Source organism: Alosa pseudoharengus, unplaced genomic scaffold (genome assembly GCF_046254945.1).
Source record: "Alosa pseudoharengus isolate Yale_2024_CS ecotype anadromous, Long Island Sound unplaced genomic scaffold, YU_APseudo_1.1 YU_APseudo_1.1_scf_8, whole genome shotgun sequence".
NCBI classification, from domain to species: domain Eukaryota; kingdom Metazoa; phylum Chordata; class Actinopteri; order Clupeiformes; family Clupeidae; genus Alosa; species Alosa pseudoharengus.
The window spans coordinates 29,785,534-29,908,065 of NW_027468870.1; the positions used below are offsets into that span (position 1 = coordinate 29,785,534).

The 122,532-nt window shown below is 41.8% G+C and overlaps 5 protein-coding genes across 11 annotated transcripts; 4 read left to right on the forward strand and 1 right to left on the reverse strand.

Moving 5' to 3' along the window:
- Positions 1-13,757: 13,757 nt before the first annotated feature.
- Positions 13,758-20,881, forward strand: LOC143112495 (uncharacterized). The gene is made up of 9 exons (XM_076274761.1): positions 13,758-17,170; positions 17,672-17,822; positions 17,972-18,117; positions 18,240-18,317; positions 18,421-18,450; positions 18,936-19,038; positions 19,193-19,377; positions 19,504-19,714; positions 20,578-20,881. The coding sequence occupies exons 2-9, from the start codon at positions 17,675-17,677 to the stop codon at positions 20,679-20,681; spliced, it is 1,005 nt and encodes a 334-aa protein (XP_076130876.1). The 5' UTR covers positions 13,758-17,170; positions 17,672-17,674; the 3' UTR covers positions 20,682-20,881.
- An 8,112-nt stretch (positions 20,882-28,993) lies between these two features.
- On the forward strand, positions 28,994-32,402 carry LOC143111534 (intelectin-like). Its single transcript, XM_076273777.1, has 7 exons — positions 28,994-29,097; positions 29,322-29,474; positions 29,617-29,864; positions 30,578-30,736; positions 30,861-30,981; positions 31,178-31,281; positions 31,895-32,402. Exons 1-7 carry the CDS (start codon positions 29,031-29,033, stop codon positions 32,045-32,047), a joined length of 1,005 nt encoding a protein of 334 aa, XP_076129892.1. The 5' UTR covers positions 28,994-29,030; the 3' UTR covers positions 32,048-32,402.
- A 24,817-nt stretch (positions 32,403-57,219) lies between these two features.
- LOC143112389 (protein mono-ADP-ribosyltransferase PARP14-like) lies at positions 57,220-87,275 on the forward strand. Of its 4 annotated transcripts, none has more exons than XM_076274663.1 (17): positions 57,220-57,520; positions 57,673-57,761; positions 58,454-58,493; positions 59,251-59,511; positions 59,641-59,868; positions 60,028-62,504; positions 63,860-64,096; positions 66,480-66,701; positions 66,791-66,902; positions 80,686-80,835; positions 82,264-82,326; positions 82,461-82,646; positions 83,926-84,132; positions 84,224-84,847; positions 84,952-85,094; positions 85,247-85,424; positions 86,164-87,275. In XM_076274663.1, exons 1-17 carry the CDS (start codon positions 57,340-57,342, stop codon positions 86,445-86,447), a joined length of 5,682 nt encoding a protein of 1,893 aa, XP_076130778.1. In that variant the 5' UTR covers positions 57,220-57,339; the 3' UTR covers positions 86,448-87,275. The 4 variants fall into 4 exon arrangements, with proteins under 4 accessions (XP_076130778.1, XP_076130779.1, XP_076130780.1 ...); XM_076274664.1 differs by having other exon boundaries at positions 59,254-59,511; XM_076274665.1 differs by having other exon boundaries at positions 58,457-58,493.
- Positions 87,276-93,386: 6,111 nt separating this feature from the next.
- LOC143111547 (protein mono-ADP-ribosyltransferase PARP14-like) lies at positions 93,387-98,378 on the forward strand. Of its 2 annotated transcripts, XM_076273791.1 has the most exons (5): positions 93,387-93,616; positions 93,842-94,069; positions 94,212-94,345; positions 94,440-94,491; positions 98,285-98,378. In XM_076273791.1, exons 1-5 carry the CDS (start codon positions 93,562-93,564, stop codon positions 98,326-98,328), a joined length of 513 nt encoding a protein of 170 aa, XP_076129906.1. In that variant the 5' UTR covers positions 93,387-93,561; the 3' UTR covers positions 98,329-98,378. The 2 variants fall into 2 exon arrangements, 1 of the variants encoding a protein (XP_076129906.1); XR_012984547.1 differs by lacking the exon at positions 94,212-94,345.
- Positions 98,379-101,217: 2,839 nt separating this feature from the next.
- hrh2b (histamine receptor H2b) lies at positions 101,218-113,549 on the reverse strand. 3 transcript variants are annotated; one of them, XR_012984546.1, is made up of 5 exons: positions 113,468-113,549; positions 104,608-105,618; positions 103,514-103,977; positions 102,867-102,933; positions 101,218-102,187 (listed from the first exon to the last, which is right to left on the reverse strand). XR_012984546.1 is itself a non-coding variant. In XM_076273790.1 (5 exons), exons 2-4 carry the CDS (start codon positions 105,223-105,225, stop codon positions 102,927-102,929), a joined length of 1,089 nt encoding a protein of 362 aa, XP_076129905.1. In that variant the 5' UTR covers positions 105,226-105,618; positions 113,468-113,549; the 3' UTR covers positions 101,218-102,187; positions 102,893-102,926. The 3 variants fall into 3 exon arrangements, 2 of the variants coding, with proteins under 2 accessions (XP_076129905.1, XP_076129904.1); XM_076273790.1 differs by having other exon boundaries at positions 102,893-102,933; XM_076273789.1 differs by lacking the exon at positions 101,218-102,187 and having other exon boundaries at positions 102,792-102,933.
- Positions 113,550-122,532: the final 8,983 nt, after the last annotated feature.

Consider the following 122,532-nt stretch of genomic DNA (forward strand, 5'->3'; position numbering starts at 1 on the left):
AAAACATAGCCTACATAGTTTTCTTAGTTTGTGCATATTGATTAACTAATGACAGCCTACTATTGTCTGCTCCACATTTTCATAGTCTAATTCTGCATAGAGTTAATTTAATGATGGTAATGATTTAATGATGAAATATTGCTGAGTGTTGATGAAATAGTGGCACAGGCCGATGGTTGTACTGACTCCTTCACATTTTCATGGCCTATCTAATTATATAGATATTGTTCTACTTTTTTAAATCAGTCTTTGAAAACTGAAAAAAAAAAACATGTCAATGTCAAAAAATAATTTTCGAGAATGAGGATTAAATACTGGACATATATTAAATATTGCCGTTTTTCCTTTGTCTCCCTCACATTTTCATCTGTTCTTACGAGTAGTAAGCAAAAACGATTTACTTAATGTTATACAAGAACAGAATAGAATTGAACAGAATTGAGTTCAGACTTGAGTTTGGTATTTTGGGTCCGGCCCTCCTCAACAGTCCCAGTTTGTCATGTGGCCCCTTGGGGAAATTAGTTGCCCACCCCTGGTGTAGTGTGTCCCATTTAGAAGTGGCTACTTCATTCGCGCTTTCCTTGACTCATGGAGCTGCGTGAATTTTATTACAACTTTTCGCCACGATATGGCAGTTTAAGTCCGCTTGATACTGTAAGGCGTAAGCCATTGGTTTCCAAAGGAGATTTTATTTGTGTCGCCAGCATAGCCTATTGACAATTTATGTTGTAAATAGGCCTACCTTATAAGCCTACCTGTAGCTTAGGGAAGCTAACAGCTTTCTATTAGGATCTAGTTTGTTAGTTACAGTTTTGTCATAACTCCCTGATGCATTTTTGCATTTAGAATAGCCAGAGCGTGAACAATATCGGGTGCCTATGGACTAGGCTTGATGAACCCAGCCTGATCTGCCCGCTATTTATTTTTTGATTTCTTAAAAGATTGAGCTTGGTCTGGTGAAAGCCAGACTAGCCATGGACCTCAGTTACACAATGCAAGGGAACATGAATCAGCCTATATTTGCACGAACAATAACGGACAACAGCTCTTCAACTTTGGCCCGTTAAAATGTGTATGAACAGTCTAGCGACGCATTTCATCAAGGCCCATTTGTACATGTCAGTTATTTGCACCATTAGATGTAAAACAGCATTTCGTTTCAGACTACTGTTACTTAATTTGTGCATTAACAATAACGTTTCAGACTACTGTTACTTAATTTGTGCATTGACAATAAAGTATTACATGAACTAAAGATGACTAAAATCTTATGTAGAAGAAGAAACATTCACAAAAAAATCCATCCATCCAAAAATGACCTTTGTTTTTGATAGCTGTTGAAAACGGCATGGAACTGAGAGAGATGTTTTTGTTTATAAATAAATAAATAAATAAATAAATAAATAAATAAATAAATAACATTATGCTGATACCTTTTGCTTTTCCCAAATACAATGTAGCCTACAGGTGTGAGTGACCTTTCATCAATCCAGTTGCAATGGATGAACTGTGATGAACTGCCCTACTTGTGGTTGTTTAGAGATTTTAAAGGTTTTATAACAATGCTACATCTTCTTTGGCTATTCTACAATCTATTCTATCTACCTTTTCAGCACCAGTAGGCTACTTTCTGTGCAGCCGCACACACACACTCAGGCATGCCAAACAAGCATACACAAAAGTTTCAAGAGTGGGGGATGGAGTAAAATATGGAGACAAATTGAAGTGTGATTTATTTTCGCAGAACGGATGTACAGGACTGAGCGGCGGTCATATTTTGTACCGCTATGCGGTACATCTAGTTAATCTTAAACTATATTTATTAGTATAGCATTTTTGCCAGATGTCACAACAATAGAGTCACTTGGAGGCTAACTGCAGTTATCCCATCTGCACCCTTCTGTCGAATTAGGACATGATCATGTCCATCTTCAACTTTGCCTTCACAATTTTCCTGCATTCACTAACATAAACATACTGTGCTGTCCGATTATTGTTTTAGACAAAAATTGTGCAAAGTAAAGGGGCATCATACAGCCCCCTCTGATTGGACAGACATTATGCAGTCACCCCTGGGCAAGAGGTCAATTACTATAAGACTTGCAAAATGATGGACTGATACTTTAGTGTGATATACTGTATGTTTCAGTGACCTCTAAATCAGATTACGTAAACACCAAACCACTTTCCTAGGCTGAATAATGCCTATGTGTTTGTACAGATTACACATTGTGGAACACTTACATGCAAAAAACCCACTTGGCTCTATTTAAAAATTCAACAACCATTTCCATTGATTCAAAGGGCCACAATGTAAAAATAGACACCAATTTTGCAACAAACCAGTCTGAAATAAGCCAAAAGAATTCACTCTTTGAAAATAAAAGAATGTTCCTCAACAATGCAAGATTCTAAAATTCCATGTTAAGTTAGATGGGGTCAGATATTCTTTAGAATGTGTATTCTACAGTTTTGTCAGTATTTGCTGAAGAATAATGCATAAAACAACCCTCATTTTAACATATTTCCACCAACTGGATTTTCATGGTCTTTTACTATGGTGTAAAGATCACCAATTGAAATATAAAAATGTGAAAATAAATTCTATTGCAATTAGTTTTGGGTCAGACCTTTGCCTAGACTATTAGCTCCGTTGTGATATTTATACAAATTAGCTATACATAATTACATGATGCCCTGTTTGCCCATGTTAACAAACAATTTAAAAAAACTTATAATACATTTTTTGTTTGTCTTGATGTAAGTAATCAACTCAGTAATTTTCATGGTGATATGTGAAGGTTAATTTTTTTCCCCTATTCACGTGAGAAAAATACTGTATAGGCGCATGAATAGGGTATATTTGGGTCTTTTTCGAAACTTTCCCCTATTGGGATTCTTCGGGGCTTTTTTTCCCTTACTCAGGACATATTGAGGATTCAAAATCAGTTAAGTTTGCTTGTGTTGCAATTTTTTCAACCTTGACCCCTATTTTGGCTTAAAATGACTGGACTATACTGTACGTAAAGGCATCCACCCAGACTTAGATAGCCTCCATTACATTTCTGGAAGATTGTATGGAACCAATGAAGGCACATTAAAGAGATAAAGGAAGACTGCTTTGTGGATTCTTCGTGTTCTAACAGACACGCCAGAGCAATACAACCAGCCACTCCAACCAGCAAATACAGTCCTTAACCTCATTAACAAGTGCCCTCCCCTTTACATTTAAATAGCGAACTGCTTTGTTTAGAACAGATTGTAAATCCTCCATAAATGTTCGCACAGGATTGTGGGTGTTCCGAGCACGCACAGAATACATGGACGCATCCTCAAAAATTCGGCAAAACAAAGGACTTCGGCCACTAGCAGTCTTTGCAGAAAAGTTCAACAAAATGGTGTGGTCCTTAGGGTAATGTTACCTTGTATTAGTAGTAGTTCCACTTAAAATATGCTACTGCTGAACTGGTGATCAGGGCTAAGAATGTTGCATGTTTCATAATACATTCTCATCTGCAATATCAGCAGGGCTGCCAACTTTTCAAAAAACCTTGGAGTGAGATTTGAATTTTGCTGCGTAGGCTACATAGGATTTTTTTTTTTTTTTTGTTCTCAGGTGTAGGGACCAGGGTCCCAGAGTTAAATTAACATTGGTATCAAAGGGATCTACTACTAGGACCTCGGCCTGAACCTAATAAATGTTTGTATATTTTAACTTTTAAATGCATCAATCGGGTGCACTTTCAAAATACATTCATAGGTCAGACTTGCTTTTTTTATGGAAATATTTGGGCTGTAGCCTAAACTATTTTGCACTTCAGAATTATAACCATGCACACACAGGTGGATGGTGATATTGCAATAAGTTCACAACCACAAAACATATATGCTATATTTCACAGTTCCGAAATGGTCAAAAATGTGTGTACATTTCAGCACTCCATGAAATTATGCAGAAGTGGTCACCTGTGTTATTCAGCTAGTTCATTTAAGATAAGATATTGGTCATTGTAATGGCCATCTAGCCTATAGCCTACATGCTCTTCCTTTTTCAGGACGTACCCATATCTGGGAGTATGATGTGAATATTTGCATATGGCTTATGTCAGGCTTTATATCAAGAAAAAAATATTTGTGTCTCATTATTTGATTTTCATCATATTTTTGCATTAATGTCACTAGGAAGCATGCCAATAGAAATATATGTATCTGTGTCAGTGAAATTGGCTGGAACCTGGCAATATAAGAACCATGATAGTGGGATAATCTATGGCTGAGCAATTTACAAAAATGTATACTGACAAATAGTTTACATTAGAATACATTATAATTTCGCCCCAATGAGACTATGTAGAAATTTGTTGCAATTTCAAAACCGGATTACTCAGGAACCACTTATTGCACAGAGGCATGCTTTATATTCTCATATTCAGTTTGCCGTTTATTGTGATATTTGGTTTGCCATGTGTTGTGTGAAGGATTAGTGAGATATCTACAGTGATGGCCAAAAGTATTGGCACCCATGCTAAAGTTGACTGAAAAGAGGAATATAAAATCAACTTTTGGAAATTGATCTTAATGCCTTAAGTGAAAAATTAGGAAATATCTAACCTTTAAGGACACCAATTTTCTTAGTGGATGAATAATGTATCATAAATAAATAAATGTTCTTCCTTAAAATACAGGGGTCATAAGTATTCCCACCCCTATGTTAAATTCCCATAGAGACAGGCAGATTTTTATTTTTAAAGGCCAGTTATTTCATGGATCCAGAATACTGTGCATCCTGATAAAGTTACCTTGGCCTTGGAATTAAAATAGCCCCACATCATCACATACCCTTCACCATACCTAGAGATTGGCATGGTGATATTTCAGTTAGCCTATTAGCTGGTTTGATTTGCATTGAGCTCAATGAGCATCAAACATTGCAGTACACCGAGAGTAATGGGTGTGCACTGTGTGCAAAATGCAAATATGATTAAATTACATGTAAGTTCAATGTTAATTTTCTCGCGAACCATTTATCACAGCAACTTGGCGCTAATATCATTGGAGCTTAGATTCCGCTCGTTCACATGATGTGTGATATATCTGTATAGGTTTAGTTTAGTTTCAACCTCATCTGCCAGGTATTTGACCTACCAGGTTGACACTTCAGCGTGAAAAATACTCAATAAATACTCAAAGCATGCCTGAAGCCGGGGAAATGCGCCTGGGATGGCTTATGAAGTAGCATCGCAAATGAGAGAAAATTTAGAAAATTCCACAGACAGGGGGTGCTCTTGAACCCCCTCAACATAGATATATATAGAATGGCTAGATGTCTCGTCCACGCTGCTGGCCAATGAAGGTCGACGTCCGCACCTCGCAGCCATCTTGCCACAGTCAGCTCGCTAACTCATAACATTGTGTTTCAATGGTGCACTGTAATGACAGGTAGTGACCTGAAGGTGTCATTGTTATAGCCTGAGGGCATTGTTCTGCCTTTAGTAGAAGAAGAGCCATCAGGTACCACAGAGCCCACCAGATAGCTTGTCTGTGACAAAATGGCCGCCGGTGATGCCGTTGGAGACTCCATAAGACATCTAGCCATTCTATATATATGCCCCTCACTGTCTCTGAAAGCATAAATCGATCACGAGTGGCTCAACAGGTAGATCTATAGATAAACTCATCTTTCAGGCATTTGACCGACCGGGTTGTCACTTCAGCGTGAGCAATTGGGGATTTGGCGTGTGAAACTAATCAAGTGTGTGTCTCACGGCCAATGCGCGAGAGTTGGCAGCCCTGATATCAGGTCACTATAGTCTAGGTAGAAATGTTTTCAGGAAATTCAACATGGTTGACTGAGAGGTCCTGCATCAACCCATGCCAAATTACCTGAAGGGAGATATTTTTTATCATCCATACAGAAACTTATCTAAGGAGGAAAAGTCCTCTTATTCTGTCACTCCAGCAAGTTTGTCTATTTTCTTGCACAGAACTACGCAAAAACTAACCACCAGAACTTTCCTCTTTGCTTTTGCTAATGCTGCCAGATGGCATTTATGGCCCTTTCCATTATACTCGTAAGTCTGCTGCCCGAGTTGGAAAGTGTAAATTATCCAGCTTTCTTGCGGAATTTCACGCAGGCACGCCCCCTTTACCTCGGAGTAGGCTACTTGAGGGTACCCCAAGGTGGCCGTAAGACCTTACGACAAACATGGCTGCACCCATAGTTGAGATGAGATGACATGTATTTTCTTTGCATTTGTACTGTGTTGGTCATTTTAATGTCGATGCAATGCTCTTACACACTAGATTACATTGCTGCTTCAATCCGGTCACCAATTCATGCATTGCACGCAATACAATGTAACAAATTGTTTTTCAGCCGGTTAGCTAGAGTCTACATGTAGCACAAAACAGTAACAACTAGCTTCCTGCTAATGCCCCTCGTGGCTTGAGAGAAACGCGACAGCACTTGTTGAAAATGAAATAGGCGAAATTGAGTTACTAAAAAAAGTTTTTATTATTAATTCACATTGGCCATACCCAGTAAGGGAGAATGAGGGACGTGTTCTCGTGTTCTAGACCAATGTTCTGCACCAACGAGACAGCTGCTGCCCTGGTGGCATCCATGTTCTTCCCAAAAAGACTACAAACCCCAGCGTTCACGCTAGCAACTCATTCCTACATGTTCTACGGGTGGGCGTACGATGATTTACGAGTCTAATGGAAAGGGCCATTAGCCTTAACAGAGGTATGCCTTTTTACCATAGTTGCTAGTCTGTTAGCAACTTAGTTGGTTGGCAATGGGAAATTGCATTGCAACCAACAGGTTTTGGCAAACGTGCCCCAGATAATCAGATGCGCTATAAATACTTAAAAGACTTACTTACTTACTATTTAATTTCATGGTTTTCATCCAAACTAAAAGCTCTTCTGTTGCAATTTGATCAATGTATAATATCTTGCATAGAGATTACGATAAGTGAAATAGAAATGTATAATTTTCAAGGGATGCAATGTCAATCAAATAAATCAGATGTACTGACATACTGTTTTGACAGCTAACTCTTTGGAGTGTCGAGAAAGAATTGTGTTATGGGTTTATTGTAGAGAGCAAGGATGAATTAACTAAGACACAAGACACTAGCAGTTTTGGCAGAAAAGTTCAACGAGATGATATAGCCCATATCTTGTATTACCAGGGGTTCCATTTAAAAATTGCGGTAACACTTTACTTGACTTCACATTCATAGCAGCTGTCATAAACTGCACATAAAGCATTAATGACTGTTTCATGAGACATGACAACATTCATAACAAACCTTTCATGAATGTGGAAGACAGAACGACGACAACTTGTCAAAATAAAAGTCCAACCATCGCAAAGCAGCATTGCTGTTTTTCTCTCCAGCCTTTGTAAATATTTCATGAATATCTTATGAAGTTTACATCGAATGTCACTTTACTTTAAGTTGTGAAGTATTCGTAATCACTGAGTTTAACACTGGGAGGTAAACTAGCCTATTCAGCTGACCCATATTTGTTAACCTGGAACGGTTGGACAATGGATATTCCCAGTAGCAAATGATAAGAAATTATCTGCAAAGGTTACATCATAAAACAAATATTTTTTTTATGAATCAGATGTGACGTGATCAGGTAAGAGGTTTGGAACAAAAACGGCAATGCTGCTTTGCGATTGTTGGACTTTTATTTTGACAAGTTGTCGTCGTTCTGTCTTCCACATTCAAGAAAGGTTTGGTATGAATGTTGAGTGATGTCTCATGAAACAGTCATGAATGCTTTATGTGCAGTTTATGACAGCTGCTATGAATGTGTTATGAACTCACCCGTCAAGTAAAGTTTTACCAAAATTGCTACTTAAATGGTGATGAGTTGCATGTTTTCATAACACATTCTCATCTGTAATGTCAGGTCACTATAGGCCTAGTCTAGGTAGAAATTTTTTCAAGAAATTCAACATGGTTGACTGAGAGGCCCTGCATCAAACCCATGCCAAATGACCTGAAGGGGGATTTTTTTTAATCATCCATACAGAATCTTATCTAAGGAGGAAAAGTCCTCTCACTCTGATACTCCAGGAAGTTTGTCTATTTGCTTGCACAGAGCTACGCAAAAACTAACCACCAGAACTTTCCTCTTTGCTTTTTCTAATGCTGCAGATGGCATTCATTTCATGGTTTTCATCCAAACTAAAAGCTCTTTTACTGTTCCAATTTGATTAATATTATCTTGCGTAGAAATTAAGTGAAATAAAAATGTATAATTTTCAAGGGATGCAATGTCAATAAAATAAATCAGATGTACTGACTACTTTAAATCTTTAAATACTTAAAAGACTTACTTACTATTTAATTTCATGGTTTTCATACAAACTAAAAGCTCTTCTGTTCCAATTTGATCAATGTATAATATCTTGCATAGAGATTACCAGGGTGCGATTTGTGTAAAAACCAGAGGGGGGGGATGATTTTGAATAAGTTTGTAATGTTATGTGTACATTTAGTCACTGTTGGCCTGTAGATGGTGGTGCACACATATACACATGCACACACACACACAGGCACCCACATACTATCGGTATTAGAACGGCCGATACATAATTACAAATTCAGTAGGATTAAAAGAATGCCAAAATAAATATTCATCATCATCATCATGGCTGCATTTCCAGTATTGGCGATAAGTAGTCGTTTGTCCACTAGATGGCGCATCGTTGCAGTGAGACGTAATTTTGTTGGAAGTTAATCTAAAGTGGTTTGGAAAGACACTACGCTTCCTACAAGGACAAGACTGTAGGCTACAGTAGTTTACCGCAGAGAACGTCTAAGGGTAGGATGATTTCTGCATGACATGTATTTCCCATTTCCTCTTGAAGCCGAAATAAATCTGAGAATGTTTATCGGACATGCTTGTTTTTTACTGCAGGTAGGCTACGTTAATCCTATCAATAGCAGAACGTAGGTAAAATAATGTTACCGTTAGCATGGTTGAGTGATGGAGGCCAATTTGATTATTGATGTATTTGTAGAAAACCATAAATGCGTTTATAGGCTACCAAGCAAATCGATAACAGCACTAATTGTATCTTTCGACTGTCATCTCATTTGCTTATGACCATAACCTAGGCTACTAACAGGAGCTAAGTGAGTTAGCCACAACACGTTCGCTAACGTTATGTGATGGTTCTTTAATGGAAAATATATAGGCTACCTGAAAGATAACCTGTCTATGATGCATCCTAAACACCGGGCTGGGACATTTCTGCTCAAGGTCTCAAAAAGCATCTGAGTCAACGTTCATTCCCAAACACCCATATAGGCTACTTCAATCCTCTATTTTCAAAGGTGATTCAAGTAAGGAAGAGCATGGCTCAAAGTAAAGTAACTGAAACTACATAAATTCGTCAAAGTGAATAATTTGTGTCAACTCGCCACAATGTAGATTTATTAACGCACCCGTGATGATCTACATCTCCATTTAAACCAGATGTTTTAGAGCGCACGTTGAGATGTATTCAGGGCAGGGCTGTACCTACACATATTTGTTGCACGTGCTACAAAAATCATTCTTTGCGATGGATGATTTAGTACCAACGTTACACCGGTCAGATACAGTTTTACCTATGGCTATTCCGTGAGACTGAGGCGCTTTTTGTTTGTTCGAAGTGCGTGTTTAGGGTGTGAGAGGGGAGTCGATGTGCTTTGATTCCAGCTTGGTAGTTGTAGTCTATGCGATTAAAAAACACGTGTGTGTGAAGTATCCAAACAATGATAACGCTTTCATTATGGCTGCTTTAGCCACAGACCTTGAGCTACTGTACAGTGGGTTGGGTTCCATTTAGAAGTGTCCACTTCATTCGCCCTTTCCGTGATTCACACAGCTACGTGAAATGTATTACTACTGATATGCGAAACTATTAACTTTTCGCCAAGAGGTGGCAGCTTGATACTGTAAGGCAGTGTTTCTCAAACTTTTTTTCTGGGGACCCACTTTTTAAAAATGATAGACTATCGCGACCCAACTCGTGACTGTGGTAGTTAACAAACTAGATCAGTGGTTCTCAAACTTTTTTTTTCATTCCCCACTTTGATCAAGGCGGCATTCTCGAGCCCCACCTGTCCCTCATCGCTCTAAGAAAGTGGTAGGTCAAGCTTAAAATTGTCAAATTTATTGAAATAATGACAAGTTCTAAATATATCCTCTTCAACAGAGTTAAAATCAGCTGGTGCTGCAGATATAATAATAAATAAATACATAACACACATATTTCTGTTTTCCAGCAACATATTAGGAAGCATAGGCCATTTTACAGCATTGTAATATATTCAATGAAATACCAACATGCTGCATTAAATGGATCTATAATCCAGTCATACTGAGCACTGCTGATTGGGAAATATTTTTGAAATAAACTTTGCAGGGATGTGATGTAGGCCTACTGTTTAATACATTGGATCACAAGAGTGCCTCCCAATCAGACGTTTCAGCGATTTCGCTCAGAAATCTCAAAGGCATAATAGGCTACTGTCGCGATCGAGGCGCCTGTCCCATACTCAAGTTTTTTTGGTGAATGCAGTAATCTTATTTGCTAGGTGAGGTAGGTGTTTGTCTTTGCCTTGTAACTGGATATTTAACTCAAATGTATCGCTAAGATAGTCCTATATCAAATATATCGCTAAGATAGGCCAGCTTCGTCAAGAAATGTTCATTAGTGAACGTGCTTGCAGATTCAAACATGCGCCCTTCTTCCAAGAAGAGGCGACTCGGAGCTCAAACACGCGCGACAGCACTTTACCTCGGGAAAGCCACCTTGCCTCGCTGTGAAACAGTACAGCCTTTTGTTCAGCTACCATCTCTTCGCAAAATGCGGAGAATAGACGCGCTTTTAAGGGCCGGGTTTTGATGAAATTCACCACTCTCACAACAACGTTCAAAATCTCATGTAGGTCGGGACTAACTAAGCTGCCTTGACACGAGCGCTTCCCTGTGAATAACACAGTGCGTCCATTGCGCATCGGGTACGTGGGCCTAGATAAAAAAAAAAAAAAAAAAAAACTCCTGTTTTTCACGTCAGTTCGCGCCCCACCTGGCATGTCTCCGCGACCCAGTAGTGGGTCGCGACCCACAGTTTGAGAAACGCTGCTGTAAGGTGTAAGCCATTGGTTCCAAAGGAGATTTTATTTGGGTCGCCAGCATAGCCTATAGTGACAATTTGTGTTGTGTAATAGGCCTAGGGCCTACCTTATATAGCATATAGTTTGTTAACAGTCACGGTTTTGTCATAACTCCCTCTATGCATTTTTGCATTTAGAATAGCTCTAAAACCGGGGGGCAAACACGTCGCAGGGGGGGGGGGGGGCGCCAGTGCGTGGATATCTCAATCGCAAAATTAAACAATATTTCTTTTGGGCGCCTACCATGGACTAGGCTGGGTGAAAATCAAGATTGCGTCAAAAGATTGAGCTTAACCATGGACCTCATAGTTGCAAAATGCAAGGGAACATGAATCAGCATATTATTTGCACAAACAATAACGGACAGTAGCTCTTCAACTTTGCCTGTTAAAATGTGTATGAACAGTCTCGCAACGCATTTGAAAACTGCATGGAACTGACAGGGATTGTTTTGTTTAATAATAAATAAATAAATACATTATGCTGCTACCTTCTGCTTTTCCCAAATACAATGTAGCCTACAGGTGTACCTTTCATCAGTCCAGTTGCAATGGATGGACTGTGATGAACTGCCCTATTTGTGATTGTTTAGAGATTTTAAAGGTTTTATAACAATGCTACAGATTTTTTGGCCCAGAAACAAATCTATTCACCTTTGCAGCGCCAGTAGGCTACTTTGTGTGCAGAATGTGTGCAAACACACATTCCAAACAAGCATACACAAAAGTTTCAAGAGTGGGGGATGGAGTAGAAGATGGAGACAAATTCATTAATATGATTTATTTTCGCAGAATGGATGTGCAGGACTGAGCGGCGGTCATATTTTGTACCGCTATGCGGTACATCTAGTTTTTGCCACCTTTGTAACATTTTAGTTTTAGTTTACCGTGGTGTATGACTTTAAACAGCGAGTGTGCTTGGTATGATGATCAGCTCCTCTAATGCAGGGTAGGACTACGTTTTGACAAGCATACAAATTCACCTTTTTCTTGCCCCATCTGAAATGACTCCAATGACTGAAATGACATCCTTTCTGTATTTGTTGTGTAAAAAAACGTTGTATATGATGGCACTGAAGTCTTAAGTTAGTGAATTGGCTAACAGTGTTAGTTGGTAACCAAATAGCCTACACATTGCGCTACACGCTGCGTAGGCTACGTGCATTCTCTCTCCTGCTGATTTGCGTTCAGTAGCCAAGTGCATAATATTGCAAAAGTTGAAAAAATAAATGTGTTTATTGTAGCCTACAGAAAATAAATAGCCTATCATACTGTCAGTTAATTGCCTACAGTGCAGTGAAGAGTTTGGAGAGTAAAGTTATAGGGCAACTTGAAGTTTTATGAAAATAATTTACGAACCAGAACATACAGTAAAGACCATGAAGCTTCTATTTCTTGCAGCTGTTAAAACACCCGCTAGATAGTTTAAAGTGGAAATGAAGCAGTCAAATAAAACAGATGTCTATAGCACTAGGTAAATATTTAAATATACCATAAATACAAATAAAGTCAGAAATATGACCCGTTATTCAGAAAAAAGCACAAACAAGTTGCATTAATTTCAGCTGTGCGCAGCCATCTTTGTTTTCAGAAAATGATGACATCACAAGAATGGTTGGTACAACATTCTATGCTGTTTACACAGCGGCTATCATAGCCTCACAGTTATCTTACTGCCTCAACAAAATGGATATGGACGAATGGGATAGACCCACCAATGAGGACAGGCATCCAATTGCCTATGCTTTTGAGCCAGTAAGAGCAGTGGGAGTTTTAGTGCCCCCCACAGAGCCTGACTATGGAGGAGAAATGGATGATCGACCCTTATCAAAAAATCCTTTAGGATTTTCATTTTTTCCAATAGGATTCTACAGGATTGTAAGAATCCTTTAGGATTTCTTGATATTCCAATAGGATTTGTATGTTCATTGTTACAGTCCTATATGATTACAAACTTGTCCAATAGGATTGTAAAATTCCAATAGGATTTTTAAATAAGATCAACATTTCTTATAGGATTTTTACCCTGTTAAGTCCTGTAAACTTCAGGTTGTCCTAAAGCTAATTCAATGCAATTAAAAAAAAACTTATGCAAAAGGGGTCCTCTTTATTTATTTATTTTTCTTTCTTTCTTTTTTTCTCTATTCTACACTGCTAGTTCTGTTCTACGTTTTATGTCATATGCCCATTTTCCTAAATTAATAATATCTTGGAAAGTTCAGAAAGGATTTTAATTTTCAGACGGCCAACCCAGGCCAAACAGATTTTTGTGGTGATCTGAACACCTGGAATTTATTGCATCAGTGACCCTTGGGCAGAGCTAAGTCTGCACGCTCTGAGTGCTTTTCTAGTTTATTTATTATTAAAACAGTAGACTATTTCAAAGAATATCATGTTAAAACTTGATGCCTTTGGTTATAATGATTAAATGCTGCACGTGATTAGACCTAAGACAGTGGTTGAATTGAGATTAATTGTTCTCTGAATACAAACAGGCAGGTAAGTCATTTATATAGGACTACAGTAAAAAAATTAGAATATCCTTAAACTTTATAGAGGTGGGGGTCTGAGGGTAGCAGCATGTGGCTCGGGGAGGGGGAGCAGGAACAGGTGGTCCCTGATTTATTTATTTATTTATTTATTTATTGGACTTTATTTATTGGATTTAAAGGGCTCCTTGGTCTGAAAAAGTTTGAGAAACACTGAGCTAGAACACAGACATAAAGACATAAAGACTTACACATGGTATGTCAAATGTATTCTATTTTTAAAAAGTTTCAATTATTGTATTTTACATTACAGTTTTTTGTATTTTACAGTTGTGAGGAAAGAGATATGGCACTGCATCAAATGCAGTTAGATCATACAATTTAGTTGAAGTGATACCTTTAACAAACAATCACACATATCCAAACATATCTATAAAGACTTATACACGTACAGCCTACATTTACTTAGACATACATACATACATACATACATACATAGGTCATATTACATTATGTGTAAAACAATAATCTATCTTAATCTATCTCTGTACCATTCGGTTGAAGTGATACATATACCTTTTTCTCAATTTTCATGAATACCACCTTACGGATTATGTCACTGTACTTTACAGCTACTCTCACTTGGGTTGGGCAGACTAATTTAAGATGGTTCACTCTTTCTGATACAAAATGGGCTGTTTCTGATCTAAAAAGCTGTATGAGAAAGACAGGTATGTTTTTATGTATGTTAATGATTGAAGTTATCACTCCAAGGTCTCCATTTCTCAACTCGACAGTACAGCTATTATGTTTATGCCCTTTTCCATATTCCTCTGTTGTAAATATTTTTCCCCTCAAAACTGCGCGATGGTAGTAATCACCAATTAGGTCGACATCTTGGGGTCCCCATATTGGAACTAACAAAGAGTGTTCTACTTCACCTATTTTTTTGTGTTGTGGACAACCCAACAAAACTATATCCTGCAACCTTACTGCTTTGGACCTCAAAGGATAGCCATCTATCCAATCATTGACTGTCTTATGTACTATATGGGTGATGTCGTCTGAACTGTTTGACTGCTCAAGTAAACTTGGCAAAGACTGAAGTAGGTTGAAGCGATACGCTATTTGATTTGGTATCGACTGTGTTCCATGGCATAACCTAGTTAGCTTTTGATTATGTCCTTCAAACACAAATGCTGAAGATGACCATAGTGGTCCATGTAACTCCACAGAACAAATAAGATGAGTTAATTGATGGACATTGTAGGACATATGGCACATTCCATAAGTTTCTGGGATCTGGTGAACAAATTTTTTAATATAACTTGAAGCACTGGCCAAATCTATTTCTGTGACTTTGTCTTTCAGAAGGAGAAATATTGTGTTAACTAACATTGACCAGTGTTTTAGATATTTGTTTGGCAAAATCATATGTAGAACTGGTAGGCTGTAAAAAAGCAACCAACTCCTGCATTCAGCGGCTTTCCATTTGTGTGCTACATGCACAGTGCGTGGCACTCTGGGCACATCAGAGGGTGGTGTAATGGGCAACAGTCTTTGATCAATCCTGTTTTTTGTTGTACCGATGTACCATGGTTCACTATGATATTTGCTGTTAAACCAAAGATCTAAAAACTGTTTTGTGACTCCAAGTAGCACACAGTGCATGTAATCGACTGTGAAGCTTTTGATCATATCAAAGCCGGTAGAAGTATGCAATAAGATTAAAGGTGACACAGACTTGACCCCCAGGACATGGTTCACACCTTCATTAACTGCCTTCGCCCCACATTCAACAATATGCTTGTGACTTCTCATGTCAGCCTCAACATCAGGATATACCCTTGTATAACCCCTCCCTTTGGCCACAACCATTCCCTCATTCAGACAGTACCCACATCCATATGAGCCATTAAACTGATGGATACCTTGAACTGCACATTTTGCCACTGCATCGCAGGAACAAGTAATAGGGAAAACCTTGGAAATTTGAGAGATGCCAGTTTCAGGATGGACCCATTTAATGCCGTTTGCATTGGTGTCTTTTATGTCCTGGACAAACTGGTGCAAAAAGGTGGCCATATCAGGTTTGCCCTGTCCAAACCAGACTCCTGCCAGCAAAACATTCTTATAACGCACCTCAGGGGGCAGTTCATTGATAATACACCGAATGGGCCAGAGAGAATTGGATGAGGAGTTAAAAAGTGGAACACCGTCACAGTTCCACAATAAGGACACATCTCCTGGTTTGTAATCAGTTTTGCCCAGTATAGCATTTGTACAGTCACTAAGACCTTCTCTCTGTATGATGTCACGAATCTGATTGGCTAGTGAAAGACTTATAAAAAAGTTACCCTCTTTGAGATTGCCATTATTTGTTTCCTCACCACAGGTCAAGCAATTTGTGTTCTGTGTTGATAAATGTGCCCCACAACCTTGGCAAAAGAAATGTAATTTGATGGTGTCAGATGGGTCTTTAAGGAGCTGTTTGAATACATGCAGAGAATGTGGCAATATGTTATTTGCTGGTAAAAGGATGCTTAATAATTTCAGATGATCTTCAATTGCTGTTGCAGATAAACTGTGTCTTAGGGAAAAGGCTAGGATTAAGACAATAAATTGTGCCAATGTCACATCCGACCCTGGGTATAAAGGGGAATCCATAGACTTGTCTGTGTTGGAAAATCTGGGCAAATCACTTGCTAATTGATGATTTTCAAAAGTAGGAATGTCCAAAAGTATCTCTGAATTGTCTCTCTCTCCATTGTCCTCCGAATTGTCTATTTCTCCATTGTCCTCATCTGCATGCTCTGAACCCTCAACACACTCCTGGTTACAATGTCTCCATTTGGATGTCCTTGGAACCTCATCAAGCAAATCAGGGTCTAAAAATCTAAATATATGAATGGCACATGATACCATTTGATAACTGTAACTTTTATTTTGGAATGAGGAAACGTAAACAACAATGCCACCAGCTTTTCATAATTACCTTTTATATCTGCCTTTTTTTCGTGTAGGCATATTCATTTCTGTCTCCATTGGAAAACTACCAGGAGAAGAAATATTGTTGATTGTTTTTATGGTACAATATTTAGCTTGGTTACTGTCATTGCTCAGTGAGTCTATAGGCTAACATATAACTCCATACAGAACATAAGAGTAGGCCTAAATGTCATCTATAAAATGGTTGTTTATTTAAGGGCCTCTATAGGCTACAAAGTATAACTTTCTTTACGTTTGCAATGTTAATATTTGTAATAATACAAACTACTACTTGCTTTTAAAAACAATTTTAGTAGTAGGTCTATGCTCAGCTATAGCCACTTGGCACACCATTCATGGAATCCACTGAGCTACATAAAAAAGGGCTCACCCGCGTGAGGGCTGAGTGGAACACAGCGCAGGTATCGAGCTGGACTACGTCAAAAAGTAGCAGTTGGATTCCGCTTATCCGTCAAGAAGGGAGACAGGATAACAGTTGACAGTGAGTAACGTTAATGTCATCTATTTTAGATAATGTATCCTTATAGTGAAATTGGGACAGAAATACAGTCCTATAAAGGCTATTAAAAGTGATTCTCTGTTCATTTTTTTTTATTATGTTGTCGATGACGACGACGTTATTACTAGCTAGCACAGTTAGCCATCGCTAGCTAGTTACCAGTTACTGTCCCTATGTAAACAGTTGTACAGCTATCGTAAAAAAAAATACCATCAGCATCACTGTTGGTTAACAATCTAAACATTGTAAGTAGTTTAAGCCTAATACTGTCATATCTACCTGCGTGATGTGTTTGTTTCTTGTAGTTATTTGCAACAGTAACAATTGGCCTACTATGAAGCCATATCTATAAGTGTAACGTTAGATAACTACCGACAGCAACAATGTTGCAGTTGTGGAATGCACGCGTACCAAGTGAAACTGTTTCATTTGTAAGTATCATACAACGGCTCTTTATCCCTCTTCTACCCCTTCCATTTGCAGAAAATGTACATGTTAATTCAGTGGATCGAGGACCCCCCTACATGGGATGTGCTACCACAAAATAAAGTTGTTAACGGCTTATGTGAAGTGGGCTACATATGTGACGTACAGTATCGGGATGAGACCAGCCCCGCTAAGATTATCCAGAAAGGTGTGTGAATTTCATCGATATGCCAGTGTTTTTTTCTTGTTTATGAAAGTGAAATTAACTGTACATGAATTAGTTCTCCATTGAAATGGTGGATTATGAAAGCAAATTTATTTTGTTGGTGAATGAAAAGTTTTAGTTTTTTCCATTAGGGAGCAGAACTAAATTAATGAAGGCCTTGGAAGCACTGGAGAGGGGGTGCAGAAATGCAGCTACTGGCACAGAAGAACGTGGCCGTGGTCTCAGAGAGAAACGCCCCCCAGCTCAGTTTTCACCTGCCAGCAGTGAGGAAGATGAGGTAAGTTATGAGGCCAATAGCCTCATAAATATGACCTTAATTGATGGATCTTCTGATCTAACTTCTGAGGGCAATGTTAAGTCTTTTTTTTTTTAAATGTTCAATCTTTTCTTATGCTGTAGGAGGACACAAATCCAAAACTAAAGGGGAAAAATAATTTAACAAAGGCTCTGTCTCTGCAGTTTTTAAATGAATATGAAGTAAGTGAAGAGTTAACATTTGCTATTGTCTGTGCTCAGCTCAGAGTGTTGATAATGTCACATTTGGTTTGGTTTGGACTTATCTCTCTCCCTTGCTCCATAGGAGAGTGAGCCGGGATACTCCAGAGATGTGGTACGTTAATAACCTCATTTATCAGTACAGTTTATATATAAGAATACCTCTGTAAGTAAAGGTTGGAATTTACTTGCTGTTAGACCAAGCGTAAGCGTTTGCACCCTCCTGCGACCCGCGGTGTTCTGTGTATAGACTTGTTGCAGCATTACACAGTCAAATCGCACAATAGTGGAGGTCTCCACTTGGGGCAGATTTGGAAAATTCCTAGGGTTGTTGTCAATATTGCATCTTGCCGTCACTGTTTTTTTCATGCAATCACCCCCCACTTTCTTGTCAGTATCGCATCTTGCGGACATGTCATGCTTGCTTGCGACGACATGCGCAACCGAAACTCAAAACAACCACAGAATACCCATGGCAGCCATGCTGCGTACACAAATGCATTGTCTACAACAAGTAAATTCCAGCCTTTTAAATGCTTCTGTGCACTGATGGAGATTTGCAACCTCTGGGATTTCTGAAAATTCTCTCTCTCTCCCCAGAACCCAGCAGCCGATAGCAGCATAGCTAACCAGCTTAATGAGATGCGATGTCTGCTTTTAGAGATGCGGGAGAAAATAATCAACCTGGAGCGTACTGTGAGAGGTATGTGTTTCTGTATTCTGAACATAGATAAACATAATGTCAATGCTGTTGTTTCTATTCTGTTCCTGTCTCGAAGTCAGGATTTTTTAGCCCAAAAGTATTACATAGCTCCTGAATTGTTACTGTTTGTTTTGTTTGTTTGTTTTTTATACAGATCAAATTACTCAGCCAGCGTCATCCACATTATCAAGATCACCCTTATTACCATTATCATCATCCCCATCACCACCCTCAAGAACAACATCATCAACATCACCACCCTCAAGAACAACATCATCAACATCACCACCCTCAAGAACAACATCATCAACATCACCACCCTCACCCTCACCAGTCCAGGTGAAAGTCACTTATGTTCCCAGAAGCCATTCAAAGAAAAGAAAAAGCATCATGCTTTTTGCAGCTTGATCATTTACACATAGTGCTTACTGACATTATTCTCTTTCTGTATTTTGGTATTTTTAGATTCACATAGGCCCTACAGTGAAGATCACGGCCACCCAGTATGCCCACATCAAGTGGAGTGACCCTAGAAAGGCCACCAAGGACTTATTGATGGCAGTGTTTGGGAGGCAGGTCCTGGCCACACATTCTTATACGGGGAAGCTGTCTAATGCCTTTCTGGAAAGACAGCCCAAGCCCCAGCTCAATTCTGCAAAGACGTCGGACATACTAAGTGAGTATCTTGTTTGTGTTCCCATAGTTTCCAGTACAATGCAGTGCTCACACTAACCATTTCACTCCTTATAAGGCCTATTTTAGACTGCTATCAGTGCATAGCAGTTAATGTGTATTCACAGTGCGTGTGTGTGGTGTTCACACCAGAAACTGTGACCTGCATGAACCAGCTGCCAGCAGCATTATATTAGCAACAACATGTCAGATTTCATATCGTTTGTGTTATTGAATCGCAATCTTACACTCAATGGCGTTCTTGAATGTCATTATTGGTACTTAAAGTACAGCACTACGGAACTCTGTGCAAGTTCCTTGTTCCTGTGGCTGTACTTTGCGTACCAATAATCAGGGATGGATTACTGCACAGGCCTACCGGGCCCAGGCCCAGGGGCCCAAGGGGTCAGGGGGCCCTGAAGCCCAAGCCATTGCATGGAATAATTGATCATCAATATCAACACATCGGGATGTAGACTATGAATCTGATTGAATTAAAGTATTGGCCATCCCCAAAATGCACCAGAATACAGGAAATCACATCAAACAAATAAAATAAAAAAAACACACACATATGCGAGAATTAGTGGGGGGCTCTTAATACATCTGGGCCCAGGGGCCCGAAAGTTCATAATCCGTCCATGCCAATAATGACATTCAAGAACGGCATCTCATGTAAGATTGCTTAATTGAAGAGCTCAATTTCAAAGAAATAACTGGGCTAAACGACAAATCACAAGGGGAAACAAGCTATAGTATCCATGTTTGCCTTGTGTCTGCTCCAGCCAGTGTATCACTGTATCTTCTAAAGATTTACAGTGTATTAATCTGTTCATGTGTTGCTCTTCTCTCCTATATGTTTTTCAGACTATATCACCAACAAATTTGGGGTGGACCCTGCCCTGGTCAAGCAAGCCATTTCACAGAAATGCGCTGATGAAGCAAAGTTGGCCAGAAGGCGCTCCAAGTGAACGCGTACACACACACACACACACACATGCTCACTCACACACACTCACATCTGATTTTTTTAAAAATGTATTGATATAATAAATGTTATTTACTTATGACCATCCATTTCATTTGTACTGTGCTTCGTTTCTTTTGCATAATGTCTATGGAGACCATGTGCATAAATCCATTAGGGAACTAGAAGTAAAAATCCAATAGGAATAAGTCCTATAGGAATAGAAATCCTATAGGAATAAAAATCCAATAGGAATAAATCCTATTGGAATAAGTCCTATAGGAATAGAAATCCTATAGGAATAAAAATCCAATAGGATATATCAAGTTCTGTGCTTTTAAAAAATCCAATAGGATTCCTGTAGGATTTGTTTGTTCCAAAATATGATAGAAATCCTTTAGGATTAGTCCTATCAGAATCCTATAGGATTTTTTGGTAAGGGCGAGAGAGAGGTGTATCTGAGCGCACAGAAAACCATCGGTGGTGCTTATATGGGGGTTGTGTCCCTATGTCCACTGCCATGGCACACATGGAGAGTGTCTGCTGCTAGGAAATGAACCTGGGAGATCTCATACAAAATAATAGATATATCACGTCCAATCCTACGTCCCAAATGCTATCATTAATGCGAGACGTTGGAGGTCTCAATGCGGTCGCTGAGGGACATCCGAGCCGAAACACTGGAACGCCCAATAAACAGCAGTTAACCAACTAACACACTCTTGATAGGTTGTGCGGAGGGGGTAGGCTAGAGGACTACACTGATCACCTGAGACTACACTCATTTTTACACCCATACTCAGTTGTTCTGCAATGTATTATCATTGTAGAAGCTGCGATACAGTACTAGCATAGCATAACATAACAAGCACATACTGTAACTAGCATAGCATGAACCCTAAAATCTATGGTTGCTAAAAGCAGCACATCCGTGTATTTATTTACTTAAAGTGAACAGCTTGTTATTTTATGTCAGCTTACATAAACAAATAAAAACTCAGACGCCTAGCCTACAGTCCATAAACAACATCTACCCACAAAACCATGCCTGTCACAATCACAGACCTAGGCTACTACAGAGTAGCCTACACAAGTCAGACATAGGCTAGCGTACCGTACCCTCAACAAGTTCTCACCAGGTTCGCAAGTCTCTGCAAATAGTTTCCACTAGTACTTGAGCGAAACAAATGCAATCATCGATACTACTCAATCACAAAAAAAAAAACATCTTACTCACACATGAGAAGTTCGCTCCCCCGAGTTTACTCACCAATTCATCAACGATGCAACTGCATTTTCAGGTCGCGGTAATCCACAAGTTGTGCGAGAACATCCAAACACATTATTGCGACTGAAGTTAAATCTAATTAAGTACTGTCTCTGATAGGCCTACAGGCTACATTACAGCGGCCCTTGTTCTTGTACAAACACAAAAACAAACATCAACATAATTTGCGTAGGCATATTGAAATAAAGTGAACGTCCGCTAATGGATAAAACATCCACGAACAAACGCTAACCATTCTGATGACGAAGCGCCTGCATTTTCAAAACATGGCTGCGCCCTAGTGGCGAAAGTCGTTATTCACATGTCATTTTCCAGTGAAACTACTTGAATATCGGGTTTAATGAAAATCCATGTATCTTCAAAAATGAAAAAGCAACCAAAAAATGGTCACAGTTCTCACTGCTTCATTTCCACTTTAAATACCCACCAACATTCGTTTTCGCAGTACAGATTATTTCTAAAAGTTATTTGTCTACTAGGCCTAGCCTACTGGCTGATTTATCAAACGAGTGCTTTCTCGTTCGTCCTCCGCAAACTACTGGTGTTTCGGTAGAGAGCCATTGAATAAGCGATGCCAAGCAATTTCTGTAACACTTTTTGTGACATTCAGCAAATATCTCCTCATTTAATGTAAGTTCCTTCGGACAATAGGCCTACATTCTACTCTACGTGTAGTTGTCCTCCATCTCAGTTGCATCAGTTTTCTAATTTTGAAGGTTCTAAAACATTATTATGCTTCACTGAATCCTTCTCGTTTTCTTTCATTTGTCCAGCTAACTTTTCCATTGAAACTAGCCATTTATGATGGATTACACACTCGACATTCTGAAATGTCCTGCACGATCAAGGCCAAATTAAGTTATCACGCAGCCACTGTGTCAGCAGCATGAGTGCTGACGGTGACGGTGCATTTCTGATGTCAGATTATTATGTAGGCTAGCCTAATAGACTGTTCTCACGTTGCAGCGCTTTAATATGAAGTAGCATTAGGGGCAGAGGGGGATAAATGTTGTCCCCACCGAGGATAAAAATAATTTAGCAGAGGTAGGGATAGGAAAACCAGAGGGGGGGAAATCCTCACCATCCCCCCCCTACAAATCGCACCCTGGAGATTACGATAAGTGAAATAGAAATGTACAGTAAACCTCATCAGGAAATTCAACATGGTTGACTGGGAGGCCCTGCATCAACCCATGCCAAATGACCTGAAGGGGGATTTTTTTTATCATCCATACAGAATCTTATCTAAGGAGGAAATGAAAGTCCTCTCACTCTCTCACCCATGATGGCCTGTCCACATTCCCCACATTCATTCTCACTGCATGTGCTGAGGTGCGGCTGCAGTTGCAGCTGCAGATGATCTTGATCTGGGGCGCGTTTCCCAAAATCATAGTTGCTACAACTTACCAACTTTGTTGGTTGCAATCAGGGATGGATTACTGAATGGGCCTACTGGGCCCAGGCCCAGGGGCCCAAGGGGTCAGGAGGCCCTGAAGCCCAAGCCTTTGCATGGAATCATTGCCTCAATATCAACAAATCAGGATGTAGGCTATGAATCTGATTGAATTTAGTATTGGCCATCTCCAAAATGCACCAGAATACAGGAAATCACATCAAACAAATTAAAAATGTTCTGGGGGAGGACCCCCAAACCCCCCCTCCCACATATACGACAATTAGTGGGGGGCCCTTAATACATCTGGGCCCAGGGGCCCGAAAGTTCATAATCCGCCCATGGTTGCAATGCAATTTCCCATTGCCAACCAACAGGTTAGCAGCTATAGTTTTGGGAAACATGCCCCCTGGCTGTGAATTGCAAACATCCACGGCCAAATTCACACTTCCTCCTCAGATACGTTTTATGGCACCTGACCAGTTTTAACCAAAATACATAAACATATCCATCCAAAAAGTGTGGTTACAGTATAGCACAAAATAATTGTAGTTTGGTTTAGCCATATCCTCTAACATACATATGTGTCCTGTTCTTTGCCAAGCCTGATGGATCCAAAACTCACATTGCTCCACACTGTCAGAACAATATCCACAGCATTACGTAGGTCTCTTCAGGAAGTGTCACTATATTCACAAAGATCAGTCCTGGTTTGTTGGAATACTTGAACCAGACACAAATGGACACCCATGTTCAACTTTGTTTTTCTGCTTTCAGAAAGTCACCCCCACCAAAGACACAAAACATATGCATAGAGGTTACCTGGGTGCCAATGATAGATAGATAGATACTTTATTGATCCCCAAGGGAAAGATTAAAGGTCTCAGTAGCATAGACATCACACACAACATGCACTTACAGTACGGCAGAAAACAATAAAGACAGTATTCTAAAATACTAAAAATACTAAATCAAATATCCACATAGTGTGCTTAAGGATAAATAAGCATGAGGCTCTTGCAGTGACAGGGCAGGGACTGAGCCTGTGATTCTGTATGCATGGTAAGGTGCTCTATGAGAGTGAGTGTCATGGTGATGGTGCAAATAAGTAAGTTCAACAGTGTCTAGAGACCAGCATAAAATAAATATGGACATATAAGAGAATAATGTAGACAAAGTAATATAAAAAAACTATAGCCGTGCAAGAATAGGTTGAAGTAATCTATCTCTCCTCTTCCCTTTAGTGAAGCATTGAACAGTGTTCCATGGACGTGTACAAATGTGCATGTTCAATGTAGTGTATCATTGACAGAACAGTGGCCAGCCTGTAGAGTAATAAACATGTACCATAACTGCAACAACAAAAAGCTGGGCTTAGATCTACCGGGCACACAGTGGACCCCAGTTTAATGGCCTCTGCAAGCCATCCCACTCTTGACCCAAATGCCAAAGACCTAGGCCTGTTGCTATAGATTAAATTTAAATCATAACAGTATAATATTTAGTTTTTGTATGTCAAGCGAACACTCCGTTAGGGGGGGCACAGTGACCCGTTTGGGCGGACCTGGCCCCCTATGGCCCGCCCCTAACGCCGACGCTGCCTGTTGATGTAAGCAGAACATGTACTCAACCAGTGAGGCTCCTGTGTCACAATAGCAAGAATAAAAAATATAACAAAATGAAGACAGAAATGAGGAGGTGTCATTACAAGATAGTTTTGGTGTACACCATTTAGTAAAACGAGCGCACGTTTTCTGGATTTATACCAAAAAATATCTTGCAATGACCCCTCTAGGGTTCCGTAGAAATGAATAAGGAATGGTGACCTTTGTACATGAATGGATATTTTTTGATATGTGTGTGTGTGTGTGTGTGTGTGTGTGTGTGTAAAACGAGCGCACGTTTTCTGGATTTATACCAAAAAATATCTTGCAATGACCCCTCTAGGGTTCCGTAGAAATGAATAAGGAATGGTGACCTTTGTACATGAATGGATATTTTTTGATATGTGTGTGTGTGTGTGTGTGTGTGTGTGTGTGTGCACACGTGCATGTGCATTTATAACTTCCTTTTCCTTTTATTACTTACCGACACCAGACCCAGACTATGGAATCAAAACAACGCCATAAAGTTTGTGTGCTCGTGAAAAGATATTCACATGTGTAATAGAGTTTTGTCTTCGAGGATATAATTTGCACAAGTGTAGAACCATTTTGTAGCTGTGGAATTAATTTGTCTGTGTGCAAAAAAGTGCGTACCTGCAGAAATACAGTATTTTTGTGCACTTGTCAAAAACATTTGTCTACAGGGATTTAGTTTGAATGTGTGTGGAACAGCTTTATAGCTACAGGCAATAAAGGAACTTATGTCTTTGCGCATACAATTAGGCAGCAATTGGGAGAAGTGTGACATCTATCTTTTGTGTGCAAACTGGATCTACAAAGCTACAAAATATTTTACAGACACGAATTTTGGAAGTGTTTTGTCTTGATGGCATTGTTTTGACTCCATAGTCTGGTGTCGGTAAGTATTTAAAGGAAAAGGAAGTTATAAACACACATGCATGTGCACATGAGCACACACACACACACACACACACACATACACACACCTTCACGTGTCAAAAAATATCCATTCATGTACAAAGGTCACCATTCCTTATTCATTTCTGTCTTCATTTTGTTATTTTTTTATTCTTTCTATTGTGACGCAGGACCCTCACTCTGCTTACCACATCAACAGGCCTACAGTAGCTCATTTCTGTTAGGGATAGTCAAGGAAAGTCCACATGCTGCTCAAAAGTGGTAAAGCTAGCTTAATTTGGTTAACCAACAAGTCACATAGAATATCTATTTGGTCAAAATATCCTTGTACAACCTGGCTATAGCTAACTCAGTATAAAATCTATATTAGCTACATATTTAATAGGCTCATTCAACTAGATGCAGCGTTGTACAGATCTGGCTCAACATTATGCATACTGAGTTGAACACAATGCATGCTGGTTAGAAATGTTGTCCAACTTCCTTTTGCAGGACAGGAAGTCACCAGGTGACAATAAGCCCAATATTGAAGATCTGAAAACTTTGGTTTGATTTTTTCATTCAATTGTTTATTCCAAATGTAAAAACATAAAAAATATATATATAACAATATTAGACAACACAAAATATCAACAAAAAATCCCCAACTATTATTCATACCTCAAGATTGAACATAGCAGTAGATACCAGTAAAATGTCCGGTGAAAATACCAATGCACAACAGAAAGATATGGAATGGCAATCTTGACCTTCAATGATATTTCAAAATAACTTTTGCCCGTAATAAGTAGCTTTTCTCAGCTATCCACTAGGCCTCTATAAAAACACATTTCATAACATTGAGCAAAGATTTGCCAATTTACCACCGGTGGTATTTAATGCAGCAAAACCAACACATGGCAGTGAAAATGTTGCATCCCACTTTTTATTCCTAATATTGCATCTGCCACAGGTCATTTGTGGACCCTTTATGTGAGTGTAGAACCGTTTTGTAGCTGTGGAATGAATTTACCTGTGTCCAAAAAACATGCGTACCTGCAGAAATATTTTGTGCACTTGTGAAAAACATTTGTCCACAGGGATTTAGTTTGAATGTGTTTTCAACAGCTTTATAGCTACAGTTTGCACACTAAATATATATATGTTGCACTTCTCCCAATTGCTGGCTAATTGTATGTGCAAAGACAAACGTTCCTTTATTGCCTGTAGCTATAAAGCTGTTCCACACACATTCAAACTAAAAAAAATTTCACAAGTGCACAAGTGCATTTTTTTGCACACAAAAAGAGAAAACTCTATTACACATGTGAATATCTTTTCACGGGCACACTACATTAATACACAGGATTAGATGTTAAAATCCCTTGTGCCAAAATCCAAGGTAAAAACACATTCAGAAGCCCCTGCTCAAGTTTAACTTTAAAAAGCACACTACCCACAAATCCGCCAACAAATGGTCACAAGCACAATACAAATGGCCTATCCAACAGCAGTAGCGTATATAGTATGCGGCATGTCATTGGGGTTATCAAGTGGGCACCCTCATTCACCGATGTTTCGTTAAGTTAGGCCCACGACACCTCATGAAGGCTTAACAGTGAAACCAGCGTCCTGGAGACACTCCCCTCCATGCTGCCACCATATTACCACATTATGGCGTTGTTTTGACTCCATACCAGACTATCTTGCTTTAATTGCTCACATGTTTTGAGTCCTTTAGTCCTTGAGCCAGAGGGGTTGGTTGGTACCATCTGAGGGGAATACGTTTCATATGGGCTTTTGGCAAGGTATACTACCCTAGAGTTAGAAAATAAGTAATAGCATTACATTGGTAGTAGCTTTTTGTGTCATCACCCTGTTTATGTTTATTATGCTTATAAGGGGATATAGATGAATAGGCTAACAATTAACTAATAGATATCCCCACAAAACTTCTGCAGCTGAATATTTACATTATGCCAACATTTTTTTGTATTGGAAGCATTTTTAAATAGTATGTATACATATGTAAATGATCCATTATCTAATAAAATATGCAATAATTTGCATACATTTCAAGTACATTTGACAACATTAGATTAAGTCAGATTCAAAATTCTTCTTTTTGTTTTTCATTTTGGTGACATAAGGGATTTTAACATCTAATCCTGTGTATTAATGTAATGCTGTATTTTTAAGAATGTCTTCATACATTTGCTAAAACCCCATTATATATTCCATACCTTTTGTTTACTTTCCATACATCACAAATCATATATGAACAACCTCCTCTATAACATCCTCATATGAGCATATCAATTGAAGTGGAGATTTCTAGTTCAGAGAATAAGGCAATTATACTGTAGATTTTATTTAATGGCTAAAACACCCACTGTAATAACACTTCACTCTAATTATGTCCAAAAGGAAACACAAAAAGAAGAACCTGACTTTATCCAGTGTTAAGGTTTAATAAATGTAAAATGTAAATGTAAATCAGGTTTCTCGGCCAAGTACCGGTATGCTTGCGTATACAAGGAATTTGGTCTCTGCATTTATCCCATCCGTGAATTAGTGAACATACAGAGCACACAGTGAACACACAGTGAGGTGAAGCACACACTAACCCAGAGCAGTGAGCTGCCTTGCTACAGTGGCGATCAGGGAGCAGTGAGGGGTGGAAGTTTTGTGGGGATATCTATTTGTTACATTTTTTAGCCCATTCACCTGTAAGATATTCTAGACATAGACATATTGAATTGTACCGATTGACCAAAATCAGGGGGTCTGGCTCAAAGACTACTTGCTCCTGAGTTTGTTTATGACTATTTGTGACACATGTGTGTGCACGTGTATGTGGGTGTTTTCCTTGGATTTCCCCTGGGGATCAATAAAGGATCTATCTATCTATCTGTTTATTATTTCCTTATCACTTATTTTACAACAGATTGTCTTGCTTTAATTGCTCCTGAGTTTGTTTGTTTTTATAGCTAACCACAAAGTATAAAACGCCTCAGACCAAAATCTTACTTCATAGTCTTTCATTGTCCTTTTTGCTTTGTTAACTTTGTAAACATTGCAGCAAACAACACTGTTGTCAATCTTACAGCGAGCTGCCTTTCTCTTGGACATTTTGTTTTTCTCACAAACATGTTGCAAGGTATTCTCTTGTTGATATGGCTTACACTGTCATCACAGCCCGTCGAGTGTCGTCCAGGTAAGCAAGCTTAAAAAGCTCATTGAACTTGTTGAGCAAACTGTGAGAAAGAGAAAGTGTGTCCCAGTTTTTATGCTGATGTATAATTCAGTGTCTGATTTCTGACTATGACAGTGTTTTGTTTGTTAGTCCATATGTAAATATCCTGGACACAGATATATAACATACTTATTGAACACAGAGTGCTGACCAACAGTGATCACATGTCATTTCTATTGTGGCAGGTGGAGCTTTCTATTACCTTGAGAATCCAAATTCCCGTGGAATCAATATCAGCAGGAGCAACACAAATCATGAACTGCAGAAAATTATGAACAAATTTAACGCTGTTGGACGTAGCTGCAGAGATATTCAACAGAAATATGGTGTTCAAGAAGGCAAGCTCATTATGTTGTGCTATTGATTAAAATTCACCTTCTATGAGCTAAATTAAGCTGTATCCTCAAGACAATGTGCACCTTTACATATTAGGTATTTCAAAGTAAGGGTATTAATTGTTTTTGCATGATTTCATTTCAGATGGTCTGTATTACCTCACCACCTCCAATGGGGTCGTGTACCAGACCTACTGTGACATGACCACAGAAGGTGGTGGATGGACACTGGTAGCCAGTGTGCATGAGAACAACATATATGGGAAATGCACTGTGGGGGACCGGTGGTCCAGTGAGCAGGGAAGCAATCCCAACCGCCCTGATGGAGAGGGTACATGGGCCAACATGAACACCTTTGGGACTGCAGAGGGTGCAACATGTGATGACTACAAGGTATAATGAATAGTAACCTCTAGTTAGTTGCCGTCTGCATGAGGCTTTCTAAGAGCTTAAAATTATAAATGTTGATAATTCATCAGTATTTTTATTGATTCATGACATTCAGTCGACGATTCCCAAGACACTGGAACACCAGGACACATGAAACCTGGTATGCATGGATATGCTGATAAGGAACAGAAGCTTTTTGTCCCTGGGAGCCACCCTCCAATAAACATACTGCTAAATTATCACTTATAAGATATACTCACAATATCTCACCAACCTCTCAAAGGATCATTATAACATTTTCAGCAAGCCACATTTAGTTAAATTCTGTCCATTGTTGGCGCTGCAACATACACATTCCTATCTGAAGAGTTCAGATGCAAAACCCTCTAAATCCGTCTGACAACTTTTCTTTTAAATTAACATTTTTTATCAGGCTCCTATAACTTTTTGCCTATAAAAATTGACATTTCAGACCAGGAAGAAAGTGGTATTTAGCGGGTTTTGAAGCCAAATTATTTGATTAACGTAGGCCTATACTATGTGGGGTGAGCATTCACTCATCATTATCTCATTTTTGACAGAGGTGACGTTTAGAGGCTTTGGCATCTGAACTCTTCATCTCAAGAATTATTACTATTAGAAAGAAAATGTGGGTAATTTGTTAGATTTTATTTCACTCATGTGGACATACAGATTTACTTACCTGTCCTTTACAGAATCCTGGCTACTATGATATCATAGCACAAGATGTGTCTGTTTGGCATGTTCCTAACAATATTCCACTGCAACACTGGACCATTGCTCCCATCCTGCGATACCACAACGAGACAAGCTTTCTGACTCTCTATGGAGGAAACCTCTACCACCTCTTCAAGGTCCATAAAACACCACAGATCATATGTTCACACACACCTGTGCTCACATAGACACCAAGACACATATCAAGTTATTTAACAATCTTTACTTAAATGTCTGTCTTTCATCACCTTTGGTTTTCAGCGTTATCCTGTGAGGTATAACATTGGAGCGTGTGGCACCAACAATGGACCATCTATTCCTGTGGTGTATGATTATGGAAATGCTGCCACTACAAGAAACTTTTATGGCCCAAATGCTAGAAGTATGAAACGATTTTGTTAATTTATTGTTTAGGTTTACAGTACCCATGTAACAATAGTCAAGGTGTCTATGTTGAATGCAGCTGTTGTAATTGTAACATTTCACAAAATAGAGTAAAGTAGGCTACAACTCATACAATGCCAGTTTATACATTCTTACATGTCATGGATGTTAATGTAATGCTTTTACTTACCCAGATGAATTCATTCCTGGCTACGTCACCTTCAGAGTGTTCAACAATGAGAGGGCAGCCATGGCCATGTGTTCTGGAGTCAGACCCACTGGGTGCAACACTGAAACTGTAAGGATGACCACAGCACAACTTTGTTTTAGAAACCATTAATGTCTAATTTACAAGCATATCTGCTTATAGTCTCACTTGACACCAAGTGAGATAATCTTGAATGTGGTGAAAGATTGTGTGTGTTTTTTTTAATCAATTTATATGACAACTTAATGAAACTCACTATCTTGGAAATTAGTGGTTTGCATTGTTGTAGGGCCAGGCATGCCTTTAACATTTTGTGAAGAGTGTAAGACTGAGTCCTTGAAATTAATAATTGGAATTGCAACAAATAGATAGTGCCAAGGGTGCATTTACCATGCATTACCTGTCAAATACCATGTGGCAGAAATGGCTCAGGAGGTAGAGGAGTGCTTCGCCAACCATAAGGTTGCTGGTTTCATTTTGATTCCATCTGACATTGTCAGTGTCCTTGAACACAACACCGGACCCCAATCAGCTCTTAATGTGCAGGTTGATGCCTTGTATGGCAGCCTCCAGCATTGATGTATGAATGTGCATAGTAAATAGTATACCACATCCAACTTTGTGAGGCCAGAATCTGCTATATCTGTCACAGTTGCAGTTTAAGCATTTTATCATTATTAGTAACCCTTTATTTATTTTACAGTATTGCATTGGTGGAGGGGGACACTTCCCTGAAGCTGCTCCTCGTCAGTGTGGTGATTTCCCATGCTTTGACTGGAATGGTTATGGAACAGGAAGAGAGTGGAGTGCATCCAGAGAGATGACTGAAGCTGCTGTGCTGCTCTTCTACCGCTGAGTTTAAGATCACATAAAGGGTCCACAGATGACCTGTGGCAGACGCAATATTAGGAATAAAGATTTTCACTGGCATGTGTTGGGTTTACTGCATTAAATACCACCGGTGGTAAATTGGCAAATCTTTGCTCAATGTTATGAAATGTGTTTTTATAGAGGCCTAGTGTATAGCTGAGAAAAGCTACTTATTACGGGCAAAAGTTATTTTAAAATATCATTGAAGGTCAAGATTGCCATTCCCTATATATCTTTCTGTTGTGCATTGGTATTTTCACCTGACATTTTACTGCTATGTTCAATCTAGAGTTATGAATAATAGATGGAGATTTTTTGTTGATATTTTGTGTTGTCTAATATTGTCATATATATATATTTTTATGTTTTTACATTTGGAATAAAAAATGGAATGAAAAAATCAAACCAAAGTTTTCAGATCTTCTATATTGGGCTTAATGCCACCAGGTGACTTTCTGTCCTGCATAAGGAAGTTGGACAACATTTCTAACCAGCATGCATTGTGTTCAACTCAGTATGCATAATGTTGAGCCAGATCTGTGCAACGCTGGATCTAGTTGAATGAGCCTATTAAATATGTAGCTAATATAGGTTTTCTACGAGTTAGCTATAGCCGGTTGTACAAGGATACTTTGACCAAATAGATATCCTATGTGACTTGTTGGTTAAACAAATTAAGCTATCTTTACCACTTTTGAGGAGCATGTGGACTTCAAATCCTCAGGTCATCAAATGAGGTTTTGCAAGGTCACAAGCTAATATTTCTTTCCTACAGTTCAATTTGACTTTTATTTGTTTTAGTCAGTTTGATTTAAGAATGTTGGTTGCCCAAGGAATGTAACTTGCTTGCTATTACATTTGTTTTGTGTGTTTGGGTTTAAGGTTATTTAGTTTGATAATGTTAATCTGGGAGGACACCGTCATGTGAATCAGATCAATGATTCCTTACCAAAACAGGGCCTGTCTTAACTGTATCAGAAGTGGGACAAAGTCACTGTTTGGCAAGTCACAAGTAAGTCTCAAGTTTTAACACTGAAGTCCAAGTCAAGTCCCAAGTTCAGACAGAAATGTCTCAAGTACTGTAAGTCCAAGTCGAGTCTCACCAAAGCTGAGTCCAAGTCCAAGTCCTTATTTTTTTCGAGTCTTAAACAAGTCATATTATGCAACCGCATATTAATATGCCATCAATTATGCTTTCAATATCATTCTTATCATTATATCATACTTTACTAATTGAAAAAGTTTTAAATTACTTTAAATCACGAGCCCAAAGATGAACAAAGTATCCTTTGTTCTCTTACTGAGGATAAATAAAAGTGAATACTGGTTGGAATTGAATGAGTTTGCTAACTGGCAATTAATCCGAACAGTCTGGCTACAACTTTAATTGAGTGAGGGGTGAGGTAGGCTACACATGTGAGGTGTGTCTGAGTTAGAGAGTGAAGTGTGTGGATGACTATTTGGATGGGTGAGTGAATTGTTTTTACAGTGTGTCATAATGTGTCCATGCATCATAACACCATAGGGTTAACTCAAATAAAATATGGTAAACTTGTTTTGCTTGCATTCTACTGCTTGGTTGTGTTGAAATGGCCATGACTTTTTGGAGAGTGGGTGCGCACATCCAAAGAAATGTTTTCCGCAGGTGCCAGACAATAATGTCAGACAGTGGAAGAAGTGTGGTCTGCACGCCGCAATTGCTCCAAAAATATAAACTTTATTACTTTAAAAACATAGCAACGTTTCGATCACCCTGGATCTTCATCAGGCATCATTTGATCGAAACGCTGCTTTTAAGAAATATCATAGAATAGAAAATGAAGGTGTGTGTGTGTGTGTGTGTGTGTGTGTGTGTGTGTGTGTGTGTGTGTGTGTGTGTGTGTGTGTGTGTGTGTATGTGCGCGCATGCGTAGAAGATTATTTATCGCCTATCTACGAAAATGCTGACACTGCCCTATAGCACAGCATTACTGTGAGTGTGTAGAGAAAGAGAGGAAAGAAAGGAAGAAAAGGAGCAGATGGGATTCTCTCAGAATTTTCATCTCAAAGTTAGGTTTGATCCCAGGACACATTTTCAGAATGAAAGCCTGATCCCCAGTAAATTAAACCACAACTACAGCGAGCAGCATGATGTCTTCTGCTGTACAAGCAGATTCAAACACTCCCAGCACCCAGGAGAATTAACACTGCCACAGTGTGTCAGTGAAAAAGCACTTTTGGTATGAGTCCTTGCATTTCCTGCCTAAATTGATATGGCAATCATATTATTTCAATAATATACTAATAATACATAGACAATGAAAGATTCTCATATAGGCAGAGGTGAGGCTAGATTATATTCTGTGACAAAGCAATAAATCTGATATCCTTAGAGTGAGGGGTTGACCTAAGCAGCTGGACGCGTTCTCTGTTCCATGTCGAGGGTGCAGGTGCAGGGGAACAGTAGGGAGTCTTCCTCTAAGTTGCTTGCATGTATAATGTATAGCAGGAATTTAGCCAGAGGACACAAAACTGTCCTTCATCATTGATATCAAAGGGTTTTGAGGACACACACCCCCACCCCCACCCCACACACACACACACACACATTATCTTGCCTTGAGTAACCAGCATGTTGATGTTTTGGGAAAAAGTCTATCAACTTGCACAAGTGACAGGGACACAGTTTGGAATGACTGCAAAAAAGAATATTCTGATATGATGTGAAATTATATGAAGCTAAGGATAAAAATCCGTTTTGATCAACCTTCCAATTCGGTTGAACCTTGTTGACGTAGTGTTAGTGCTTACCAATGGGTGACCAACATTTTTTGGGCATAAAAAAGATACAATAAAAAGATAGGCTACATCAGAAAAGGCTAAGTCAGAACAGATTATACATTATTTCACAAAGTTGTCCTCCTATTTACATATAATTTAGACTAGAAGGGCACTTTCTGTAGACCTGCAAACATGAATTTGGTGATATCATTCTGCTACACCAGCCAGCCAGAAGCAGATGGGCTCCCCCTATTAAGTCAGGTTCTGCTCAAGGTTTCTTCCTGGAATATGGGAGTTTTTCCTTGCCACAGTTGCCATATGGCGTGCTTGTGGGGGGTAAGAGGGTTAAGGCTGCCAGTCATTTTGTATATTTTTGATATGTTGCTGAGTGGATCATAAACGGCCCCAGCAATGAAGAAATGTGATTGATAATGACTGACTGACTATTATTTTGTTACATGCTTCAAATGTAAAGCACTTTGAGCTGCATTCTGTGTATGAAAGGTGCTATACAAATAAAGCTTAATATTATTATTATTATTATAATTACACCACCTAGAGTGGGAGAGTTCTTTAAACATACATTGATTGTAGACAAAAATGGCATAATCAGGCAGATATCAGTGTGTAGCTGGCTTTTACTATCTACAAAATTCAGCCTGATATGAAGATGCTGTTACTTAAAGAAAGACATGTATTGTACATATACTGTATTCCCCTTGGTTCAACACCATTTAACATGATCGATGGTACCCAGTTAATAAAAAACTGACTAAAAAGGTCATGATCCTACCCGATCAACGATGTTACATAGTGTAATATTAAGCATCCCAGGTGTGCAATGGCAGCGTCAGAAAGTTCATTCTCCATATTATAAGCCTGCATAGCAAAATAATGGGTTTGAAACCGTTATTTAAAGGTAAACAAACTACATTGTGTTTCATTAATTCATTGCATGTCATGAAAACACCTACAAGGTATATCATGAACTCCAATGACACTCATTTTGGGTGTGACTGACAGCAAAATAATGCACATCCTTGCTTTCAACACTAGAGGGCAAACCAGGCGTGAATGCCATACAACAGTAGCAATGTTATGGGTTCATCCATAGGCCAAACTTTTGACTACGTATTTTGTGAGTAGGAGGATCAATAGATTTGACCGACAAACTGCATTGAAAATCTTACGCCTTGACAGAGGTAAATGTGTAAAAAAAACCAGTATGTTCTATTTGCTTCAGGGTATGTAGCCAGCCGCAACAACAGCCACCAGATTTTCCTGCCAATCATTTGCTCACGTCAAGCTCACGTAATGCTCTAAGCATGCAGAGGGAGGGACTTCAAGGGAATACTGTTTGACTGTTAAGAACCAAGAAACTATGACTCAAGACATGTTGGGGAGACTGGGAACTGTTTTGGTCAGCCTCTGCCACATGGTTTCAGCACAGTCCATTTGTTAGTCTAAAAATACACAATACAGGCCTTGCATCAACTCCCACTAGTGCTAAATCACAGACATTAATTAACCATAGCGATAGACTTTGAGATGTGTAGCAATTAGTGCCAATACGCTTATAACAGTCTACGGAAGCAGAGGCAGTGAATTACCCAGTGACCGTGAATTAGTTTGTTGGTATATTGAACAAATCCATTGTCTTCTGGCAGTATATATTTATAATGTTGTACTGCAATTATACCCTTAATCAAATGACCTTGCATTGCCTCTCTTCAGGAATATGCTACGTGCAGCTATTTTTTCCCCTTCTGGCCAAAGGTTAGCTTAAATGGCCATGGTCATGGCCCATTCCGCCATGATGAATCACAGCTTTGCATAATTCATTATGGGAACACAACACATTTTGCCCACATTCAAACACTGGCCAGGGCAGTGACACAGCCCTGAAGTCACAAGATACACAGACAGAGAGAGAGAGAGAGAGAGAGAGAGAGAGAGAGTCAGAAAAACATAGATGTAGAAGGCAGATTTGATCAGGGCTCTACAGTGCGCCCATTTCACTCGCATATGCGAGTAAAAATGATGACGTGCGAGTGCAAAAAAATATTTAGGCGCACTGGTGCGAATGACTTCTAACCATGTCAATGTTTGTCTACAAAATACACCGCAACATCGAGAAACGCGGCGGTGGTAGTGTAGTGGTTAAGGAGCTGGGCTAGCGTGCAATAGCCTGAAAGTTGTCGGTTCAATTCCCGGCTTCCACCGTTGTGCCCTTGAGCAAGGCACTTAACCCCAAGTTGCTCCGGGGACAATGTGATCCCTTGTAATATAGCTGACATATGTAAGTCACTTTGGTCAAGAAGTGTCTGCTAAATGTAATGTAATGTAATGTAAAAACAGTACTGGTGCAAACCATAGAATCACGTCGCGAATGCAGCATAAAACTACACCTCCCATCAACGTTAGCAGTTTCGCGTTGGGACTCGATAGTAGTAGTCGCTTCTATGAAATCCATGAGCGCGCAGAGAAAGCGGAAAGTTAGACTAGCCAGCCAAGATGAAAAGATTGAAGAAATTAGTTCTTCCGCCTTCTATCCACCGAATTAATCGGATATAGGAGGAACAGGATAAGATTCTGAGAATGCAGTGAGAGAAGGAAAGGTAACCTAACATGCTTTTTAGCCCAGTTGACGTATTGGCTGCAATATGCAAAATATAGCTGTAGCGAACAGGCATAAAAGTAGCTTCCCGTAATACTCCCATTTTATTCAAAGGTAGAACGCTACTGACAACTCCAGGCTTCCACGCATGCTTGTTTGTTTACACCGAATACAAGCTTAAGTGCAAAACGAGTGTAGGCCTAACGTTTGGCTACTGCCCCCATCAATGCAGATATTTCAAATAAAAAAATAAAAGTATAAAAATATATTGTAACGTTCTCAGTTACTCGGACAGGAAACCACTTTCATAAACCAGCATTTATTAGGTACAGCACTTGGTCGCCATTACGGGCTGCGACTTGCCAATATCAGTCCTTGTTTTTCCTAGAACTCCCGCGAACTCCACACAACAGATAAAAAACATCACTGTAACTTTTCTGCTGCTCAGGCGTGCCCGCCCCCCCTGCAGCGCCTCTACTGGCAGTTAACATAAAACACAGCAAGGCACAGAGACAACACAATGCACACAAAACATTAACATAGACCCCAACTGCACATCAAAACACACCCAGGACGTTACACTACCCCCCCACCACAAAGTTCCTCGTCCTCGAGGGAACAAACAAAGTCCGCAAGACGCTGGGGTGGCCTCCTTCTCCTTTGTGGGCGTGACACAGGGGACAATGTGCTTAAATCAGGGGCTGGGGAAGTGGGTGGAGACCCGGGGGTCAAGGGGACAGGGTTGCCCCCACCTTGCACCTGCTGCGGTGGCTGACAGGGTTGTGGGGCCGGTAAAGGTGCATGGGGTGGAGAACGTGGTGTTCCGGTGACTTGGGGTGAAGCACTGCCCTGATAGGGTGCCAGTCTGTCTCTATGCAGTGCTACTTTCCTTCCTCTTGGCGGCAGCTGCACCCGATACACCACTTCCCCCATCCGCTCCAACACCCTGCAAGGCCCCATCCACTGGCTGTCAAGCTTCGGGCAACGCCCCTTCTTTCTTTGTGGGTTGTGCACCCACACCAGCTCTCCAGCTTGGAAATGCCTCCCTCGGGCCCTCATATCATAATTACGTTTTTGCCGCGCATTAGCGCTTTCCTGTTGCGCTCGGGCAAATTCATGAGCAGACTCAAGCCGATCCTGGAGCCTTCTTGCATACTCAGGGCCTGGGGAAACAGCAGGGGAGTCAGGGGGCCGCCCGAAAGCCAGCTCTGCCGGCGTGCGGAGTTCTCTCCCCAGCATAAGGAGAGCCGGGGTGCATGCAGTTGACTCCTGGACTGCTGACCGGCACGCCATGAGCACCAGCGGAAGATGCTCATCCCAGTCTCGCTGATGCTTCGAAGTCAAAATAGCCAGCTGCTGACCCAGTGTGCGGTGGAGTCTCTCTACCAAACCATCACTTTGAGGCCGTAATGGGGTGGTGCGCGTCTTTTTTATGCCCAGACGAGTGCACATAGCGGCAAACACAGCGGACTCAAAATTTCTCCCCTGGTCACTGTGCAGCGTGTCAGGCAGCCCAAACCGGCTGAATATGCCTCCCAGCAGGGCACCAGCAACTGTCTCTGCCTCCTGGTCTGGGAGGGCGTAGGCCTCAGGCCACTTCGTAAAATAGTCAATAGCAGAGAGAATGTAGACGTTGCCCTTATCTGTTCGCGGAAGTGGGCCCACAATATCGACAGCCACTCTCTCCATGGGGGCCCCTACTAGATGTTGCTGCAGTTGTGCATGTGACCGACCTGGTGGGCCTTTCCGCGCTGTGCACAGGTCACACCGCCGGCAAAAGTCTTCCACGTCCCTCCGAAGACGTCCCCAATAGCAGCTCTGGCGGAGCCGGCGGAGCGTCTTGGTCACACCGAAGTGGCCTGACCCCGGAGCTCCATGCACAGCCTGCAGCACAGCTGTCCTCAGGCCCCTGGGGACCACCAGCTGCCAACGCTCCTCCCCTGTAGCCGGCTCTTTCCACGCCCTCTGCAGCACGCCATCACTCAGGCGCAGCGCGTCGAACTTGGACCACAGCCCCTTAGTGGCCTGTGAGAATCTTGCCACCTCTTCCCACGAATGTCTCTGCTGTGACTCCACCCACTGACGCACCGGCTGTAAGTCGGGGTCGACCTCTTGCTGCTGCCTCCATTCCCCGGCACTCACTGTCTGCAGCTCCCGACAGACAAACACCTCAGCCTGCCGTACCACCTGCTGCTGCTGCTGCTCTTCGCACAGTTCATGCTCACGACTGTCCCTTCGTTCGCAATAGCGGCAGCCGTCCGCTGCACACGGGCGACGGGAGAGTGAGTCTGCATTGCTGTGTTGTGCTCCTGCCCTGTGCACCACTGTGAAATCATAGGCCTGGAGCTCCTCCAACCACCTGGCGACCTGTCCCTCCGGCTCCCTGAATGACATCAGCCACTGGAGAGCTGAGTGGTCGGTTCTCACAGTGAAAGGCAGCCCACACAGGTAGTATTTGAAGTGGCGCACAGAAAGTACTACTGCCAGGAGCTCGCGACGGGTTACGCAGTAGCGCCTTTCAGCCTTGTTGAACACCCGGCTAAAATAGGCCACTACCCTCTCTCCGTCAGCACCCACCTGCGACAGCACTCCTCCGACGCCCACCCCACTGGCATCAGTGTCCAACATAAACGGGAGGGAAGGGTCAGCTGGGGCTAGCACAGGGGTATTGCTGAGGGCCCGGCGCAGCTGGACGAATGCCCCCTGACATGCTTCTGTCCAGACAAACTCTCTGTCTTTCTGCAACAGCTGGAACAGAGGAGCAGCTATGCATGAGAAACCCCGTACAAATCTTCTATAGTATGAGGCAAGGCCCAAAAAACTTTTCACCTCCTTTTGCGTGGACGGGACAGGCCATTCAACCACTGCCTGCACTTTGTCCTGCACAGTGCTAATTCCCTCCTGCCCCACCCTGTGTCCCAGAAAAGTCACCTGGCGCTGCATAAAATGACACTTATCGGGATGGAGCTTCAGCCCGGCATCCCTGATTCTTCCCAGCACGCAGCGTAATGACATCAGGGCGGCGTCAAACGATGGTCCATGTGCCAGGATGTCGTCCAAATAGACCAGGCACTCCTGGCGTGGTATGCCAGTCAGCACCCGGTCCATTAGTCTGGCGAATGTTGCTGGCGCATTGCACAAGCCGAAACTGAGGACTTTAAATTGCCAAAGCCCACGCCCAGTGCAAAAAGCAGTCTTTGGTCTGGCGGACGAGGAGAGGGGAACCTGGTAATAGCCGGATCGGAGGTCCAGTGAGGAAAACCAGGCCGAGCCTGAGACTAGGTCCAGTGACTCGTCCACGCGGGGCAGTGGATACGAGTCTTTCTTTGTTACCCCGTTCAGTGGTCTGTAGTCAGAGCAGAGGCGCCACTCACCGTTCTTTTTGGGCACCATGACCACCGCCGCTGCCCAGGGGCTGTCTGATGGTTCGATGATGCCGGCCTGAAGCATGTTCCAGACAGCTTTGTCACATGCCTCTTGACGTGCCAGTGGAAGCCTGCGAGGCCGACACTTTATGGGGTAGGCGTCGCCAGTGTCAATCTCATGCTCCACCAGCTGTGTTCGGCCGACCTCATCCTCATTCAGTGCAAAGCTGTCCCTAAATTCAAATAAAAGCATCCATAACAGCTCCTGCTGATGTGAGTCCAGGCCATCACGGTTCTCCATCCAGATTTTCCGTATGGCAGACTGCGCCGCCCCCTCCTCTGGCTGGGGCAGCAGGGCCGTGGGGTGGCCCATGCTGATGGAGGCTGGCGCTGCAGGCAGGGGTGCCATGGTGTTGGGGTCTGTCTCCTCTGTCCCCACCTGAGATGGAGGAGGTTGCCAAGCCATGTCATGGTGGGGAAGTGGCGGGTTGAAGTGGAACTGTGGAGTTTTGGGGGACGTGAGTGTGACCTGGGGCTCTGCCGTAACAACTTCTCGTGCTGGCACAGTGGTGGGGGCAGCAGACGACGGCGTTGTGGCCGCCAACATGATGGCAGGCCCATCCTGGAATCTCAGCGTGCCTCCTCCTAGGTCCAGCTGGCAGCCTGTAGCCTTAAGAAAATCCAGGCCCAGTATGCACGGGTCTTGCACACCTGCCACCCACACTGGATGGCGGACAGCCCTGCCCCCCACAGTCACAGTCATCATGCCTTTGCCTTGCATCGGTGCCAGGCCGCCCGTGACTGTGCGCAGCTGCACAGTGGTGGGCTCTAACTGAGTCCAGCCTGGCACCACATCAGGTCTTATGAGTGTTACTGTGGATCCCGTATCCACGAGGGCAGAGCAGGGGACCCCCTCTACAGTCACTGGGACGTGGCAAAAGTCCCCAACACATGTCCGTCCCACCACTACCACTGACCCCGGGGAAATGTTGTCGTCTGCTTCTGGGGAAAGTAGGGCCTGACTTCCCCGGCTGTGCTGTTGGGCCCCTCCTGTAGACGACGAAGAGGAGGAGGATGAGGTTGGGGTCCGCACAGCCTCCCCTATGCGGACCCCGCACCGTTTCCCGGGCCCGTGGAAGCTTTTGGGCACTGCCTGAGGAGGTGTCCTGGTTGTCCACACCCCCAACACAGCCTGGGTGATGTGCGCGGGGCACGGGTTGTTTGGAGAGACATAGCCCGTATCAGTTCAGTTATCTCAGTTGCCCACGCTGGCTTCTCCCGGCCTGGGCTGCTGCCCATCGCCACTCTAGTTGTAGGCATTCCCTCACTGCGGCTACTTCCAGCTGACACGCCCCACACAATCTCTCTCTCCACCGCTAATTCCAAAGCAGTCTGCAACGATCGTGGATGCTCCAGCTGCACATGCACACGCAGCTCAGTGGGTGACAGAGCTCTGATGAACTGGTCTCTTGCCAACTCACTTTGCACATCAGGTGGCATGTGTGCATATGCTCGCCTAGTAAGGCTCTCTATATCATTGGCCAAGACTCGCAGGTGCTCCCCTGGGAGCCTACATCGACTGCTGAGTTCATTTTTCAGTAGGTCAGGCTGTACACACTGTCCAAAGCGCCTCTTCAGTGCCCCCACTAAAGCCTCATAATCATGCCTGTCTTCTGGGCTAAGCAGCAAAAGGCATTTTAATGCATCGTCTGTGAGGCACATAGCAAGCTGTAGTGCTTTCTCTCCCTCTGTCCATTCACCCGCGTGAGCGAGCAACTCAAACTGTGCATGGAATGCCTCCCAATCTGACTTACCCCCATACTTGGGTGTTTTCAATGGGGATGCGGTGTTATTGGCGGCGCCATGCCTGTTGTTATGGTCCCGAGGCTTCGCACGGGCACCTGCAGCCATGCCAGCATCAGCAGCCATCCTCGCAGCCGAATCCCTAATGCGAGCTCTTGCCTGCTCCATCCTCTCTGACCATTCGCCACTTGCTCCCTCCTCCTTCACATTCGCGTTCGAAAAATACTTCTCCATGCCGCTACGTTACGTCTCACACAGTAGCGCGACTGGTCTGCCAACTTAGCTAAACTGATAGGTAACTACTAGCATATAAATCAGTCCATGAACACTTGCCTTCCGAGCGTAATTGCTTAACTTCTGACACCAGTTGTAACGTTCTCAGTTACTCGGACAGGAAACCACTTTCATAAACCAGCATTTATTAGGTACAGCACTTGGTCGCCATTACGGGCTGCGACTTGCCAATATCAGTCCTTGTTTTTCCTAGAACTCCCGCGAACTCCACACAACAGATAAAAAACATCACTGTAACTTTTCTGCTGCTCAGGCGTGCCCGCCCCCCCTGCAGCGCCTCTACTGGCAGTTAACATAAAACACAGCAAGGCACAGAGACAACACAATGCACACAAAACATTAACATAGACCCCAACTGCACATCAAAACACACCCAGGACGTTACAATATATATATCCTTGATTAGACTATGTTTTGTGGAAGAGAAAATTGACTGTTTTAGTAGTAGTATTAGGCAGTATGCAGTCAGATAGGTCACATGGGCATATTTGGATTAGCTACAGGTGGATTCACAAATAAATAAATTAGCCTACATTTGGCAGGATACTTGATATACAGGCTAAATGCAAATATGGCAATGTATTATATTATTTTACATTAACAAAATGTAGGAAAATAAAACAGACTGAAAATAAAGTAGGCACTGATCTTTAAAATCCTGTTTCCTGTAGCCTAAATGTTGTCAGTCATTCTTAATATTCGCAATTGGTGCACTGGCATGTTTAACTGTTAGCTGCAGTGTAATGTTAGATTATGTGTAAGTTAAGTACAGAACTGACTGGGCTCCCAAATTGTTGTCTGTGCTCCTAAATTTTTTAACTTGGGGGCACAAGTGCTCCTAGAAAAAAATGTTAGTGTAGAGCCCTGTTGATGATGAAGTAAGCTACTTGAGATACTGATATCAGAGTTTCTGGGCATCACCCTCCTTGATAGCCATCCTATGGTCATACGCTCCTCATGTTCATCTGCATTTTAATCAGCCAAACAGAGGCTCACTGTGGCCAAGCGCACAGACACAGAACCCTCAGCCTGTCTTCTGTCTGGGTGTGCAAGTCACTGTATGCACCCTGAATCACTTCATCTCTGTAGTCCCAAAAGTGTGCAACCTCTCAACATTACACAGACAGCTCTGCCCTCTGGAGTAAATACCTTTTTAAATCCCATATTGCCCTTTACTGGAATCATTTTTCTCTCTCTCTCTCTCTCTCTCAAACACACACACACACTTTCTTTATCTCTTGTGCTCAGTTGACTGTGAAGCCCAGACACACACTGTAAATGAACTTATTAGTTCAGTACTGCAGATAAACGTTGTTGTTTTCATTTAGTGGTGCAAGCTGAATGGGGGAAAATACTATTCCTATGAACATGTCTACACAGAAAATACTAAATAACATGTCTGCAGGTTTTTCTACTGGAGGCGAGAAACACGTCACACCAGGCTTGGAATTTCACCATTCTGGGGGCAAGGCCACTTGGCCTTCAGTTGGGCATATTTGGTGGGGGGCACAAAGGCCACATGTCAGGGCACCAAGGCCAAAGTTAACTATACAGTAGTAGGCTATAAAAATTATCAAAGTTGTATTTAGCCTATTCACTGCAGTAGACCCTTCATCACTGTATGAAACATTACAAAAACATGAAACATGACATATTACATAGAACTGTAAATCATCTGATCATCTAATATTTGCAGATATCTAGGCTATATATAACATTTATTTTATATTTGGCCTGTTATGAAATCATGTATTGAACAATTTAAGCACAGTTCAGCTTTAAGAAACTCAAATAGCCTAGATGCATGCTTAGCATTTTGTGATCATTAAGGCTACTTTCACAAACTCTTAGTCAGCTGTCCTATGATTTACCAATACAGGCGATATTTGTAACATTTATTTTGTATTTGGCCTGTTATGAAATCATGTGGAACAATTTAAACACACTGTAAAACGTAAAGCCCAAATTTGGAGACATCCATGCATGTCGAAATTTACTGCAAATTCAAAACTGGATTACTCTGGAATGGCTAACTGTACAGGGGACTGCTTTACACTTTTGTGTTCGGTAAGGTCTGCTGTTTATTCTGATATATGGTTTGTCATGTGTTAAAAGAGGGGTTCGTGAAGTATTCCACCGAGATGAATGGGTAGGGAGATCATGGGACGCAAAACCTTCAGTAGAATGTATGATTAAATTGAATTATATTATTGACTTTTCTCGCGAACCGTTCAACACAGCAATTATCGGCTAACATCGTTTAAAAGCTGAGAAAAAGCTCTTTCACGTGATACTTGTGATGTCTGTGTGATGAATAGGCTACTTCGCGAGTAGTTCAACTGCGAAGAATGGGTGAATTTGGACGCACTTTCTTGCGCTGTCACTTTCTCCACTGCGTAAAAGACTAAATTAATTTGCGCTGTGAATGCTAAGATTATTTTGACAGGCCACAGGCTAAATAAAAATAGCTATTAGTAGGACGCAAAGCAGAATATTGAAAGAACGGGGCACCAAGGCCACCATGGCCTGTAAACCTCTGATTTTCAAAGGGGCCTCACGGCCAATGCAAGGGGCTACGACGGCCGCCGTGAAATTCCTACCCTGCGTCACACATAAACAGACTTTATGTACAACAGACTGTGAGGTGTTACAAGTATTCAGATTTTATGTTGATGATTTCACTGCATTCAGTCATTAATATGACAAAATTATAGGCAGGCCTAATTTGCTCTTTGTTCATGTTGTATGATTTTATGAGAGTAAGAAGCCCAGGTTCAAACTTCCAATTTCACATCATTACTTCTCTCACCAGGCCATAGGCAGCCATAGTGATTTTTTTTCAAGGTTCAAAATACTAATTTCACTCATTGCAAAAGAAATATTAATGGTAAAGGTAAAACAGCTAGATTCAAATAAAACTACTGAAAGTATCTGTGAACAACTCTTACATACATAGTGGCATTGGTAAGGAACACAACAAAGGAGAAATCTTCACTTATGAGAGGAAAGTTGAGATGAGTGCAGATGTGAATGGGTAAAGGGCAGAGGGGAGGTTTGCAGAGGCCCTGTTTTAGTAAATATTAACATCTTAGCCTCTCCGGTTCAATCACCCACAGACAGACCCTCGGACAGGGCTGGGTTACATAGCCTGAGCCCAATGCAGACAGATTGCTTTTAGACTACATTCCTCTTTTCGCTTCAGTAAACTTAGGAAATGTTCAGACAGTTTATGTACTGTACGTAGAACGTCTCTCTCTCTCTGTATGCATCTCTCTCCTCTATGTATTTCCCCACCTCTCTGTTGTAATGCTTTTGTCTGCCTGGGGTGCTTCTTAACTATCAAAAGGAATTTCAAGTTTTTGCCTGAAATTGCACTGTGCCTATTTACAAAGGCATTGTTCCCACCTCTTCTGGGGCCTATATCAAATGTTGGACCTCTATAGAAAGCTGAGAACCTCTAGTTTTCGTAGGAAACAGTCTAAATAAATGTGTGATGTACTCACAAAGAGTTACAGAGGCTAGAATATAGTTTTTTCTTTCTGCCGGATTACAAGCATCTCTGAACTGACCACATTTCAGCCCTCTAGGTCTCTTGATATCCCTTAGAAACACAACTGAGCCCTAGCACCAGGTCTTGTGAAGCTGTGTGCAAAAGTAGATCAATATAGAATGAAAATATGAGTGCTTTAGACTATTATTTGCCAAGGTATGCCCATGCGTTTTGTAAAATGCCTATGGATACTCCCCATAGGACTTTTTCTTATCCAAAATGCATACTGACAATCAAATGCTTACTGCACATGAACCCCTTTGTGTAGAAGCATAATCCTGGTCTCAAATGAAAGGTAACACTTTGAGGTTTCATGCTTGTATTTGGATTATACTTCAGGGGTTCTGATATGAAATGACTACACTAAATATGGAATGATTACAAAAATGTCTCTATTTTTGCATTTACTTTGTTGGTTCAATGAGTGTGTATAAGATAGACTATACATCTGTACAACTAATATTGGATAACACAACATGAAGATTCAATTTCTATGGATTCTTGTGAATATTTCAGTACCCAATATGTTGCATCTACTTATTGTGCTGCAGCTACACTGCAGCCAGAAGTCAGGGTAGCACCAAAAGCGGAAGGGGGGGAGGGGGGCATTTTGGATCAAATTTAATTGAGACATAATAAGATTAATCTGAGAATGTAAAGCACTATACAGATTGTACATGAAAAAAGTTGTCATTTTTGGATTCCCAAGAGCCAAAGCTTTGAAATGGTGTATAACATTACTATGCTTCATAGAAATATGGTGCATACAATTGATTTAGAATGTTGGGGGGAGGTGGGGGAGGGGGGTAACCGTCCCGCCGGCGGGACACTGAAAGTTATGTGGTTTTAACCTTATTCCTCACTGCTAAATCAATTGCATTTATAGTGGGTATATAATTCTACCAGACTCAGGAGGCAGGAATGATCTTGACAGTTTGATACAACAACGTATGAAGTGGTACTTTGTCCTTCGTCTTGGCCCCATCCACAGTACAGTTAGAGGCATGGTTTCTTTTGCAGATCCTGCCTACTTCAGATGGCAGAGGCAGAGCCTATGCCTGGATAGGACTTGGACCAAACTAGTGGTGGTCATCATATGCCAGCACTACTGAAATCAGCAAAGAAGTGCTAGTGGAGTCCATGTAATAACACAGCTTTAGAATCTTCCTGGAAGAACTCACAGTTAAGTTTCCAGTTTAAACTGACATTTGACATAAGAGCCCATCAGTGGTAGCCTAGAAATCTAGACGCGCCCCTAGCGGCAGCAAATTACATTTGCTGCCAGGGCTAGTCTAGCAACTCTCCGTTGGCTTGTGAGCTCCAGATCCCCAGACTTCGCCGGGCCAATGAAATCGTGTATAGAGTCGGTAGGTGGGCTTAACATAATGATTGATGGCAGAGTTGCAACGGTTTGGCTTGAATTCCCTGCTACTTGAAAACAAACTAGATGTACCGCATAGCGGTACAAAATATGACCGCCGCTCAGTCCTGTACATGTTCCGCGAAAATAAATCACACTTCAATTTGTCTCCATATTTTACTCCATCCCCCACTCTTGAAACTTTTGTGTATGCTTGTTTGGCATGCCTGAGTGTGTGTGTGCGGCTGCACAGAGAGTAGCCTACTGGTGCTGAAAAGGTGAATAGATTGTAGAATAGCCAAAGAAGATGTAGCATTGTTAAAAAACCTTCTCTAAACATCTCTAAACAATCACAAGTAGGGCAGTTCATCACAGTTCATCCATTGCAACTGGATTGATGAAAGGTCACTTACACCTGTAGGCTACATTGTATTTGGGAAAAGCAAAAGGTATCAGCATAATGTTATTTATTTATTTATTTATTTATTTATTTATAAACAAAAACATCTCTGTCAGTTCCATGCCGTTTTCAACAGCTATCAAAAACAAAGGTCATTTTTGGATGGATGGACTTTTTGTGAATGTTTCTTCTTCTACATAAGATTTTAGTCATCTTTAGTTCATGTAATACTTTATTGTCAATGCACAAATTAAGTAACAGTAGTCTGAAACGTTATTGTTAATGCACAAATTAAGTAACAGTAGTTTGAAACGAAATGCTGTTTTACATCTAGTGGAAAAAACTGACATGTCCAAATGGGCCTTGATGAAATGCGTCGCTAGACTGTTCATACACATTTTAACGGGCCAAAGTTGAAGAGCTGTTGTCCGTTATTGTTCGTGCAAATATAGGCTGATTCATGTTCCCTTGCATTGTGTAACTGAGGTCCATGGCTAGTCTGGCTTTCACCAGACCAACCTCAATCTTTTAAGAAATCAAAAAATAAATAGCGGGCAGATCAGGCTGGGTTCACCAAGCCTAGTCCATAGGCACCCGATATTGTTCACGCTCTGGCTATTCTAAATGCAAAAATGCATCAGGGAGTTATGACAAAACTGTAACTAACAAACTAGATCCTAATAGAAAGCTGTTAGCTTCCCTAAGCTACAGGTAGGCTTATAAGGTAGGCCTATTTACAACATAAATTGTCAATAGGCTATGCTGGCGACACAAATAAAATCTCCTTTGGAAACCAATGGCTTACGCCTTACAGTATCGGACTTAAACTGCCATATCGTGGCGAAAAGTTGTAATAAAATTCACGCTCCATGAGTCACGCTCCATGAGTCAAGGAAAGCGCGAATGAAGTAGCCACTTCTAAATGGGACCTACTACACAGTAGCTTAAGGTGTGTTGCTAAAGCAGCCATAATGAAATGAAGGTGTCATTGTTTGGATACTTCACACACACGTGCTTTTTAATTTCACAGACTACAACTACCAAGCTGGAATCAAAGCACATCGATTCCCCTCTCACACCCTGCACGCACTTATACACAAAATAAACAGGCGTCTCAGTTTCACGCATGTATAGGCAAAACTGTATCAGACCGGTGTAACGTTGGTAAATCTTCCATTGCACAGAATGATTTTTGTAGCACATGCAACAAATGACAGTCGAAAGATACAATTACAGTGCTGCTATCAATTTGCTTGGTATAACCGCATTTATAGTTTTCTACAAATGCAATCAATCAAATTGGCCTCCATCACTCAACCAACGCTAACGGTAACATTACCTAGGTCCTTATTGATATTATAAGATTAACGTACCTGCAGTAAAAACCAAGCATGTCCGATAAACATTCTCAGATTTATTTCGGCTTCAAGAAGAAATGGGAATTACATTTCATGTGAACATCATCCTATCCTTATTAGACGTTCTCTGCGGTAAACTATAGTCCTTGTATGAAGTGTCCATTGTTATTCCAACCCACGTTTAACTTCCAACAAAATTACGTCTCACTGCAACGATGCGCCATCTAGTGGACAAACGACTACTTATCGCCAATACTGGAAATGCAGCCATAATGATGAATATATATTTTGGCTTTCTTTTAATCCTACTGAATTTGTAATTATGTATCGGCCGTTCTAATACCGATAGTATGTGGGTGCCTGTGTGTGTGTGCATGTGTATATGTGTGCACCGCCATCTACAGGCCAATGAGTGTACGGTCACTAAATGTACACATAATCTATTTTTTTTAAGACCCCCCCATGGATGAAATTCTACGAAACTTGGCATACCCCCAGAGAATGCCAGGTCAATCATACAAATAACATTTGGTGCAGTTCTGAACATCTTAACTGAAGATAGGGGCGATTAAAGCAGAATAATATTGCATTTTCATTTTTTACCGGGGGGGTGCAAATCACAAATGAGTGATTATGGGCCAGATTGATGTGGGCCCTTGAGACCAACATACCATAAAAAATTCTTCATCCTCGGTGCCACGGTTCAGGTAGTTATTTAGGAAAAACTGCTTTTTTTGCGGTTCGGGGGGCCCAGCACGGGGGGGGGAGTGGACCCCGGGGACGAAACGAAATTTTTCCGTAAAAGTCTAGTGGGGCTACATACCCACCAAATTTCATGTGTCCCGGTGGTTCGGTGTCCCGGGTATCGTTGACCAAAAATTCAGGAAGTAGATGACGAAAAAAAAAAAAAAAAAAAAAAAAAAACTTTGACAATCCCTATATGACCGCTTCGCTAGCGGCGGTCATAATAAGATGGATGTTGCTGTTGGCGAACAGTGTGACACGAGTTAAGCTTTTATTAAGTTGGCAAACGTTTGAACTAGCCAACTAGCTCCGCTAGTTTTGCTCCTATTATATCACCTAGCCAGGAGCAAAAGTATCGTCACTCGTAGAAGCAGATTCGAGCACTTGTATCAATTGACTTGTAGTCGTGCAAGAAAATCAAAGCGATCTGTAGAATTTTATTAATGAGAAATTATTTCACAGATGCACAACTTCGGATGCATTAGTTCACGTTTGGGTTTACAAATGCACGAATGTTGTGCATGTTCTCAGATTATGAAACACGGATGTGCAAATGTGTTTCGCACCTACTGCGCTGCAATGATTGGAGCAAAAGTGTCGAGTGCGTGACTCTTGAAAGTTGTGACTCACAGGATAGGATTTGTGTACCTGTAAAAAGGATTTGTGTACCTGTAAAAAGGATTTGTGAACCCGTAGCCCCTATTTTGTAACAAGATATAAAAAAATATGTACAACTTCAACTTTACTGTTACACATTTACGACTTTAGTGTGCACATGCAAAATCTGCAGTTAAATGTGCTCGCCACTTTTGCACCCAATATACCTTCATACTCGCCAGGCTACATCAGTGGAATCCTTTGCAATTTTTAAACATTCATTCCATAGGTTACAAAACTGAAACTGCACAGGCCTCAATAGTACAATGCATGGTGTGTATCAACTTGACTCACAGTAACATACACATCCTGTGTCATATGCTTCTTTTATTTCACTGCAGTCCATAAAACAATGTCAAGTGCACAGAGCCCTATAAGGAGTCATGGAAACAGGAGTTTGGGGAGGGCCCAGGGATTACACACACACACACACACACACACACACACACATACTCCCATTTTGTCTTTCTGTATGCTGAGCTAAAGCCTCCGTTACTCAATACTGCCCACTACAGCAAACACCACTCCAGTGACAAGAATACGCGATCCCATTGAAACAGGGAAACATTTCAAAACTACCCTTCTGTCTGATCCTGCAGGTTCATGGTGCTAGTCAATATCTCCCACCAGTGGCCTATTCCCTCCTGTGACTAATTGTTCTTGCACATTCTATTGAGGATTAGAGCCTTTGTCTTCTTAGGGAACTGGGTGATTCGCTGTGAGTCTCAAGGGAGCCAAGCTGTGAGGGTGGGTGTAACGTAAAGACCATACGCAAGGTGGGGGAAGAAGCATTGTTCAATATTTCATGAAGCCTGTTCTAAATGTGTCTGTAAGATCATATATTTTCTTTGAAAGTGCTACAACATGTTGTGGCGATCAAACCTGACCCCCTATAATAAAATAATATAATGAAAACATGGCGGTTACATACGGGAGATGGTCAGTGTCTATAAATAACAGCCCAGGTAGCGCTGTTTCCGCCTCTCTCGTTTCCCTCTACCGGTGTTTCGTCTGCTGTGTGTTTGGTTCGCTGGTGTTTCCCTGCGTAGGCTGAACGTGACGACAGGTAGAGTGTTTTGCCTTGTGAGAGCGGCCTGGTTTGGTCCTTGTCTCGGACGCTCCGTGAGTATTGCCTAGCCTCAAAGAACTGTCTTTCCATTGTTCGGCAGGTTGATAACTCCACCGAGTTGTTCAGGGTTTTGTGCGTGTTTGGTCTAGTCCAAACCGAGCTCCGTGATCACTTTGCAATAACGAACTGTTTTATCATTGTTCAGCAAGCGATCACGGCAGCAAAGTTGTTGTTCCTGGCCTGTCGGCCTGTCTTGCCCCATTCGTTCCGTGATCTCCTTGCATTAGAACTGTTTTACCATTGTTCGCAGGAGCCAGGCGACAGTAGCGAGGTTGTAGCAGCTGGCCCACTTCTCTGTGTTGTCCCGTGCTCTTTAAAAGCGCTCTTGTTGTTTAGTCGTGAGCGGCGCGACTTTGTTTAATATAGATTACATAGGCTACCGGGGAGGGTTCCCTTAGGGGTTTTCCTGGGGATTATTATTTTGTCTTTTGGGTATATTTTTATTTCTACATTTTCCTTTCCTCCGGCGCCGGCCTGCCTTTATTGTAATCTAATCTAAACTGTAAACTGAAAGCAATCACGTTTGTGCTGTAGTTTTGGAGAGCTTTTCTTTTTGTTACGTGATTTGCTATTTAATGTTATTTTGTTTATTGGTTTATCCACACTGGGAGCTTTGAAGCAGTCGGCTATGTTATAGTAGCCAATTATTATAGCCTAAATAAAAGGTCTTGTTTAGCTTGAGTAGCCTATACTTGAGTAGCTTATAATAGCAGCATAATTTGTTTAACCTGCTACTGTATACTGTTCTGGGTTTATTGTGGCCTTAGGCTGAAGAGGTCTTTTTTGACCGAAGATTCCTCTCGTTTTTGGACCTTTTTGCGTCTTGCCTTTTTGCGTTTTTTGTCGAGGCTACCGCCTGCCGCCTCCTAGTGGCCTGACCTAAAAATAGGCTGAATGGACTGCTACTGCTGTTGTGGTTGTTTGTTTGCTTGTGTGGTGTTCATGTGTTTATCCTGAACAATATATTCCATTTTGAACACACCTGTTTGCATTTCTTGAAGTCTTTTTAGTTAGAGTTAAAACCATTTAATGTTTTGTGGTGCTTTATAAAGCCATGTAGTTATTATTTCTTAACTTTAGTTTATCTTCACTCTGTCTGAGTGGTGGTGGTCAAATCCACCTGGCGCCCAACCGTTACGCTACCCCACTACCGCCACAATGTAAAGGGAAAGAGGAAGATGGGTGAAGGGTGGGATGAAGTACAGTAAAAGAACAGAGGTGGTACATACAATGATCTTGCGCTGGTTGCACCAGCATAAGGACCCATTCATTGGATGTACTCTATGATTTGTCTTTAGCATGCACATGGAACCAAGGAGCAGTTGGCCATTTTTCAATGGGGAGCTGTCAATTTATAAAGACAGTCAACTGTATGCCTTCCTGTGTCAATAGATTTCCCTCTACCACATATTTGTGATCGTACTCCCAGGGGCCCAGCTGCGTCTGATCACATATTGTGACCGTACTCCTCAACAGGCTAAAGGACTATTATTTGTTTTCTTATTGGACAGGAGACAACTATTCCCAAAAGTGGGAATATCCCAGGTCAATAGAATAATCTGGTGTTTTAAGGTTAATTAGTCGGCGGCGGTATTAATGTATTGAATCAACACAGCATTTGTGATCGCGGGGTTGTTACCTTCGCCACTTGGCCTCAGAACCTTGAGGTTACAGCCAAACAAAACACCTGTGATTATATCATTACCCAACAGTCTTATCCTGTGGGTCATGTGCACTGCTGTTATTTTCTTATAACTTAAATTTGGACAAGAAAGCATTAACATTAGTTTGGATTGGATTCTGATTGGCAGTCACTTAGCTACTCTCCACCTCAGCCTCTCCAAGGTCTTTATGTTCTCTCTTGGTTGACCAATGCCTACCCTGCAATGTGGTTTGTTTGTACACATCACTTGAGACACATGAATTTTACTTCAAATGTGAATAGAAAGTATTGTCAGTGTTATTTATTAATGTGCTCCCTGCATATGCGTTTAAAATAAATGATTCATCAGTTCAGTATCTGAATATATTTGATTGCTATTTTTCAACTGGGTTAGAGTTTGTGGAAATGAGAAAATTGTAGTTCTGGATGGTCAACATTAATCTCAGTTGAGCATTTTGAGTCATCAGGTAGTATATAAACAATACAAACCAGTGGTCCATTTTTCTGGCTGGAAGATAGTTTGACTTAAAAAAATGAAATAAGTAATATCTCTGATTATTCTTATAGCATGCCTATGGTTTTGCTGTGCTGTCCGTGAAGGTTCCCTTTTAAAGTGGAAATACAATTTCTACACTAGAAATTGTCATATATATATATATATATATATCAAATGACCATAGGGCCACGTTATGGCCACGTTGCTCACGTCACCAAATGGCAATGCTCATGTCACCAAATGACCATAGGGCCACGTTATTTACACCACTAAATGGCAACGTTACCAAATGACCATAGGACCACGTTATTGCCATGTTATTTACACTACCAAACGGCAAACGTTACCAAATGACCATAGGGCCACGTTATTTACAGTACATCACCAAACGGCAACATTACCAAATGACCTTAGCGCCACGTTGTGGCAACGTTGCTCAAGTCACCAATGGCATCTTCATAGTGGCAATGTTGTGGCCACGTTGCAGGAAGGTTGCCAGAAGAGAAGGTTAGTTGGCCGTGACCAACTGGCAACTTATAGGCAACGTGGCTGTTGTGTGTTGCTGGGTAGGGACAGTGTTAAATCAGAGTGACAATGTGAATGATATACTGTATATTGTTTGGGACCAGTCGAAGAAGACAGAACTCATCAAAACCAAGGGATCTCTGTTCAGCTGTGGTGAGATCAACAGTAATTTCTAAGAGCTTTGCTTTGACTGCAGCTTGTTGCTGATACGCAAGTGTGCATGCTTGTTTGTGGGGATGGGGGGAAGCCTCTCTGCATCAGCGCAGAAGTTCACTGGGGCAATGTAGTAATGATCATTTATTTAGCAGTTTCACCTCCATAAAGACAGTGCAACCTAGTGCACTGTCTCCCCAAAGACACCTTTTTATTTTCTTGTACCTACTTTTTAAAATGAATGAATCATGTGTGTGTGTGGCGGGGGTACTAGAAACTAAAGAAAAGTACAGTATATTTTTCATGTATATTTTCACGTTTAAGTTGCTTAATTCAATAGCAATATAATTTGAATTGTGAATAGTTCACAGCTGTTCTAGGCTACAGGCAAATCCAAATATAAATCTAGCTACTAGCTACTACCACCACTCAAAAGTGAACTCAGAAAGAAAGAAAGAAAAAGATAACCAATGAGTAGCTACTGTAAATCTACCTGATTGCAATTCTGATAATTCTGATGATGGTAGTAAATGGAGAGAAGAGAGGCCTAATGGTTTCCTTGCCTGCTCTGCTTCAAACCCAGGGATGTTCCTTTTCTGTTTATCGCCATCTGCTGGTAGAAATAATTCTACATGACCTCAATACAATGTGGAGATTCCCACAGCTTGCAAACAAAGTGCATATAGGGCCTGTATTTCAAAAATCCCATCTAACTGTGATAATAACTGTAAATTAGGCTTTACATAATTTAGACATCTTTTTTCCCCGTCATCACGATACAGGCTGTATTCAAGTAGGAGCCCCTACAAAAATAAGAATGTCCATGTTGAAAATACTGAATTTCTGCAGTAGAGTACTATGCAGTAGGCCTACAACCATATAGATTAGCCTACAATGCAGGGTTTTTTCGTGTCCAAAATGCATTTCCTGCATAGGAACTGCAAATATTTCCTTCAAAACTGCAGTTTTGACACATGCAGTTATTTTTTTGTAATAGCTTTTCTAGCTGTTCTCATATTAAATGCTACAATAGTATAGGCTACACTATGCCGTGCTATATAGTGTTTCTGAAAGGTGTGGTCCGCAAGCTATCCCAAGTGGTCCGTCAGCAAAATACAATATAGATGAGGCGTTTGCAATATTGAACTAACTTGTATGTAAATCCAAACAGTTCTGCAACACTACCTATGTAAGCCATGCCAGTTTAAATCATATGAATCTGCTGACACAATAAGTGCGCCCAGGCACCCATGCTCCCCGAGCGTCGCTGTTGTTGCAGGCAGCTCACTGCGCCCGGATTAGTGTCACTCACTGTGTGTTCACTGTGTTTCACTAATTCCCTCACGGGATCAAAAGAGTACTTATACTTAAGATGCAAAGACAATAAGCAAGGTGGTTCATGGACCTATTGTGTAATAGGCCTACTGTTGAAGTGGGTCTCCTAGCCCAGTGTTTTTCAACCACTGTGCCGGGGCACACTAGTGTGCCGTGAGAGATCATCAGGTGTGCCGCAGAAAATTACCCAAATGTCACTCACTGGTCCAGAAAAGCAACTGTTGCATCAAATAATTTATAACCACATGCTCTCATTGATTGTATGATTACACTATTTGTGGTATGCAGGCATTGTACAACGGGGGCCCCATATCCAGTATTCACAGAATCATCACATATCCAGTTCATAACAACAATTAAATTAGATATAGGCTAGTCACCTACAAATGAAACAGAGGGTGCTTGTTTTATTGAGCAGGTCTTGCATAAAATCCATAATAAGGCCATATCTGTGTATTATTTGAAATTTTAGGCTATGGTTTGTTTATTTTTTCTTCACACAGGATGTTAGTGTGCCGTGGGACATTTTAAGTGTCAAAAGTGTGCCGTGGCACAAAAAAGGTTGAAAAACACTGTCCTAGCCTATAGGTCTCCTTTTTTTTTTTGTTTTAGCTAGGTGGTCCATGAGTCTTTTTTTATTTGTTAAGTGGTCCTTGGTCTGAAAAAGTTTGACAAACACTGCTAGCACGTAGCAGTCATATAGTCTAGTCTTTAGATTGCTCTGAGTTTTGTAAGAGAAGAGAAATGTTTAGCTGCTGATTCAACGCGGAGTAGGCCTATTAGGTTAGGCTAGGCCTAGGCCTACTCTTGTTTTGAAGCTTGTCACGGAATTGCAACTTTATTAGCATAATATTTTCTAAAGACAAAGTAGGCTAATTACCAACTGAACTATGTGGTCTAAACCAGTTCTTCGACTCAATTGAATGGGAGATAGGCCTATTCTAGCATTCAGTTTCCTGGAACATGTTCCAACGCCCAAGCTGGCAATCTGAAATGAAAGTGAAACTTACAGTACTAGCTTTCTGAAATAGCATGCTGATCCACTCAAACGGCTTCAGATACGACCAAGATGGACAAGTATCCATATCGTGTTTACGCAGAGATAGAGAGTGAAGGATTGCCTAATCAGAAAGTGCTCTCAAAACTCCAAATATACTTTCAAAGTAAGAAGAAATCAGGCGGGGGTGATTGTGTCGTGGAATTAGGTGAGAAAGAGAACTCGGCTACTATTGGATTCAAACAAGAGGAGGGTAAGTCCCGCAAATGTACAGTAGCCTAGTTGGAAAATATAGCTTAAGTGTGGCGCTTGTCTTTGCTTTAACTAGGCTACCTACATTACAACCCAATTGTTGGTCTATTTTCATAATTTTAAAGAATCTTTTGCTTTTAAAAAAAATCCTAGTCTTATCGAGGGTTCTTCTCAACACGCAACATGAAATCACCATTGACAACAAGCAGTTGAAGATATACCTCACGACGGAGAGAAAATCGGTAAGTTTATGATAGCCAGTTGTAGCCTACTATTAAATAGAAGATAACAATTAATACGATGCTAGCGGAGACGTTGATCTGGATTATGCAGCTATAGGCTAATGAATAATCGTAGGCTAGTAAGTGTTTCAGAGTAGCCTACTGTAGGTCCGACGGTGACAGATCACAAGGCCACGATTGATCACTTCTTTAATCAAAACGGGCCTAAGCCAACCCTGAACACGGCGCGCACAATTTTAAATCCCCCTCAATCAATCAATCGCCTGGAGGGGAAAACAAACCCATGAGCGAGCCAGCTCTATGATGCGTTGCGGCTTTTGTTTACACCTCCAACAGCACTACGTAGCCTAGGCTGTTACCGCTCACAAATGCCCGTATGTTTGTGTCAAAGAATGGGGAAACTAATAATAATTTGATAGTCATTATTACATTAACTGAAGAATTGCAGGAAGGCTGAATGAAATGAGAATGAAAACAAAATACTAATAATCATTGTCAAGTCATATTGTTCAACTGTAAGCCAACCTGAATTTGAATTTAGTTTGATGCTAAGACATCTTGTTATTCATTTTCATTTTTTAAGAGTTTTATACCAGCAGCACTATTTTATTAGCCTACACTAGCCTACTACCCATAAACAACACCTGGCTTAGTCTAGGCCTGACACATTGATATTTATTTCTGTTTTCTAGAAGGAGTCAACAATACCACCTTCTGGAAGTCAGTCATCCGGTACGTGTTGCACCTGTACTGTACTTTGACCAGTTTTATGGGTATTGCAGGGCATGGCGTGGCAGCCGGGGGAATGTTAATACAAGACAAACTAAGGAAACCATAATGTGCCTAAAGCAGATGACATTCGCTGGTAATTTATTAGTTGATAATAATGATTTGAGATACTTGAAGTAGGTACAAGTAGTATCTGTTCCTCATTCGTTGCTCATTTGTTGCTCACACACTGATGCATCACTGATGCAGGCCTACCACACAAACCTGCCATAACAAGACTCTAGTGTGTAGTACTTACACTACCCTCAGCAGTATTCAGGCAATATGCTATTATGGACCACAGGGAAGACATGTCTCCTCTTTATAGCTCAAACTTGTGTTGTCATATGAATGAGGCCTTTATATCTGTTTTATGGTGCATTCAAGCAATATCTACAGCATAATTTTTTAAGATTGTGTATCACTCTATGAGCTCTGGCATCTCTGTATTGACTTCCATTTATTTCAGGCCAATCATATGCTATTATGAACCACCACCTCTTTTTAGCTCCATAATTTTGTTCTACTGTCATTATATGAGAGGCTCTGACATGTTTTTGATGCATTCAAGCAATCTTTGCAGCATAATATTTTAAGATGATGTATCACTCTAGGATCTCTGATTGGCATCTCTGTCATCTCTACTGATTGACTTGCATGCATTTCACAGTTTACTGTACAGTATAATGGGTAGCCTAACTTTTACCTTTCATTATGCCAGAAGTAAAGGGAACTGGATCCCAATTTCAAGATTCTCAGCATGAAGGTGCCAGTGCCTCTGGCTCTACTGACGTTCAGGAGGAGAGGGCTGAAGAAATATATCAGCCCAAAGCTGTTGTTGTGGAGAACATCCCAGAAGACATGACAAGGGACCTTCTGGGACTGATAGTGGAGAACATCACTGGTGTCTCTGAGGATGAATACACTATGGAACTGATCTACGAGTCTCAACTTGCTGTTGTGACATTCACTAACCCTGATAGTATGTATTTAGTTCTGATCACTGCAGCACCGATGTCATATTTCTCTATCCACGTGATTTTAAATTTACATCTGCAATCAAAACAGATCACTTCACTTTACCATGATTATACTGCAATGCTTTTTTCAGATGTGAAGAAATTTCAGACAGAAGCCAAGCTCAGCAAAAAGTTTCAGAACTACAATCTGACTGAGAGGGTCCTGGAAAGAACCTGCAGTTTGAGGATGGAGTGTCTGCCACCTCGTGCCAACAAAGACCTGCTAGAGCTGTACTGTGAGAAACAGAGAGTTGAAGTAAAGAGTGTTGCCATGATACCAGAGGAAAATGCAGCTGTCGTCACATTCCAAAAGCCTGAAGGTAACTCATCATACCATTACTCATTTTGTTGACAGGAAAGTTACAACAGACAATTTTTTTGCTGCTCACAATTTTTAATTAGACACACAATTTCCTTCAAACTACACAGTGTGTCCAGTTGTTATTCATTATTTCTGACACTTTCATAACGCATTTCAGATATTGTGACCATGCTAAACACACAACACAAGATCAGCAAAGTTGAAGTCAGCATCCATCCATACTACAAGTCACTAGGCACAGCACTGTATGGTAAAGACAGACCAAGATGGAAGATTCCAGACTCTTTCACTGTAAGCATTCACCCAGCCATTCTGGAGTTTCTCCAGAAGAAGAAGCTAACATCTCACATCAATGACCTGATGCAGGCACACAACTCCCAGGTGAGCATGAAGAGCATAGACATTCGACTCAGCCCACTCCCAACCCTGCTGAAGATGAAGGGACTCACAGCCAAACACATAGACGGCTGGAAGGAGAACACCTCAGATGCTTTCCACCAGATCATGTCCAAGTATGGAACACTTGAGAAGATGATGAACCCTGATGTGTGTAGCTCAGTGGCAGAAGAGCTGCTACCAATGGTGCAGGGCCATGTTGTCATGAAGATGGATGCCATTAAAGGACAGTTGACACTGGCAGGAATGACGAAAGACATAGATAACCTGAGACAGATAGTAGATGACATAGTGAAGAAGACAACAAGTCAGCTTGAGCGGGAGAGAAACAGTGTCACTGAGGAAATGGATTTGCCTGCTGACATGTTTAAACTCCTGCAGCTTGATGGCCTGTCACAATATATGACAGCCTCCTGCCCCCAGGTGTCTCTTGATTACAAACCCAGCAGCAAGAAAATGATCCTCTCAGGTCTTACCAATGAGGTCCTAACTGTGAAGACCTGGGTCCTTGAGAAGAGAATGCAGATGCAACAGTTGCCGGTGGAGTTTGACCGTCACATAGTGGAGTTCCTGAGGGCAGTAGACAGTGAGATGATGTCTGATCATCTCTTCTTCTCCCGTGGAATTCATGCCATTTATGTGATCAAGGACAGAGGTGTGGTTTTGACTGGAAGCTCAGAAACATCCACGAATGAGTCTATGGAGAGGATGAAGGGGACTCTGACTTTCAGGGTCCTTACTGTTGAGGATCAGGAGGTGCTCAGAAAGTCAGAATGGAAAACTTTGAACACTGAAGTCTTGACTATGTTCAACACACCTGGGAAGATTCCACTGTTGAAGTTATCTTCAAACCAACCTGACAGTGTCATTGTAACTGGCTTTTTTGAGCCTGTCAAGGAAGCGAGCCAGATCCTTCAAGAGTTCCTCCAAAATCATGCAAGAGTTGTAAACACTGTGAAGGTCAAATGCTGTGCGGCTAAAAGGTTTATTGAAGAACATAAATCAGAAGAATGGAAAAGATTTGCAAAAGTTGGTGAAGTGGTGGTAAATTTTGACCCAAAACGTCCAAGAATCAAGCTGTCAGGAGAACGTACTTATGTTAAACCTGCTGTGGATGCTTTCAGAAAGATGGTGACCAGCTTGTTTACAGATGAACTGAAAGTCTCTAAGCCTGGAGCAAAGAAGTATTTCCAAGAACAAGGTAGCTTGCTACTATCAATGATGTTAAGGGACTATCACTGTGTTGTTCTGCTTCAGGATGACAATATGTTGGAGGAGGAGGATGATGATGAGGAGGAGGATGATGAAAGAAGTAACAGAAAATTCTCAACATTCTCAGACTCTCATCAACGTTACTGTGAGGTACAGATGTCTTGTGGGGTGCTTATTGCAGTCAACAAAGCAGACATCTGTAAGTTTCAAGCGGATGCTGTTGTGAATGCTGCCAATGAAGACCTGAAGCACATTGGTGGTCTGGCAGCAGCCTTGCTAGATGCTGCTGGCCGTCAGCTCCAGAGTGACTGTGACAGGTACACATCCAGGCATGGACCACTATGTCCTGGAGATGCCATCATCACAGAGGCTGGACGTCTCCCTTGCAAACATGTCGTTCATGCTGTCGGTCCACGATTCTCAGACACAGACAGAAAGACCGCAGTGCAGCGTCTTACACGCGCCATCACTGAAAGTCTGGACAGGGCATCCGGGGCAAACTGCACTTCCATCGCTATCCCAGCTGTCAGCTCTGGAATTTTTGGATTCCCGCTGGACCTTTGCACAGACACCATTGCCACTGCTGTGCGTGAATACTTTGAGAGGGGTCATCAACAAGGCAGGAATTCCTTGAACAAGGTCTACCTGGTCAACAATGATGACAGGACTGTGAATGCAATGGTCCAGGCTGTTGAGAAGGTATTCCATGACATGAATCCAAGATCTGAGTTCCCACAACAAGCTACATCCAGAAGACCTACATACAGTGGAAGTGGTAATCATGGGCCTAGAAATCAGTGGGAAGGAGAGAAGAAGTGGCAGAGCTCATCCACACGATCACATTCAGAAAAATATAACCATGGGCCTGGAAATCAGTGGGAAGGAGAGAAGAAGTGGCAGAGCTCATCCGCACATCCACATTCAAAGGGGTGGACCACTCAACCAGACACATCAGGAGTCCTTGAGAGCAAAACATCTGCCGGAGTCAGAATACTTCTGAAGAAAGGCAACATTCAAGATGCATCTGTAAGTTTGTCATGTGTCATCTGTATATTACATGTTATTTGGTGTAAAATTGACTGTATTTGATTTGCATGTCTTGCACAAATTGGACAATACTAGAGATGCACCGATATGGAATTTTAGGGCCGATAACGATAACCGATATTTATTGGTTTGTTGTGGCCGATACCGATACGATAACCGATAATATTACTCTTGAAAAAAACATTGTGAAAAGTGATTTGGGGAAAGCATTTAATAAGCATAATTTTATTGCAGTAATTTTACCTACCACCAAATGATGGACAGAACTCATAATAGTCCTCAATAGTACAGCAGTCAACATAACAGTAGCCTAGCCCTACAGTATGTGTGGCTCCATTAAGTGAACCTGACGTCAGTGAATTGCGAGTGAGTGGCTAGAGAGTATGAATCGTTTTCATTTAGGACTAAACACTCATAAACGGCTCAGCTGGGAATAAGCTACAGTATAGCGACCAAATCAGAGTTTGTGAGGGAAACTTAGGTTTAGTTTCAACTGCGGGTAACTGAATAAAGCTGCAACTCCTCAGACTGTATCTTATGTCCGTCTACTCTGTTGCGCACAACCTGCTGCAGCAGAAATGAAAGGGGTTAGCCCCGAAGGTTTTAATAACTTATTATGATGACCTGTCTGGAACTGTAGCAGGAATGGTTAGCATATTTCTAGGTAATAATACAAAACCCAAGCTAAAGTAATGCAAATATAATACTAAAACACAACTTAGAACTAGGCCTACTTATGTACTCGTCCCACTAACGAGTTTGTTTATTTGTTTCCCCGACCAGCGAGGTAAAGTGCAAACACATCAGCACAAGACGACTCTAGATAGGGCTGAGCTCCGCTCTGGTAAGGTTAAATGGCGGATAATTCACGAGAGGATTTTGAGATGCACAGATTCCCAAATGAACGCATATCCACAGATTTTGTTAGAGTGGTGAAATACATTCACACCGCTGACATTATATTGAGGAAAAAGTATAGCCAACCAAGCTCAAGTAGCTCAGTGTAGCCAGACGGACCTTACATAGGCCTAAATTAGGACTTTAAAAAATATCGGCGCAAATTATCGGCCATAATTCTGTTATCGGACCGATAATAATATTTTAATTTTTTCACTTATCGGCCAATAATATATCGGCCGCCGATATATCGTGCATCCCTAGACAATACTTTATTTTTTTCCAAGAGAAACATAGCAGCATTACCATAAACAATCAGAAATAGATATTGGATGTTGAATGTTTGTGAAAATATAAGCACATCAGTATTGTTACTTGCAATACATTGTTAGTTATAACATGTTTTATATTACATATTACATCTCAACACCCTTCAGACAGAGGTTGTGGTGAACACAGTTGCAGAGAACCTGAACCTCACCCAAGGAGCCGTCTCCAAAGCTCTTCTCCAGGCTGCTGGACCGCAGCTCCAGTCAGCAGCCTCTAATGAGGCCAGAGGAGGCAGGATGAGTTATGGGGAAATGGTGATAACGGATGGCTTCAACCTCAGATGCAGGAAAGTTTTCCATACTGTCTGCCCTCCGTGGGACAACAGAGGTGGCAAGTCAGAAGAGGTATGTACAGCTGGTGGGGAATGTTGAGAGTGGGCTTTTTGTTATAGTCTTTGTTTGTTGTTTTGATGGCATTAGTGGGTCATTTCGTATTAAATACCCAACACCCAAGAATATGACATGCAAGGCTGTTTGTAGGGATGGCCCGATACCGATACTGGGCCCATATACTTGTACTTGTACTCGTAAAAATTCACCAATACCACCCACCGATACCACTTAATTACACTGTTTCCCCTAAATCATAGTAGCTTAGCTGCTGCTTTCAAAAAAACATGCTTTCATGTAGCCTACTCGCAATGCTTATTTCAGTCTTGCACTTCAAAAACATACAACTAGCTAGATTTATGTATCTGCGCTGAATCTACGCAGCTAATACCCTGGCACAAATGGTTCTCCGTTTAAACTCTAGCTCACCAAACTATGCATGTGGCATACACTCAGTTGAGTGTAGTTGTTGTAGTCGGATCATTATATGCTCCAAGACCGAAGTCAGCGCCCAATTCACAAGACATTGTGCGAGAAATCACCACTTTATTTAATGGCCAATAGTTGTGAAGTCTCCTTCACTAACTCTGCTTTGGCAGCAATCAGTAGATGGGCTCTGCAGCAGCATCTTCTCTCTTTTCCTCTCTCATTGAGTAGCCACTCGCTCCATGCACTTAAAGGAGCCACAACAATTTTACAAAGGTCTCTACAGTAGGGTAGAGACCTCTACGTGGGATTATGTTTTTGGTGCTCGGTATCGGCAAGTACACAAATGTAAATACTCATACTCGTACTCGGTTTGAAAACAATGGTATTGGGACATCCCTAGCTGTTTGGCAATGCTTTATTTTACAGGGTCTTCCTTGTTCCAGTGTATCTACATACATTATGAAGTACAGAATAACAACCTATGTAACAATATGTAATGTCACATACTTATGTTGTCCATTAATAATGTATTTTTGTGTACTTACAGATCATTAGTACACATGTAATAAGAAGTGCTTTACAATATTTTGCCAAAGTGGCCTCTCTCTTTGGGGAAGGAAAAAAAGTGGCTATTTAATGATGTTTGGGACTCTTGACACCCTTACATTAAAGTGTAACTCCAGAGTAAAAATGGTAGCTAACAAGTTTAAACATTTTATTGAGAGCAAAATTACATTAATTGGTGGAGTTTTGAGCAAGACGTTATTTTGCATTGAATGGGCTTAAAGTGAAAGCTAAGGGGGCCAGCTAGCGTGTCAAAAAACAAACAAACACTATTTTATACCACTAACAATGCTCAAAATATAATTACACTTCTGGTAGTGTGGTGAGGGTCACTACAGACAAACCGAAGTGTTGTAAACTTTGAAAGTGTAGAGAGGTTAAAACAAGACCTGTATCTGAAGGAAGCACTGGCTTTGTGTTCTGGCAACATCAAATCAGGGTGCGTTCGACTTCTCCCAGTGTTGTGTATGGCTGTAAGGCATGTTTGAATTGCAAGATTCAGCCAGATCTGCGCAGCACTGCAAGATTGAACACACCCACTGATTTGATGCTAGCTCAAAACTCCTCCGATTAACATAATTTTGCTCCCAAACGAAAGTTTGAATCCATTATCAACCACAATTAGACCCCAGGTTGTTTTAACTCTGTAATTTCTCAGTGTGCATAAGGGTGTTTGCATATTGCCTGGTTGTGGGCAATCAACAGCTTCCAAACCAACTAATAGTATATATTTAACAAGTTAGTTGTCAATATCGTCAGTTTTTTTTCACAACTAAAACAACACAATTGTATCATATGCTTATATCACAACTTGTGTTATGTACCAAATGTCAGAATTTCAGTATTTATGGTTTATCAAAGAGACCATTTCATACACACATTCAGTCCGGACCAATTTGTCCAGATAGTTAATTACTATTTGTAATGCATAATGTTTCATTTGGCGGTATGGCTCTGTTCTGGGAGCCCCCTGCCCTTCCACGTGTAAACATGGAAAGCCTAAGGCAGAGAGAGCAGCAAGATAAACCCCCCCATAGGGTACAGAACAGACCAGACATCAATGTCAACAACTAGACGTATGAGGAGGAGATGGGATGGAGGTGGGTTGCAAAAAGGCTTGAGAGAGCGGCAAGAGTAGGCAGGCTACGGCAGCCTAAAAAGGGTGCCCTGAATGATGTCCACCAATATAAGAGGAAGTAATCAGCTGATCAATCAGCTGGGTAGTCAGCTGAGCACTTAGCAGTTAGCCAAGTTGCTGGGCGTGACTCCATGGCCTGCCTGAACTAACACTATGCTCCATTTCTTGAATTGATATTCTGTAGGCCACTCCTTATGCAAATACTATGCTCTGACATTCAGGTATGTTTAGTTATTCAAATGCTTCATTAATTGTTTACACTAACAGGTATTGAAGACCATTATAAAGGATTGCCTGCGAGAGGTTGACAAGCGTGGACTGACCTCAGTTACCTTCCCTGCTATCGGCACTGGGAATCTGGGTTTTCCGAAAGACCTGGTCCCCAGGATTATGTTGGAGGAAACCGAGATGTTCTGCAACAAAGTCAGTCCTCAACGCTTAAGGGAGGTGGTCATCATAGTACACCCCTCTGACCAAGAGAGTGTGGATGTAAGGGTTTTTCTTTAGCCAACACATAATTTAATTAATATGATATTTATGATGAATGATTGGTTTATGATGAATGATTGTTTTTTTAGTGCTTCAAGAAGGCATTCCAAGGAGGGAAAAAAAGACAGAGTAAAGGTGAACCTTATGGCATCAGCAAAAGAACAGGGCAGGGCTTGCAAAAACAAAAAGCACAACCCTCAGGTAACATTTAATTGTTTGATACTTCCTGGTTGTGTTTGATAATGTTGGTTCATGTATTCTGTGTGCACTGGTTTTAGTATTTCTCAAATCTTGCAGGTATAGCTATTGGCCACTCCTTGCTGTCACTCTTAACTCATTGAGTGCCAAAAACGTAATATTACGTTTTTCCTTCCCATGCATTGAGTGCCAAAAACGTAATATTACGTTTTTAGCTTTTTTTTTAAATTACGAAACTAGACACTCTTAATACACCTTGTGATTTTGGGAACTCTGTGATGAATAGAAATGAAATATATGCAGTGTTGTAATGTAACGGAGTACAAATACTTCGTTACTGTACTTAAGTAGAAATTTCACGTATCTGTACTTTACTTCGCTATTTAAATTTATGTCAACTTTCACTTTTACTCCACTACATTTTCTAGATAAAATGTATACTTTTACTCCGTTCTATTTCCACTAAGCATCTTCGTTACTCGTTTCTAAAACAAAAAATTAGAAGAAATGTGTGCGACTGCAGGGAGGTTTTGCGAATCACTGCTCTTAGATTTCATTACGCACTGCGCGCTCTATTTTCAGCGATTGTTTGTTGCTAAAGGAGGACGCACAACTGAAACTGCCATGGAAGCACTAGCACCTACTGGAGGACGTCCCGTTATCATAGACGACCACCCCGGCGATAGTGTTGAACTCGGTGAAGAGGGTAGTGGTGAAGAGAACGTCATACACCCGTGGCCGTATTTGCAAGAAAGGTTTCTGTACATTGGCAGCTTCTGTGAAGCTAAACACTCCGCTACCTGCCTCAGCGGCCTGAGAAAGGCTATTTAGCATCGCAGGACTTGTCTTCAGTCCAAGAAGAGTAAGACTGAATCAGGCCCGGATTAGGTAATCGGGAGAATTCCAGGTGGGCCGCTTCACTTTTGGGCCGGTCGAGGAAAAAAATATTGTTTTTAAAATATTTGTCACGTTAGTCTATCTTTTCTTAAAGTAGGACACGTTCCGCATTCTGTGCATGACACCAATGCAATGCCTCTGCATGGGTTGTAGCCTACGCTAGGGAGTTCTCCCCTCCCAAAAAGAGTTGGTTGGGTCCATATAGCCCGTTTTTTCCAAAAAGTTTTCTCAGATATGGATAGCCGAGCCGGCCCTACAGTAGACACAAGCGTCAGGAAGGATGGATGGTAGAAAGAGGCCAGGAGAGACTGAGCAGCAGATCAACCAGTCGACCAGTGAAAACGATGAGCCCGAAATTAGTGATGAGGAGGCCATGACTACATAGTGGAGCAGATAACTGTAACAATCGTTCAATTCTGGTAACAAGCGTAAAATTTGGTATGTTTATCCCTCTGAGGCCATTTATTTGAAAAATAACGTTAGCCACATGAATTTTCAAAATGGCGGCCATTTTCCAAGATGGCCGCCAATTTTGCCATTGGAGAAACCTATTTTGCCCCAGAATTTTAGCCATGGGACATATTTCAATGTTTTTATTATTGAATCCTACATTTCAGACCTTGGGAACATCACAAAAATATATATGAGTGTGATTTTAGAGTATTTAATGCCCTTTCTAGCAAATAATATGAAAAAAAGGCACAAAACGTGAAATAATTTCAGAAAAAATATTTAATTTGAAGTATGGTGAAGTAATAGAAAATGTGGTATATATGTTTGAACTATTATGTTTTCTGAGTCATCTAAGGATAAAGTTACTAGTCCAGGCATTTACAGCTGCATAGAGCTGTACAGGTAAGACCAAACTAATAGGGTCGGAGAAAAAGGTAGAGATATCTACAATACATGGACATTACCGGAGGCAGAAGCAAAAGTTTTTAAGCCGTTTTGAAGCATATGTAATGCCAAAGTCCGATGTAATTTCCGCACGCTACAAGTTCCATGAGAAGATACAGGGACCTAGCGAGCCTTTTGAGCAGTTTGTCACAGAATTGAGGCTGCTTGTGAAGGACTGTGGATATGCTAACGGTTAAGAGATGATAAGGAATCGGGTAGTGTTCGGCATTCATTCGCCTAAAGTTCTTGAAAAGCTGCTTAATGTCAGATCTGATTTGACGCTAGATAAAGCAATAGACATTGCTAGGTCTTATGAAATAGCACAAGTGCAACTTAAGACAATAGATGGCAGCAACAGCTCACATGAACAGGCGGTTCATGCAATTGGCAAGCACTATCACAACAAAGGTGCTTGGAGAGTGCGCCAAGAGAGAACAAAAGGACAATCCGATGACGCACACAAGCCAGCCGACTTCCGTGGTCGCGCTAAAACCTGTGGCTACTGTGGAAATAAGGCACACGACACAAACAGCTGCCCGGCAAAAGGGAAACAGTGCATGATATGCAACAAGTGGAACCATTTTGCAAAAGTATGTCGTTCCAAGCAAGGAAAAGGAGTCCATGCAGTGAGTGAAAATGAACCTGACGAATACACAGACGGTGAAGACTTGTTTATTGATGCAGTAACAGAGGGAAATAGTTCTCAAGAAGGAATACAGAATATGCTACAACCCTCAATGTGTCCGCTTTATGGTTATGGTGGAGAGCAGCTTGTAGTTAGGGGCAAGTACAACATGAAATGCCAATACAGGGACATTCAGTTGATGCTGAAGTTTTATGTTGTAGACACACATGCACCACCAGTGCTAGGATTGCAAGCATGCCTGGATTTTGGATTGATCAAGCTCATTCTCTCTGTGTCCGCTGAACAAGAGGTGTCTATAATGGAGGAGTTTGCAGATGTTTTTAAAGGAATAGGACTTTTCCCTGGTGAATGTACCATTCACATCGACCCCAATGCAGTGCCCGTTGTTCACCCACCAAGACCCATTGCTTTACGTGATCACCTGCGGGATGAGCTACAGAGTATGGAGAAACAAAAGATCATCGTGAAAGTCACCGAGCCAACCGAATGGGTCAACTCAATGGTAGCAGCAGAAAAACCATGCACAGGCAAGCTGAGGATATGCCTTGATCCCAAAGACTTGAACAAGGTAATCAAACGACCGCACTACCCATTACCAACCCTCGATGACCTCACATCCAGGTTAGCTGGAGCATGCTACTTTAGTGTCATGGATGCCAAGTCAGGCTACTGGGCTATAAAGCTCACAGAGGAGTCTTCCAAGCTGACAACCTTCAACACAGTGTTCGGACGGTATAGATTCCTGCGGTTACCCTTTGGAGTAAAATCTGCCCAGGATGAGTTCCAGCGGAAGGTGAACGAGACCTATGAAGATCTACAAGGCGTCATGGCGATTGTGGACGACATTCTCATATACGGCAGGAACAAGCAGGAGCATGATGAAAACCTCCGTGCCATGCTGCAACGTTCCGGAGAGAGAGGAGTGAAGCTCAACCCGGAAAAGAGTTGTCTGCGCCACTGAGGTCAGCTACTTTGGGCACCTCATCACCAAAGATGGAGTCAAGCCTGATCCAGCCAAGATTGCAGCTATCAAAGAGATGAAAGCCCCAAAAGACAAAGGTGAGCTGGAAACAATCTTAGGCATGGTGAACTATCTGTCAAAATTTGCCCCAGATCTTGCCAGCATCAATGCGCCTCTGCGTCACCTGTTGAAAGAGACCAATGAGTTCACATGGGATACACAGCATGAAGAAGCATTTCAGAAGATAAAAGAGCTCATCACACGTGAACCAGGTCCTGTCTTAGCTTATTTTGACCCCAGAAAAAAGCTCACCCTACAAGTCGAAACCAGTAAATATGGACTTGGTGCTGTTTTGTTGCAAGATGGCAGACCGATTGGATATGCATCAAAAGCACTCATTGACTGTGAAGTCAATTATGCTCAGATCGAAAAGGAGCTTTATGCCATTTTGTTCGGGTGCAAACGCTTCCATCAGTACGTGTATGGCCACCACGTCACAGTGGAAAGTGACCACAAACCACTGGAATCCATCATCCGCAAACCTCTTGCAGCAGCACCTCCCAGGCTACAGCGAATGTTTCTTCAGCTGTAAAGGTATGACTTTACCATTGTCCACAGACCAGGCAAGGACATCCCTGTTGCAGACACTCTATCCCGGAAGTCTCTGTCTGACCAGGATGAGAGCCTCAGAGAGGGCATGGACATGCAGGTACACATGCTGTACAGTAACTTGCCTGTCAGTGAGGCAAAGCTAAAATAAATCAAAAATCTGCATCAAAAAGAACAATCAGTGAAGGATGGCCTGAGGAAAGAAAACTGTGCCTGCAGAATATTGTTGAGTACTGGAACTATCGTGATGAACTCTCCCAGATGAATGACATCATATTCAAGGGTGAGAGAATTGTTGCTCCTACTTCACTGCGTGCTGAGAAGTTATCACGGATACACATTGGTCACATGGGCATTGAAAAGTGCAAACAGAGAGCACGGGACATCCTATTTTGGCCAGGTATGAACAAGCATATTGAGGAAACGGCTGGAAAGTGCCCCACATGCCTCGAACACAGACCTTCCAACACCAAGGAGCCCATGATCAGCCACAAGATCCCCGATCGGGCATGGCAGACCGTTGCTACAGATTTGTTCACCTGGAACAATGAACAATACATCATCACAGTGGACTATTACAGCAGGTATTTTGAGCTTGATAAATTGCACAGCACAACAGCCTCTGCTGTAATACACAAACTTAATGCAGCCTTCGCTAGACATGGCATACCTGAGACTGTTGTATCAGATAACGGCCCTCAGTACAAATGCAGAGAGTTTGAAGCTTTCGCTGACAAATGGGAGTTTACCCACATAACTAGGCCAGATGTGACGAGAGATCCTTACCTCAGTCTCCTTGAGTATCGTAACACTCCTGTTGACTGTTTCAGATCACCTGCTCAACTGCTCATGAGTAGGCGGTTGCGTTCAGTCTTACCCAGCACCCACCAGCAGCTTCAGCCAAAGGTCATCAGTTCGAGAGAAGTTCATGCTAGGCGGGTCCACCAGCAGCAACAGCAGAAAACGTACTACGACAGGTCAGCCAGACCTCTGTCGCCGCTGCAGGAAGGTCAACACATCCGCTTTCAAGAGCAAGGTCAGTGGAAACCTGCAGTAGTCATCAGACCGGCTGAAACTGACCGTTCTTATCTCATACGTTCAGCTGAAGGAGTACAGGAATACAGGAGAAACAGACGCTACCTCCTTTCCACTAAAGAACATCACACTCACACTGACAAGAGTCTTGAGGACAACACATCACAGACTCCACACAACAGCACATCTCCTACTTCACAGACCGCAAATGAATTTGCCCCTCTGACCACCAATTACAAGACAAAATCAGGACGTGAAATCTAGCCTAGAGCTATTTTGGACTTGTAAGACCATGTAAAAGGGTGTAGGCGGATCGCTGCCCTTCCAAAAAAAAAAGAGAATGTGACGTTCTGATCGAAACTGTCATGTGATTTCAGTTAAAAGCATTACTTATGAGATTCTGTTGGCCAATCAATGGACGCCATGTTTTGTAAGATGCGCATGCTCAGTGTATGATTGTAACGATTCGATGAGCAGAGACACGTTTAACTATGTTGCTCCAGGTTTAGTGAATAAAAGTAATACGTTTACAGCATGTCAGTGTGTTCAACATCTTCTACATTCAGTATGAAAAGACGGCATCAGCTACAATCACCTCCGGAGGAGAAATGCCTACCTCACTTAGAAACAGTTGCTAGGCTACATTAGTTCTTGGCATTCCAATGTGAACGGAAATACAAGAATACAAGGCAACATCCAAATACTTTTTTCTTTCTTTTTTCAAATTAAAATGAATTTAAAATTCCTTAAGAAGAATAAATGATTGTAATCAATCAATAATGAATAATTATCATAATTATGAATAGTAGCCTATGATTTCCATTCTGAATCATGACGTCCCACTATTAGACTTACCTATTGATCTGGAAGTTTTATGGTATTAGAAATAGTATCATTGTAATCCTTGACCATCAAAACATGGGGGTAGACATCACCATTATTGATTTTCGATGTTTGGCGAAAAATATATGATGTAGGCCTAAAATGTATAATTCTGTAATAGCAGATAACAAAATGGCCACCATTGCAGTCCAGAGGCATTCATTGATGTTTTGTATGGCATCCTTGGCATCATTGACCATCAAAACATAGGGGTAGATCTCATCATTTATGTGCTTAACTGTTTTGCTTAGTAGATATGATGAAAAACACATAATTTGGTAATGGCGGAAACAAAATGGCCGCCGAGGCTGGCATGGGGGGGGGGTTTGCGATGGCTAACGTTCTTTATTGAAAGAGCAATACCCATACAGCAATTGTGCCAATTTTGGTGCTTGTTACCAGTTGTGAACGATTCTTATGAAAAAATTCAGTTATCTGCCCCACTAACAGGGACAAGTAGAGAGGATACATTAAAGTTATTTAATGTAAGAAAGAGCAATTGCCCCCTACATGATAAACCTGTATGCCTTGTTTGCTCAGATAAGGGTGTAGTAAAGGAGCAGGCTAAATCACCAAACAACAATATAGTATACCCATGCAAAAAACATGTAGCCTATACATTAGTCAATATGCCTCTTTGTGGAAGCGTGGGGTAGGCTACATTTCAAAGGCTGTCTTTCTTTCTTTCTTTCTGTTTTTGTTAACTTGTGGAATAGTGGAATATTTTTTGTTAACTTCTCAGTTGAAGTGAATTATTATTACACATTTGTGGTTTATTATTATTATTACACATTTGTTGAACCATGGTACTAATAAAAACTACAGGATAGTAAGAGCTGAAATGTCTTGGGCCTGAAACTCCCAGGCACTGAATTCTGGCAACTTTGAAAACAAGCTTCTTTTGAAGATGAACACCTTTTCAGTTTCAACTAATGACTGGCATATTAGTAGCTGCTGGACATAGGTGGCCTGTGTGTGTGTGTGTGTGTGTGTGTGTGTGTGTGTGTGTGAGTGAGATGGTGACCTGGGGAGTAAGCCCTAGAAATGCTCATACCACATGACCAAAATGTTCTCCCTACCAGCAGGTCATTTTTTTTTTTAAAGAAATAAGTTATTTATTTTTCATTTTTACCTGAAGTTCATACAAAAGTGAAATTTCTGTTTCTGTTTTTTTCTTTGACGTCAGCTCTAAAAATATGCTGTTTGTTCTTTGAACTTAAGAGAATTGTGCCTGAAAAGTCCTAGAAAATAATGTGATTTTAAGTGAGATTAAGAAGATATGGGAACCCTGAATATGCTTTATGCTTTACTATAAGAAAGCCAAAATAAAGTTCACAATAAAAGTTCAAAATAAAACCGCTTGCTTTTTACTTTTTACTTTTACTTCAAATACTTAAGTACATTAAATATCAGAAAATTACTTTTGATACTTAAGTACTGTATATATCAGATACTTTAAGACTTTTACTTATTCTAAAAGGTAACTTTCACTTCTACCAAAGTCTTTTTCTAGTACGATACTTGTACTTTTACTCAAGTATTGCTTTCTAGTACTTTATACAACACTGAATATATGACGATCGTGAAACTCATGAAAACGCACAATCTGGACATTTTATCTGGACATTTTATCATAACTCGGTTGCCGCTTTGGGTCGAATCAGTGACGCATGCACGTCAGGTCAAAACCAGGCCATTTTCGTGGGTCTATCACGAGGTGGCAGTCTCGCCAGGTCTCACTGATCACTTCCCGGAACGAGTAAGTAACAGGCAACACTTCATATTTCATGAAAGACGTTATATCAAAGATTGTTAAGGCGGAGCAAGATACTTCGTCGTAGTTCATGTCTGGGCGCGAAATGGGGATCGAATCCTGTCTGCATAAAGAGGCGTGTCGATGACGTATTGATGAGCGTACGTTGCAAACCGCCAACAGCAGCGGCATAAATAACCGGCGCACACCTGATATAAAATCGATTTTCTCCAGACTGGAATGCTCAAAAATGCTAAAAATGTACCTGAAATGTTCACAAGGGTTTGAGGATCATGAAAACGTCCCCGAAATTCACATTCCCAACTCTATAGAACTAAGACCTTAGCATATGTGGTAAAATTCTGAGCTATGCCCATAGACTTCAATGGAGCAGTCGCTGCCTCTGCTCTGCATAAAGGGGGATTTTGAGCCCCCCCTCGTGCGATCCGGGTTCCCGGAAGTGGCTCCTGATTAAGTATCTTGCTCCGCCTTAACAATCTTTGGTTATATCTCTAGCCTGGCCTTACCTAGCGTTCATGTGCTTCGGAAAAACCTTTCTCCGAGTGAAAACATCATCATTCCGCGTCATTCACGTCACTTAATGTGTGAGTCAGAGGTCGGAAACTGGGGCTAGATTTTGCTAACAGAGTTGCCCAGTTAGGGGCTCGTCATCACTTTTGTCGTCACGTTGTAGTTCGTTTGTAGTCCATGTGGCCTTTCATGTCCAACAGTTTTAATGTGAACTTGGGAATTTGCCCTTTTTATCACTTGAAAAGCTGCATATCTTTCTTTCACGAGCATCTTACACTATATTTTAAGCAAATACAGTTGTTTGTTTAGGATTAGTGAGTGTATGTTTTAACCTTTGTTGTGGCATCCGTGTTTGTCACACATTCGATGGCAAAGCACTTGAACACTTGCTGTCGGAAAAACAAAGTAGCCATGGGGGCGGTCCTTGTCATTCCGAGGTGCTCTGAATGCACCCTTTATTGCCTTCCTACGTACTTCCGCTCGATTTTCATCTCCCTCCACCACTCCGTCTGGGATTCTGACCATTGGCCGCGTTCGCAGCGGTAGATTCGACTCCGCGCCAATCAGCGAGCAGGAGGCGGGAGTTGTGAGAGACGACGTCGAGATTCTGCGCTGTGCAGTGTTGCCAACTTAGCGACTTTGTCACCATATTTAGCGAGATTTCAGGTCCCCCCAGCGACTTTATTTTTTAAAAGCGACTAGCGACAAATCTAGCGACTTTTTCTGGCGTTCTTGGAGACTCTGTCGTGATTGCATGTACTGTCCCATTTTACTCTTCTGAGTGAGCAGTGAGTTCTGTGCTGTATGTGATTGCCCCTCCTCCCTCGCTACTGTCTCACCCTCTCTCAGCTGATAGCTCTGCTCAGTGGCAGTGTGTGCTGCTGCGAGACAGTGGGCTGGATTCAGGCTGCTCGAAACACTGCAGGCCGTAGTCTATGCAAGCGAGCATCACAGACCGGTCTGCTTATCCTGTCCGTCATCTGCCATTCTCGTTCTGTATTAAATTATTAACGCCTTAACTAACGTGATATCTGATCATTTGCATTCAGTCAGATGAGTGTGGTAAAAACCAAACTTCGTAATCGGATGTCCTTGCAGACCTTTCACTCCATCTTGTACATCCGTTATGGCCTGAAGCTGTCTGGTGAGGCTTGCTATGAACACCAGCTGATAATGTTTTACCTCTTTTTGGCACTTACTCTTTCAAGGCAGGTCCCTCAGCTGCTGAACCTGCCATAGAGGGTGAAAATGAGGATGACCTACTCTTTGTTTAGTGTGTGTGTGCATAGCCGTGGGAAGTAGGGGAAAGCACGCGTATATGTCATACCTCTCATACCACTCATATGTGTATGTCATACCACTCACGATCAGAAAAAAAAGAAGCTCTCCGTCCCCCTGTCTATTATTCTATTATGCACTAAAAAATGTTAGGCCTACATTAGACCTGGAAGATCTAAACAAAAACTAAACAAATTAACAAAACAAACCTGAGGGAGATATCCTATGACGCTAGCTTTATGGTACGACAATATGCCATAGCTGAATATTACCATGAGTTTCCCAAGGAGCTGAACACGGGCCGCCTCAATCTTCAGTTTAAAATGATGCATAGTGTTATCGGGGAGTCTCGGTGCACCACGGTGAAAGGTGGCATGGATATTAAGTAAGCTCCATCCACAAACAAGAGCTCTCTTCAGCGAGGTAGATGAACTTATTCATCTGTGTCTTTACATGCCTGTTTCAGTGGCCTCCTCAGAGCGTTCTTTCTCTTCTTTTTGAAAGTGTAGGTTAAAGGCTACACTGTGCGTTTATGATGTCAGCATTTGTTGTAGGCTATATTTGTGATATGTGGATCAATTTAATGTAGGCTAGCCTATGAATATTGCGTTGTGTAGGCCTATGTTATGCATATGTTTTGAGTCAATGTGTTCTGTCTAATATGCTGTGCGATAGAGTCTTTAGCCTGTTTTGACACCCATGTCAGAAGCGTCAATAATTATTACGTTTTATTAAGGTTGGTGTTCAACATTTTTATATTTCTCGTGTTCACCGTCGATTTCGGTGCAAGGCTACAGCAACTTTGTTACCTTACTAGTGTAGCGTCAGATAGCAGACGGTTACTTTGTTTGCGTTAGTATCAATCTGTGGTTTGCGACATTTTGTCGCATTTTTTCTGTAGTGTAGCCATAATGTTCTTGACAGTGGTGTATGCCAGTATGCTGTTGTCCATTAACAGAGAAAGGCGTTTAAATAAAATACAATAACTTTTTTTAACACCCCCCCCCCCCCCCCACTACAGCACCCCCAACCAAAACTCACTTCCCACGGCCCTGTGTGTGTGTGTGTTGGGAGCAGAGGAGTTCTGAATAGTTCATAGTGTAACGTCGGCGCATAAAGACTGTGTTAGCGTTCTCCAGCGAAAGGCATGCTGGGACACGAGGGTGAACATTTGGGGGGTTTATGTCGTTATTCTCCTAAGTTATAAGTGTAATGTTAGCGTCTTTATTGTGACATGTTTCCCTTTTAGTTCTCCCTCGTGTGTGATCCTTTTTTGTGTGGGAGGCTGCGTCCTCCCCTGTATGTGTAGTGTGTGTGCGTGCTTGACCTGCCCTGTTTGCATTGTGTTCTGTGTCTTGGTCGATCTGTGTCCCGACTCTCGATCCCAGTGAATAAACCTTTTGATTGGACAACTGTGTGGATCGCTATCAAATCGTTACATTGGTGTCAGAAGCGACTTTCGAACATGGCCTCCACTCAGCGGGAGCAGCTGGGAGCGGGAGACCTCATCACTGGGTGGAGGCCCACGCAAGAGGATGCAGAGAGAGCCCTTGTAAGGGCTACTAAAAAGCTCCGGGCCTGCTATCGCTACTGCCGACGGAGGGGAGGAGCTTTCGGTTGGAGCTGCCTGCGGCCATGGGAGAAGTTCTTGCCGGAAGAGGAGCCTGAAGAAGCGTTCGCGGAGAGGACGGCGATGGCCTGGGCGCTGACTCCACGGCGAGCCGCGACGCGTGAGCAGAGAGGGAGTGCGGCGAGGAGGAGGTTCCTGGACGATGGACGGTTGGCGGAGCCGCTGAGGGCAGCGAACTCACGACGGTGGGGCAGCTTCGACGGAAGGGCCCTCTAGTGTGTGACTGTTTTGGTGTGTGCTTTAACTTTTGGGTGCGTGTGAGGGGCACCGTGCAGTGCTAGGCGCTAGTTCTAGTTGGCCTGTTGGCCGGCGCCTTTTAAAAAAAGAAAAAAAGTTTGTTGTGTGGAGTTCGATAGCACGACCATCTCGGGGGTCGTGCCTTCGCCAAGGCCGCGAAGGAGTGGAACGGGCCGGGAACAGAGCAGTACGGCTCTGCGAGATGGCAACACGAGGAGGGACGCCGAAGACGGTAGCTGCAGCGGGAGAGCTCAGCGCGGTCCGGTTGCTGTGGAGTCGGTGCCTGTCTGTCCCGGTCGGCGACTCGACGGAGCGGAGTGGCGTTGGTGCAGCTTCATCTGGCCCCCCTCGAACCCCGGTGCTTGGTACAGTGTCGACGGTTGTAAGGCCACCTAGGGCCCCGTCTGGAGAGGAGGAGTGCCGTGGTGACACGCCGCGGAAAGTGCAGCCTGAGGGCGGCTGCTGAGAGGGAGCTGGTGACGAGCGGGTCGGCCACGTGGCTGCTAGCACGCCCGAACTGGATTGCTAGCAGCGTGGCGCCCCGTTGAGTGAGCTCCTGCGGCGCGTGCACCCCACGTGAGTTGGCGGAACTGTCGCACTGAACTGAGTGGCGGGCGACGCGCGCCGACGTTAGCATGTGGCTACCTCGTGGCCATTGCCGAGGACGGCAATGGCTTGTTAGGGGAGCTGTGTAACGTCGGCGCATAAAGACTGTGTTAGCGTTCTCCAGCGAAAGGCATGCTGGGACACGAGGGTGAACATTTGGGGGGTTTATGTCGTTATTCTCCTAAGTTATAAGTGTAATGTTAGCGTCTTTATTGTGACATGTTTCCCTTTTAGTTCTCCCTCGTGTGTGATCCTTTTTTGTGTGGGAGGCTGCGTCCTCCCCTGTATGTGTAGTGTGTGTGCGTGCTTGACCTGCCCTGTTTGCATTGTGGTCTTGGTCGATCTGTGTCCCGACTCTCGATCCCAGTGAATAAACCTTTTGATTGGACAACTGTGTGGATCGCTATCAAATCGTTACAATAGTTCATAGGCCTAGTTGTAAATCAATACATTTAGAAATTTTCATAAAAGTGGGTTAACAACCAATAAAAAATAAATAAAATAAAAAAAAAACATTACAAAAAACACAAAACCATAAAAAAAAAGTAACTCTGCCAGCGTGTCTTTTAATTTACGTCTGCCGGTCCTATGCCCGGGTAAAGGAGGAGGGTTAAATTCGTCATTACGTCATTTAGCGACTTCTGGCGACTTTTAGGACAGCCTTTAGCTACTTTTCTCACTGAGGAGTTGGCAACACTGGCGCTGTGTTTGAATTGTAGTCCTCGAGAAGTTTGGCAATGGCATAAGTTAATGAAGCAATTCAGTCCGTGCACGCTTCCAAATATTCAGGAACTGAACTCCGAACAAAAAGAGTGTTTAACACATTTTATTTCGGGCAAAGATGTCGTGGCCCTACTCCCTATGGGATTTGGGAAACGTTTGATTTGTATCGCGCAGTAGCCTCGATATTAAATTACAGCATGTGCGGCAGACCCGGTATGAATGAAGCTGCGTGTTTTGCATTGTGTTGTTGGCCGATGAGTGTGAATGACGAGTGATTGAGACCGTGATTTATCAGCGATCATTTTGTTGTTTTGTAGTGGACACCTCCTGTTGCCCGTGCACTAGCCTGTACATCTATAGGAAATAAACTACCGGAGTTTTGGAACGATATATCAGCCTCCCCGTCTCCTAACTTCTCATCGGCGTTACAATATGTCATCTTCAACCTTACTGTTGAATAGTTATTTGCTATTCTTCCACTAACTCTTACATTTGTATCGCAAAGCTGGCATGGTCATTTACATCCATCTTGTTCGCTTTGGTGGGGAATGATTGTTGTGGGCAAATTCTGAGTGTTGTAGTGTAGCTTACTTCACGACATACGTCACGGCCAAACTTTAGCATTGGGTGAAATCAGATCCAATCGTTTCAAACTTCTACAGAGTCCACGCATCCAGCTTGCAAACGTTCGTCAATAGCCGAGATCCCAGACCCTTGTAGAAGCGAAGCGTACCAAGGGGATGGCAAATTGCCAGGCTATTATATCTCCATTTCTAGAAAAAACAGTGATTTTGATGAAAACTAGCCACTGTTTAGCTTGAGATTTCTCAGGAACAGAGGCGTGTAGAAATACACGGTTTGCACCCACTGAGAGCTTAAAGTCTCACCTTTTAATCGAGCTAGTCGAGTGTTCATAGCTATAACACAGAATATGCTGTGGCTGTACAAAAATCATCAACAATGGTCTAGATTGCTGGCACTCTAGGACAAAGCTCCCGAAAACAGCTTGGCATTCAATGAGTTAATGACTGAAAAAACATGACACTTTCGATCTATTGTGCATTGAATGATGATGAAACTGAAATTGTTCTTTGTGCTCAGGATTGTGGGGTCAAGTCAACACTCTGTCTTTGGGGAAACATTCTGTGGACATCGGTCACCTGACCCTAGAGGTGTCAAGTGGTGACATCACTAAAGAGAATACAGATGTCGTTGTGAATTCCTCCAATAGCACATTTTCCCTCAAGTCTGGTGAGTTCATTACATTGAAAAAAAAACAATCACTTGCATCTGGAATTATTTAATTATTAGCTATCAACATCTCGAAGTATACAATTATATATTGTAAGGAAAATATCAAATGCATTACTGATTTAATTTAGAAAGTCAGGTTTTATTGATAAAGCCCATTTCATACACAGAACGGTATCCCAATGTGCTTCACATAATCATAACAATCACATTAAATAAAATAGTTAAAATGTCATGACAACCGATTAAAATAGTTATAATTTGAATAAAATGAAAGCATGGGACTTAACAGGGAACATAGTATACAGAAATGAAAAAGGCAAAATAAATAATTACAAGACAAATAAATAAAAACAAAACACAGCACAGATAAAAACATGAAAGCTAACATGCCACAGGTGCAAGGGTGGGTTAGTGGAAGGTATTGTAGAAAAGTTTGGTTTTTAGTCTGAATTTAAAAATGAAGATGGTGGGAGAGGTCTTTCTATAGTAAGACGGTTCCAAAGACGGACCGCATAGCAGCTAAAGGCTGCCTCTCCCTGCTTGGAGCAGGCGCTGGGTTGTACCAGTTGGAGTTTTTCTGCTGATCTGAGTGATCTTGAGGGGCTATATGTTTCAAACATCTCTGCTATATAGAGAGATCCTTGGTCATTTAGTGATTTAAAAGCAAGTAAAAGGACTTTAAAGGAGAAGTTCGGTGTGAAATTGACCTTAGCTGTACTGAAAGATGTTGCCGAGTACTCACATGTGTCCAATAGGCACCTTCGCTCACCCCCTAGCATTCCAAATTACGCCGTTTTTAGCCGAGTAGCTGTGGGGGCATAGCGTAGCCTATGCAACTAAATCGCTATTTTTACACCATTAAAAAGGTTCCAAGTAACTCCACACTGCATTGGTAGACTTCTGAGGGTCTTGGAACCCTTTTAATTGTGTAAAAATAGTGATTTAGCTGCATAGGCTACGCTATGCCCCCCACAGCTACTTGGCTAAAAACGGCGTAATTCGGAATGCTAGGGGGTGAGCGAAGGTGCCTATTGGACACATGTAAGTACTCGGCAACATCTTTCAGTACAGCTAAGGTCAATTTCACACCGAACTTCTCCTTTAAAATCAATTCTGTAGGTCACTGGTAGCCAGTGTAGAGATTTTAAAATTGGTGCGATGCTGTATGATCTTTTCAGAGGTTCTCTGATTCCATGCACCATGCACTGCTGTATAGAATGACTATGCTGGGCTAGGAGTAGGTCCTGATGAAGCTGTGCTATTTGTATAATGAGTAGTAATAAAGTAATGCTCTATTTCTTTCAATAAGTCCAAATAGAATGCAAAGTAAAGACAAACTCATTTACCATTTACAACACATATTCAGATTGTATTCATAGTGTTTTCATAGCTGCTACAATGTAATGGTAATGTTGTGTCTTTCAGGGGTTTCCAAGGCGATCCTTGAGGCTGCTGGCTCAGCAGTAGAAGCAGAATGTTCAGAGATTGGTTAGTTGTTACACTCTCACTCCAAAAAATGTATTCATTTTGATAAAGTGGATTATTGTAAAGCTTTGAAGGGGAATTGCATATGGACATGGTAAAGACTTGCAATTATGACTATGTTCTTTCTGCATTCACAGTGAGTTCACCAAATTTCCAACCCTGTAATATGATTTTGACGTTGGCGGGCAGACTTCCATGCAAACATATTCTCCATCTCATGGTACCAAGTAACCCTAATGCTATTCTGAATAATGTCTCTGAGGTTCTCACATTTTGTGAGAAGAGAAAATTTACCTCCATCACCTTTCCAGCTCTTGGCACAGGTACAGTGTAATACAAAAAAAATTCAAAGCAACACAACATCATTATTTTACTTAAAAATAATGTCTTCAGACACATTTTGATAATGCGCAAACTTATGGCATAATTGCATCTCTTTCAATATGGATTTGCACATGGAATGGCAGGTGTTGGACTCTGTAGCTTTGTTGTTCCCGACCAGGGGTGCATTTCTACAAAGGTTAGCAATGACGTTGCTTAACCACCATGGTGCGATGCAGCTTGTGCTTAAACAACTACGTAACATTTGAACATTGTAACATTTATTTCTAGAAAACATCACCTGTGTTGCAATTCGCTTCTTCCGGCGTTCAAACACTGTAGTTTCAACAACGTTGAATGATGCAGTGATAGATATCATTGGTGGAAATGGTGGCAATGTGTAATATTCCACCCCCTTGAATTTCTCTGTCACAGGGCCCTATTATCGTGGTCTAAAACGCATGGTCACTAGTCACAAGCTTATTTAAATTTAATAGGATGTCCAGTCCACATTGGGAGTGTTTTCATTATCAAACGTCGGGCGGATGGCGCAACAAGGTGTTCCTAGGTTTCTTAACCAGTCATGGGTGTGTTTTGGGCGTAACATCATTTAAACCAATGAGAATGACATCTGTCATTCCATTAAACAGCAATCAATGCAACTTCAACAGCGTATCGGTATTTGCTTGCACGCAAGACCGTATGGAACAGTCATTCCACTAAACCATGCATTACTAAAACTTAGCAGAGTATAGGCTACACACATTTTCACTCGTCTATTATTTGAACTCATTGGCACGTTGATGCGCGTTTGTGGATGAGAGAAGCATGGTGCATTGTGCACCCGCCCATATCACTGTTGATAATGCGCTCTTAAAATAACATATAAACAACTCGCCATGGACTTCTGACCATGTTTCTCTTGGTCAGTGGCGTAATGCATTTTAGGTAGTGTACAATAGTGATTTTTAGACAATGCGCCAGACCACTCCTTAGGTCGTTAATTGACACACCCCTTGGCGCATTGCTCAAAAAAAGAGATGTGCTAGATAAGAACATTGCGCTGGGATAATAATCCACTTTTTGCCATGCGCCAGGTCGGAAAATAGGGCCCAAAAGCTTACTTTAAAAAGTTTACAACACCCTTACTTTTTTAAAGTTTAAAACACCTTTGTTTTTAACAAAATAAATATTGCACATTTGAATAATAATGCATGTTTTAATTGATTATTGATATTATTCATCCTTGTTGTCATGTTTGAAACATCTGTTCACCACCAGGCCAAGGTGGAGCAAGTGCATCCGCGGTGGCTGATGCAATGATTGAAGCCATAGTGAGCTTTGTGAAGAAGACCAAGAGTCAACATATACAGTGTGTGAAGATCCTCATCTTCCAAACTAACATGGTTTCAGTGTTCTATCAAAGCTTGCTGGCACGACAAGCAAAAGGAGGGGAAGACGACAAGGGCTTTTTAAAAAAAGTAAAGGGTAAGAAGACAAAAAAACAAACAAACAAACAAAGAATGAGTGACATGTTTACCTTTCATTGGCTTTTAAATTCTTTTTTTTTGCATTTAAGATGCATTTGTAGGCTTTTTTTCACCTGGTCAATCCGAAGAACAGGCACATGCTGATGAGTTTGTGATGGTGGGTGAGGAGTTTGACCCCGCCATATTCCAGCTCTGTGGAGAAACATCACAGGAGGTCAGCAGAGCCAAAGACTGCGTGACCAGCTTCATCATGAAAGAGCAGGCTTCTACTCAGATCCAGGACCCACTGATTAGCCGTTTCACCCAGGAGGACGCTAAAGAGCTCCAGGATCTGCAGAGGGAGCTGACCGTCAGCATCAGGATGGAGCACAGGAGCACTGAGCCGATCATCTACCTGGAGGGCTTGACTCGTGATGTGTTCAAGGTCGAAGGACGAATCAGAGATATGATTCGGAAGGCAGAGAGGAAGGAGACAACCAGGCGGGATGCCTTCATGATCAGCACCCTGGTAGAATGGCAGTATCTGGATCGTAACAATCAACTTGTGCCATTTGACATGTACACTAATATGACTTTAGAGCAGGCCTTCCAGACTAAAATGCAGAGAGTGAAAATCAAGATCGGCAGAGATGAATATGAAGCAGATCTGTTGGGTAGAGTAGCCTCAAAGTATGGAAGGAATGATATAGAACTTAAACGAGTTGATCGAAAAGGTAGGTTTAAAAAATAAAAACAAGATTGTCTTATTGTTGTTAAAACATTGACAGAGACAACTATGTTGACAATAATACTCTAAAATACATTATTCTAATTTCAGATGCATCAGTGAGCTTACCTACTAATTGGGATGACATGAAGGGCAACAATGTTGTTCAAATCCCACTTAAAGCAGGCACCAACGAATACAATGACGTTGAGAAGGAATTCTGCAGAACTGGCATAGCATTTAATATAGTTCAGGTGATTCATCATTTATTGTACTTAGTGTTACTAATTGATATTGAAAATGTATGGAAAGACAGAAACTAACTTTTATTCTAACCCTAGAGTGTGGACTGTGTTAAAGATGGTTACAAATATATTATATTAATATGTGCTTTTGATTTTTCTAGATTGACAGAGTCCAAAACAGCACACTTTGGAGGAACTACATGATAAAAAAGGAAGAGCTTGATCAGAGGAATAAGCACACAAACAATGAGAAAAGGCTTTGGCATGGAACAAGTGCAAATAAGATAGACCAAATCAACAATCAGGGTTTTAACCGAAGCTTTGCTGGGACTCAAGTCGGTATGGTCTACTTTCATTATGGTATCATATATTAGACGTATTTTGAACACAGCAACCAGTTGCATGCAATCTGTGGGACTATGTGGAACTCTCTATGTGGATGGTTTGTTGACTAGCATGGTGTCTTTTACTATTTAGTCAACCCAGAATTGATCAGAAATCAGAGACCATGGTAGTTTCTAGCCATTCTCTGTCCATCTTAACTTTTCCAATATGATGACACATCTAAATGGTATCCATAATAATGAATGTCATTGTACATTGCCCTTAAATCAAAGCCTCTCATGTCACACAGCAAAGAGGGACACATATGCAGAAATACAATGGATTTTCAGTAGGAAATTCCCGTCATTTAGCAGCTTGAAATAAAATATCCTGCTTTTAAAGCAACATTGTGTAGTTTAAGAGAGTAGTTGTAAAAAGTATACTCTTGTAGGCAGGTATTCATTTCATTTAGACATTTCAATCAACTTTTTTAAATTTAGAAATAGCTTGTAGTTTGTAAAAAGCACAAACACATGGATGTCTGCAAAACCTAAGGCTAAGCAAACAGAATGTAAGAACTGTTGTTTGTGTCTTTTGTCTTTGAAACATACTGGGTACCCATTTGTACCCAGTTGCATCAAAGCTGGTCATGTTCCTGCATCATGGTACAATACAGTTGCAATACCAGGTGTGCCTGGTTCTTTTATAGATAAATTCATAAATGTGTGACTGATCTAAATTTCCCTCTTTAAAGGTGCCATGATTGGAAATGGCTCATATTTTGCAGTTGACCCTAAATACTCAGCCAGGGGCTATGCCAAGCCCGATGCCCAGGGACACATGCGTATGTACCTTGCAAGAGTTTTGGTCGGAGAATTTACTCGAGGATCAGGTGGCCTGCTAACAGCTCCTGCACGGAATTCGGGGAATTCAGCCGACCTGTATGACAGTGTAACAGATAATATGGCAAACCCAACGATGTTTGTAATCTTCAATGATGTCCAGGCCTATCCTGAGCACATCATCACATTTCAGTGATATCTTCTGTTTTCAGGAAAACATTATTCTGTATAAATGGGTAGATTTAAAGATGATTACTGAGCATTGCAGTTATATAAATCTGTAAGATTTTTGGTACTTTTACCTTTTCTAGGTGGGACTCCATCCAACTCTCCTTTTAAGCATATTAATATTTGGCTAAAGGAAATGTGAGTCTTTGTGTGTTTCTACCAGCTGTGTTATATACATTAAAAATGGACACATGTTATCATGGGATGAGCAGTGAACAGCTGTGAGTTCAGAACTTCAGGTTGTCTGGGCATCTTTAACCATAGACTGTCTATGTCTTTAACAAATACACATAATCAAACAAAACAAATGCAATTTAATGTATACAAACACATTTCTTAGCTTGTTGATTGATCATATGTACATTGTAGCCTATGTTAGATTGATTAAAAAAGCATTAATGTTGCCTTAATTGAAATAACAATGACACCCATCCAATCCAGGCATTCAGGAACATTCTTCTTTGAAACCTCTCACATTCATGTGAAAGTGTCCTCATAATGCAGTCATAATGCAGTTTCAGTAATCCTAAAATGCTTCACTTGTGATTGAGACTGTTTATTGAGAACCATTTATGCAGTTCATGCTTACATATAGGTTATATACTCAAATTTAACATTTTAAACCATTTATATTTTGATCAGATTGACCTAGAGTCACAGCCAACTCAAATTGTTGTATTGATCCCAAACTGTCCAGTAACAGATAGATGACAATTCAGTTTCTGTAAGATATGTATTATACTGTATTGATCTCAAATAAATCTGAATGGTAAATAAAATGAGTCTTGAGAAAGAATTCTGAGTCCCAATTAATTCCAGCATTCCAGGGACTATATTGGAACTTAGAATCCGTCATCAATCAAAGTTGATATAGAGAGGTGAGTTCCAGGGGTTGTTGTACAAGATCTGTTCCTGCCAAAGGAAATGGGCTGCTATACTCGCATAACTTTTAATGACTGTGACATATTCAGGTGTTAAGAGCAGGAAACAATAGAGCCTGGAAGTGGCCATTGCAAAAAAATAATAGTGTATGGAGAGCATGATTTAGTAAATGTGCTCTCATTGTAATTATATTGTGCCCTTGTTTTATTTATTTCACAGGGACAAGAAGTAGACAGCATAACAGACCAAGTTCAGTAAAGCTGGACAGTTTGCCTATTCAGACATTTGACATTCCCCTTGATCAATCAATCCGGCTACTACTGTATATTCTATCTCTTTTAGGTGTAAGGTGTACTTTGTTGGCGCTCCTCTGCACTCGTCATGACAGTCTGATGCAAACAATGTTAGGCTATACAGTGCAACCAGAAAGTTTTCAGACCCTTTCAAGTTTTCCACATTTTTCATGTTTCAGATCTCAAAATGGATTCAATTCATTTTTTTTCTCATTAATACAATATTCCAACACTCCACAAAAAAAACAGGTTTTTGGAGTGTTTTGTAAATTTATAAAAAATAAAAGACTGAAATATTCTTTTTACATAAGTATTCAGACCCTTTGTTATGAAGCTTGCAATTAAGCTCTGGTGCATCATACTTCTATCAATGGTCCTTGAGATGGTTCTACAACTTGATTGGAGTCCACGTGTCCCTAAATGAATTCACTGGACATTATATAAGGTCTCACAGTTGATGGTGTATGTCAGAGTGAAAACCAAGCCACAAGGAGAGAAGCTTTAAGAAGGACAAACATCAGTGCAGCTCAGTGCCTGGTTTCTTCCACACACACCGTTGGGAATTGTGGCCAAACAGTTCAGTCTTTGTTTCATCAGACCAGATGATTTTACTTCTCATGGTCAGAGAGTCGTTGAAGTGCTTTTTGGGAAACTCCTGGCAGAAAATGGCTTCTATCTGTCCACTCTACCATAAAGGCCTGATTGGTGGAGTGATGCACTGATGTTTGTCTTTCTTTACACTTCTCGCATCCTTTCAAAGGAACTCTGGATTTCATTCATAGTGACCATTGGGTCCTTGGTTACCTGTCTGACCAAGGCCCTTCGTCCCGTGCACAGTCCTGTACATCCTTCAGCATTTCTGGTCATGGTATGCTACTCCACAAGATATTCCTAATATGACTACAACTTGTCTGCCCCAGGGAGAACGCCCCTCACTCCTGACAAAAGAGGTTGCATGGCCTTTATTAGAAAATCGTGACATGGAGAGTGCAAATGACAGACTAAGCCAAGTTGATGCACAGAAGAAAATATAAGGTTAAGCACACACATATGAAAACTGAAAATATTAATCCCCTCTATGCAATAAATGCAGGTTAGTATTCACTTCTATTAATCACTTCTATTGTATAATGTTTTGTTAGTGGTCCAACATTTCAACCACATGCCTGTCTCTACATTACTACATGACTATTACTAGAGCAGTGCCCGTTCAAAACATGTTATTCCTGTAGAAAATTCGACCAATTATACCCTCAGGTAGGCCTAGATCAGCTTTCAAAATAGGATGACAGGGGGAAACATTAATCCATCCACACATTCAGTCATGAATATTGAATGTTGTTATAATAAAGGTGCAGTAAGCATTACTCCATTTGACATTTTTACAGATGTAGGCCTATCAGTGGGTCTAACAGCTGTTTTGAGTTAAGGCTATGTTTAGCGTAATTGAATAACTTAATGATAGAGAAGACAAACGGTATTTTGTGGAATGACGCATGGTCATATGAAACTTGCAAGGGTGTGACTTTACCCAAAACAGTCTCTGGTATAAGTGACGTCCCTCTCTGTAGCTGAAGTGGCTGGAGTAGAATTAAGCAGGCTACTCAAGTGGGAGTGGGGTTGGTAAAGGATATTAATGAATATATCCTTTTTACGTTGTTTTGCATGTTTGAATATTCTATCATTTAGCACCATCTAGTGGTAAGTATGCATTTCATGCACACTGAGAATAAAAGAACATTTTAAAGAATTATATGCTATTTTGATAGACAGCAAGACAATTGTTACCTTGATCCCATAATATTCAGCTACAGATGCATCATGACAGATGCTCTGCTTTTTTGAGCAATATATTCCACTATTCTATATCAAGTACAGAAATAAATCTGAAGAATTGTTCATAAAATCAGACCTGAGAAATCAAAGTTATGTCTTTTCACAATGAGTACCACCTCAGAAAGCAATTGGCTACATATTTTACATTGTACATACTGTTTTGCATTGTTTCTTTTTAGATCTAATTTAAATTAAACTTCAGGGGTTGCATGGTTAAGGATTTGTTTTATTACATTTGTATTTTTACATAATTTGAAGTGATTATTTCGTCATTATAAAAAAAAAACCTCTCAGAGACTCCCAAAGTAGGCTACTAGAGAGAGTCTGCGTACCAGTGGTACCTGTAACAGTTTGAGAACCATGGTCTATGAGGCTTTCCCAGGTTAGTGTGAAGCAGGATGTAACATTGTAGCCTAGTCCTTGTCTTACTTGGGGTTGGTACTTGTCCCTAATGCTTGTGAATAAAACATTTCTGCACTGGTCTCAACATCAAGTTCCAGTGCTTCTGCCAGAATGTCTTGTTCTAGCTAATACACATACATTTCCTATATTTAGCAAAAAAATATAGGCCTATGTTAAAAAGTCACAAGCCTCCAAACAGAATGTCCTTGCAGTTTTTTCTCTTTACAACTGACAACATCCTTTTGCCCAGTCACATTTTTGTCAAGAAACATAATAGCACAATATCTGTATGTTGTGGGCGTACCAGTAACACAATTTGTGTTGTTTAAATATGCAGTCAGTTGGCAAGTTTCTAAAAAACGTAATTTTCTTTACATTGCCTATATGGCACTATATACTGTAGGCTACAGACAAAAAAATTTTAGGACACGAAACCCTTGAATCACTGAATGTTTCATTCAGACCCATTGTCACAGGTGTATAAAATCAAGCACATCGATTTAGTAAATTGTGCGCACGTTTTACTAAATAGTGTACTCATTTTACTAAATTGTGCTCTCAATTTAGTAAAATGTGCGCACAATTTTGTAAATTGTGTGCACGTTTAACTATATATTGTACGCACGTTTGACTAAATTGTGCGGTCAATTTACAACAATTAAAATGAGAGTACAATTTAGTAAAATGAGCGCACTATGTAGTAAAATGTGTGCACAATTTACTAAATTGAGAGCAAAATTTAGTAACACGTGTGCACAATTTAGTAAAACGTGCAAACAATTTAGTAAAATGAGCGCACGTTTTCTGGATATACCAAATGTTAATGTTAATGTTAACTAATTCATGTTTGTAAAATCCATAATCTTGATTTGGGGAGTCAATCTCTCTATTAAATCAATTAAGGAAGCAAGAGCATTACCTGTCCACTTCTGTGCATGGCAAGGTCTGCCTGCCTGCTTTGCCAAAGTCACCTTCTTGCTAAGTCCCGCCTTTTTAACAGAGATCAGCCAATAGCGGTTCAGAACCAGCACCAGCTCTCAAACAGCTGGGGAGATCCGAGAGAGATGAGTGGATGACACGTTAAAGGAACACGCATCCAAAATCAGTAGTGATATATGTTCTTACCGTAACTTTCACGAGTTGAGTCGTACCTCTCCCGCGTCGGTAGGTGCACTCAAACGATCTGTCGCGCGGCGCGAATGTGTTAGCATGTTGCTATGCTAGCGGGCTCTGCCGTGGCCGTAGAGAGAGGCACATAGCAGTATTCAAACACCTCCACGTTTTACCTACTTAAATACAGTTGCACGAGTAGTTGATATAAAATGTTAGGGCACACAACATGAAACGTGACGATTTTTTTCAAGCGAATAAACATGAGAACTACAATGTGTGGCGCAATAGCACTTGGGAGTAGCTTCGACCTAGCGTGGTAATATTATTAACACCTAATTGTAGATCCTATCCACCACATATTTTCACACTTTACAAATTGCTTTACAATTGTAAAGCAATTTACAAAAGATTCACTGAACAAAAATGCTGATGTGGTACATGAAAATGTAGCTAAAAATGTGGAGAATGCAATGCAATCAAGCATTTTGGACGATATATTGTCACAAGCTGGCAGAATAGGCAACAGGCCGATGTGCGTTTTATTTGGAGACTGTTTTGCGCGACAGAGACTGAGTTTGCTGCTGATATTCTGGGGATAGGCCTAGCCAATGTACGACTTTTGCCTTTTAATATATTTGCTGCATTAGATCAGTCTTTCTAGAACAGGCAAGGGCTTTCTAGCCTCACGTCAGCAGCGCTGCATCACCCATATAGCCTACATTAAAACAACCAGCGGATGGTGGGCAGGTGCAGTTTTGAAAATTGGTCAACAAACTTTGGTGCTGATGGATGGCTGATGGATGATAAGTTTTGCTATGCAGTTATGGTTGAAATAATAGCCCATCCGCCCATCTCTAGTGTGTGTGCCTCTCTCGCTCAGAGGGGAGGGAGAGGCTGAGGGTCGATCCAGCATGGATTCTAAACTCTGTGGTGGATAGGATCTACAATTAGGTGCTAATAATATTACCACGCTAGGTCGAAGTACTCCCAAGTGCTATTGCGCCACACATTGTAGTTCTCATGTTTATTCGCTTGGAAAATCGTCACGTTTCATGTTGTGTGCCCTAACATTTTTCATCAACTACTCGTGCAACTGTATTTAAGTAGGTAAAACGTGGAGGTGTTTGAATACTGCTATGTGCCTCTCTCTACGGCCACGGCAGAGCCCGCAAGCATAGCAACATGCTAACACATTCGCGCCGCGCGACAGAGCGTTTGAGTGCACCTACCGACGCGGGAGAGGTACGACTCAACTCGTGAAAGTTACGGTAAGAACATATATCACTACTGATTTTGGGTGGCGTGTTCCTTTAACTGCGGTCTAATTAGCTAGTAACTATGCGTTAAAAATATTGTGATCTTGCCCTGGCACAATGGGCACAACGCCACTGACCTCAGCCACATCATCAGACACGTCTAGGCCTAGCCACCTAGCGTGTTTTGCCCCATAGTTGCGTGCACATCCAGTCATGTGTGTAAACGGGAAACACATGTAGGCCTATAAACGTTCCTGTAATGGCCAGATGTCTCAATATTTTGTCCATATGTGTATTAGCTGATTGGCAAAATTATGGATATTTTTGTCTTATATACAAATTCTTGCAAAAGTAGGCTATAGAAAAGTCTTTATAGTAGGCCTATAGAAAAACGTTTGATAGCAATAAATAACCTGTAATGTTATTATGGGGCGCACTTCCGTGAGAGGTGTGTTCAAAGCGGTCATATCACCGCTTTGCGCTACACGCAGGTTATATAATGACCTGAAACGAAAGTGAAACTCAGTTATAACTTACAACAGAGAATGGCAGAATGGGCGACGATTCTTCATACTGTGTTTTCGTAAAGGGTGACTGGTCCCCCAGCCACTGTAAAGTGATTCGGCAAAAAACTCCAAATATATTTTCAAAGTAAGAAGAAATCTGGCGGGGGAGACTGTGTGGTGGAGTATGACGAGAGTGTCTATCATATTTTAATTATTAGGCTTTACCTCTAAATTTATGCTAGTTCACCTACTTGCAGGTCCTCTCATCCCAAGTCCCAACATATAGAATATCATCATCAATACAGAACAGTTGACCAACATGTCTTTTTTCCACTGTTGCTGGCAAGGACCACTGCCAAGACATGCATTTTTAAATTCCATAGTTTTGTTGTGCTCGACTGCTCGTGTTATATGATAGAGAGGCCTTTTCCATTTGTACCATCCAAACAGCATGTCTAGATATACTTTTGAAGTTGCTTATCTCTATATTGTTATGCTCATCACACACAAGGATCTGATAGAAGATTCCTCCACTGCTTCAGTAGCATTCATAGAACATAGAACACAGAGTTTGATATTACCCAAGGCAAAGACAACTTACACCCTTTTTCAGTTGTAGATGCCCAGAGTGAAGAACCCAGTGCATCATGTGGTATTGAAGTCCAGGAAAAGGAGGTTGAAAATACGTGTAAGCCCAATGTTGTTGTTGTGGAGAATATGGAGAAGACATCACCAAAGACGTTCTGGGACTGATAGTGGAGAACATTAGTGCCGTTTCTGAGGATGAATACACTATGGAGCTGATCTATGAGTCCCATGCTGCTGTTCTGACATTCATTCACCCTGATTGTAAGTGGTTGATTGTGCTTTAACAACCTCTTATACTATCATGGTTGTACTAATCAATCTAATGATAATCTTGTCAACTCTACAGAAAACATTTATTCATTTGATTGCACATGTATTTCACCTACAGTATAAGGAACCCAGTGTCTTGCTTTTCATTGAATTATAATTAGCCCAACAAAGAAATCCACTATTAAGTATAATTCAACTACAATGCTGTTTTTGCAGATGTGGAGACATTTCTGACAGAAGCCAAGCTCAGCAAAAAATTCCAGCAGTACGGTCTGACTGCCCAGCTCCTGGAAAGACCCTGCAGTTTGAGGATGGAAGGTCTGCCTCCTCAGGCTGACAAAGATCTTCTGCATCTCTACTGTGAAAATATGAGAGTTGAAATGAAGACTGTTGTCATGATACCTGAGGAAAAAGCTGCTGTTGTTACATTCTTAAAACCTGAAGGTAATATATTTGTCTCAAAGATTAATATTCCTAAGACTAAACTGTAGTTTCTTTTTTAAAATGTCTCTGCAGAAGTTAAATTCTGAGAACATCCACAGTAGATGATGTTTTGGATTTATACCTTTTTTACACTACATTTCAGATGTTATTACTATGTTAAAGAAACAGCACACAATCTGCAAAGTTGAAATCAGCATGCATCCATACTATGAGTCACTTGGCATGGCCTTATATGGTAAAGACAGACCAAGATGGAAGATTCCAGGTTCATTCAGAGTAAGCATCCTCCCAGCATATGCTGAAAACTATTATGAAAACATCCCTACCCATAATTTTTATTTAATAAGTGACACAATTGTTCCTTTTCCAGGTACCAGCCAATAAAGCAACAGATATAACACCATCTGACAATAATACTGAAGGTAAGTGTTAAATTCTTCTGCATGTTATGCAGGGTTTTCGTCAATTTTCATTGACAACATTTAAAACTTGACTTGATTACAACCCAACCCCCATTCTTGTGAAAGTTTGAGTGCTACAACCTGGTCAGCTACCTTATTATCAGTATATAAAAAATACAGAGGTAATGTTAGACTTAGTGTTCTGTAGTCACATAATTTGAAAAATGTTGCACATAGATCTCTGTTTCTCAAGATCACAGAGTCATATGGAAAAAACTAAAACAATCGGTTCTACCTAGTTCAAAATGCTGGAGCCAACAGCTAGAGTTGCCAGGCAGCTACAGTGCTGCAATCTGGGGGCATGTTCATGAGCCCCCATGTTCATGCCCTAGTCTCTTCCTCTGTGTACAGTGTAAGGGTGTGAACAGTGGTAGCGTAGTGGTTAAGGAACGGGTTCCACCTTTGTGCCCTTGAGCAAGGCGCTTAATCCCAAGTTGTTCCAGGGACAATGTAGTCTCTTGTAATTGAATTGACATATGTAAATCACTTTATATGAAAGGTGTCTGCTGAAAGTAAATGCATGACTCTCTTGGCTTAGTCTGAACCAATCTGTTTCTTTGGATGAGTTAGAATACCTTAAAGACTATTTTAGAAGTACAATATTCATAAAATGTTAATGGTAACACTTTATTTTAAGGTTCACATGTTAGCCACCAATACATACCTAATTAATACCTGTATTAGTGACTTGTAAGGCATGTGTTAATAGGCAACATTAACCATTTGTTAGGTGTGTATTCACAAATTTCTTGTTCATGATGAATTAGGCCTTTATTATTGATATAATCTTAACTAGATGTACCGCAGAGCAGTACAAAATATGACCGCCGCCCAGTCCAGCACATGTTTTCCACAAAAATAAGTCACGCTGAAAGGCATATATGATTCTAACTGTCTCACTGAATTGCATTATGCACACTCAATTCTCACTGGTATCTGCTAGACAACAAGTACCAAAACATGATTAGTTCATAGATTTCACATGTAATATACATTTTATACAACCCCACCCCCATCTTGCCTGTTCATAATTCTGAGAAATTCTTGAATTGTGTGCATGTGTGCGTGTACATGTTTATGTTTATGTGTGTGTGGGTGGGTATGTGTGCGTGCATGTGTGTGTTTGCCTGTTTATGTGCATGTGTGTGCGCATGTGCATGCATGCGTATATATGTCTACTGCGTGAGTATGTGTCATACGTAGGATTACTGTGAATGTATGTGTGTGCGTGTGTATCTGTTTATGCACATGTGTGCATATGGAATGGGTTTACATGACCCCTGGAGGCAAACATACGCAAAAGATTGGTCATCCTAGGCCCTACGGTTCTCAAGATATTCACAGAAAACTGTGTCTGCCCTACCCTTGTTTCGGGGGATCCAGTCCAGCGGGGGGGCTATAGATCAAAACGAAAAGCGATGGTTCCATGCTATCCATGTGGGGTTACATGCCCACCAAGTTTCGTGTACCCCGGTCTTTCAGTGTCCCGGGAATCCTTGTTGGTGTACGGTCACTAAATGTACACATAAATTATTTTATTGTAAGGCCCCCCATGAACGAAAGTCCACGAAACTTGGCATGCATTCGGAGGGTGTCATAATGATCCTACACTTTCAATTTCGTGCAGTTTTGACCAGGTCAGCCAGAGATATTGTGATGAAAACACCTAATGTTTTGCTTTTTAATTTTTAACTAGGTGGCGCTATACATGAAATAAGTGGTAATGGGATAGGTTGACATGCCCCCTTAAGACCAACATACAAAAAAAAGGTGGACCTCCTAGGCCCTACGGTTCTCGAGATATTCACAGAAAACTGTCTCCGGCCACCTACAGGCCAGTTGGTGTATAGTAACATAAATTCATTTATTGTGTGGCCCCCCATGAACGGAATTCCACGAAACTTGGCGTGCATTCAGAGGGTGTCATATTGATCCTACACTTCCAATTTCGTGCAGTTTTGACTATGTTAGGTCACAGATACCTGCGATTACAACACCTCATTTTTACTTTTTTGTGTTTAACTAGGTGCCGCTATACATGAAATGAGTGGTTATGGAATGGGTTGACATGGCCCTTTGAGATCAACATACAAAAAAAAATGGTCCTCCTAAACCCTACGGTTCTCGAGATATTCACAGAAAACTGTGTCTGCCCTACCCTCTTTTCGGGGGGTCCAGTCCAGCGGGGGGGCTACAGATCAAAACGAAAACAGGAGGTTCCATGCTATCCATGTGGGGTTACATGCCCACCAAGTTTCGTGTACCCCGGTCTTACAGTGTCCCGGGAATCCTTGACGGAAATTTGGACATGCGGAAAAAAAAAAAAAGCTGCGCGGCAGTCATAATAATGACCTTGTAAGCCTTGATCTCTACATACTAATTAGTAGTAAGTACCAAAATAGAATATGTATACTTGTATACTGTCTGAATAAATCCCAAATAGTAGGAGAACAGTTGTAGAATAAGCAAGTGTATGGCTCAACCTCATTGCTGCATTTCACTGCCCAGGTTGCTGTGTGAAATAGCACTTTAAAACTGGGAGATTGGCTCCCATTCTAAAGTGGAAACTGGTTCCTTGGTAGCAAGCACATTATCATCAGTAATACCTCTGCAGAATGTACTTATTAGTCATATTAACAAACATACAGTGGAAGTGGCAATCATGGGTCTGGAAGTCAGTGGGAAGGAGAGAAGAAGTGGCAAAGTTCATCCACACGGACACATTCAGACAAATATCAGCGGGAAGGGTCTGGGGAAACTAGAGGATGGAAAAGTTTGAATGATGTGTTAGGTGATATATATTCAGACAAATATAGTACAGAAGAGGAGGTGCCACAGAGCTCATCTACACGATTACATAAAGAGATTTGGCCCACACAGCGAAATCCCAGAGGAGTCCTGCAGAGCAAAAATACACCTTAGCAAGGCAGTCAAGCCCTGAAGAAACGATACATTCAAGATCAATATGTAAGTGTCATTTGCTGTCTTTTGTATTAAGGATAATTCAGTAAAATTAACTGACTTGTTTGATGTATTTGAATACAAACATGTTTAGCAGCATCACAATGAAGCAACAACACATACAGTAGCTCCCAGATATAGTGCAATATAAATAAGGAATACGACATTCATGATTGTGGGGTTGGTAAAGTACAGCTGTGGCAATGTTCTTTATCAACCCCACGACCATGAGTGTCATATTACTTACAACAGTTCCATTACCAACTAATTTAGTTTTAAGATATATAATTGTGTTCTCTATTTTTTATTTATATTTTTGTTTGTTCATCCTCCGGCCACAAAAATAGTTATAATCTTAGTTCTAATGCCAAGCAACATAACTCCACTCGAGAGTCAAGTCCAGAGAGAGAGAACTCGAAGAAATAATCCAAGATGGTGTCCAACCTACTTTGTTAGCCTTGTTAACTAGTTTGTAATGCTCACTCAGTGGCAAGTTACTGGAGTTGGCTGTCTTTTGTAGCTAATGTGACTGTAGGGTAACTTGCATAGCCTAGGCTACATACTTGTCTATACATCTCCTATTAAATTGAGCATTCACCAACTCTTCATTTACTCCCTTTTCTCGCTGCCTTTGTCTGTCACTTTGAATAAATGGAATGTTTGTGTTAGATAATTCAATGCAATGTGCGGAGTGATAACCAGTGGTAAAAGAATTTGAGTGAGAATGCATAGAAATTACATAGTTTGACCGGATCTAACTTTTGTATAACTGGTGTTTCTAACTGGTTTTCAGTTGGCATACCTCCAAGGACAAAGACAAAGAGAGCGCAAAGGTGAGTCTCTCAGCATCAAGAAAACAGGACAGGACTTTCACAAACAGAAAGCACACTCAGGTAACATTTTATTGTTTGAATACTACTTGAACCCACATCTGAATACCAGCATTTGAATACCCCCCCCCCCCCCATCTTACATACAATAACAGGCTGGTCTTCATCTGGTGGTACAGGTGCCTGGGGGCAAACTCCTCAGCCATCTGTGGATGGTGAGGAGTTTGCCCCCGCCATATTCCAGTTCTGTGGAGAGACGTCAAAGGAGGTCAGTAGAGCCAAAGACTGCGTGACCAGTTTCGTCCAGAGAGAAGGCTTCTACTTAGATCCAGGACCCACTGATTAACAACTTCACCCAGGAGTATGCTAAAGAGCTCCAGGATCTGCAGAGGGAGCGGACCGTCAGCATCAGGGGGGAGCGGAGGAGCGCTGATCCAGTCATCTACGTGGAGGGCTTGACTCGTGACGTGTTCAAGGTTGAAGGACAAATAAGGGACATGATTCGGAGGCAGACAGGAAGGTGACCAGCACCTTCAGGGGACCTATATGATCAGCACTGTAGCAGGGTTGTGCACAATTCAAATTGCAATTCTGCTTCCTGTTTGCTACCTCAATTGAAATGCAAGTGAAATTCAAGAATTGAATTGGAATTTAAGAGCCAGTTTCAATTTAATTCTGGATTTTTGCACAAGCCTGCACTGTAGTATACGTTCCCATTTTCATTCATTAAATTAAAAGATGTGTGATTTGGGGGTGATGTAGCGCAAGAGGTTGCAGGCTGCGTCCATACCACATACGGGTCCAAGTGCCCATGGGTCCGACTCGCGATTATTTCCTGATCCTACCCCATCTCTCTCCTCTACTTGCTTCCTGTCACTCTTCCCTATTTTCTCTGATCAAATGCAAAAAAAAAGTATTGCAAAAATTATACTTTAACTATATGTAAGATTTGTTCTATGCACAGAAAAGGCTTATTTCTCTCAAATTCTGTTCACAAATGTGTTCCATTGGGTAAGGGAGTCCCTCACCTTTTGTCAAGATAATCCATCCATCACAGGTGTGGCATACTGTACTGTATCTGATTAAAAGCATTAAAAGACCACCATCTGTTTGTAAATTTTTATATTTTCATGGAGGACTTCTCGTTGTGTTAATTCATCATCATAAAGCTTTGCTCTAGTCAAACTGCACTGATAATAATTTTACTGTGTACTTGCTGTACAAGTTGATATCTAATAAAAACTAAACATCTATCTATAAAGCAAGAAGCGTCTGTGTGTCTGTGTGTGTGTGTGTGTGTGTCTGTGGCACGCATATCTCGCTGACCGTTTGTCAGACTGATTACAAACTTGGCAGGTGTCTTGCTACAGGCATGAGTAAGTGCACTGCCGAATTTGACGTTGTTTGAATAAAAAAATGCAAAAGATATAGTTAAATAGCCTATATCGGTAAAAGAAGCACGCATTGGCTTTCGCCGCTAGCCACTCCCCCTCCCACACAGCACTGTAGGACTGTAAGCTACCAGTGAGGATAGAAGCAGGGCTTTGGCAGAATTGGATCAGTGTAGGTTACACGGGTAAAAACTTAAGCGAGTGCAAGATAACTCCACGGATTTTGCAACAACACGACAACATGCCAACACACACAGGTAGGCTATATGCAGTGGCTCTTCAAAATGACGTAAAAAATGATGTGCAATAAGCGGACACTTCGAATAGCCCAGGCTACTTTGGACTGTCTTTAGACTTTGAATAATTCAAACTGCAAGGTCCTAAATTGAAACGAGCGATAATGGTCCCGAATCAAAGAACGTCCCAGAATGCCACACATGCAAAGCATAACCAGCGACAAGCAATGAGTGGCAGACAGTGTGATGTCACTTATGAATAGCCCAGGTTACTTTGGACTGTCTTTAGACTTTGAATAAACAAACGACAATTCCAACTGCAAGGTCCTAAATTGAAACGAGCGATAATGGTCCCGAATTAAAGAACGTCTCAGAATGCCACACATGCAAAGCATAACCAGCGACAAGCAACGAGTGGCAGACAGAGTGTGATGTCACTTATAGGCCACCAGAGACTGTTTTTGAGTCACACCGTTGCAAATTCCATATGATGCATCATTCCACAAAATTATTTGTTTTCTCTATCATCAAGTTATTCAATAGGCTAAGCATATAGCCTTGACTCAAAACAGCTGTTAGGATTATGTCATTTTGATTTGTAAAAAATGTCACATGCAGCCATGCTTAAATTCTGCTTACTTCACATGTATTATATTATTATATTATCTGTAGGCCTATTCATTATTGAATGCTTACCTGGAATTATGTTTCCCCTATCATCCTATTTTTAAAGCAGGCCTACCTGCAGGCATGTAATTGGGCTACAGGAATAGCATGTTTGAACGGGCACTGCACTAGTTTTTAATTAATTAAGAGAAGAGTTTCACTGAAACTGAATACATGACATTGACACTTTTTTAATCTCTCACAGATTGGCTAAATATCTGCAGGTTTCACACTTGCGCTTATGCCTGTGGATGAATGAATAGACGAACGAAGAGCAGTGTATGAGCGATCAGTAACCGATGAGAACTGCTGATGAATAGCATCTGCTGTTGCCCCATCTCTTTCTATCTCTATCTATCCTATACATTACCTGTCTAACAGACACATTCTCTCTCTATATATATATATATCTCTCCTTCTGTTTCTCTGTCCTCTGTATCTCTCTGTCGTACATCAATATTTGACAAATTGTATTTTAATATAATATTTTAGTCTGTCTATTTCTTAGGGTTAGTACACAGCCCACTGGTTTAATAAGAGACTCAAACATTCCGCATCATTGATTTAATACTTGGAGTATTGGTAGGTTTGATATGGCAACTATTCACATGTATTCAATATTTTCAATATTAAACTTCAGAACATGATATATTAGCCATATTCCTATGCACTTCATTCCACCCAACCCTGTCCTGTCCCTGGAATCCCTGTAGCAATCAAAAACAATAAATGTATTTATTAATTTATTACAATTCTGCCATGGTTAGGCACCACAATAATACTAAAGTACAATTTTAGTAACAATCAGTTGCATACCATATTTTTGTATAAATCAGGGCAAGGATAAAAGTGTGGTATGATTCTGTTGCAGATTCTGACAAAACCTGACCCCCCCACCATCCCTCTCCATTTTCCCCTGTACTCCACCATTCCATTTAATGAGCATGCTCCTCTTCTGCCCTCTGTGGGTGACTTTGGGCACTGCTGTGCATTTTCACTGTGCTGTGGTAGTGCTTCCACTAGAGAGCAGTAACACATCTTCTTATGAAAGGCTTGGGCTGCCTTTGGAATTGAGTCCATTACCTGCAATCCATTGCAGGAGTCTATTGTTTTACTTTTGCAAGTTTACATTTTAGACATGTGTGTACTTGTCGCTCACAGAATCATGGCAAGGGAGATGGGAAAGACAAAATCAATTAGAAAATGAATTGCACTTAAATACCCTTAATACAATATCTGTTATGACATGAGTGTGTATCATCATCAAATACCAACATAAAAATATCTCACATCTTACAGAAGCAGTTCACAAAGTAACTAAAGTGACAGGACATATTTAGAGACAATGTCTGACTCCCATTATGTAGCAACCCTTCCCCACACCATGACTGGGAAAGAACACAGCTTCTGCCCTTTGGACCCGGTAGGAAGAAGAAGAAATTCAGATTTAGCCAGACGTCCTCTGGTCACCGGCGACTCTCCTCCTTAGCTGTCTGAAGCAGCCCTGACTGGTTGGGCCTGTCCCGTCCTTTCTCCCTCGCTCTCTCGCACTCTCTGTCCCCCCAGAGGTAATCTAGGAAACGGGACAGGATAGTCACTCATTTACCATTCCCAACCAGGCTGTTTGTCACTGCAAGACATGTCGTGTTCTTCCCTGACATTCTTTCACTAGTCCCTGTCCCCTTTACTGTCTCTGCTCTTGCAGAGCAATTTATGTTACACTGTCCCAGACAGAAAGAACAGGTCATGTCACACACTACTCTTATAAAGTTCTCTATGGGAATAAACCCTACAATGGCAGGACAATGATCTGCAGATGTAAGTGTACATAGTTCTTGTCGAGCATTGTTGTTGGCAGTAATTATATAGCCTGATCATCTGTGCAAGATGGACATCTAAGTTTAATTTAGTTTTTCCACCAGACATTTTCGAAAGACTTCCCTTCAGCCATTCCAAATGTGCATTAATCATGAGCATTTCATTCTGTACATCCATATGGCGTATGCATATTGCAGTAGCCACAGCTCATAGGAAAGCACCACTGGAGCTCACACAGTCACAGTCACATATCAAACCCAAGGAAAATCCCTCTTCTTATCTCCTAATCAATGCAATACATCTCCTAATCAATGCAATACATTTCCTGCTTTCTTATCCACACACCACACTGTGTAATTATTTGTATCTCACCTCAAGTATGTCTGTCTGTCTGTCTGTCTTTCTGTCTGTTTAATTACGTCTGTTTCTCTCACCTTTGGTATATTTCTGTGTGTCTCACCTGTCACCAGGTAGACGTCAGGGAGAAGGTTAGTTTAAGACCTGAAATGATTAAGCAGAATTAACAAAAGCATCATGCTTAAATGTGGGCAGGGGGATTTACTTGAACTGAAAGTTGTGGTTTCCCACTCCATCAAATTTGAAATATTTTCTACAATCTACTTCTAGTATTAGTACCCATTTAATGGCATTTACACATATAGACCCAAAACCAACATATGTATTCCTACAGCATTTCAAGTGGCACAGAAAACAACATTGAGATAATGGTAACTTGTGGGGGGGGGGGGGGGGGCATTTTGTAGTCCGTTTAAGTTTCATTTTAAAGTGTCTGCGTTGGTTTTGAACATTTCAACCGGAAACCCTCTAGTTACAGATTGAAAGAGACTGTTTCACATTATTCAATTAACACCCACATAATCATGTAGATGGCTTTTGGTTGTTAACTATTTTATTACATGGCAATGTGGTCAAGTTTATGATGACTGCTTAATGTGTCTTCTGAATCAGTCTACTGATGGAAATCAGTAAATAGTCAATTTGGCACCAACAAGACATTTTACTACTGCATATATTTCCCTGTAAATCTAAAATTGGCATTAGTTTTGAAGCCATGCCTAACCTTGTCTGGTCAGTTAATCCGTTTCCGTTTCCCTCTTGGATATTGAGATAGCTGTCCTGCAGCGACTTGCCCTTGTCGTGGACAATTTGGTGTCCGTTGGAGGTGGAAGTTCGTTTCTGCAGGGCCACGCACACGGAGGTAGTGGAGGGCCGGTGACTGGCCCCCTTGCAGCGCAGCAGCTGGCCGTAGGCCCGGCGGAAGTCACGGTTGAGAGCCGGGTAGAGGATGGGGTTGAGCGCCGAGTTGAAGTAGCCCATCCATAGCACCACCGAGTGGATGATCTCGGGCGGGTTGGGCTCGGCCCGCATGCCCATGCAGGTGAAGTAGGTGAAGTAGGGGACCCAGCAGATGACGAAGGCCCCCAGCACGGCCGCCAAGGTCACCGTGGCCTTGTGCTCGCGAGCCGTCGCAGCGGCCGAGGCCGAGCGGGCAAAGGAGGGCGTGGCAGCACGGATGCGCTGCACCTGGGAGGAGAAGCAGAGGCCGTCATGCTGGGGTCACATGGTCAAGTGACATTAACAGGAAGAGAAGCTCAAATGGAACACTAACAGCGGGATCAGGCAGGACGCTGTTTTAGCAGCGAGAGGCGTCTTTTTCTGTTTTGTATTGGCAGTAAGCATTTTGCGTGCTGCTTATGTGCACTGGGCACCTTGCTTTTTGTGCACCTATTGTGTCGCAATATTCGTGCCTCGAAATGAAAAAAGTTCAACTCAAAGCGGAAAAGCGTCCAACGCCATTGACTTTTTTACTGAACCTTGCGTTTGATAAGCGGCAAACAGCGTTCTGTCTGATCATGGCCTAATACACACTCATTTTGTAACTCAGACACATGGAATTAGTGCACTAACAATAAACATACTCAATTTTTGAAAGAGACTTAGTCCAATTATACATCCTTCATTTCATAGAAGGTACATCATGCAATTACCATAAATTCTATAACTGTAACATACATACAGTCACAGATAAAACATTTTTTAAATGTGAATGCTCTGGTATTGTACGTAGACTGTATAGCATTATGTGTTTTGTATGTGACAAATGTGTGTGTGATAATACCAATACATTACTTTTAGATGGGCAGTCACAGTTACCTGTTCACGAGCCACACAGAAGATCCGATGGTACATCCCACACATGACCAACAGGGGGAGGTAAAACGTGCCAAAGGAGACCAGGATGACGTAGCTGTTATTCCACTCATAGCGGCAGCTCCATTTCTCCTTCTCCTCATGCATTAGCCAGTCCGCGTGCTGGACGGTAAAGTTCTGTGTGTTCCAGCCCAGGTGAATAGGCATAAAGGACACAGCCAGCGAGCTTGCCCAGATGGCTAAGATGGCAACGGCCACCCGCCTCGGGGTGACCCGCCTTGGGTAGCACAGCGGGCCCGTGATGGCCAAGTAGCGGTCCACGCTGATGGCAAGCAGGGTAAGGATGGACGCCTCGCACAACATTACATCCATGGAGATGTAGATGTTGCAGAGTGTGCCCCCCAGTGGCCAAAGGCCATCGCGCAGCTCCTGTGTGGCGGACAAGGGGAGCACCAACAGGGCCAGCAGCAGATCGGACACTGCCAGCGACACCACAAAGCAGTTAGCGATCCGGTGGAGCCGGCGGCTCGTGCCAACGGCCAGGCACACCAGCACGTTACCGCCGATGATCAGCACGATGAACGCCACGAGCACCACCCATTTGAATGCCGTGGATATCATGGCTGGAGTTCGATGCGTCACGCGAGGAGCAAGCTGTCCTGCATGGCTCTCCTCTCACGAGAAGCTTGAAGCAGATAAAGAAAAAATATTTTTGTTGCTACTCTTGTTCCACAGCTGACAGGTAATAGATTGAAGTCCTGTGCATTGGCCCCTCTGTGTTTATCCTGATCCAGCCGAACCCCAAACTTCCATCACAATTTAGATTTGGGCACCGGTACTGTCCAGAATATGCAGATCTGTGAACTGTGACATAAATTCTTCGGAAGAGTCCTAAACATGTCTAAGACGATGAGGTCAGTCTGTCGCTCACAGAGGCATCATGGAACTACAGGTCTACAGCTCTACAGGTGGCATCTCACCAAGGGAAGGTCCCTCCATTCCATCAATTGTGGCCTATTGAGTAACAAGACAAAATTAATATCAGACGGAGACAAATCTATAGCAATATAAGAATCAAATATCATAGCCAGTTCAAATTACTTTTTTTCACAACAATGAAACATTATGACGCACCGTTTTCATGTCATAAACAATCTCATAAACATTAATGAAAGCACACCAGTAAAGTCACCTTCCCCAGAGCAACAGCAAACAATGCCTTCCTCTACAAGTCGTACTGTATGCCATTAACGTTAAAGGTTAAGACCTATTTCCTTTTTACCTTGGCATGTAATGGGGAGGAATACAAATGTTAATGAATGCAATGGCCAATGATCCATTTAGCTGTTTCCTCCAGTCACCTGACTATAACCCAAGTATATGGGCGCCTTTGGCATCACTGAGAGTCACTCAGGTTTTAAAGCTTCCTGGCTGCCAATGCTAATCTTTTCAAGACCAAATTACCACAATTGCAACTGGAGCCTAAAGGAAAGAAAGTAGAATCACTGACCATGTTGTAGCTGGAATTACTATATATCCGGTAGTATCACAATCAATACTAAAGTTTCATGGGAAGCTATTCAGATAGCTCTAAATGACTGAAAGTAGAATGTAAGCTCTTGCTCACCAATACTGCGACAGACCACAGTTTAGAAATGAATTTGTATTCCAAAATCATTTGCCACCTCAAGGACCCATGGGTGTGTGTGAAAGTGTGAAAGAGGAACCAGGTGCATCGGTGAGTGTTATTGTTGTTTGTCCTCCCCCCAGTGGCTAACAGGCCAGGAGCAATTTGCCCACAGCAGACAGGTGATACCTCTGCAGCAGAAGGCAAAGCACGATGGCCAGCCATTTGGACAGATGATACCAGCACACGCAGACGATGGTAGCGAGCGGAGGCAAAACAGTAATGAGATCAGGCCTGTTTATTGGAGCTCAAATTAGATCGCCCAGAAGCTGCGGGGTGGAGAGGGCCCATCCAGGCCCCATGGACCCACGTCACATGTCACATACAGAGAAAAGGCACCAGTGCACCAATAAGGACAAAAAAGATGATTTGCAGGGACAGAAATTAGTCTGTGTTGACTGATTGCAATGTTCATGTGTCATAAGAGGGCTATGGGTTAGGCCTACACCTCATCATATTTCAGCTAGTTAGACATCTTTTTGTGGTGCTCAATTTTTCATGTAATTGAATGTTTCAGCTAATATTAATTTTGTGAATATGCAAGTACAGCTTTATCTTGCATAAAAGCTGAAAATGCAATTAATGCTTTATATAGCTTCTTCTACAAAGCTCAGATCAACCATTATGGATATAGGACATACAATGCATACAATGCATACAAGACACTTGACTTCATCTGTGACATTTGTACTAAAATTGTCCTGTGGAAACTTGAAAGAAATTAAAAGTTTCTATAGGTGAATTTTGAGAACATACATAATGGAACAAACAGTCAAGGGATTAAACATATAAGGAATATTGGACTTGGACAATGTGGCATGAGGCTTAATAGTGTGAAACTGGCTTGTATGCAGCTCATGAGGTGCTGCCTCAACTGATCCCTCTCCAATCCATGTAAATGTCATAAATCAACTACGTACAACAAACATGGAATCTGTCAAACATACACACAACACACACAGAAAAGCACAGATCACCATCACCACCACCATCACCACAGTCTAGCAGTCTTACGCAGTCTCAGTCTTAGGATGAGACGGAAAATACAAGCCATAAACGCTCAGCAAACAATGGCGACACCGCCCGAGTGACATAAAACAGACAGCAAATTATTTATTTCTCTCTCCTGTTTTTTCTGGGTGGCTAAGACAGGGACTCCTGACCAGGCCTGGGCAGCACTGAGAAGTTAACAGGCCTTGCAGAATGTTCAGACAGCAGACCTCAGCCCTCTGCTTCATCTGACAAGGCTGTTTATGCACATTGACGCGCTCACTTTCCAGCCATAATTCGTTAGCCGCAACAAGCTAAATCAAGCTGCAGCACTGTCGCAATTATTCACCACCAACACAGAGTCAACATGAGTGTTATGTGTGTAGATTCAGTAGAGAATCAGCTTAATTTCGGTGTTCTTCCTGTCTTGATGTGGCCACAGAAGACTGGTCAGCAAATCTCTGCCTGTGGTAGAGAGTATGTGGATACGAGAGGTGGCAAGTATGCCACAGGCATGGACTCCACATTCATCCACAAGCATCTTTTGAGGCTTCAACAGCTTACATTTTTTCTGTACCATTCTCAGTCTCTGATTTATATTCTTTCTTTGATTAATTCATTGCTTCCTTCTTTCTTTCTTTCTCTTATCTAACTCTATGGCACATGTTTAAATATAGCATTGACTGCTGTGAGACCATGTGACGTATTGGCCTTGTAAAATGTATACAGACCTTTCTACCCATGGCATGTTTACCTCAGAATATACAGTGTATGTTTTCTTTTCCAACACTTGAGTGCATGTTCCTTTAAATGCCTCTGTGTGTGTGTCTTAAAATCACAGTAAAGGTGTCATGTTTGCTGAGAGATTTCAGACCTTAGACAGATCAAATGACCTCCCTACACTACTCTGTCATTTTGTTTCTCATTTGTCCCATTCCGCTCCATTTAATTTCTCATCTTATATCTGTGAGATTAAATTTGAAACGGAAAAAGCAAACGACAACCCGGTAGCTGCCATTATTCATCTCTTAAAACTAAATTATGGAACAAAAACTTAATAACTTTGACATTGATGCAAAGCTTTTTGCTGTGTACTCTATGTTGACTCACTCTCTATGCTGCAATAACATGCTCTCCTCCATGTTCAGCCTTAAAAGTCACTAACATGCGTTCGTGGGTCTGAGATTTTTCTGTATTTTAGGCATCCATTTAAGTTATTATTTTACTGCGACAACACAGTTTATCCTGAAACTCTTAGAAGTTAAGACCAACTGTAAATACAATATTCATTAAGCTTGTCTTTTAAGGACAAAGTGAATCTGTTGTATAAACTCTCAATAAAGCCAAGCCGTTCACTTTCCATATCACAACATTTCAAAACCAAATTCCGCCGGTTAGAGAGAAGGGGGTCGCAAGACTTGGCCCATTAACACTGCACTAGGCAACCAAAGGTTTTTCTTTTTCAAACATACAGACATACAGTACACGATACACGAACAGGGTTGTCACATACAATACACCGGGTAAAACACATGAGGTACAACCTAAAGAAAGACTAACACATGGATGACAAGGTAAACGCAATTACACTCACTAAAACCGACATTACACAAACCAGCATTCACACACATTGCATTCTGGGAGGCTAGCACTCAGTCGGTGTCTTTTGGACTGTCGGTGTCTTTTGGACTGAGTGCTAGCCTCCCAGAATGCAATGTGTGTGAATGCTGGTTTGTGTAATGTCGGTTTTAGTGAGTGTAATTGCGTTTACCTTGTCATGTATGTGTTAGCTTGGGTAGTCTTTCTTTAGGTTGTAGCCTACCTCATGTGTTTTACCCGGTGTATTGTATGTGACTACCCTGTTCGTGTATCGTGCTTGTTTTATTGACTTCCCTTGTGTTTGCTATGTAATCATGTTTTGGTCTTAGTATGTGTGTTTTTCCCGCTTCCGCGAATAAACTTTTGATTGGACAAAGTGTGTTGCATCAAATCATTGGTGTCAGAAGCGACTTTCGAACATGGCCTCCGCTCAGCGAGAGAAGCTGGGAATGGAAGACCATACCACTGGGTGGAGGCCCACGCAAGAGGATCCAGAGAGAGCCCTTGTAAGGGCTGCTAAAAAGCTTGAGGACTTCTGTCGTTACTGCTGCCGGAGGAGAGGAGTTGTCGTCTGGACCTGCCTGCTACCATGGGAGGAGATCTTGCCGGAAGAGGGGCCAGAAGAAGCGGTCGCGGAGAATACGACGCTAGCTTGGGCGCTGATTCCGACGCGAGAAGACCAGGAGCCCCTCCCCCCGCCGGGCGGCTCGAGGCTGGAGTTGGCGGTTGGAGTGGCCTGGCCGCAACGCGTGAGCAAGAGCCGAGGGAGAGCGGCGAGGAAGAGGTTCCTGGACGACGGACGGTTGACGGAGCCGCTGGGGGCAGCGAACTCGCGACGGTGAGGCAGCTTCGACGGAAAGGCCCTCTGAACTCTGAACTTTAAAACGTTTGGGTGCGTGTAAGAGGCACCGTGCTGTGTGGGCGCCCATTCTAGTTGGCCTGTTGGCCGGCGCCAGAGAAAAAAAAAAAGAAAAAAGAAAGGTTCGCTGTGTTGGGAGATAGCACGAGTCAGAAGAGGGGGGGTCAAGCCTTCGTCGCGACCATGACGGAGTGGAGCGGGCCGGGAGCAAAGGAGGACAACTCTGCGAGGAGGCAGCGCGAGGAGGGACGCCGAAACCGGTAGCTGACGGCCTGAGAGCTCAGCGTGGTCCGGCTGCAGCGGAGCTGGTGCCTGCCTATCCTGGTCGGTGCAACTGTGGAGTGGAGCGACGGAGGTGCAGCGACAGTTGACCCGTGAGTTCCAGTGCTTGGTGCCACAGTCTACGGTAGTAAGGCCACCTAGGGCCCCGTCTGGAGAGGAGGAGTGCCGCGGTGACACGCCGCGGAAAGTGCAGCCTGAGGGCGGCTGCTGAGAGGGAGCTGGTGACGAGCGGGGACGGCCACGTGGCTGCTAGCACGGCCGCACTGGATTGCTAGCAGCGTGGCGCCCCGTTGAGTGAGCTCCTGCGGCGTGTGCACCCCACGTGTTGTTGGCGGTACCACAGACTGATGGACTGAGCGAGTGAATGCCCACACCGACGTTATGGCAATGGCTAAGGGAGGAGATCGCTTGCGAGGGGGCTGTGTAACGTCGGTGTCTTTTGGACTGAGTGCTAGCCTCCCAGAATGCAATGTGTGTGAATGCTGGTTTGTGTAATGTCGGTTTTAGTGAGTGTAATTGCGTTTACCTTGTCATGTATGTGTTAGCTTGTGTAGTCTTTCTTTAGGTTGTACCTCATGTGTTTTACCCGGTGTATATGTGACTACCCTGTTCGTGTATCGTGCTTGTTTTATTGACTTCCCTTGTGTTTCCTATGTAATGGTGTCTTGGTCTTGGTATGTGTGTGTTTCCCGCTTCCGCGAATAAACCTTTGATTGGACAACTGTGTGTGTCGCATCAAATCATTACACTATTATTAACTGATATTTAACCAAACTTCCACAAACAGCAAAATATGCATGCATTTCTGGTACTAAGCCTCATTGGACTACTTCCTTTTGCATTATATTCAATAATCGATTTGTACAGACTTTCCCACAACACGGAGGTGACCGAAGATGGTAGGTAAGTCTTGTAAAACAATATTTTTTATTAAACTCTGGGTAGGCCTACTCTTACTAACTTCTTGATGCTTCGCTTTATGTATAGCAACCCTATTCGTACTACTAAAGCGCTAAAGCCAGTAGGCTACTCCTTTGATCAATATAATCTAGCTCTCGAGGGGGTGTTCAACTCGTTGTCATGGTGAAAAAGTCCCTGGGTTCAAATTACTCTGGAATTACACTTTAACAAAGATACTTCACAAAAATCCAAATTAGAGCTGGCAACTGCCAATGGTAAAGATAATGGGTAACTTTGTGAGCAGGCACTGATTGACGCCTGGGACAGCAGAGGTGAGTAGTGCGATGGAATGAGAATGAGGCGACCGGCTGTCTCATCTCAACTACCTGCCTCTGTTGTTGTGAACTTGCAGCCCCCACTCAACATTAAGACTTCAGAAAATGCACAGTCACCTCGCATGTCCCAGCAGCAAGTGATATAATGCCTGCCGAAAGCCTTTCTGCCCAAAAACAATGCATGCAGCCATTGCCAAGCCAACCCTTGGTGTGTCACTCATGGTTCATGGAAGATATATAAAAAAAACATACTGTTATGTTTGTCACATGGCATGTTTTACCACAGAACTCACAACTAGTTTTTCTATTGAGCGCCCCAGAGCTCAGTTGTGTGTAATGTGTCAACAGTGGTAAGGGCATGAGGATGTTTATTGGCACAGATTCTGAAATGCCACTATCGCTGTGAGAGCTGGCCTACTCCAGCAGTCGGATTCTCACTGCTCCCCTCTTACCCCCAGAGACACAATGGCAGTGGTGTAACATGAGTCCTGTTTCCATGACAGGATCCCTGGGTTACCTTACAGGACATTACATAATTCATTCTTTTCATCTGTGCATGGCACAACTATTCAAAAATAATAAAAAAAAGTAATATGTGTTGTATTGGTATTAGTCAAAAAAAATTAAATAACGCAGGCATTGTTTGTGTGCAGTAGCGTAGCTGTGTAGCGTAATGTGGTGCACTCTCAACAGAGGTCGAGCCGGAGTCGAACACAGACACAGAATGGTTTGTGGCCCTTGCATGAGTACTCGCATGCAGGCAAAAGTCTGGGTAAGAGAGTTGGAAATGAAAGGGATCAGGGCAGGAGTTCATCCATACAGGATTAACATCCAGTTAAAACATTACTTTAACACTTTGCCCATGTAACCAGCGACATGAACTCGGACTGCCCCATGATGGACACAAAGTAATCATGACAAAGTTTTTATGATATAATACAGACAATGACATTGATATTAAGAAATAGAAAAACTAATTAGGGGACAATCCCGAGAAAAGCCAGATTAGTTATTTTGGAGACCATACTTGTATAATGTGTCATCCATATTCATATATTAACACACATACATAATTTCCCATTTGTGACATCAAAGCAGGGGAACCAACAAGTAGCAAAAACACTTTGACACACAACAACCACTGGCGCCGGTTTCAGTCACACATCAAACAAAAGCTGGCATTGGCTTGCAGCCAAGGGCCAGGTTAGCTTCTGAAGGTGACTGTATCTGACTGCTCTTGAGACTTGTTGAAACGGTTCTTATAGTGCTAACCATGGCGGTAAATGTTTAGCCACTAACTCTGGAATTAGAGATAGTTCACTAGTGGCCAGTGGTTCTTAAACTGGGGGTTGCCAAAAGTACTGGAGGAGTCGCAAAATGATTTGAGTCTGGATTAAAGACATTTTTTCTAAAGGTTTTTAGTCAAAGGCTGCCATTGACATAATGCCTTTGGTGGTGACATAGCCTACCTATGAGAGAAGACATGTTCTGCCTCTGCTTCCAATGTCCATATCACAACATTTCAAAACCAAATTCCGCCGGTTAGAGAGAAGGGGGTCGCGAGACTTGGCCCAGGCAACCAAACGTTTTTTTTTTTCAAACATATAGACATACAGTACAGCTCTCTCTATCTCTCTCTGTATCTTTCTCTCTCTCTCTCTCTCTCACACACACACACACACACACCACCACCACCACCATCACTAACACCACACTGTTTCTATGAAATGTGCAATGAAAATGTCAAACAACAGGTTGCTGCTAACATGCATGCGGTGCCAATTTCCGACAAGGTTCATTTAGATCGTACACCATCTGAACTTTTCATTCTCTATATGAGTTGACAAACTTTATAAGGACAAAGGCTCTACATGAACAGGGGCCAAACTGATAAAACAGAAGGAAATACAGAATAAATCAATGTTATTTTGGTCATATCTAGAAATTGTCTAGTAAACAGTAAAATGTAATTAACATACTCTTGATTTCTCTCCTCAAGTACTCAATGTTTGCACACAAATATTTCTGGTTTGACAAAATTACTTCTACTTCCTATAAACACTCACTTAACACAGATTAATCCCAACATAAACAACATTCAACAGATGTGGTTAAATTCAGAAACCCAGGGAAGGCAAGTCAAATAAAAAAAAAAGACTTGATTGATTAAACCTAAAAGGTATAGCCTAATAATAATGTAGTTTCACTCACTTCAGACAGATGGAGTGTGAACCAGTGGCGTGTGCCAACTCCTTGCCCATGCCGTAGTGCCCTGTTCTTGAGGAGAGCTGTTGACTTGTGTCCTGCCTGTCTGCCTGTGTTTGCCAGCCTCTCAGTTTCAGCCCTGCCTCTTTCCTTTCTCCTCTCCTCTCCTCTGCGCTCTTTCCTCTCCTCTCCTCTGCTCTCCTTTCCTTTCCTCTCTTCTCCTCTCTTCTCCTCTGCTCTCCTCTCCTCTCCTTTCCTCTCCTTTCCTCTCCTCTCCTTTCCTCTCCTTTCATTTCCTTTCCTCTCCTCTGCTGTGTTCTCCACACTTCTGCTCTCCTTTCCTCTCCTCTCTCTCCCTTCCTTTCTTTTCCTTCTCTCCTTAACCTCCACTCCCACCTCCTGGCTTTTTTCACATGGTCAGCTCCTATAGCACATACTCCTCCATACATTCTGTGTTGTGTGTGTGTGTGTGTGTGTGTGTGTGTGTGTGTGTGTGTGTGTGTGTGTGTGTGTGTGTGTGTGTATGTGTGTGTATCTCCCTATATGATTATTTCCTGCTATGCTTTTTGTTGTTACTGCTGTGCACAGTAATCACTGTGGTGCGATTCCTGTAACTGCTCATGTTTCATGCAAATGCATTTTGCAAGGACATCGATGTCAGGAAGACACCAATCAGTTTCACAGAGAGCATATGAAATGCGCACTCAGAGACACATAAAGGCTACACACACAATTACATGCACCCAAAACCACACACATACACACACACACACACACACACACACACAAACACACACACACACACCTACACACACAAACACACACACACACACACACAGACACACACACAGACGGGGAGACACACGTGTACACACACAGACACACAGACACACAGACACAAAACACACACACATACAGTAACACCCATAAAAATCACATGTATATTTATGGTAATAACTTGTAATGCCTTGTAGAAATCAGAATAATGCTACTTGGTGGGAACTATGATGCTGCTGTAAGCTGAGGGCCAGGCCTGTTGGGAATCAAGGTCTGCCATTTAATCATTTCATATCCTGAGGGACACATAAATAATATTAATGTGCACACAGCCATGGGTGGGAATGGAAGACGCTGGAAGAACTTCTTTCCATAAACCGAGCTGATGTTTTCAAGTTAAAGAGGAAGAAACTCAAAAACTAACAAACAAAACACGACCGCCGAGCTAAAAGAGTTCAAGGGAGGACATTTAAACTTATGGCTCCTAAAAAAAGAAATATTTTAGAGACTTTGGTATGTATTATCACAGCTGAATACAGGCCATCAGATTATTGGAAAAAAGGGGGGGGGGGGGACTGTAGAAGTGAAAATCCTTCAGCGCATCTGAACAATACATATGTTGGGTTTTTTTTCAGTGGGGATAGAGACATGCTGACTGGAAAGACAAACTAACTGTTCTTGTTTGTGTCCTTGGTGAACTTAAAGGGAGAGTCCTTAATTCAGTTTTGGTTTCATTAAAGGTTGTTGACATTTTAGCTTTAGGCCCGTCAAATAACCCCCCTCCCTTGATTGGCTAGAATTGCTCATCTATGCTTGTTTGTTTCCCATTTACAGAGCCAGGACAGGGTTTTTAACGTAAGGAGCTATTAGCAGAATTTGATTTAAAAACTGTGGACTACACCTATAATTGTACAACCTACCATAAAGGGTAGGTCATAATCATAAATAATCATTCACCAAGACATGAAAAATGCGTACATTAGATTTGCCTCATAAGTGAAGCACAGTTCCATACTGTACTGGTGGGGAGATATGAAACTTTCACTGTCTCATTGTTCACTGTTCACTTGGCACGGTTTCCACCATGGTATTAAAAGTAGTTAATATGAGAGGACTGCAGACTGACATGCAACCTTAAATGGCCAAAAATGTTAAACCATTATGGCTTCAGTGAAGGGGACCATATCTGTTTCATTGTTCAATGTTCATGGATAGCACAAAGATATGACCTTCGGCTCTGCTCAAAATCCATCAACTCCACTGGCTCATATTTCAGATGCCCCATTGTGGCTCACTCTCTTATCTGCAATGCAGTTGTAAAGTACCTTTTAATCCTCAGCCTCTCTGCTACATTAATGGACACTGCTGTTTGACTGCTTTTTTTTAATCTTTTAATCGAAAAAGGACTTTGTATCTAGGGAGTTTACAGAGATGACGATGATGATGACAATGATCTAATAGTGAAAGACTTTTCATTGAGGAGGTGAACCAACATTGTTACACAAACACGGAAATCCAGACTGCGTCATGATGGGGGAGAGAACAGGAGGATAGAGAGCAGATGACATTGTGTGATGGTAACGCCTATGTTAAATGGCTAATGATTACACAGCACTGTGCAGATACCGGATATGGCGTGAATGTTGGTTTAATCACGCTGATAAAGAGCCTCACAACCCCACGTTTTGACGGGGGGGGGGGGGGAAGTAGTTGGCACCTAAATGAATATGCATTGTTGCCATACTGTAAATAGATATCAATTAGATGGTGACCATGACCATGGATCTGTGTTCTTTTATGGCTCCATTATTGAGGAAGATGTTTCAGACAGTGAGGAGATGAAAGGATGTGCACACCGTGTTTATAATTGGCAGTTATTGACCATGCGTATACTACATGTGTGGGGATTGCTGAAGCCCATACGGTTTATAATAAAGTTAGATAAACCAGATGTAGTTCTGGCTGATAAAGTTAAATGAATGTCTGTTCTCGCAGGATGTTGGATACCACAGTGAACAGGATTAATTGTTGTTTAGGTGGAGTGCTATTTTGTTTGACAAAGTAAATGTATATCAGATTTAGATTTACATAGGGGGCTATTTTTATGTAGACTAATGCAGATAATAATCTCTCTCTCTCTCTCTCTCACTCAGGAAAACTCAACTCTGAGTATTATACTATTAGGTTTATTTAGCATTATTTAGCATTACACTAATGGTCAAAAGTGTGGGGTCACTAAGAAATTTTCATTCCACTCCATTATATAGACAGAATACCAGCTGAATTCCCAAGAATAGAATACCCAGAATACCCAAGAAACCACACCCCAGCGAGCTTAATGACTTCAGGCCTGTCACTCTAACATCACATGTGATGAAAACAATGGAGCGGCTGGTCTTAGGTATGCTCAGACCCCAGGTACGCCATGCACTAGACCCTTTACAGTTTGCATACCAGGAGATAGTGGGCGTGGACGATGCCATCACTTATCTTCTACACAGGACACATTCTCACCTGGACAAGGGGAAAAGTGCTGTGAGAATCATGTTCTTTGATTTCTCAAGTGCTTTTAACACCATCCAACCCCTCAGACTGGGAGACAAGCTCTTGCAGATGGGTGTGGACGCTCACCTGGTAACCTGGATTACAGATTACCTGACCGAGCGACCTCAGTTCGTCAGACTGAAGAACTGCCTCTCTGACACTGTGATCAGCAGCACCGGAGCGCCACAGGGAACTGTGCTCTCTCCAGTCCTGTTCACCCTGTACACATCTGACTTCCGCTACAACACCGAGTCATGCCACATGCAGAAGTTTTCTGATGATACTGCAATTGTGGGGTGTATCAGGGACGAGCAAGAGGAGGAGTACAGGAGCCTGGTGGAGGACTTTGTGCATTGGTGCAAACTCAATCACCTTCAACTTAACACTTCAAAGACCAAGGAGATGGTGGTGGATTTCCGAAGGTCTAAGCCCGCTCTGCTACCAGTCTCCATTGATGGGGTCAATGTGGAGGTGGTAAGCACCTACAAGTATCTGGGTCTCCACCTTGACAATAAACTGGACTGGTCAGCCAACACTGATGCACTCTACAAGAAAGGACAGAGCAGGCTGTACTTCCTGAGGAGGCTGCGGTCCTTCAATGTGTGCAGCAAGCTCCTCAGGATTTTCTATCAGTCTGTTGTGGCCAGCGCCCTCTTCTATGCAGTGGTATGCTGGGGAGGAAGCACAAAGAAGAAGGATGCTGGGCGACTTGACAGGCTGGTAAGGAAGGCTGGCTCTGTAGTGGGAGCTGAACTGGAGTGCATCACTTCAATATCTGACAAAAGGACCCTAAACAAACTGATCAACATCTTGGACAATGAATGTCATCCGCTCTACAGCACTATCAAAAACCAAAAGAGCTTGATCAGCTGGAGACTTCGCTCACTGCCATGCACAACTGAAAGGCTGAGGAAGTCATTTGTTCCTAGGGCCATTGAACTGTTCAATGCCTCACTAAAGGGAAGAGGAGAGATAGACTTCTCTGCTTAGTCTGTCTGCCTCTCCACCCTCTCCATGTCCATGTTTTTTTGAGTACTGACTGCCCACTACTGCTTACTACTGTTTTACTACTGTTTTACTATTGTACACAGCCTAATGTTTTCACTACTGTTTTACTGCTACACTGTTACCTCAACCTGTTCTTGCACTGAAATAGTTTTTTATTTTTTCATTACACTTTACTCTCCTATTTGTATATATTATTTATGCTGGTCTCTAGACTTTACTGTTGCACTGCTGGAGTAATGTTGGACTACTTTTTGCACCTTCACCATGACACCCACTCTCTTGAGCACCTTGCCAGGCACACACAACTAAGGACTATGGTTGGACTACTGTTTGCACCTTCACCATGACACTCCCTTTAGCACCTCACCAGTCCTGGCCCTGTCAGTACAAGCGTCTTATGCTTGATCACCCTCAAGCACATTGGACTTTCTTAATTTAACTTATATAGTGTATTTAGTATTTAGTTTTGTTAGCTTCTTATCTTATCTTCTACTGCCTTTATTGTACAGTGGAGTTTAGTTATATGTTTATACTTATACTAATGTTTACCATTTCTGTTGTAAGTGCATGTTGTGTGTTATGTCTGTATGCTACTGAGACCCTTGAATTTCCCCTTGAGGATCAATAAAGTATCTATCTATCTCTATATATCTATCTATCTATCTATCTATCTATCTATCTATCTATCTATCTATCAGTTGTATTGTTTTTTTAATCAGGGCAGCAGTTTTCAGATTACATTATGTTCTTACATAATTGCAAAAGGGTTCTCCAATGTTTTCTCAGTTAGCCTTTTAAAATGAAATCAGATTAGTAAACAGAATGTGCCTATGGAACATTGGATGAATGTTTGCTTGGGCGATGTAGATATTGCATTAAGGATCAGCCATTCCGTTCTACAACAGTCCAAATATCACTAACATTAGCGATCATCGTTAAGCTTATGTTAGCGAACTTGTTAGCTATTATTGCTAATTAACTAGAATATAAACTGTATGCAATCAAAGAACGCAAACTACAGAAATATAGCACCCCCCCAAAAAACTGACATTAGTATAATTGAATCGGGCAGTAGTGACAAAATGCTTTATGCACACACACACGTTAGGTTCCACTGTTTTCCTATTTACGGTTCGTGCCTTGTTTGCGTCCACTCCGGCCTGCACAAAGCCTAAAATGCGTTCACGAACGCTGTGAATGGTGAACCGGTGGCGTAACTGTACGCTGTACACACAGCTGTTTTTGTTTTTATTTAAATACGTGTGAAACATAAACATAAAACATAAAAAAGCACAATATTCATGCGTGCTTCGAGTCTGGTACATAAACGGTAAAATCTCAGGTAGCATAGTCTACGCTAGTTAGCTACTAGCATGTCCGGAAAGGCGAAATCACGTATTTGAGTAGAGAGCTCAACCAATCAGAGGCAGAGTAAGGCGGGTCTTGGCGTGGCCATAGTAGGATTCATAAATACGCGTCCGCGCCACTACGCTTGTTTTCCCATATGCAGTTAGGAATGTGTTCAAACACTGAGGAGACAGTTAGAGGAAGGATCGTGAGGAGAAATCGGCTGAATTTGACAAAAAGAATCCCAGACTACTCCTATCTCTCCCTATCTTTACATACAGAGAAAAAGTATGTTGGACTCCATTCTGCCCTCAAGTGATGTTAGAATGACTGAACGATTACTTAATTATGAATAGCTTCCAGTATATGTCACTGCATGTTTGAGCTCAAAGGGATGACAGCCTTTTTATTATTATTTGGATTATACATGACGAAAAACAATATGCTCATCATGTGTTTGTTTACACAACCTCTGGCAGGCATGCATTTTAATTCTAGTCATGTTTGCAGTTAATGAGATGAAGAAGATAAAGGTCAGAATGCTTTGCATACCTATAGGGTAAACTGTCATGGTGAAGTAGAGAGTTGCGTTGTGGCCATTTAAGCCATTTGAATATCACTTTAATCTCCCATGTGCTATAGCCCACAGGAAGTAAACAAATATAACTCCCACAGACGTCTGCGGTCCTTCGTCCCAAAGGAAGGGCTGATGCTTGACAAACTTCCACAGGTTTGGCACATCGTGTTGTGCTATGCAGAGGTGGAGGAAAACGCTACTACAGAAAACAGAGGAAATCTTCAGTATAGCGTGCCAACCATCTGGATTTGCTAATTAGTACAACTGCTGATTAGCTAAGCACAACTAATGAGAGGAAATCAGCTGTCTTAGATCGACAGCGAAACAGAATCACACATCTTTTACACATCTGCCGGTGTATTTGGAATGTCTAAAGTGAATGAGGTCTCTAGTGGCCTGCCATGTATGTGGAAGCTGAAAGTTATCTCAAATCAATAACACATCTCATACCATTTAGCAAAGGTCAGCTACATTTTGGCAAATAATTTCACACTGTCACACAGTAGGCCTAGGTCATGTATTGGCCAGAAATCAGGAATCCTGCTGCTTAACCACAGAAGACCCCATGCGGCTTGAACATGGAAATACCAAGCACCCTACAGAGATGATTTGATGTGTAGCACTAGCACACTCCCTTGGCACAGAATGTGACACCATGTAGGGCCAGGCTATGAAAGCCTTATAGACACTGTAGATGTCTTCAATTACTGTAAGCTATTTACACAATAAACAACATGTAATACATAACAAAGCAATACCTATTTTAATTGACTTTTTTATTCTTTTCTGTAAAAGCAACACTAATTCAGGGCTATACTATCAGATGCCAGCTTTGTTGAAAACAAAACATGCAAAAATGCATTCACAAACACATTTTGTTTGAAACTTACATGTGAGGACTTGTAGACTACTCTGAATCTATAGATTTGGCTCTAGTTCCCTGTTGAATGTGTACTGCTTTTGTTTACTGAGATATTAGTGGAGCTTTGGGTTTTTTCTCTAATCCCCCCTCCCCCATTGTTATGTCATAACCTGTTTAAAACTAGCACGGGGTTTCCTCCAACATACAATATCTGGGTAAATCCAGCTGGGTGAGAACACAGACTTCTACTTGCACAGAAGAAGCCAGCCGCCATGATCGCGTCTCAAGAACAAACACTAATTTGTCTTACCTCACAAGCAAGCGCATTCCTCACATTCTTAAGCAAATTCTCCCATGGTCAATCTGACTCTAAGTACATTACTTAAGTTATCTTTGATAGCAAAACATGGACCAAAATGTTATCAGAATACGAAGGTTTAACACACTGGGCCCAATACTTTTGCACCCTTGGTGCAAGGCTTCATTGTGTCCACTGTGAGCAACACAAGGTTGTACAGTGAATCTCAAACCAGCATGAGAAAAGCCTAACTATTATATGATATGATAATATGATAAGCAGTTTATGGGAGTACTGTCACCCAGTGCATCCTTTCTGACAAGCAGCCGGTTCTGTTATTCAATTCAGAGCAGGCATGCTTTTGCCTAAGCTGTTAGGCAGTTGTTCAGATGTAATACAGTCTTGATAACCTTGCGAAACAGAACAGGATTTTCTTCTCTGGAACTGGCTGACCTTGTATGAACCTCAACAGCTGAGATTGGTGCTGCAGGTTAGTGTGGAGTGGACCCACTGCTATTGGAGACCCATATGCATTGCTGTTATTCCAGTGTTCCAATATAAAATGTGTATTCACCGTTAAACATGCATCAATATGCAGTTTTGACTCTTCAGTAGAAGAGTGCTGATGGTGTTTTCAGGATATGCAGATAGTGCTTTATGTATAGACTTGTATAGATTAGTAAACATGCAGCTTAGCTAAAGATTTTTCCTAATGCTCTTCTGAGATAATGGAAAATTAGCTGCTTGAAAGCATGCCATATTTTGATATTTGCTTAAAGCTATCTCCATCACAAAACACCCTCTCCTTCCCTCCCTCCCTCTCTCTCTCTCTCTCTCTTTCTCTCTCTCCCTCCCTCACACACACACACACTCTCTCTCTCTCTCTCCCTCACACACACACACACACACATACACACGCACACACACACACACACTCTGTCAAAAGTGATATTTATTGGACAGACGTTCCCTCCTTCCACACACTCATTTACGGGGATGGCGTTCGATCGCATGCTGGTAACGCATATGTCACCCACGATTACTAATTAATGCCTCTCTGCTGCAGTAGGAGCCAGAAGGACTTTATCAGTGTTGCTCTTCCAACCTTATGCAATGCCGACACTTTGTAACTGAATGCCGGTTTGTTATACCGCCAGCGACAATGATTGAATTAAAATTGTCACGTATACTGTATGCAAATTTGATCACACACACACACACACACACACACCCACACACACACACACACACACACACACACACAGAGTCGAATAAATATTAACCTTGTTTGTATACAAATACTCATGACCTCAACAGCTGAGAATGGTTACTGTGAAAAAAGAGAAAGAAAAAGGATGCCCCCTGCTGACAGACATACATATGTGCGGGTAAAATCATGATCTCATCCAGTCACAGGTGATGCATAGTGTCCCAGCCACCTGTGACTAGGAGGAGATAAATAGCACACAACGCTGCACCTGCGGTCATTGGCAATTAATCCTTGTACAAGAGAGGGGTGTGCTTGCGTGTGTTTGTTAGAGTGTGTGTGTGTGTGTGCGTGCGTGTGTGCGTGCGTGCGTGCGTGCGTGTGTGTGTATGTGTGCGTGCGCCTAGTCTGCAGAAGGACATTTCCTGTCAGCAGCATTACTCTCGCTCTG

Coding starts and splice junctions, on each gene's coding strand:
- LOC143112389 (XM_076274663.1), top strand. CDS start 57,340: ATGGACAAGTATCCATATCGTGTTTACGCAGAGATAGAGAGTGAAGGA. Junction 82,647..83,925: donor CTTTCCAGCTCTTGGCACAG/GTACAGTGTAAT, acceptor GTTCACCACCAG/GCCAAGGTGGAGCAAGTGCA. Junction 85,095..85,246: donor TAGCATTTAATATAGTTCAG/GTGATTCATCAT, acceptor TGATTTTTCTAG/ATTGACAGAGTCCAAAACAG.
- LOC143111547 (XM_076273791.1), top strand. CDS start 93,562: ATGGAGCTGATCTATGAGTCCCATGCTGCTGTTCTGACATTCATTCAC. Junction 94,346..94,439: donor AGATTCCAGGTTCATTCAGA/GTAAGCATCCTC, acceptor TTCCTTTTCCAG/GTACCAGCCAATAAAGCAAC. Junction 94,492..98,284: donor ATCTGACAATAATACTGAAG/GTAAGTGTTAAA, acceptor ACTGGTTTTCAG/TTGGCATACCTCCAAGGACA.
- LOC143111534 (XM_076273777.1), top strand. CDS start 29,031: ATGTTGCAAGGTATTCTCTTGTTGATATGGCTTACACTGTCATCACAG. Junction 29,865..30,577: donor CAACATGTGATGACTACAAG/GTATAATGAATA, acceptor TGTCCTTTACAG/AATCCTGGCTACTATGATAT. Junction 30,737..30,860: donor ACCTCTACCACCTCTTCAAG/GTCCATAAAACA, acceptor TTTGGTTTTCAG/CGTTATCCTGTGAGGTATAA.
- hrh2b (XM_076273790.1), bottom strand. CDS start 105,225: ATGATATCCACGGCATTCAAATGGGTGGTGCTCGTGGCGTTCATCGTG. Junction 103,978..104,607: donor TCTGTGTGGCTCGTGAACAG/GTAACTGTGACT, acceptor TTCTCCTCCCAG/GTGCAGCGCATCCGTGCTGC.
- LOC143112495 (XM_076274761.1), top strand. CDS start 17,675: ATGTACATGTTAATTCAGTGGATCGAGGACCCCCCTACATGGGATGTG. Junction 18,451..18,935: donor CGGGATACTCCAGAGATGTG/GTACGTTAATAA, acceptor CTCTCTCCCCAG/AACCCAGCAGCCGATAGCAG. Junction 19,715..20,577: donor AAAGACGTCGGACATACTAA/GTGAGTATCTTG, acceptor TATGTTTTTCAG/ACTATATCACCAACAAATTT.